General features: G+C 47.2%; 13 protein-coding genes, 2 non-coding genes and 1 pseudogene across 15 annotated transcripts; 11 read left to right on the top strand and 5 right to left on the bottom strand.

Moving 5' to 3' along the window:
- The first annotated feature begins 12572 nt into the window (after positions 1–12572).
- On the top strand, positions 12573–14157 carry LOC117855556 (zinc finger protein GIS3). The gene has a single exon (XM_034737937.2). The coding sequence runs from the start codon at positions 12991–12993 to the stop codon at positions 13804–13806; it is 816 nt and encodes a 271-aa protein (XP_034593828.1). The 5' UTR covers positions 12573–12990; the 3' UTR covers positions 13807–14157.
- A 7311-nt stretch (positions 14158–21468) lies between these two features.
- On the top strand, positions 21469–25392 carry LOC117854869 (mediator of RNA polymerase II transcription subunit 22a). The gene is made up of 4 exons (XM_034737127.2): positions 21469–21664; positions 21750–21815; positions 24214–24448; positions 25068–25392. The coding sequence occupies exons 1-3, from the start codon at positions 21509–21511 to the stop codon at positions 24445–24447; spliced, it is 456 nt and encodes a 151-aa protein (XP_034593018.1). The 5' UTR covers positions 21469–21508; the 3' UTR covers position 24448; positions 25068–25392.
- A 5457-nt stretch (positions 25393–30849) lies between these two features.
- On the bottom strand, positions 30850–32367 carry LOC117855227 (uncharacterized). Its single transcript, XM_034737534.2, has 2 exons — positions 31454–32367; positions 30850–31354 (listed from the first exon to the last, which is right to left on the bottom strand). The coding sequence occupies exons 1-2, from the start codon at positions 32054–32056 to the stop codon at positions 31286–31288; spliced, it is 672 nt and encodes a 223-aa protein (XP_034593425.1). The 5' UTR covers positions 32057–32367; the 3' UTR covers positions 30850–31285.
- A 2863-nt stretch (positions 32368–35230) lies between these two features.
- LOC117858928 (uncharacterized) lies at positions 35231–36654 on the top strand. Its single transcript, XM_072293899.1, has 4 exons — positions 35231–35398; positions 35489–35615; positions 35716–36032; positions 36145–36654. The coding sequence occupies exons 1-4, from the start codon at positions 35231–35233 to the stop codon at positions 36652–36654; spliced, it is 1122 nt and encodes a 373-aa protein (XP_072150000.1).
- Positions 36655–37318: 664 nt separating this feature from the next.
- On the bottom strand, positions 37319–37392 carry TRNAT-AGU (transfer RNA threonine (anticodon AGU)). Its single transcript has one exon. It is a non-coding gene; the product is annotated as a tRNA-Thr (tRNA).
- Positions 37393–38102: 710 nt separating this feature from the next.
- Positions 38103–40713, bottom strand: LOC117857495 (protein ABCI7, chloroplastic). The gene is made up of 3 exons (XM_034740181.2): positions 39811–40713; positions 39197–39456; positions 38103–38766 (listed from the first exon to the last, which is right to left on the bottom strand). Exons 1-3 carry the CDS (start codon positions 40654–40656, stop codon positions 38430–38432), a joined length of 1443 nt encoding a protein of 480 aa, XP_034596072.1. The 5' UTR covers positions 40657–40713; the 3' UTR covers positions 38103–38429.
- Positions 40714–40969: 256 nt separating this feature from the next.
- On the top strand, positions 40970–44105 carry LOC117857496 (uncharacterized). The gene is made up of 8 exons (XM_034740182.2): positions 40970–41249; positions 41347–41463; positions 41593–41721; positions 41822–41998; positions 42496–42636; positions 42927–43115; positions 43321–43392; positions 43494–44105. The coding sequence occupies exons 1-8, from the start codon at positions 40992–40994 to the stop codon at positions 43698–43700; spliced, it is 1290 nt and encodes a 429-aa protein (XP_034596073.1). The 5' UTR covers positions 40970–40991; the 3' UTR covers positions 43701–44105.
- Positions 44106–45808: 1703 nt separating this feature from the next.
- On the top strand, positions 45809–47136 carry LOC117855839 (uncharacterized). The gene has a single exon (XM_034738235.2). It carries the CDS (start codon positions 46211–46213, stop codon positions 46955–46957), a length of 747 nt encoding a protein of 248 aa, XP_034594126.1. The 5' UTR covers positions 45809–46210; the 3' UTR covers positions 46958–47136.
- Positions 47137–58224: 11088 nt separating this feature from the next.
- On the top strand, positions 58225–58363 carry LOC117859386 (small nucleolar RNA Z247). The gene has a single exon (XR_004641184.1). It is a non-coding gene; the product is annotated as a small nucleolar RNA Z247 (small nucleolar RNA).
- A 15242-nt stretch (positions 58364–73605) lies between these two features.
- On the top strand, positions 73606–75007 carry LOC140222963 (protein ALP1-like). Its single transcript, XM_072294181.1, has 3 exons — positions 73606–74148; positions 74236–74461; positions 74543–75007. The coding sequence occupies exons 1-3, from the start codon at positions 73639–73641 to the stop codon at positions 74986–74988; spliced, it is 1182 nt and encodes a 393-aa protein (XP_072150282.1). The 5' UTR covers positions 73606–73638; the 3' UTR covers positions 74989–75007.
- Positions 75008–75276: 269 nt separating this feature from the next.
- On the top strand, positions 75277–76221 carry LOC117856168 (uncharacterized). Its single transcript, XM_034738597.2, has 2 exons — positions 75277–75612; positions 75694–76221. The coding sequence occupies exons 1-2, from the start codon at positions 75277–75279 to the stop codon at positions 76219–76221; spliced, it is 864 nt and encodes a 287-aa protein (XP_034594488.2).
- Positions 76222–77820: 1599 nt separating this feature from the next.
- On the top strand, positions 77821–78520 carry LOC117857029 (Bowman-Birk type wound-induced proteinase inhibitor WIP1). The gene is made up of 2 exons (XM_034739498.2): positions 77821–77985; positions 78075–78520. Exons 1-2 carry the CDS (start codon positions 77901–77903, stop codon positions 78284–78286), a joined length of 297 nt encoding a protein of 98 aa, XP_034595389.1. The 5' UTR covers positions 77821–77900; the 3' UTR covers positions 78287–78520.
- A 3264-nt stretch (positions 78521–81784) lies between these two features.
- LOC117857026 (uncharacterized) lies at positions 81785–84960 on the top strand. Its single transcript, XM_072294261.1, has 2 exons — positions 81785–84270; positions 84350–84960. Exon 1 carries the CDS (start codon positions 82075–82077, stop codon positions 83020–83022), a length of 948 nt encoding a protein of 315 aa, XP_072150362.1. The 5' UTR covers positions 81785–82074; the 3' UTR covers positions 83023–84270; positions 84350–84960.
- A 1018-nt stretch (positions 84961–85978) lies between these two features.
- LOC140222992 (Bowman-Birk type wound-induced proteinase inhibitor WIP1-like) lies at positions 85979–87529 on the top strand (annotated as a pseudogene).
- On the bottom strand, positions 87497–91006 carry LOC117857028 (signal peptidase complex subunit 3). Its single transcript, XM_034739497.2, has 6 exons — positions 90812–91006; positions 90325–90372; positions 89503–89565; positions 88736–88789; positions 87903–87989; positions 87497–87793 (listed from the first exon to the last, which is right to left on the bottom strand). Exons 1-6 carry the CDS (start codon positions 90935–90937, stop codon positions 87665–87667), a joined length of 507 nt encoding a protein of 168 aa, XP_034595388.1. The 5' UTR covers positions 90938–91006; the 3' UTR covers positions 87497–87664.
- A 6229-nt stretch (positions 91007–97235) lies between these two features.
- Positions 97236–98406, bottom strand: LOC117857876 (uncharacterized). The gene has a single exon (XM_034740772.2). The coding sequence runs from the start codon at positions 98252–98254 to the stop codon at positions 97259–97261; it is 996 nt and encodes a 331-aa protein (XP_034596663.1). The 5' UTR covers positions 98255–98406; the 3' UTR covers positions 97236–97258.
- Between the last annotated feature and the right edge of the window lie 22995 nt (positions 98407–121401).

Below are 121401 nucleotides of genomic sequence, written 5' to 3'. Positions count from 1 at the left end.
AATAATGAAATATATTACATGATTTGGCATTTAAGTACGTAGACTTACAAATTCTCTGAGTCTGTATGGTAATTATTAACTTGATGACAATTGGCAACTCCTCTTATTTGATCCTTTCCTTTTCACATACCACTCTAGGATCTTGTACGGTTGGAGAAATGACAATCAGGCTGTTCAAATATACGCTTCCCTTTGTCTAAACATAATAAAGCTGGAACAATTATTGGAAAGGGTGTATGCAACTATGCATTTTTTTTGTTATTAGACCATCTTGTTTGTTGTGTATGTTTAAGGGGTCTTTCATGTTTTCTCTAAGAGTTAGAAATTCCCTTGTTGACAAATAAAGAGGGTGAGTGCCATCCCATTTTGGTAGGCCTGAACTTCACTGATGTATTGATCATATATATAAGATAGAAATAGATGTTAGAGTTCTGTCACCTACGATACAACTATCCAGAGAATAGTATCCATATCTAGTATCTACTCCCAAACAATTATCAATTCACTGCTTAGCAAGTCAGTTGAGGTCATACATACCATGCTCAATGTTTGAAGTATGTCAAATAAAAAGAAAAAAAATGAAAGCCCTTTAAAAAGTAAAGGTTTATGGCTATTAAACTGTGATACTTGATATGGAGATGCAAGATACACTTGAAATTTCTCGCATTTGAATCGCTATTAGAGTGTTCCTCTTGTGTCTCAATCCTTTCATACCAGCACTAGGGACTACTATGTATTCGTGAAAGAGCTGTCCAGAAGATAACATCACGAATAAAATAGAGAAAAATAGTTTGTGTAGGATGATCCACCATGATCTCTACCCACAGAAGAAATAACAAAATGATATGTAAAGTAACTTGCTCTGATGAAAGTAACTTTCTTACTAGAGCATCCAAATACAAATAGGGGAAAACTAGTTTGAGTGCTGCACTGACTATACTCCATAAAAGCCAGAGATAACTTGTGCTGTGGTGTTATGAATAACAATAAGGTGGCTTGTCTAACACATCACACCGGATACGATGTTTGTCAAAGGCTTAGTTTTGACTTTGGTTTCAAGACCTAAAAACATTTGTCTAATAATCTCACTTCCACTACTTTTTGCTACTAAAAAACTGTGCCTGATTCTTTTCAAATAACCATGGATTCTAAAGTTTTGAAGATTACATTTTATAAAGCTCTTCCCTCCACCACCACGTTATCTAAACTCCATGCTAATCCCTTTCTTAAAGGCATAACACAACTAGGGCATGAAGTAATCATACATCTAATCCATGTGCATCCATCTGTTGATCACTAGCTTGCAGAGCTTTATTAGATTTACTAAGTGTCGTAATCGTAGCTGTATTTGCTTATTGCATGTTCTATACTGGATCCTTGTGTTTTAAATTATTCTCTGTGCTATTGAGCTTTAGACATTCTAGACTATTAGATTGTGGTCTAGGTGTTTCTTTAATCCCTTGTTGCATAGTTAAGTATACTGGGGAATCACTTCACATGACTTTAAGTGAAATCCACCCGATCTCAAGTGCTTATTTTTATGGAGTAGGTAATGTCACTTGGAATAATAAAATATAGTTTATAGTCCCTGCCCACATTGCTTGGGTTTGTTAACTACCTTTCAAACTTGTTCTGAAGGAAGACATTAAACTCAATTATTAAGGCAAGCTATTATTTATTCTTCTGTGGTGGCCCAAAAAGCACTTAGGGAGAAAATAAAGAGATATGGTTGCTGAGTGTTGTACATATGTTTTTGTTAGGAGTGAAATTGGTGAGGTCACTCTGGGGATTAAACTATGCTCTAAACCTGTCATCATGAGCCAAAAAGAAGGATTTTCCTTTCAGAGCACAATTTCCGCGGGCCCCTGCTGGGATTCGTGTGATCTTAAATGTTGCCCACTTTGTGCTTGCAATCAACTAACAAAAATGCTGTGGATGTGACCAGGAGCCTTTGCTGAGGCAACACAAACAACTCAACACAAGCTTGAGACCTAGTGACGTGCCTAGCTTTTAATCAAATTCCAAGTGGCGTACACTTCTACCTTATCGGAACCTCCATCAAGGTTACCTAGTGGTGTTTTTTTTAATTTTTTTTTACCTGTTGTGATTTAATGGCTGCATGTGTTACTGCGTTATGTACTTTACATAATAGGGTGCTGACTAAGCTCTGTTAGAGCCACACTAAACCAGTGGTATGCTATCTATCTCTTTTTTTTTGTGCCTTGAGACATACCTAAGAGCATTTGTTATAGTAGTTTAGTTTCATTAGCAACGGTTTAGTCTTTTATATGTTTTGATTGATGATCAACATGACACATTTTGTTTTTGAAGTACAAGATGTTAAACATTGTGTCTAAGAAAAACAAAGTATTTACCAACTTGAAGCTAAAATATCCCCGAGTCCTTCCATGAATAATTATAGCTGTTACAATTTTTCCTTTGAAAATGAGCGCAGATGCAATTAAGGGTAGATAAGCTGTGTTCCTTTTGCTTTGAGGGCTAAAGAATGTCTAGATGAGGTACACTGCAGGGCTGCAGCGCAAGGTGGAGACCACTGCGGAAAAGCTATTGACCTATGCAACACCCAAATGAAGTTGTCCCTTGTAGTATAGACCCTAATGTTTAATCAGAGGAACATTGGGATGATTCACTGACCCTATTGTTGTTTTTGGTCATAGACTAGGAAGTGGCTAGTAGAAAGATACAAAAGGGAAACAGATGCACCTAGCATTTGATTCCTAGATGTTAGATAGAATAGAATCATCATCAAGCAACAGGATATTTTTATTGGCATGGGCAGAGAACTACCTAGAGACTCCTATACCGGATGCAACGTATTGGGTCCGGCAGAAGTTGCCAAATCCAAAACTAGAGCTCCATGAAAAATAATGAATAAGTCAGCATATATAACAACTATGAATAATTCTTGTGTTGGTACTGACATATTTGTTTCTGGCACCAAATTTTGATGCAATGATCACTTGCATTATACCATTATAGGATCAAATAATAGTAATTTGTTTAGGTTGAGCTTGATGTATTTTCGAAAAACTCGGTTTTGGATTAGGGTCGTGTGCCTCTACAACCTTTTTTTGAAAAAAGATTCTCTACAGCTTATATTTCCTTGATAATTTAATTGGTATTAGAATAGCCAAAATACATAGAAATAGTTTGAGATGTTACCTTACCAAGTATGTTTACTAGTTTTTGTTGCACTGACCCATTTATGCTATTAGGCTAATATCTTTTGAATTTTTTTTCTAGAATACGCAAGAGAGCTGCATATCATTGCATTAAGAAAGGAGATAAAATGCTCATATAGCCATACAACACCACACACACTAACACTACACACACCTCACATGTTCTAGGTTACATACACGCCCGTTAAAATTTAAAGGTCGACCACCCCTCACTAACGGACGCTGCTAATCCCCAGATCGAGCAACAACCAGATCACTAATGCCTTTGGCGTCTGCTAACCTCCAGAGAACAGCTTCTTCCTATGCAAGGAGAAGCACCCACTCCATCCTAGGCGAGGCACCATTAAACACAATATCATTCCTTTCCTTCCATAGAATCCAAGCTCCTAGCATGACCAGTGAATTGAATCCTCTCTTGGTTTCTTTGTCAAGTGTGCTACCATCTTGTTGCCACCAGTCAAAGAACCTAATGGAAGATGGTTGAGGTGCAATATCCGGGAGTCCAAAACTGCGAAGTAGTTGAAGCCAGAATTGCCGAGAGAAGACACAAGAAAAGAGGAGGTGCTGAATGGTTTCATCCTCTAGTCGCAGAAGGGAGGATGAGGGAGACCCCTTCTAGCGAGTCTATCAGCTGTCCAACACCGATTATGTGCCACTAACCAAAGGAAGGATTTGCACTTCCTAGGATCCCAATTCCTCCAAATTAGTGTGCTCAGCTCAAACTGGACTGCTCGAAGGAAAAAAAAAAGCCTCGTATGCTGACTTAGTAGAGAACTGTCCTGAATTCTAAAATTTTCATTTATGAACATCCACAGCCTCTGGCAGGAGTAATGTTTCCTGAACCATGTCCCAAATATCTAGAAATTCTGACAGGATCACTATCGAGTAGTGCCCCTGCATATCCTGTACCCACTGATTGTCCAGCAATACTTCCTGAACAGTACGCTTCTTAACCCGCCTCTTAGGTACAGTTGCAAACAAATTGGGAGCCAATAGTTGAATAGAGGACCCTTGTAATCACCGGTCAGTCCAGAACTTGGTGTTCGTCCATTGCCGACTTCCGTAGTTACAGCAGCAGTAAATAGGGACTATGCATTCCCATAAACTGTGACCGGGAAGGCTATCCATGGCTTATCGGGTTCAATTTTACTCAACCACAACCAACAGACTCTGAGCGCCCAACCAAATCTCTGTAGGTCTAAAATGCCCAAACCACCTAGCTCCTTTGGACTGCTCACCTTAGGCCATGCTATTAAACAACAACCTCCCTTCACCTCCTTCCGGCCTCTCCACAAGAAATTACGACAAATCTTATCCACCACCTTTAGGCACCATGGAGGAAGCTCCAAGGCAGTGGCGAAATAGATCAGAACTGAGGTGAGAACCAATTGCACATATGTAGCACGACCAACTCGATTCATCAACTCAGATTTCCATCCTAGCAAATGATTAGCAACCTTCTCAATCAGAGGTTGTAATTGTGCCTTAACTCAGGGAAAGTGAGTCTGAACCACAGCCAAGTCTTCTTCTGAACATTGAATAGGTGAGACTGTATTTTTAAATATTTGTTTTGAGCCCTGAAGATGCACCAAATAACTGTAATAGTGCTTCCACCATTTGCAGGTCTGTGGCGACTGGGCGAGGGAATAGGACCACATCATCGGCATACAAGGAGACACAATGATGGATACTTCGAGTGGAAATTGGCTGCAGCAGCCCTTCAGTGCTCGCCTTTTCAATCAAGCTATTCAGGATATCCATTACAAGGATAAAAAGCATAGGAGAGAGTGGGTCGCCTTGCCGAAGTTCACGCTTGTGATATAAAACCTCCTCGAGGACCCCATTCAGTAGCACCCTAGTTGATGACGAGCCAAGCAAGCCACTGATCATATCTCGGCACTTGGGCCCAAAGCCCCTTCTCTGAAGAACCTCCAAAAGAAACGACCAAGAAACCGAGTCGGAGGTTTTAGAAATGTCCAGCTTCAATAGAATGCGTGGCTGCTTTTATTGATGTAAGAACCTTGTCGTCTGCTGGATAAGAATTAAATTGTTATGTATACAACGCCATTTCACAAAAGCACTTTGATCGGCTGACACAAGCTCGCTGAGTTCCCTGCCAAGTGGTTGGCCAACAGTTTTGTGACCAACTTAGCAAAACTATGAATGAGACTAATTGGTTGAAAATCCTTAACTGAGGATGCATCATCTTTTTTGGGCAAGAGAGTTAGCTGTGCTGAGTTAAGAAGCTGCATGTTTCTAAAATTCCCACGCTGCACCATCTTGTAGAAACGCCTTGTGTATCCATCCGGACCTGGGGCCTTATTTGGAGGTAACTGCTTGATGGTGTTCCACACCTCATCCTCAGTAAAAGGCAGTTCCAGGTTGGCAAGATCATGTTGTCCTAAATTCAGTTCATTCAGGTTGATGGTCAGATCACGCTGGCCACTTGTGCCCCACAACTGATTGTAGAAATAAAAAATTGCTGCAGCCTTGTCATCATGGTTGGTCAGCACCCGATCTTCTGGTATTGTTTGTGAAATGAAAATTTTCCGCTTCTTATGGCAAGCATAAGCAAGGAACAATGTTGTGTTAGCATCCCCATCCTTCAACCAGCTAATCCTTGATCTGACCCGGGCAATTGTTCTTTGCATAGAACTCAAAACTAGGGAATATTTTTTTTAAAGAGTGCAGCAACTAAAGCTCTCCCTCAGATAGTTGTCGGCTGTCTTGAGCAATTTCAAGTTGATGAATAATTTCTCTAGCAATACCAAGTTGAGAACCAATATTTCCAATGCATTTTTGACTCCAGCTTTGTAAAGCACGGATGAGCGATTTAAATTTAAGTGACAATGTCTCCGGAGGACAAGGACTTGCTTCTACCGAAACCCAGGCCTGAGCGACCACCTCCTAGAATCCCTTCAGTTTAGGCCAAAACGATGCAAAGTGGAATCTGCCCTTCCCAAGCAGCATGTCATTCAACCCTAGAATGAGAGGGCAATGATCCGAATCTAAAGAGGCTGCACTTTGCAACAAGCAATTTGGAAATAAGGGGGTGTTTGGATCTTTAGTCCTGACTAAAATTTATGTCACATCAAATATTCGGAGGCTAATTAGGAGGACTAAATATGAGCTAATTATAAAACTAATTACATAGATGGAGGCTAATTCACGAGACGAATCTATTAATCCTAATTAATCCATCATTAGCACATGTTTACTGTAGCATCATATTGTCAAATCATGGACTAATTAGGCTTAATAGATTCGTCTCGCAAATTAATCTCCATCTGTGCAATTGGTTTTGTAATTAGCCTATGTTTAATACTCCTAATTAGTATCTAAACATTCGATGTGACAGGAATTTTAGGAGGGGCTAAAGAAACAAACACCCCCTAAGTTCTCCCATTCCATGGTAGAGATAACCTGATCAAGCCTACTAAGAGTGGGCGAATTACCACTGCCACTTCATGTGAATTTGCAACCAATAAGGGGAAGTTCCTTGAGATCCAAATCATCCAAAGCTCGGCGGAAATAACCCATCATAGCACGGTTGAGGTTTGCATTATTCTTATCTTCCTCTCTATAGATGAGATTGAAATCTCCAGCTACCATCCATGGGCTATGGCAGTGAGTGCGGATCAAGTTGAGTTTTTGCAAGAAATTGATTTTCTCCTCGTCCCCTGCGGCCCATACACACAAGTGAGCCACCATGGTTCGCTGTCAGCAGGAAGGAATTGGACAGAAGCACAGTGAGCATCTACCCGAAAATTCCCAGGGCCAAGAGCTTGCTTCCATGCGACAAGTATGCTCGTGTATATGCTGGTTGCTGGCTGATTAGAGTGCATGCTAGATTCCTGGTGGGCATAAACTATGATAACAGTCCAGCAGAACTTGTATATATAAAAAGAAAAGACCATGTGCTTTGCTGCAAATTGCAGTCTGTGAGGAAAGCACTTGTGATCCCTTACCCACCAACCGTCCAAGCTTCTTTCATACAATTTCTCTTGGAATAAAAATGTAAAAGATTTTCCAAAAGAAGTTGGTATCTTTATGGGGACCTAGAGTTGCTCATCCTATAAGGAAGCTCAGAATTGGAAGAAAAGGACAAGTAGACGAGGACTTTTGAAGTTACAGAGGACAAAGGTTCTTTATAGAACATAGCAACTTGGCTTCTCTACATGTTTTTGGATTTTGATAGGGTCACCACTAGCATGTGAGATGGGCTGGAACTGGTTCCAACTAACCATTAGCTTCTACCTTTATTTTTACGTTTTATAAATGGGAAATTGTTTGGTTAATCACATGGAAAATTGAATGCTATTTCCAAATTAAAGGTCGTGTCAAAGATTTGTAGAACCTTTTTATACAGTTTTAGGAATTGATGAAACATCTCTTTGTAATTCGATCTAAAAATTGATTGACAGTAGATGGTTGGATATGCAATTAGGATAAAATCTTGCCAAAATTCCTTATGAGTCAAGGCGATTGGCATCAATTTCATGTCATCTTGCCTTGTTGCTCTCCCCAGAGTGGGGGGGGGGGATCCTAAAATCACAAGAGGGCTTGAGATGACATATGATTCTATTCATGAAAGGTACACCTCAACCACTTTGTTGATGTTTCCTGATAGGAAATTAAGTGTGGTAGATAAGACGGAAACAAATTTAGTGTTCATAATAGTTCTTTGGCCTAAGAGTGATACTCCCTCTGTCCTAAATTACTATTCGTTTTGGCTTTTCTAGATACATAGCTTTTGCTACGTATATACATAGACATAATATATATCTAGGTACATAGCAAAACCTACGTATCTAGAAAAACCAAAACGAATAGTAATTTGGGACGGAGGGAGTAGTTCTTTGGCCTAAGAGTGGGATCAATCTCAAATATAGCATGCATGGTAGTCATATTTGTATACAACTTTCCTATGTCACATGATTGCTGTTCTGAAATGTGCATCATACTGTGTGATATCTTATTAGTTATTACCCTTTAAGGAGAGGAATCTGTCCTGCATTTGCCATGCACTTACTCGCAGACATGACAAATGTAGCAGCAGTTGGAATCGTCAATTCAGAAACCTTCTCTATTTTTCTGTTGCTCGTAGGGATATAGTATTTCACGTGATTGGTGCCTCAGCTTTGCAAAGTGACTGCATTGACCTTTATACTGTATCAACTAAGAACATTGTTTTGCTTTTGCAGTAACTTGAATCATTGATTCAAATATTATGTTCCCTGATTAAATTACGGGGCTATTATAAATTCTCCAACTTCTTGTCAGAAAAATGCTCCCTCTGTTTGTATAGAAACCCTAACTACACTTCAGACTCATCTCATGGACGCTTTCTTTAGTTCTTTGTTGGCAAAACAGTCTTGCATAAGGTATGCCGATAACTACGCATGATCTTTCAATGTCGGTAATAATTTGCTATAGAGGAATATACTCTTGAATCTAGATATGTAGCACTGTCTACGCGATAGATCAAACAGGGAAGCAAGAGAAGATTCCATGCATGTGAGTTCTTGTCAATGGTCTGCAAGTCTTAACTAGAATATATCTAGGTAGCTGGGTATTCCTGTAATACGGTAACACATAATCTATTCTTTATGTTCTGTATAGAACTTGATTTAGGATTATAGATGTCAAAATCAGATGAAAGGTGGTCTCGCTGCTGTGAAATGGGCAATCTGGTTAACGGATCCAAAGTACCCACGGAAGCCTATTAAATGATTCTTTGACTCTTTGATTTGTTATGGATGTAAGCATGCTTATAGTACAGAATAAAAAGTACATGTGGGTATACTTTATGGTCACCAATGCAATCAAGTATTCGATCAACTTGGCTAACCTGAAACCATTAAATTAGAATAAATGTCCATGATGTAAGCATGGTTAAAAACTACTAGAGTGAAAGAGTTAGATCAGAGTAAAGCCATCATAGATGACAGCTATATAACCACATCTGCTCTAAGTAATAACAAACGATAATATATCACTGAAGATATCCTGTGTTTTTTATAGCCTCAATTGCGACCTCCAAGTCATGTTTTGTTAATTGAAAATGATAGAAAGAGAGGAATAAATGGGAGCCAAGTTTAGGGGACAGGGTGGGCCTTGTTTGGAAGTTGGAGAAAGACTCGAGAAAGAGATATGAGAAGGGAATTTTGGGTGAAAGGCACACGCAAAGAAGCTTTCGTGGATGGTGGAGACGAGATTGCGTTAGAAAAAGATGCAAATTTCTTGCTTTATCTGGGGTTAGTAGGATTTGGGAAGATTTCTTTCCTAATGGGTGGAAGCAAAAGTCTAACCGAAAAGCTTGCTGATCTGAACTCATATAGATGCTGGAGGCACTGGCTTGATGTGCTGTGCTGTCCCAACTAGTTTAGCCATGTGAAAACACACGGAAGGGAAGAGGATGATCTTTGCGCACTAGTTACAGTTGAGATCTGCAAAGGCCACACACCACTGATCATGCTGGACACGAGAAAAGTTGCACGAACTGAAATACTTGGTAGTTCCATTCTCTTTTAACTTCAAGTCAAACATGATATTCTTCTGAGAAGGTACAATATAATTACTATCAGTGATATGATTCACTGAAAGCAGTGTGATGGCAAGTACAACGACAAGAAAACCGTCACATTACTTAGGTTCTTAAGTACATGTTTTTCTGGGTAGACATGACTGGTCCAAAAGGAGGTAAATTAAAGTGGTAATTGCACAAGAATATCAGGTGGTTCTGTCCTTGCTTATTCTATATATAATGATCTGAGGTGTGCTGCTCGGTGCTCACTAACTAGCACTAGCTTATGTCCTACTCAAGTACAGAAAGAAAGCCACAGAACATGATTGAGAAAATTATCTCGCAAACAGTTTTTTGTTAGTCGGCACAATTTCCGCTCCTTCCGTACTATAGAATGGTTTCTTAGTCTGTGGTTTCTGAACAACTGCTTTCTTTAGATCTTCCATCGATCGCAGCTATCGCTGTTGATTAATTCCCACTTATGGTAGCAGTACAGCAAGTGGAACTCTTTTCACATGAGTAGACTAACAATAATTAAGCAAATCGTGATGTTTCATTTCTCGAATGATGCGAAATGTTGATATATAAAAGGTGGCCGAGATTAGCTAGTTTGGTAAGATATGTTTTTCATTTCTTCATGCTTTGGCCATCTCTTTTTGTGAAGTGTTCCTTTTGCCTTGTGTTCATGTCAAGCCTAAAAATATCAGACCGACGGGAAACATTCATCCTAAATATTGGGAAAGGAATTACATCAATTGTTATTGTTGCTACTTGTGGTTCTCCGACATTATGAAATTGATAGATGATATTTTCCGTGTTTGCTGCAAGAGATTTTAACAATGTGTTATTAGTGTGCATGTCCGCTGGCACAAAATGTGGAAAGAAAGGAAATGAAAGTAAAACTAGTAGAAAGTGATTAAGAGCCTAGGGTAAGTACCTGTGTGGAGTAAGGTTACAATTACAATAAAATAAACTAATATGTGTAAACACAGTTGGATCAACCGTGCTAAATCTTTAGAGTCGTAAACTATGCTGTATTTGGTGAATAGTTGTAGCCTTGTAGGTGCAGCACAACTCTTTCACTAGCCTTGTGACGTAAGGAATAGTTTTACCGTGATCATCATCGTGCTACCCCAGTAAGCACTATACTGCTGTTTGAAAACATTTCTGTTGGACCTTACATCACCGTTCCTCGTCAATGATGACACCAGTTGGTGTTCCATGGTCATGCACTACTAAGCCGGAAATGGTGGTGACCAACTGACCATTAGCATCTGAGCTTCATGTTAATTTACACTAAGTAAAGCTTTTTGTTCTTCTTTAGCAAACCTTTCTGGTGAAATAGTAGTTGTGATCAGTTAGGCGCTCGAGGAATTGCATAACATAGTATTTTGTGTACTGTTTAGATCTGTCATTAGTAGTAGTACTCCCTCTGTTCCAAATTACAAGACTTTCTTGGAGAGTTAAAGCATCTCAAGTTTGACCAAATTTATACGATAAAGTATTAATATTTATGATACCAAATAAGTATCATTACATATATTTTCATAGTGTATCTATTCGGTGCTATAAATCTTTGTGATCCTCTCTATAATTTTGGTCAACTCTATAATTTTAGTTAAAAATAAAATGGTTTGACTCTCTAAGAAAGTTGGAATGACTTGTACGGAGGGAGTAAAAAAAGAGGAACTGTTACTATTCCTTGTCTTATTGATCTGATGATATCTCGAAAGATATTCTGGCATGATTTGAATCATTAACTGAGCACTAAGCTGCTATTATAGATTGAACATAGAGCTCTTTCCACTGACAGTAGTATGCATATGGATTATTCCTTCAGTCTGGTTCTAGTGTTGTACACTAACTTATGCCGTACGTGGACGCGAATGTTATACATCACACATGAAAATTAGTATAAAATTAGTGCAAGAATACATATACAATAGGAGTGGGCGCGTGCTGGTCCATTCTATTTTGTCTAAAAAACAATGGTCCTGTTCTAGGGTTCTTTCCTTGCGGAAGTATAAAACAATTTCGCAAGAACATAATAATGGCTCCGGTGATGGGACTGCTCCAAAGTGATTCTTTGCCGAGGTCATCTCCATCATCATGACAGGAAAGCCCACACACAAGGGAACAAAAATGAGCGCATGTACGTACATACGTATACATCCCTACGCACACTTTTGGACCAATACACAACAGAACCAAATTTTGTACAGATTTTTACTAAAGAGAGGATTTTATGTACAGTCCCCACATGCACTGCTGCAGCTCCCCACATGAGCTTTACAACTTTACTCTGTACTAGAAAATAACTAGAATTAGGCTACTCTAATCAAGAACAAGCTAAGTGGGTGGCACTTAGCCCCTGCAGCACATGCCTGCATGTGGTCCCCCTCGTCTCTTAATTTCTACTACATACTACGTGACATGCCGATCGATCGATCAGGCAATAATACAATACACAGACACTACACATATAGTTGTATATATACATCTATGTATGTAACAACAAAGAAGCCCTGCATTATTGTAATGCCTTGCCTCATCTCTACACAACACCTTGGCGCTGTCAGGATAAAACAAATCGCGTTACGTACGAATAAACAAGGCCGTCGGGCATCATATCCTGCGGCAATCAGGCCGAGTAAACAAATCCGCCACCCCTAGTACGTAGTATTAGTTGGCCACTTAGTTAATTCAGCTAGCTAGCTGATTAATTAGCTAGGAGTGCTTAGTTTCTTTAATGCAAACCCGGTGATGCGCGTGTCGATCGTCAGAAACCAACGAGGAGGCCTGGTGGTTAGAATACTGTGCAACATGGAGCCGGGACAAGCGCAATCTAGACCTCGACGCTGTCTTTTGTGACCCATGCATGAATTGCTTCTCCTGCTCACAGCTACTCCCTCTTTCTCTCTCATCTAGTCATCTTTGCAGTTGCAACGATCGATCGTCCTTCTCTCTCTAAAGTGCAGGGGGGAGAAAATTAAAGAAAGCGAGAGCAAGAAAGCTAGGAAACATAGCCACAACAAGGGATAGAATATTTGGAGCCCCTGTTCATGCATGTATTCAAATGGGGGCTCATTGAACTTGATATATCCACTCGGCTTCTCCGGGCTCCAGGTCTTATATATACTGCCCCTTCTCACCTGACACAGCTCCCTCCAACCCATGCACCTCCAGCTTTGACAGCCACTTCCACTTACCTCCTCTCACCATCTTTCCCTCTCCTGCAGCAGCAGGGAGTAGTAAGCAGTTATGAACATGACTAGCCCCAGGCTAAAGCTCTTCGGCTTCCACGTCTCCGAGGAGGAGCACGAGCTGGGGGCGCCGGAGACGGAGGCCGAGGCCGAGCAGGAGGAGGCGCCGGCGTGCGGCAACGGTGGCGGCGGCGGAGGAGGAGGGTCGGACTCCTCCTCGTCGTCAACCACCACCACGACCACGGCCACGGCGGCCGGCGGCGACGGGCGGAGGTACGAGTGCCAGTACTGCTGCCGCGAGTTCGCCAACTCGCAGGCGCTGGGCGGCCACCAGAACGCGCACAAGAAGGAGCGGCAGCAGCTCAAGCGCGCGCAGCTGCAGGCGGCCGCGGCCGCCGCGGGGCGCGTCGCGGGCGGGGCCGCCGCGCTCTACCCGCGCGCCAACCCGATGGTGTCCGCCTTCGCGCCGCCGCCGCACCTCCTCGGCGGGGGCGGCGGCGACGCGGCGCCCACGAGCTGGGTCTACTTCTCCCCGCGCGCCGCCGCCGTAGCCGGCGGGCCGCAGGGCCAGCAGTTCCACGTCTCCCACGGCTGCGTGTTCCCGTCCCGCGGTGCCCCGGCCGCGGCCGTGACCGCCTCGCCGGCCGTGTTCTCCTACACCCCGGCGCCCTCCGCCGCCGCCGCCGCCTCGGCGCCCTACGTGGCCGACGACCACAGCGGGCGGAGGGTCCACCACGCGAGCCCGGTGGCTGCCCTGGCGAGATACCCCGGCATGGCGGGCCCCGGGATGGTGGTGGCGGAGCCCGTCGTCGCCGGGCCGGAGGACGCCCTGGGGCTGGACCTCCAGCTCAGCCTCGCGCCCGCCGGCTTGTGACTTGGCTGCCTCCTCTCGCCTACGTCGTCGTCGAGATCACCGCACGCGCGCGAGCTGCCTTGGTAAAAAAGAATTAATCACCTACTAGTACTACTACTACTACTACTAAAATTTGTACTGAGATGATCGTCCCTGGCTAGATAATTAGCACTAGTAATTATGTTTAGTTGCTGCGATTTGGAGATTGATCGATCGAGCTAGCTGCATGCATGTAAGCCACCTGTAAGGCTCCGGTTCTTGATATGCATGATGATGATCTGATGAACGATGGCCATGCCGGGCAGGCCCCTGTAAATTTTTGGTTGATCCATCAAATCTGATCTGCCATTTCTTCGGCACAAGTGCCACCAATTTTTCCATCGGTTGCGGTATTATTAGTCCAGCTACTAAATTAGTATAATTCAGTGGTAAGAGGCCGTGTTTGATTTGGTTTGCTGATCTGATCCAACAAGATTGTGATGGGAAATGAAAGTTAATTTTCTAGTTGAACATGCATAAAAACCTCTCCATCTGTGTGTGGCCTAGTGCTGCATGAGTCATTTTCCTCTTGCCCTTTTCTCTTGTGATGCCACCGTATATGGACTTTGGCCCCTTTCATCTGCTTCCTGCTTCAACTAGTTAAGTAAAGGGTTAAAAATATTACTAAACCCTCCGAATTTTCAACATGCATCAACGCATGGTGCCGAAAAGGAGATCACGCCCCTCCCAACCATTCCTTCTTTCGCAATTAACTACTGCAAAGCCGCTTTTCCACTGATAGTTACGTTACCCAGCTAGCTAATCCTCGAGTCAGCACGCTGCAGTACGTGCAACACATGCAGAGGTTATTTACTTGTTACCGCGCGGTCACTCTCGTGCGTGCGCCCACGTGATTGGACCCGGCACCAGCCACACCCAGCACGGTAACAACGCGTTGGAATTGGAATGGAACCCCCTCTCGATCGGGACCAGAAAAGCATGAGGGCACTGTGCGCCGTGTACTTGCCTTTGCAGGGATCGAAGTGGCAGGCATGCTCGGCGTGCAGGGTCCCTTACACTGTTTACACTTACTACGTGTCAGCAAACGCGAGGCACAGGACACAGGAGCTGCGTCACTGTAGCTGCTAGTACTACTGCTACACTATTGGAGTCTGGAGAGTAAAAATCTTTCCATGCAGTCGTGCCAACTTTGAAAACGATGAATTTGTTTAAGCGCGACAGGTCATTACGTGGCTTAATTCCGGTCGACAACCATTGACGGGCGGGATAAGTAAAACCGGTTGCCGTGAACAGCGGTGACAGAATTTTCTTTTTATGGTAATGTCCGGCGAATCCCTGCACCGAGATCCTGGCGGGGCCCGCGGCGCCCCTGGACCGGGTCCAGCCGGGCCACAGGCTCCGCATACGTCCAAGAACCGGCGTCCACGTTTCGCGCCGCGGTTGGACCTTGCCAGCCAACGGCGTCTCAACACGTGGCCTGCACTCCGCGCGCTCCCATGGGCCGCCTCGGCGGTAGCAGCCACGTACGAAAGGCAGGCGTGCATGGCCGCGGCGGCCAATAGGATCCGCCTGCGCTTTACGCTAGGGTTTTGTTTAGTGCTACATGTGACGAGCAGAGGGGGCTCAACAAAATGATATTTTTGTTAATCCGTGGAGTGTACCTAAATTAACAAGGATCAGCTAGTCAACATGTGCACAGTGGTGACCCCCCCTCAGGAGGTGGATGATGATAGATCATCCTAAGATTCGTATCGCATATATTAAGCGGGGGTTACCTGCTTTTGGTGAGTTTTCTATTCACCCACTGGCTATCATGCGCGGTCTCGTTGGTCCCCGCTTTCCACCCCCGTTCCCCGCCCCTGGAGACCGTATTATAAGACACAACTGTCGGTGGTACATTGTGTTCCACGCATAGATTAATCATCGGTGGTTACGTGCGCACACCATAAGCCAGCTTCACCCCTTATTGAAAATTTTCAAAGCATATATATACATTTATATTTGCCGATCAACGGCAAGTGATTGTTGCGGACCTTACAAAGCAAACCCACAAACTGAGTTAGTGTATCTATAGTAGCAACTCATCTCACTAACGACTGATACCAAATTAATATGTCGCGTCGACGAGCTGTAGCTTATCAAACTCGCATCGCATTCAGATCCAAGTGGATTAGGCTAGGTTACCTACGAACAGGGGTTAATCCTATTCAAAGCTAGTATAATAAAATTATATTATGCCCTACATATGTCATTATGGAGTCACCTCACTTGCCAAAGCATCGGGCATAAAATAATCCATGATTGTACGGGGAGGCATGTAGAAAGGCTTTGATAGGATGTCTCCAGACAAGCAACTAGCTAGCTTAGTTTATTGGAACACAAATACTTAACCTAATCGTCAATGTCATGTGGACGCATGAACACCACGCAGCACCAGCTCAGTCGATCTAGTCGACAAGCCTATAGCTGACAAAACTACAGATGCACGTCGTCTGACCTTTCGACCTCCATATCTTTTGGTTAATTCTTCAGTTCATCATTAAGTACCACATATATGATTCAAATCAACCTATATACTATATATCAACAGCTTGTATAATTGGGATTTCATCATCTTTTCTCGAAGATTAGTACTAGTTGGCCTTTGCACATGAGACGATTCTTAAAATCTAGGCTTGCATCATCTTGGGATCGTGTGTTGCTTGTAGGATTAGTTAATTGGTGGCTTAAGTACACGTAGGTATAAGTCTTTTAATAAAAGGACAAGTAGGTGACGCATGGCGAGACCTGTCTAGTGTAGAGTACTGGTCGCATGGGAAGCTTAGACCAAGGAGGTTAACTTGATTAGAGCCGGCCAATTTCAGTTGCCTTTGTTTGGTGACTAGAAATAGAGATAAGGGCTGGAGACTAGAATATAGTTTATTGATTGGCACAAGATTGGGGAGAAATTTCTAGCTAACGGGAAGCAAGAGATAGCTGAAAAGGATGGCCAAACACTTCATTAACCTTTTTATTCTATCAGCAACTAATCACCTTCTAGAATGTGTGGGCCGGGTTGACACACCTTCATATATGGTTTGATTTGCCAAATTCTAGTGCTGATGATGTGATATGAAAGGTGATGAAGCTAGAAATGCTGATAAACAATTTCGTGTCGGTAGGTTTCTCTATGATCGTGGTGTCAACTTGGACTTGTCTGCTAGCTATTAGCTTTCCATGTCTCCATTTTGGTATGCGGGTTGAATGGTGCACCGAATATTTGAGCTTCGGTAATAATTCGCCCACTGTAACTCCTTTAAGAAAGTAGTATAATTAATTCAATACTTATATGTCCATTAATTATGTCAGAATATATATGCACACTCTAATATTCCTTTACTTCAATGTTTAGCACTCTCTCCAGTTGATTGAACTAGTGATGCATGTGATTAAAAGAGGCTCTGCTGTACTTTCTAACATGGACAGATGAACCATATCGTACTGGTCTAACATGGACAGATGAATTGAACCATATTGAATTAGTCACTTGTATCATGCTTTTATCAGCTGTCATATATTAACTCCAATTTGGTACTAAACATTCCTTTGTGAACCAGGACACTCAAAGAGTACGATCCTTTTTGGACTGTGCTTTGTTGTCTAGTTTTGTTGGATGGTACGAAAGTTAAGGTATGCAGTGCCTTCTTGTCTATAAGTATCAGTACCATCATTCGAAATATCCAAATATAAGCAATGTAAAGCGTTTCCAATTGCTGATAATTGATCGCTACATATGAAACATATACCAATTTTGAAAAGTGCTCGCTTTTGAAAGAAGGTGACATAACAAACTTAATGACCACCGAACAACATTTGTCCACAAAGGTTTTCTTAGACCACACTTGTTAAGTAGGACACCCAACCACTAGAAGTAATGAACTGATGAACCATCATATTTTCCAACAAATTATAGCTCAGTTGATACCCTTGCAACAAGGCATCTAGAAATTTTTTTCTAGCTTACCCCCTATGAGTAAAGGCTAAAGAACTCATGCTAGCTAAAACCTTTGGCCTGAGGCCCATGTGAGTCACCATCACCAAGATGTCCCAACTACAAACAAGATCTTAAAAGGGGAGATTTGAAAACACTTTTGCTATGATCTCACTTGAGTCCTTGATGTAGTTTTATGTCAAGAAACCTTATCCCAAATGGAACGTGATTAGATTGTGGGCCACAGGCTGCCCCTTTGTTTGTTTGTAAGGTTCCTCAACTTGATTATGCGCCGAAAGAGATGTCAGCTTGTGTGTTTTTGGAGAACTCCAATATACTACTATAAGTATATATCTGTGGTCCTTAAGCATATACCAATTTTGGGCAGGCATGCGAGTTGGCATGCATCCTCTAGTGGAACCAGGACACGATAATACAAATCAAACCAGTGCTTTGGAACATGGATGCCCTGTTTGCATTGATTGTCCACCCAAGAATGTTCAACTTGGAACTCCACTATTAGTTATAACCCTTTTATTTAATAAGCAGTATTATTCTATTATGTTGGCCACAAGAAAAGTAGAATATTCAAGAACTTTTTTCCTTTGAAAATGATATTAATAAAAAAAACTGTCATGGAGAGAGACAGTTTCACCTATGTATACCATATTATTTTACTATCGAAGCAATAGCTTGCTGTAAAATTAGACAAAGTAATAACACCAGAAAATCAACAGATTACTAACCTTGTGGCACTCGAGCGAGTTACCGGCTATTTTGGCAATCATTGAGCAGTTGAGCTAAAACGTTCAAAAGAAAATTCTAAGTTGCATGTAAATCAAACAATATCTATAGTACAATCAAAGCGTTACTTTTTTCAGCCCGAAGCAGTTGCAACCAGTACACGATACATGGAAAATCCATTGCTTATGTCTCAAGACCCAAATGAACTTTACGGTCTTTTTCCCCAAAAGAACATTGCTGAATGCACTAGCACAGATTTTGATTAGAGAACCAAACAACTTTGCTTGTTGTTCAGGAGTTCATCTATCCCCTTCTTTTAGGGGGCCCTAGTCTAGAAGTGAAGCAATGGAGTCAATGTCTCCTTTGGAATCATTGACAAGGCTAGGGCATCATGTTGAAGTGCTGCTCCTGAGTTTCCTGGGGTGGGTCTCACCCCTGTGGCACCAACCAACCAGTCACAGATCAACAGGTAGAGCCAAGGTTGTAGTAGCCCTAGGAGTGAGTGCTATGATTACAAGGAAGATGCCATGCTCAAGCTGACACATTGGCATTGGGGTTTGGAGAGAGAGGGGGGATAAAAAGCGCACTCTGGTGGACTGCTGATGATTTGGTCTGATGAAAGCTTGCCCACTTTATTGGTATCTGTACTTTGCCTTTCACTTGGCTAGCCCCAGTTTTCTGGTACTCTTTGCTACAGCCCACGGATGCTGCTGCTGCTCTTCTTTGACACATGGCTTCATCCATCCTTTGATGAGCTCTGATTGGATGGGAGATCAGAGTGAGTGAGCACTTTCTCTTTTTCTGTTCCAGCATATATGCATACTTCACAGTTCACACCTAGGATAATGCTGGCGATGCTGATGCATGTGGAGTGTCAATTCTTTTTTTCTCTCCTTGCATTCGGTTACAGATGCACTTTCACAGTGGCCTCCACCTAATCAGCACATTCAGAATTTTAGAACTGCTGGAGTGCATTCCAGTCTAATCCAAGAGTAGAGCCCAATCCCCAAAGCTTCTAAAAAATTCTAGATACTAAATAGGCGCAGTGTTCTATATCTGATAGAGTCAGGCCAAAATCCTTTCAAGTGTAGCACATGCTAAGTGCTGTAGGTCAGAAGCCTGATTAGAGGGGTCCAAACACTAGCTTAGCTCCTTAAGCATCGTCGGTATCTCATAATTGAGCTAGTAATAGTTTTTACTGTAGTGTGAGCCAGAGCACGACACCATGCATGCGTGCTAGACTGGTAGTACTTGGCTATGCTAAATTGCCATGCTATGCTGCTAATTGAATGAGCACTAGTCGCGTAGGTTTGTTAGTGATGAAATGTAGCTAGAAAGGCAGAGGCATCTAAAGCGATTGTCGGGGCTAGCTGTCCGTTCATGCAGGTTGAGTTACTTGCAAGGGAGAGGAAGAGCGATGACGTGAGAAAGTGGAATCAAACGCTGAGAGAGATTTCCGGCAACAACACGAACAACTAACCACCGCAATGGAAAAGCAAGGATGGGTGGTAAGAAGAAACAGATTGAGCAGAACAGATGAAAACGAGGGGAAAGAGTGATTTTCTTTCCTGCATGTCCTCCTTGTGATTTACTTTTTCTTACAGTTCTAGTAGATCAAAGCAAACCCCTAATGTGGTCTATACAGAAAATGTAAAAGAAAAGGAAAGAAATGTACCACTAGGACTTCCCGTTGTTGCCGTTGGGCCGTGAATAATGATGCACAGAATGGCTTGGGCTTCAAATCCGCGTAGCTGATTGATTTTGTGCCAGGCCCATTGAATATTGCAATCCCAGACAGATCCTTATCCTCATGGCATGACGATGGCAAATTTGGCATTTTGGCAATACCAATGACGACAGGAACAATTAACAGCGGGTGAAATGGAGCGCCCCCCTTCTCCTGTAACGGCAACGAGAATTCTTGAGCGTTTTGTAGGAGCATGTGTTTAAATTTTTCTTGTTCACTGGGAGGTTTGTGGAAGCTGAATGTAGCACGTCTCACATGCGCCTGTTAGAGAATATATAGCGTCCAAGTGTATTTGATATCAAATTTCCATGGTTTACACAAGCAGCTAGGAATCATAGCACAATTTTACCATTCACAAAAGCTAACTTCACTTTACAATAGGGTTAACGAAAAACTAACTTTTTTCATTTTAGTCGTACTTCACCGTTCTTTGCACAGAGATAATAATCAATAATTGAACCGGAATGTAGCTTTGTACAATTGTATAAGGCTGCAAACAGAATCATAATGGGAGCTCCATCTAGTGTCACCAGATCACTTTAAAGTCCTCTAATTTGATTAGCTCCCCTTCCAGATTCAAGCTCATTAAGTTCAATCAAAAGTTCTATTTCAGCTACTTTTAAAGTGTCTGTGTTTTCCTTGTTTTGCCGTGATTTCCTAGAAAGGTCAAGGTCTATAGGTCGATGCATAATTCTTAACTTAGTCACACACGATATACAGTCAACATATCCAATCCTTGCATTAGTCAAGAAAATAGAATAGAAAATGGGCGAAAAAGGCTAGGTTAGGGGCTTAGGGCTTACTTTAGGCATGTAGACTGCCTGCTGATTGCCTTCCGCCTCCACGCATTGCTCTGGGTCCGGCGTCGAGGCTCGCGATTTCACTTATCGCCGGTGAGGGCGAGCCGATAGCGGTGGCGGCGGTGGCAGCGGCGGCCCTGCCTCCGCACGCTTACAAATCGCCCTCCGGGGCGTGCCTCTTCTATTTGTTGGGCTATCTCTGGTTGTGGTTGTGGGCTTTGACTTTTTTTTGACTGGGATAGACGGACTGTTGGGCTCGATGCGACGTGACGCTTCGGTGTCTATTTGGAAAGCCCATCCATTTCCTAAGGCCCAGCCACCATTTAGGCCATGTAAACCGCTCAGTCAGCCCTGCGTGTTGGGCTTGGGGCCGTCAACCACCACTGGTGGCCCCTTTTATGCAGCAATTCGGCGCTCTCACTTGCAGCCCACAAGCCGAAGCTGCAGCCGGCCACCCGCGCGATGAGCAAAGTAGGCGGCGGCGCCGGTTCGGCCCCCGGCCCGACGGCCGCGGCGGCCGCCGCGGCGGTGCAGAAGCAGAAGTCGCTACTGCAGAAGGCCGATGCCGACGTCTCCAGCCTCGTAGACAACTTCTCCTCCCTCATCAACATCGCCCGCGTACGTCCCCGCGCCCTACTTTCCCCTTTACATCCGGCAGCCCCGATGCACTCTGACTAACCCTAGCTTGTGATGTCATGCTCAGGTCAACGACCCGCCCGTGCGCAACTCGCAGGAGGCCTTCCAGATGGAGATGCGCGCAGCCCGCATGGTATGGACCTGCTCGCTGCCCACCAACTGTTAGTGAATTTGATTCTAAAACTTGTGTTTGAATCAAGCATACCCTAGTTATTTTCTAAATACATGAGCAAAATTTGGAGTGATTATACTGTTGTGTTATGAGTAGATAGAATTATGTACATTGTTTGAAACATATACTGCAAAAATCAAGACATAAGTGTTCTTCCAGGTTGAGTTTTGACATTCTCAACTTGGCTTCCTTTCAATTAGGTTACTAAATAAGGAGTTTGATTTAGCCATTGCTGCAGTAGATATGCCGTAACCACTTTATGGCATATCCAATAACGAAACCATCAAGAGCCATAGTCTTAACCCTTTAACTTGAGATGAAGAGGCTATGGAATCAGCAGGCATATTGTTATGGGTGCGAATCAGGGGCCAGGGATTAGCCAGCCCCTTACATACAAGAGATTGTTAGCTAGATAAGATGAAGGCTATTAGCTACAGCCTACAGGTTGTTAGCATCTCTTGTTAGGTCAGCCCTAATGCTCTGTATAAGGCACTGCTACCCCCTGTAAGCAGGCAATTAATCAACCAGTTAAGAAAAATTAATAAGTCTTCCCAACAGTCTAGCCCTCCCCTAGTAGCTGACACCACCTGGCTGTCCTCTTGGCTGTCCCGTAATAATCCAAGGATCATAATGTCTGGGATCATATGCCCATAACACATGTACTTAAGCTGCAAGATTAGATATATGTGTAAATTGGATTGGATATTTGGATCCCACATGGTTATACGAAGTGCAAAGATGTGGCCTATTAGGTGCAATGTTTACAAATCACCTAGTCAAGCCTACCAGCCTAGTCGTAAGAGTATGTGATTTGTCATCGATTAGGTTCGATTGTTTGGCTAGTCAGCAATATAGTTGTCCTGCCTGCTCTGGTACCCAATATAGTTGAATGAGGACCAGGAGTGGCTCATCTGATTTAACACGAGCATCAGGGAGAGGAAGCCGATAGTGGCAGCTTGAGGAAGGGATCCGGCGTTGGCACGGACAGAGCTGGTGGCATGTTGAGAAAGGAAACCAGCGGTGTTGAGTTATCCTGGGCAGCAGCTTCTCCTCCTCGAGCTCCTGCAGGCAGCGGCTGGAGGGTCATGGGCTGAACTCCAGACACAGTGACACACCAACTTATTATATACCTGAAACCTAATGGCCAAAAAACCAAGCATGACTGCCTAGGCCCAAGTCACCTTTTCCTCTTCTTCCAGGCTAGTCGTCCCCAACTTAGTCTGACAAGGTTTCTAATCGAGCTAATCTTCTCGAGTGCCTGATCGAGATCCAGGGACCGATAGTCACAACTATTTGGATGACTTAATAACTTTGATTATGTGAGACCTTCCATGAGAACAAAAAGAGTATCCGATTTGACTAGGATGAGAACATAGAAGTACGATTTATGTTGAACACAAGGTGCCCTGCTTAACAAGAGCCAAGGTGATCATTGTAGCTAGGTGAATAATTTTCCCTTCCATATGTTATAGAGGAATGGTGATGTTCTGCACAATTTCATGTCCAGTGGCAGATCCATGAAAAAAAATTATACGTGGGGCGATTACTAGCGAAAAACTAAACCAAAAGTAAAAAAACGCATGATATGTATGTGCACCAATTCACACCGCATTCACATATTGCACTTGCAAAAACTATAGCAAAAAAGTGGATTAGCAACACAAGTGTAGTTTTACGATGTTACCTCAAATTTGAAGAATAAATTTATAGTTCTCTGGCCATACTTTGCAAAATACAAAAAATAGAAATGGGTGAATCTCTAAATTGTATAAATATCAATTAGCCAGTAATAATAAAGTGATTATATGCCTCGAATATTGGTGAATATTATAAGATATACATATCACTAGCAAACAACTAAAAAATCATACAGTGCTTCAATGTTAAGTTGATCCCCATCCAGAGATGTTTCACCTTTGGGGCTTTCCAACTTTGGACTACTACTGCTGGGCTGGGCACCTGGCCATTCAGGCTCATCTGCACATCTAGCATGCAGCTCACCTCATCCAGTCATCTTTGTCAGTTCGTCTAGATCTCGGCTCCAACCATGGCGGACACCGGACAGGGTGTTGGGCAGAGGAACAGAGGGGGGCCTTGAGGGGCAGGGGTTGGTCGACGGGGAAGAGGGGGAGGGGGTCTGGGGCAAACATGCCTGTAGCTGGGCAGCCGCCCCACCCTGCCTATAGGATGGCTCCGCCGCTGTTTATGTTGTACATGCAAAGTCGCCTATTTACCTGATGTGTTTTTTTAAAAGAAAGGAATTAATTCTGGATATGATCATATAACGAAATTGGCTATAAGTGCCATGTCTCAGTTCTGAACTTTAAATTTCTGATATTGTCTTATGTCTTCTGTTCAGGTACATTCAGCAGACTCTCTGTTGAAATTGGTGTCAGAACTTAAGAGAACAGCCATCTTTTCCGGGCTTGCTTCGTTGAATGAGAATGTGGATAGGAGGATTGAGGTGCTTGGTCAGCAGGTGGAGGGAACAGAGAGAATGCTGGAGAGAATTGGGCAGGAGGCAGCCACAAGCCTCAAGGAGTTAGAGGCCCACTACTACTCGTCTGTGGTGAGGTCTTCATCCTATGATTGAGGTGAATATTCTCTGCCCAAGATAAATTGTGTCTGCATTTTTGAGCTTCAGAATTGGGAGTATGCACTTTTTGTAGATGGTTTTGACAGGGATTGTTTACCTGTTGTACTAGCCAAGTACCACTAAGTCGTAGCAGGGTCAATGCTTGGTGGAATGGTTTAACTGAGTACTCCTATTTTGCTTTCCAAAGAAAATTTTATATGGATGTTATGAAGAATGGTAAAGCTATATACTGGTTTTATGATTCATTGGTTACAATTTGTGTTCTAACAACATACCTAATAAAAAGAAATGAATGGGTATTTTATCATGGCTTTTACATGGGAAGCATATATGCTGGAACCTCGGATGATGGGCTTGTTCATCAGTATCATATGACTGTCTTGACTCATGAACTTGACTGATGAATATAAACATTTGTTTTGTTTTCGACTCCATGAACTAGGATAAATACGTTCCCAGAATTCAGAACAAAAACTTAGCTACCAAAACAATTGAAGCTGTACTAATGCAGCGAGTCTTTTTTTTTAATAGTCTGCTTTGATCTTAGATGTAGACATAAATGATCTTGAATACTAACTATGGACATTATAGTTAAATTTTCTTGTTCTTTGTTTCAGGGTTGTCTCAGCTGGTAGGCCTGGATCTGGATTAGCAAAATAATGTGTTTAATATATATTGTGTAGAAATCACTTTGAATTGTTGATTATAGAACAGCTGTAATCATTTTTCAAGACTGTTGTACTACTTGCCTGATGTATGCGTTTTGCTATTCTAACGGTAGAATGTTAGCTCCCATGTACACTAGTTATCGCTGGTCCACCATCTATCTTTACCCTGAGCTGTAAATTGCATGTTGCCTTGAATCTGTTGAATTCCTTGTTATTTCCAAACCGATATGCGTGCTAAATTTTGTTTGAGATCGGGTTGTGAACTGATCTGTCACACAGATGTGCATTCCCCTGCTGAGCTGGGATAGAATTCTCCTACATGACCTATGAAAGAAATCTCATGTTCCTTAGTACTGTTGTGCTACTATTTCTCATCAAATAGCACAAAACTCCTTTTGCTGTTGGATGGTAACCGAAAAGGCTTCCCTGAAAAAGGGACGGCTCTGGTTCTGTGACGCCAATGGAAAGCCTTTCGATGTCGTCCTCGCCTTGTCATTTGTCGACAGGGTCTATCCTATGCACTGTGACTGGGATCCGGGATGAAGTACATGATAACGTGTCGTGTATCCAGACAACCGCCTGGTAGGATTCTTTGTTTTCACACCCCTGTAAGCATTCTTTACGAGCAGACGCTACTTGCTAGGTACGGCACTAGGTACCGACTTTGCCAGTGTATTGTCAGCCTCGGAGAAAAAACACATCTGAAACTCGTCTCCCAAGCCTACAGCTGCTGCATAGCAGCAGAGGCAGAACCAAAGGAAGGATGCAACGTCCCTGTCCATTGCACTGAACAGGTACTCATGAATGGAAAAAAAACGTACGGACGAATAGCAGTGCCAATTGCGATCGTCCAAGCATTTATAAATTCGTGGTTAGTTTCTGACTTTAAACACTGATTCGGAACAACGCCTGGCACAAGTGTCGGATAGCAACTACTGGAACTCATGCAACGTCTGGCTGTTCTAAATTTAGAAAAAATCAAAACGACATATAATTTAGAATTAGAGTGAGTACTTCTCCTGCAAAGGAAATGGCACAAGTGACCTTGATTTTTCTGCCAGAGTGCATAATAAAGAGGGTTTTTCCACCACACATGGCCGCACATCAACTTGCACTGTTGAAAGGCGTCAAGGCTCCACAAAAAGGGCGCAGCCTTGGGTAGGGCACAAAACCCGATATCCGAATCCGAACCCGCAAAAAACCCGAGCCCGAACCCGTATTACCCGATGCCCGAACTTTTATCTCGGGTTGGACACCAGGAAACCCGAATTAAACTCGGGTAGTTCGGGTTCCAGCGCCCGGAACCCGAGCAGCCCGTTTACCCGAACTAACAAAAAAAAATTCACCTGCAGTAGCAGCCTAACAAACAATTGCACATTCAGCCCACTGAGCCCAGCCCAACTAAAAACAAATTTAACCCTAGCATGTCCTCCTCGCACGCAACACATCAGCATGACAGCATCTCCCGTCCTCCACGCGTCGCCGACTCGCCGCCCCCATCCTCCCCTCGGCTCCTCGCGCGGTCGCGCCGCCCCGCCCCCATCCACCATCCTCCCTGCGCCGCGCCACCCCCATCCTCCTCTTCGGCTCGTCGCCGCCCCTGTGCCGGCGCCACTGAGGCCAAGCTGCTGCCTGCTGCCCCATCTCTCGTCGAGCTCCCGTCGTGTGCCCACACCAGCCCCGGCAGGCCGCGCGCCGAGGCCCCCGGAGCACGGGTGGCGGCGCCGCCGCGCCCCCACGCCGGATCTGGATCCCGCGAGCAGGCGGGGCAGCGGCGGTGGCGGAACAGCGGGCGGGCGGCGAAGGCAGCTGGAGAGGGAGAAGGGGAGGGCAGGCGGTGGCGGAGAGCAGGGGAAAGGCAGAGAGAGCGCGACAGCGGGGAGGAGAGGGGGCGGCGAGGAGGAGACAGGAGAGGGAGAGGGACTGCAGGGTGCGGGCATTAGTCGGGTAGAACGGGTTAACCCGAACCCGAGTTGTCGGGTTTTAAATCTCTGGAGTATATCTCGGGTTCCTTTTTTCAGAACCCGAAATTTAGAAAACCCGACCCGAACTTTTCGGGTTACCCGAACGGCCACCCCCCTTGGGGACGCAACAAGCCTCACTCGCTTGCGCAAGGAAAGCAAAGCTAGGGGAAGGAAACGGAAAAGGGGAAAGCGAGCTCGTCTGCACCAGAAGAAGCATTTGCCTTTGATTCTACACGCCACCGATCCGGTTGAGAATCCGGAGTTGCTAGTAGCGTCATCTTCCAAATTCCAAGCCCCGATTACTTCTTTTTTTTTTTGTTGGCCCGAATTCCCCGTGGAGTCTGCCTGAAACCTGCACGTCTAACTCGATCAGCTATGCTATGCTATTGCTTGCTCTGTGAACTGTGATCTCGTTGGACACAGGGCCTGGAAAGCCACTCGTGCTTACGAGGAATCTTACGTGGCAGACGACATGGTCCGCGCGTGGAGCCCGAGGAGCGGCACGGGCCCTGCCGCTGCCGACAGCTGAACCCTACGCTAGCTGTAGAGCGCTCCAGCTCGACCTCACCTGGCGCCTCTATTTTACTAACGTCATGTTTAGTTACCCCAAATTTCCAACTTTGACACTATACAAAAAGAAGATTCTCAATCACATCAAACTTGCGGTACATGCATGGAATACTAAATGTAGACGAAATCAAAAACTAATTGCACAGTTTTGTTGTACTTTGCGAGACGAATCTTTTGAGCCTAATTAGTCAATATTTGGACAATAATTCACAAATACAAACGAAATACTGTAGTTGCGCATTTATGGTAAAATGCCAATTTTGCTACTCCCAAATTGGGAACCAAACAAGGGCTAACCCGCTTGGCTCGAGATCTGCTACGGTCTGTGTGGTCTGTGGATATGCAACGCGCAATCGTTCAAAGTTTTCATTTTTCAGTTGGAAACGCCTAACGTGTCGCCGGGTGACGCTGGTATTTGTCATTTCGAGCAAAGTTCCTTGTCGCCGACGTAATGAAACTACTGATGATAAAGGGGGTTAGGGATGGAAATGACAGCATGATTTGGTGATGGGTGCTACTACATGCATGAACCTTGGGTGCTTGCTCGATTAAAACGTTAGCTTCGGCTAGCTCCTCCCTCGTGCTTTTTCCCACGCCAAAAAAAAAAGAATGGGGAATAAGTTCTCGGGGGAAAAAAAGGTCTACTGTCTGGTTTAACACGGCGAGAATGGGGAATAACCCACTTGAACAATGATTCTTGGCAGATACTAGTATGCTACAACACTGATCCGGGCATTGACAAATGACAACAAAACCAGCTACGAGTTGGGACCATGACACCCACAAGGTTTGCATACCATATCAGTCGATGCCTACGACAATTCGGGGAAGCAAGCAACAGTCAGTGACCGATAGAATTTGCCAATTTGGTAGCCCATTTTACGAGCTGAGAAATCAATCACTGCAAGTTCGATCACGTACGCTGTTAGAGTACCTCCAATAGACCACCTATTTTTAGTTCTTCATTGACTTTCTATCTAAGTTGTCGAAAAGATTCCTCTCCATATTGAACTGCAAAGATTCCTCTCCATATTGAACTGCTTGTTCCAACGGACTATCTATTTTTCACTTTCCAAATCCCAATAGCTAACCTCTAAAAATATACATTCTCCATCCACTCCAACAATCTCTCCATTTCGCACTACAATAGCCTCTCCATTTTGCACTCTCCATTCCGATAATTATTGCGCGTGGGATCCACACTTTGGCAACACAAATTAACTTGCTAAGTTTGGTAAGTGTGTGGGGAAATTTAGCAAGTTGGATAAGGATGAAGAGTCAGATATCAACTCTATTGGACCACCATTTTTTTACTAACTTGCCAAATTTTAGTTTGGAGAGTCAGATAAACACCGTTGGAGTTGCTCTTAACTACAAATGTGTTGGTGCATGTGAACGTGACTCGTGGACCCAGCCTACAGGCGTGAACGATACCCCTGCCGCCTGCCGGCCTGGCCGAGCAGGGAAAGTACAGCAACAACTGTTTCCTACTGCTCCCTACAGCCTACACGCGCCACGACTGCACGAGAGAGGACGGTAACGGGTAACCCGTAACGGTGCGGGGCCAGGTCCGGTATTCTCTACGCGCGGGCACGCGCCAAGCTGTAGGCCCGTAGCGACCGACCGTGGCTGGCTGCACTGCGACCCGACCTGGACCCGACCCAGCGTGTTGACCGTGCCCACTTCATTACTCTCTAATCCCATATTCCCATCAACGTGTAAACTTGTCAGTCCGCCGCCGCCACGCACCGTCGTCGGTGGTACAGCGAAGAACGCAACGGGACGGGACGGCGTTGTCTAATTAGCACGTGCCGTCTTCTCCGAAATCCTAATCAGTAATCACAGTCGTCTCGGTCATAGCCTGAGCCGATCAAGCCAAACAATTCGGGTTAAAAATTCCAACTTTCCCCGTGCACGCTCTAACCTTGACCTTGTCTACAAAAGGGTCGAGACTCGAGAGAACTAAATCCATTATCTGCGCGTGAAGTGACTTTTCTGTGGACGCACAACAACGATAGATACAGTATTTGCGTGTCAAAAAGTCAACCGTGCACTCTGAAAATCGTACGACTACTACTTTGACAGCGAAGACCACGCAGTATTCACCGCAGTAAATTCGCCGTCGCCTTTGCAGCAACCTGACGGGCAGGCTACCCCAGTAGACTCCCGTTCGTACCCTGTTGGGTCTCTGGGCAAGACCGCAAGACCACAAGAGCAGTGTGCCTTGGGAACGAAGAACGCTAGAACAGGACTCACAGATGGAGCAAGGAGTGGGGGGGTGTTGCCTTGCATTGCAGAGTTGCAGTTGCAGGGTAACATGGATCCTCCTCTATATACGTCTAGGCATCAGGCATGGTGTTCCAAAGGGCCAACCACATTTGCGTGCAAGTTGTTCAGAGCGGCTCAGCCGCTCAGGCACAAGCAAGTAGGTGCACCGAACGATCGGAGCCGTGCACCGCCGATCAGACGGCGGCGGAGGATCAAGGCCATTTAAGGCCTGGAAGGGTTTCCACTTCTCACCATCAATAACCAAGATCGCCAACAGTTTTGGTTTCAAACCGTGACAACAACCTACTACTAATAACAACTCGTTTAACACATTACACATAACAGCCAGCCGGCGCGTAACCGCCACCGGCGCATGGGGCGCGCGTGGACCGGACCCATGGACCGGCTACCGCACGGACGGAGCAAGCGTACAAACCTCATCACCAAGCTTGGACGGTCCACGGGCCGGGACCACCCGGGATCGGATATGAGTCAACTAACTCTCTGGCCTCCCTCTGACACGCGGGCCCTCCCCGGCCGCTAGAAACAGGCAACGAAAAGGCCCTGCCCACCGAGCAGCGCCACCAGGCAGGGTTTTCTCCAAACTGTTCGGTTCCGGCGCTGGTCGGGCCCGCGCGTCAGCCGAACAGCCGTGAATTCCTCTTCGTGCTCTCAAAGGGGCCGGGCCTTGACCATGTGGCCCGTGCAGTGAGCCATACCACACCGCCCTAGCCGTTGCCGGAAAAAGCTCACCCGGTATGTGACCAAAGATAAGCCACTCTCGTATTAATCAGTCCTTCCTAGCAAAACCACAACTGTGGAATAACTGTGCTGCGATCTTCACTGCTGTATGCCAAGATCATTTTTTTCAGAACAAAAAAAAACTACGAGTGAACATATGGAGTTATTGACAATCGACAATGAACATATATGGTAAGCATGAGTCAGTTCTTTTTCCAAATTTGTGCAACGTTGCAACTTCATGGACACGAAACAGCGATGCGAGGAGCAAGACAGCATTAACATTGGAGAAATGTACCATCAAGGTGCCAATACCCAGCACGCACCAGACGACCAAATATCCCTTACGTACTTTTGCTAAAGATAACAACTTGATACGAGTCACTTTGCTGCTTACTGCTACTGCTACTAGCATTCTATTTCGACCAATTAATAATAGTTACCGATAGCTGATTGGATCATCATGGTAACATCACCAGCAGAAGACGGACGACGAAGGCTAAAGAAAGAATTAACAACACCGGGGTTGGGATTGGCGAATTTGCCTTGCGGGTTCCTTGCGTCCTCGTCGACGGCGGCTCGACGGTGCTCGATGGGCCGGCGACGATTTCCGCGGTCCGCCCCTCACCGGTCGTCCGGCACCCGGTAGGTCTCGGCGGTGATCTCCGACAGCCACGAGCCGGGAAATAGCATCTGGGGACGGAAGGTTTTACGAAATTACGAATGGGTCCCTGGGAAGGGGTAAAGGGACGGGCGGAGACGGCGGAGGGAGAGCAGAGCAGAGGGACTCACATCGAGCTGCTTCTGCACGGGGCGGGGCCGCCGCCTAGGGCGGCGGCGCGGGCGGGCGCCGGTGACGGCGTAGATGTCCTCCTCGATCTCCTCGCTCGTCAGCATCACGGAGAACCGCGCCCGGTCGAGGGCCTCCGCGCGGGCCCGCGACGGCCTCCGCTCGGGCGGCGGCGACGCGCTCGCGGACGCCGACGCCGACGGCTTGGGGCGCCGCCGGGTGCGCAGCTTCCACGGTGGCGAGGCGGCGGCGGCAGGCTCCGGGGCCTCCGCCGCCGCCACGTGGTCCACGTCGGCGGCGTCGCTGCTCCCTGCTTCCGCCTCGTTCGGGTGGCGCGGGGCCTTCTCACAGGCCACGTCGAGCTTCCCCGGGGAGCGCCTCGCGGTAGCGGTGGCCGTGCCGGTGGCGATGGCGTCGCCGCCGCGGTTGACGTGGGCGCAGCGCAGGACGCGGTGGCTGCCCCACGTCTTGAGCGACGGGAACGAGGAGAAGGCGACGGCCTGGCGGGCGTTGGACGTGGCCGCGGCCGCGGCCGCCTCGACCGCCGCGGCGTCGGCGACGGGATCCGGGGGAGGCGGCGGGGGCGGCTCGGCCGAGATCACCATGGCCGTGGGCGACGTGGCTGCGACGCCCCCCGGGGGGGAGGGGGGGCGGGAGAAGCCCTAGGTGGCTGGCTCGGAGGGCGGCGGCGACGACGAGAGGAGCGCGTGGGACGTGGTGAGGAGAAGGGAGAGGCGAGGAGACGAGAAGAGAAGGCCGGTGATGGAAGTGTGGGGGGAAAGGAAAAATAGATGGAATAGTGGGTGTTGGCGATGAATAAATATTGGGGGCGTGTGCGTTGAGGTCTCGACGGGTATTTCAGTGTCTTCATTTTTCTTTTCTTTTTGTTTTTCTCTTGCTTATGTGATTTTAGATGAGACGGTGTGCTCTGTTGGGGACTTGGGGTTGATGTGGATGGGTGGTGAATTGCATTCAGCAACTGCATCTGCACGGACGGAGTGCTGTGTTCTGTTTGCATGCAATACCTTCGTGGTATTGCGTTTCTTTTTAAACAGGTTATACATAGATATTTCTTGAACTCTCTTGCTTCATACTATTAGCGACATTTTAAGTTTTAGGGTTCAAGTTTTAGAGCTGCACCTCGAGCTTAATGGATTAACTTAAGAATACTCATCTCGACGGCAGTGACAAACCATCAATGAAGGTGGGATGGAAGGGGCAGTGGTAACAGAAAAACACCATAAGACAAAGATACGACGTGCGAGATGTACTAAAGATCGTATACGACACGCGAAGCTGTCCTCACGGTGCAATAGTTTGGCTTCATTAAATAGAACTTATGTTCTCTTGTACAAGCTTAATGTTATCATTCCCCTTTTCATCTTTTTTTTATTGCGTTTCGCTTCAGGGTTGTCTTGGTAGAAATTGCAAGTAAAAGTTTGATCACAACTCACAGCAAACAGGTGAGTTTTTCTCTCTCTTTTTTTTTGGAGGGGGGGCACATGAATTTATTTGATGTACCGTGATGAGCCATAAAGTTTAGTGTGACCCTAGCATGACCTCTTATCATATTTTACCGTGCACAAGCCTAGCATATAGCACATCAAAATTGAAAACAATTGAAGGGACTATGTACTAACCAACCACAGTGCATGGGCTAGGACCTACGAACCTGCAAGAGTTTCGAGCGACGGCCGCTTTGTTCTTGTAGCACCACAGCCCTGGACGACGATGCAACAAAAAGAAGAGCGTGCGTGGTATGAATGTATGATCACTCACGGAAAGCGATATGCCCCCGCGGGGGATTCCTTCTTGATGATTTGTTCACAAAGCACCGTGGTCTCGTACGCAAAGAAGCAGGGGAGGGGCAAAAGGGGCAAAAGGGAGGGGGTTAAAATGGTCTCTGTGGCCGGCGCGGCCACTCTTGCTGAGTTGGCCGCCTGCCACACGCAACACAACGCGAGGAGATCCATCTGCGAGCGCGCGCCCGCCCGGCCCGCACAACCACCTGCACGTTTAATAACGCCGTCGCGTCCGGACGGGACGCCCACCCAACGGGCTGACATGTGGACCAGGGGAGCAACCACGTCGTCTGGACCCACATGTCCGTGTGCTTTCCCTACGCCGTCGTTTCCGTTTCTGTCGCTGTATAGTACTAGTGTGGCGCTCGCCGCTCGCATGATGAGAGAGGCTACGGATTTGGGGCGACGCCGCGACGGGAACGGGAGCGACGCGGCGTGCAGGGGAGGCTAGCTGACGCGTGGGCCCCGTGGAGGTGGGACCCGCACGTCAGCTGGACGTTCTCGGCTCAGAGGTTCGAATGTTCACAGAATCACAGGCGGGTGTTCACGTGACCGCTCGCCGCCGGACGAGTCGTTGTTGCTGCTCCTGCTCGCGACTGGCTGTCAGCCGCGGCTGCCATGTGGGCCTCCCGCCGAGCGTCCCAAGCAGGAGCCGGGGGAGCTTTCGCGATGCGACCGTCGGACTGTTTGATTCTTTCTTCGCGTGCCTGGAGATTCGCCTGCGGTCTGTGTGCATCGACGGGACGTGCTCTCTGTTTTGCAGAATCGCATTCGCATCGCATAGGCAGGCACGAGACTGTTCGACTTGGTATGGTAGCGCGCGTGTTTCAGTGCGTTGATGATGAATCATCAAGCGAGTGACGCAATGAACGCCTCCGAACCTACCTAAGCTTTGCTCCTGCGCTGTAGTCGTAGCTGCCCTGTGCCTTACGCGAAAGGGGTCATCTGTGCATCTCAAAACAATCGAGCGCGGCTCACTTCGTTACTCGTTAGGTTCGCCAACAACGGTCATGATCGATCGTACTGATACAGAGGTTCCTGCCAAGGCCCACAGAACGGTGACTATATGATCCCAAGAAATTGCTCCCTCCGTCCACAAATATAAAGGATTCAAGGACTTTGTATGACAATTTAAGAGAAAATGGAAAAAAGACGCATTTACCAATCATTCAAAGTACAATGCATAGACTTTGATCCCCACAAGTTATGGGATTAAGTGGCGGTTTACTCAGACCATTAGTACTTATTGTTATCGGAAATATCAATTGACCAATCCCAGAATAAAGCGGAGAGAATGAGGTGGGAAAAAAGGACACGTTGATTAATGAAAATAGTCTTCGCTTACTCTTGATCTCTTATATTTGCGGATAAATTTGAGATACCATCATACCTTAGATTTCACTCCCCATCTCAAATTACTAATCGTTTTAGCTTTTCTAGGTCCATAGTTTTTGCTATGCACCTAAATATAGTAATTTGGAACCTATGCACTTATAAAAGTTAAAATGATTAGCAATTTGGAACGGAGGGAATATACGAGAACTTTTACATAATTGAGGCATGATAAAATATTATTTAAAATCAAGGTGTATCGAAACGTAACCAAAATAACTCCACTCGTGTTTACAAAACTTCAACTAGGCTTGTATTGTTGCAGCATATTTAAATTTTTTTCAAGTATATTATTTTACATAGAATCCTGGCTCTACGATTCCCTACCATTCGCCCATTCCATCGTGGTCAAAGAAAAAAAAAACGATCCTGCGCCCCATCCCGATAACCTTGAGCAACCGCCTCCCGAACAGCCCTGCGCTGCAGCTCTGCAGCCCCCGCCGATTCAGAGTTCATAACCGCTCGCGTCGCGCCCTTTCCCTCCACAACCACGGCAATCACTTCCTTTCGCCCGTGGTCTGCTTCGTTCGAACTCCTCTCTTCCCTTCTCACTTCACCCGCTCACAAACCAAGAACGCGATCGTCATGCAGCAAGACGCGCGCGCGGTTGCTGACCACCCTGAGGTCCCGGTGCCGGGCGGGGTGGTCGGTGCCGAGGGCGACCTGGCGCGCGAGGCCGCTTCGTCGGGGGCGGGCAATGCCGGCGGCCATGGCGCGGCGGGATCGGAGAGCGACGAGGAGGAGGACATTGAGGTGATCTTTGGTTGTTCCGGTGACGCGAGCGACGGTTCTGAATTCAGAAATGCCCCGTTCTTGATTTCGTTCTTGGGTTCGTTGGAGCAGGAAGCTCAGACGGAGGAGTCGGAGAGGGTAGTCGCTCCGGTGGGCAATGCCGGTCAGGAGGATGCGCCGGGAAGCGCCCAGAACGAGGACCACGAGGTGCCGGAGAACCCTGCGGCGATTCACTTCGGTACGGTTTCCACTTTCCATCCCAAGCCCGAAGCGCTCCCTTGTTCTTTGTTTGTCTTCTTGATTCTGAGTTTCTAAGTTCTAACCATGGATTTTATCAGAGCTTCGAGGGTTTCGACCTGCGAGGCGCGCGATCGCGCACGCAATGCCGCCGTCGTCCTACCGCCGCCTGCCGCTCCGAGGCAGGAAGCGGCCCAACCCGACTCGCTCGATCGTCGTGGGAGACGCGGCGTCGGGTGTCTCTTTCTCCAATGCTTATGATCCTGGCACGTCAGAAGCAGCAAGCGGCCCGCCGCCCTCTGCCAGTCTCGGCTCACCGTCGGCGACGTCGCGATCCGCCGGTGTCTCTGCAATGGCCAATGCCGGCAATGGCGACAGCAATGAAGCTCTGGGCTCGACGGCGAGACGCTCTGGTAATGTCCTTGACCCTGAATGCCTTCGTTCTTGGATGTCTCTCCCATTCATTTTATCGAACGCGTCCGCCAGAGATGGACGCCGCGGTTGGCAAGTCGAGTCCCGGCGATCGCAAGAGCGGCATCGACGCGAAGGACGTCGCAGCGGCGGAGGCGTCCTCGTCACGCCGTCTACCTTCTCGCGGCAGGAAGCAGCGCCGCCCCGACCAATTCATCTCCGACTCCGAGGAAGCCGCGTCCGCAGACCGCGCCAAGGCTCATCGGAGCAACACTGCTCCGGACAGGTTCCTCACGTCATCGGTCCGCGCCGCGCCGACAGAGCAGAGGCCGGAGTGGGTGAGGAAGAACATCACGGAAGGCAGCGTCCGCGACCAGGGGCAGAGCGGCAACGATGTCCTGAGGACGGCGTCAGGTGGCGTTCCAGAAGAGCCTGACGGGAGCGCAAGGATTCTCGCCGTCGCTGCCATTCTCGGCGCCGCTCTGGCGCTCAGCGTGGTCTCAGGCGTGCTCTTCTACATCGTCGGCCAGCAAACAGCATCTGGCCCGCGCGACTCGCACAAGGAGAAGGTAAGCGTCTCGGTTTGTGATGATCCAGTGCTGGGCTGCTTCCGAATTTCTGGGTTTTGACGTGAATTTCTGTTTTTTCAGTGAGCGATCCGAAGGTTCGACTTCAGAGTTCAGCAAAAGCATATCTTAGTAATGGCTTGCAATTTCGTGCGGAACCATTCCGAAGAACGAACTAGTGAAATGGAGTTCGATGTCTGTAACTGGTATTGATAGTGGTGAACCATTGTAATTGCATGGCTATTGCATACCTGCGATTAAGAATGTAGCAAAATACAAGACATTAGATAAAAAAATCCCATAATTTCTTGTGCAGAAGTTAAGAGTTTCATAATGACTCTGCAGTGCTCATTGCTTGTAGCTTTGAAGTTTCTGAGGTCCAACTGCTGACTGCGATTAAGAACGTAGCAAAATACAAGACATTAGATAAAAAATCCCATACTTTCTTGTTCAGAAGTTCAGATTTTCATAGTGACTTGAAGTGCTCATTGCTTGAAGCTTTGCCTGTTCGCTTCAGCTTATAAGCTGTTTGGTGGTGAACAAACCATTGAAGTTTCTGAAGTCCCACTGCTGATTGCTGAGCATGTGCATGTCATGTATTGATACGAGCAAAATTTTGACGTCAGCTATTTGATAGGAAATTAAATTGGGGGAAACGCCGAAACGGTAGGCTGTATTCCGAGTTTAAAATAAAATCTTAAGCAATTGGCTCAAAAAATGTAGGATTTGCTTTCGTTGAGAGTCGAACTCAAGACCTCCCGCTTACTAAACGGGTGCTCTAACCAACTGAGCTACGAAAGCAACCGATTACGGTTCTTTTAGAAATGTTATATTCCCTATTTGATAAAGAACTACTCCCACTTCCTCTTCACCTAGATACAAAACTAAAGCTAAATGAATAGTAATTTAGGACGGAAGGAGTACAACATAACTTGTTAGGCAGGGTTTTTTTTTTGAGCGACAAATGAGAGCTTTATAATCCCAGATTAAAATCCCTGATCGCTAACTCCCTAAGCCAGTCCGGAGTGTAGCCAGTCCAGGAATGAAAGTACGATCTGCTCTCGTCTCTTGACTCTTGAGTTCAGTTGCTTCACCAGAGGTAGATTGTCAATCTCCAGCACCACTCTCCTGTAGCCATATGCCACTGCTACCAGGAGGCAAACCGTTCCTTGCCGCCACCGCCAGCGCTTCCATTGTGAGCACATCAGAGCGTTGTGATGCCATTTCGCCTATGCAGCTTAAACTTCACCACAACTGTCCCTGATCACTCAGCCACTACCCCCGAGAAGGACACCTCAATAAAGGATGCATCTGTATTAACTTGTTTAGGCAGGTTAGCAAGTTAAAATCATCTGTGATCGCTAGAGTAGCTAGCAGCCAGTGCAATCAGAAGTACAAATAAGATAAAAATCGTGTTGAACCGAGCTGGAAATTACAGAAAATTTGTGCGCGGTAACAACTGGAAGCCAATCAGAAATAGAGAACCTTCTGTATGTCCATTAAGTACAAAATTTGGCTAGAGAAATAGGGCTTTATTTGTTCCAGCGAGCTGCTTCGTGGTATTTCTTTACAGAATATTTTTCAAGTAGAGAGTCCGACTCTAGTTATTATTGTAACATGTGCAAAAAAGACTACTTTGAAGCTCATAGCAGCTTCCTCTTAGTAGAGAAGAGAGGAACACACCATGTGCAAATAAACAGCATTTGCAAGCTAGAGTAGTATTTTTTACATCATATCAAAATGTGGTCATAGCGCCACCTTCACTTTTTGGCTGAAACACTTCCACCACCCCTAATCTTCTCAGCTCACAAAAATGTGTTGAACCATATCAAACGAGATCATGAAAGAAGGGCATCATAAGTTGTTTGTCTGGAGGAAGCAAGCAACTCTTTGAACTGCGCTAATGCATTCTCATTTATAGGTTTAAACGGTATGCGCTTGATCACATGGGCTCCAAAAAAGTAAAGTAGGGCATCCGTTGCAGTTTCCGCGTTGATGCCTCTTGCTTGGAAGTAGAAGAGCTCATTTGGATCAAGCTCACCACTGATGGCAGCACCATGAGTACACTTCACGTCATCTGCGATAATCTGAAGGTTTGGCTTGACATTAACAAGTGCCTTTGGTGATAGGATAAGACACTTGGTTTCTTGCCCAGCATCAGTTTGTTGTGCATACCTGTAAATTAAAAGCATCAAAAGTTTAGGATGGGAATAGAGATCGCAGCTGTAGCCATGTCATGACTCAAATATCGACATGCTGGACATTCTAAGAATCAGACAATTAAAGAACAATGTTACGGTGAAACTAATTGCAAAATGTTTCTGGCTTTGTGCCGAATTGATATTAATCATTTATTTCATGAAGACAGAACTAGTATTTATGCAGCTACTATACCATATCCAGTTAACACAAACCTATCCTAAAATGTGATAATCTTAGGATACCCTAAATTCAGCAACTGGAAACATTGAACAATGAAAAAGTGTATGGCACATGCATGAAACTACGAATCTACAATTCCACAGTCATATTAGAAAGATGGCTATAATAGATGAAATTTTCCTGAAGTAACCAAAAATAAATCAAGAGATTAGATGACAAATACCTGTTGACTTTAATATTCCCATCAAATATGCTATTCCCTGTGGCACAAGCAATGCACTTGTGGAGCTGTCGTGAAAAACCTCTGGGGTGATCAAGTATCAGTTTGCTATGCAGATCATGTATCTGTTTATTCTGAGATGTTAAGTGAAGTGTTGACAATTCTGTTTCTGTCTCAGGACCTAATTGCTGGATATGTAGATTGTGCCTGTTCAATTTTGCTCCAGTGCTGACCTCAACAAATTCATATTTACTGGACGTATCCTGCAAAAATGTTGTGTAACAAATAAGACTGATTTCCCCCCTGTTTAGCTAAGCTTCGTTAAACTATCAGAGTCCAACCCACTAGAGCAAACATATCTCCCCTAATACACATAATCACTATATAAAAGCAATATGGAGGCACCTATCAAAGTAATGAGGTAGATCAAACAATGAGACCCTGACCCTGAAATGACCAATGCCCCCAATAGACTAGAGTAATACTACCAATCTCTGTCCCATAATTTAATAAGAATTGGATTCTCTCATCATCACTATTCTATCTCATTTCAAGAGTAGTATATCACATTCATAACTGCAAGTATCTTACAACATTTATCTCAAATGCAGACTCACCTGCTGGACGACAGTCCATTTAGTATGAGCTGCAGCAAAGGATTGCCGCTGCACATATGAATGAACCACCCTTGCGCCAGCGTCGATGATAATCTCTGCTACTGGATTGGCCCAATAGCAACCACCTTCTTCTCCAGCACCAAAGTGCTCCTCCACTATGGCCACCTCTGCTTCCTTCTCGGCCACGACCAGAACCCTCGGATTGGACATCAGCATACTCTCAGCACCGCAATTGGTATAGGTGAACATGATGTGAACAGGGTCGTCGGCCACCTTGACCCCCTCGGGCACGTGCACGACCACGACGTCCCTCGCTCCAACGGCGTTGAAGTCGTAGAAGAGGTCCTTGTGAGCGAATTCAGCGGAGGCAGCGAGGGCCGCGGCGGCGCGGTCTCGCGCGCGGCCGGGGGGAAGATCGGCGAGGGCGCTGACATGAACGCCAGAGGCGGATACAAGGAGCCCGTCGGAGAAGAGAACGTGGGAGGGGAAAGGGGAGGCTGGTGGCGCGAGGTCGGGCGCCTTGGAGGGGAGGGAGATGGGGAAGGAGCGGAGGTATGAGATGTCGGTGAAGCGGAAGGCCTCGTTGGAGCGGCGGGTGGGCCAGGGCGTGGAGAGGAGGGATAGCGCGGAGGCGGAGCGGAGGGGGTCGAGGAGCGGGGATGAGGAGGTCACCGAGTCCTCGAGCTGCTCGGCGATGCGGAGGACGAGGTCGTCGGAGACGGCCGGCGCCGCGCGCGCCAGGGAGGCGGTGACCGGGGAGGCAGAGCGGCGGAAGCGCAGGAGAGGCGGGGGCGCGCGGAGAGCGGTGGAGCAGGAGGCGGCGCACAGCGGCGACGGCGACGGCATGGCGTCCGCGAAGCTTCTCCTCGTCTGCCCAGTGGCTGCGGTGCGGACTGCTGCGGACGGGTAGGAGGGCCCTCGTGCTCGTTTTTTTTTTTATGAGGGGGTGGGCCCTCGTGCTCTTGGCCGTGGTGGATTGGAAAATCCGAGAGCCTGACAGGTAGAGGTAGGTGGAACCAGACAGGAAAACTGAACGGCCCGGCCCACCTAAGACTGATTACAGGCCCAATTGAGCTGACACATGTGGGCCTAGCCCAGTGCAGCTGCGCGGAGCCTTATCCGATTTCGTTCCCCGCTCTCTCTCTCCCTCTCCCCGCCTTCGTCCCGGCCCCGGCGAAGCAATGGTGCTCCTTTTCTCTCCTCCGTTCCTCGCCGCGCGCTTCACGCCGTCGCAGGCGGCGGCGCCGCGCCGGCGCACCCGGGCCCGCGCCTTCTCCCCTTCCGCTGATGCGCGGGCCCCGTGCTTCAGGAGGCCCTACACGTCCGTCCTGATTGTCCCCACGGGCGTCGGCGCGGCCGTCGGGGGCTTCGCCGGCGACGCCCTCCCGGTGGCTAGAACCCTCGCCGCCGTATCCGACTGCGTCATATCACACCCCAACGTAATTGCAACCGTCCCAAAGCATAAGCTGCTCTACTTCACTTGTTACTTCTCCATTCGAATTTGATTTTCAGAGATTGAGGCTTTTCATACCGCAGGTGCTGAACGCTGCGATGTTGTACTGGCCAATGCCCAATACGCTTTACGTGGAGGGATACGCCCTTGATAGGTTCGCGGAAGGATCTTGGGCTCTCCAACCCGTTCACCAAAACAAGGTAAGCCATCCTTTGGCTGTGGCTGTTGGGATTACTCACCATCCATAAGGACCACAAGGGTGATACAACTCTTACTGAAAGATGTGTTTTTCTTCGTATCAATGACACATTGTAACTGATCCAACCTAGGTAGGCTTGGTGTTGGATTCTGGAATCGAGGAGGACCTCCGGCTTCGCCACTTGCAGGTTGCAGATGCCGCGAGGGCGTCGCTTGGGCTGCCTGTAGTCGAGTACATTGTTACTGATGCTCCTCTGGAGGTGCATATTCAGTTTTGATACTAGGACAGATAGTTGTAAGCATAATTAAGTGCTTGCATAATCTTGGTGTTTGCTTATGGCATGCCCATGTCTGGTGTAGATCAAAACATGGTTTGATCCTAAGTGTGGAAAGTCGACGGGAAGTGTTGGGAACTCTGATTCTCTGCTGAGAGCTGTTGACACATTAGTGAACCATGCAGATGTCAATGCGGTGGCAGTTGTTACACGCTTTCCAGATGATGATCCAGAAGATTCAGATTGCTACCGGGAAGGGAAGGTAACTGACTCTTTGTATGCTTAAGTAGTTCAATTTATTTTATTTGTATGATGTTGGTCCTGTACCATTGACATTTGCATCAAGCATCTTGATAGCAAACCCAATAATCGAGAATGCCTCTTGCAAGTTTCAAGACATTCAGTTTCAGAATTCTGATAACTACATGGATTCTAGTTTAAATGTTACCGAATAGAAATTCACTGAATTATTGCCATCATTCCCCTAAAACATGGTAGCCATTGGCCCTTTATTTCACTGGATGTCTGGATGTGTATATTGCTGGATCTCAGATCTATTATGTTTTTTATGGAACTACAGCAGGCAATTGCCTGCTGCAACTTTGTTGATAAGGCAGATCTGTTATGTTGATGACAATTAATGGAAATCTGCCAAGGTTACCATTTGTTGTCAGTCATCTTTTTTTCTGCATTTCTTAGCAAGTGTAATGTTCTTATGCTCCTCATCCTTTATGTTCTTGACTTGATATATCATTGCAGGGCGTTGATCTGCTGGCAGGAGTTGAAGCAATTATCAGTCACCTAATTGTGAAAGAATTCAAAATCCCTGCTGCCCACGCTCCTGCAGTGTTACCCCCTCCACTCAGCCCATTAGTATGCCCTAGATCTGCTGCTGAAGAGGTATATATGTCCTGTACTCGTGCAGTTACTGTAACTGAGCTAAGTAATTGCCGATTTACCTGTACTATGCTAACAACCATACTACCATGACAAATACATATATCAGACTACTGCCATGGGTTCAATTTCTAGTCACAAGGTTTTCAGCAGCCCTTTTGCTTCTTTGGTTATATATAGATATGCGCTGTCCTATGTCAAACTTAGTAGTTGCTTCTTTTCTTTTTAACCTCTGATTGCTTATTACTTTATACTTTATTTGTTTATTCATACCCAATGTCTTTATCAATCAGATTGGATATACCTTTCTGCCTTGTGTGCTTGCTGGTTTAAGCAATGCTCCACAGTATGTCATGAGGAGGCAAGGAACCTTGGACAGTGGTTGCATGGTGGCTGGTGATGTTGACAGTGTTATTCTTCCAAAAGACTCTTGTGGAGGAGATGGTACTCTTGCTTTTGCTCGAGCTGCAAGAAAGCACAAGGTATAGTGTCCATATTAATTAGTGATTAAAGATGAAGTATGTACCGTACCCAGTTATACTGCATTTCCAGTGTGTTAGATACTTCAAATGTAGGTTAAAGTTAATCAACGTGCTTTATGTTAGCATGATGATTGGAGCTAATCACAAAAAGTGGAAGCCATAATTAACAAGGTCAGCTAATTTGGACACTTCTTTTTTCTTGCAGCCCTTAATCATTACTGTACAGGAAAATGAGACAGTGCTTGATGATACTCCAGACAAATTTAGCATAGAAGCGGTACGCAACATACATCTATAATGATCCTCCAAATTCTGTCTCTTTCTCATAAGCCCATATATCTAAGCATTCATTAGCAACTTTGAATGTTTTCTCCTCAGCTGAATGTCAGGAACTACTGGGAAGCAATTGGAGTCGTCGCTGCTCACAAGGCAGGTGTCAATCCAAATGCCCTTAGAAGACAGGGAATTGATCACCTTAAGAACCCTCGACGATTATACTCTCCCCACTCTTCAGGTCCTAGACCATCTGCCCATCCTCCAGTGCACGAGAAATTGCATATAAAGGAACTAGCTGGACAAATTTAGTGTTAGAAAGGACACTAATAGTAGTAGTAGAAATCATTTTAGACAGGTTGCAATTAGGAGCTTCCAAATTTTGAAGCCACTGGTACATATTCCACAAAGGCCGTGCTGCAGTGGAATCCTATGCATAGCATCTACACCGATTTTTGTTGTCACCCAGTGTAGAGTTAGCTGGTGGCATGCATGAATCTTCCTCCCTGACCTTGCATTGCTCCAACCTCCAATCTCCAGTCAGTTTGTCAATCATTTACATCATTATCTGTTCCAGGAAAACCAAGTGCTTGTAATCAATTTTTTTCCAACATTGTTTGAGTACGTTGGATGGAAGCAGTTGTACTGTTTTCTTTCCGTTCCACTGAACATCAAAGTTTATGCCCAACCGCCAAGCTGTTATGGCCTGGTTTATCACATGAATGGCCTCTGCCATGCTGTTGCCCGACTGACATACTGATATGCATCTGCTTCAGTACATTTGATCGATCAGAGTTGCGCTGGAGCGGCCTGCTCAAAACATTTCTTTGTCCCAAAACGCTCTATTACTAAACCATTTCTTATGAGATTCGAACCCTACTAATTGCGTCATTTTTTTTTCTGAAACCCTAGTGTCGCTTTACGTTTGTCTGAAGGATATATCAGCAATGCCTGCTACGGCCGGATGATTTGCAAAACTTATCTCTTGAATCATTTGCCATCCAGTCAGTCAATCCCTGGCCCCTACCTTGTTCCTTACTGGAAAGGTCGAACAGTGAGAGATTGTGTACAAGCTACATGGTGCCAAAGGTCACCGGACGGACCCCTTAACTACAGGGCACGCGAGCGCAATCAGAGATACGCCAGCCAAGAAGAACAGTGAAGGGCACTGAGGATGAACAGTCCGGCTACGAGCCTAATTGACTGCACCACACGACCGACCCTTCGCCGATCTCTTCTCATCACGCATGATGCCATGCCACCCTAGTGAGTGACCTGAAATCCAGGGGTGGCGCTGTTCCAGATGCCCCCCTACGCCCTGTCCCTGATCGCTTGGTACCCTAGCCAACCTTGTCTTCATGGGAAATTCAGAATGCTAGCAAAAGCTACCTGATCGATCGATGTGACGATGTAGCGGCCAATCTACCAGACTTGTAAACTCTGACTGATTGGGCGGCAAATCACCTGAATTTACATCAGCCGGTGAGACATTCTTTCCTGGCTAGCTGCGGAAAGTTTCTAGCGACATGAATGCAGAGCAAATCATTCTGAATGCATCGCAGTTGCAGTTGCAGCGCACAATAATTCGCAGTCGGTTCTGGTCCAGCGCTGCAGAAAAAAGCGAAAGGAAGGCACGTACGAATAATTGAGCGCGTGTGTCCACGAGGCAGCAACTATGAGGTGTTGCACATTTGCAGGACACGTCACATTCGGAAAGTCGAAGACGCCCTGTTACTGAAAGTAGCAGCTCCTCCATTGGTTCCGTCAAGATTCAGCTGACAGCTGAGTTTTTCACAGGCAGGGGGAAAAGTGAGAAGGTTTTCGGCGTGCCTTTTCGCCATTTCTAGCTCAATGCTCCACTTGCACTGCAATACTGCATTGCAGGACGACGGCCCTTTATTTTCGCCGATGGAAGAAAGGGAAATAATGGGAGAAGCTTCCTTTCTTGCTGTGTTTGCTGTCTGACGAGTACCATGATTTGGAGGTCTTGATCGGAATGCTCATGATATTGAGGGCGTGAGGCAACATCGGGCTCCCATCCCCCCGTGTTCTCGCTGGTTCCATCCACCCATCGATTGAGACAGTGACCTAAGAGACCCCTCCCATCATATTCTGCTCCCAGCAAGTGTTGAACTCCATTTCCCTGTCGACGTCTCACACTCTCACCATACGGTTTGAACAGTGGTATGCACGCAATGTACAAAATGTAGCATTGCAATCCTCTTTCTTTTTCACCCCCAAAGTAGTCTTGCGTCCAAGCCAGTTGACAGGGAGCTTTGTACGCTGCTGAACCCATCACATCGCCGTTGCGTAAGCAGTTAGATTGGAGAATGCCAAAAGGTTCTCATTCAGTTCAGGCCAGAAAACTTGATCTCAACAGCACTGCTCCTCCTCCCTGATGTTTCTGGCTAGAGGCAGTTACAACTCACTACACGGAAAGCAAGCAGGTCCGATCCTGGTCAAGTCTGTGGATCAAGCAAGGCTGTCGTCTCACCGAAACGTCAAGTTGTCTGCCAAAGTTTCACGTCGAATCGGCGAGAAAACGGCAAGGAACATGCCATATCGCAGCAGGTAGGTGACCGGCCAAGGGACCAGACCAGGCGCGAGTGAGATCGAATCAACCTCGCGAATTCGATCGGGTGCGAATTTTGCACACCACGGGTCCCAACCTGGGACCGGCCGGGCTCTCTCGGCAAGCTCTATTTATCGGCTTCCCTCCCAACTCCTCCACCGGCCGGGCTCTCTCGGCAAGCTCTATTTATCGGCTTCCCTCCCAACTCCTCCACGCTGATCTCTCCCACTGGCAAATCCTGACGTCGCCAATGGAGGAAGCGCCGGAGCTGATCAGCCCGAGGATCTCCTTCTCCCACGACCTTGCCAACTTCGCAGCACCGCCGCGGCGGTCCGACGCGTCTCTGCTCGTGTCGTCGTCGTCGTCGTCGCGCCTCCCCGAGCCGGAGTTCGACTTCGCCAACGCCAATGCGGCCGCCGACGACGTCGCCCCGGCCGACCGCCTCTTCGCCGGCGGCAAGCTGCTGCCAATGCCGCCGTTGCCGCCCGCTCCCAGACCACCCAACCCGTTCAAGCAGGAGCCGAGCGGCGGCGGCGGTGTCAAGGCGGCGCAGGCGTGCCCGCAGAAGCGGCCGGGTTCGTGGGCATCCCCGTTCTCACGCAGCAGCAGCGTGAACTCGGCCACGACGGCGGCGGGAGCGCCGCGGTCGGCGGGGAGGTTCGGCTGCCCGCCGTTCCCGCTGATGCGCAGCTGGTCAGCCTCGGCCGCCGTGGCGCGAGACGGCGGTGGCTTGGGCGGCGCCGAACCGGCGGACGCAGCCGGCCATCGGCCTCGGTACTACAAGAAGTTCGGCGGTACAGTGGCACCGGCTAGTAACGGTGGTGGCGGTGGTCCATCAAGAGCTTACTACTATGGTGGTAGCAGGAAAGGTAGTAGCCATGGCGTTAGGGTTAGCCCGGTGCTCAACGTGCCGTTCATCGGCACGAGTGTGGCCAACGTGCTGAGCTACTTGCTCTGTGACTGTAGCACCAAGACGAAGAAGAGTAGGGAGTTCTAGAGAGTTAACCGGGTAACACCTAGTGATGTACATTTAGGCTTGTATTTGGAACGGGAACATTCTCCGGCCCACCGGAAATCGAACAAGTTCCTACGAAATTCACACAAAGAGCTTGTGAATTTATTCCAAACATGCTTATGCATGCTTGCATATGTGGGAAAGAAAACATGGCTTGCCAATTGCGATCGATTTAGGTTAGGGAGAATGATATGGTTGGACAGGAAAGATAGCAATGATAGAGCTAGCAGTGGTCTTTTTCTTTGAATGAAAGATGGCTTTTGTTTGCTTGGCAATTGGCATGGGTGGCGCTTTTTGGTTGTGTTGTTGTTGATTACCCGTTGCTTGGCGGGGCATCGAGTGCGATGAAAGTTTGCCCATGTGTTTGTGGGGAAGCTTTGTTCGAGGGAACCTCATCAAGGGCGCGTGCATGGGGAGAGTTTGCTGGTTATGGTTGGCCAAGCTTTGGTTCGGAGCATGTATGTGCTGGATAACGAGGCAATTGCTGTATTAATTTCCGAAATAAATAAATTACGGCAAGAGACAATAGTAGCATGCAAAACTCTAACATACGACAACAGGAACATCATAATTATGATCTCAGAAAACATGATTAACAACCAGATCAGATCACGGCGCACGTACCGGGAAGCCGTGATGACGAGCGGTGCTGACGGAATGACGACGGTGTTGCGGATGGATCGCAGCAGTCGGCGTTGAAGATGGCGGTACGCCGCGACACGAAGATTGGACGGAGGACGAGCCGTGGCGATGAACTTGAGTAGTCGCGTGGAGTGCTTCCCAAAAATCTTATTTGCCCTCTCCCGATGCAGGATCACAAGGACGACTGGTTCTGCAGACAAGCTCTCCCGTTTGCCAGTGCACGCTGACGCAACGGAATGGAGAAGACTACAGTGACGGCCCAGCAGTGTAGAAGAGGCAAAACCTAACTTGTATAGACCATCTTAGGGATACCCTGGGGGCCTTCCCGTAGTCTATGGTGTCTTTTCCATGAGGGGGGGGGTCCGTATATATAGGGAGGAAACATCTAACACCCTCGTCTATTAGCAATACAAGATTAATAGATGGTGTACCCCCTCTTACGCTAACGAGCCTTTGAGATTTATTTAGAATTATTTATATGGGCCAAGCCCATATATCTAACAATCCCCACCGGATCTCAAATACCCATTTAGGTGTTTTGCATATTTCTCACTACTGTTTGATATATCAGTGTTTCAGTAAGGACTGTTAAGTTGAACTCTTGCAAGCTACACTCGTACACAACTTGATAATGGACTACGCCTTGAATTGCTAGTTTTGCATGGACAAGTTTCACTCAAAGTCATAGCCAGTACTTGGCTGCCAGTAGCCTACCCCGCAGGTGGAGCATATACGTCATACTCCCTGGTCTCTTTCATGAGCTTACTAGAGATCACCCAAATCTCATAGATTGCGACGTTTAACTGCCGGACTCATATACGTGTTCTTTCAAGAATGCTCTGTAGGACAACATCTTAGCTTATTAAAGCCAACAGAATCACATTAAGGCATATAGCCAATCTGCCTTATAGCACACATGCCTTACAACATTTGAGAGTATTGCATCTTCACTTAGAGAGAGTTGAATAATTACTCTCCTCAGTTAACCAAAAGCTTGTTTTTCCCAGATCCTAATTCATGAGATCTCCGATCATATAGGTTGGGTTACCACTATGGCAACTCAAACAGGTCTCATACCCATCTCCCTCAATGCCCTTTCTATCACATTCCGTGATAGCCCTTTTGTAAAGGGATCTGCCAGATTTTTATCTGTTTGAATATAAGTCACACTTATTACTCCGAAGTTTCTCAATTTCCTGACAGACTCAATCGTCTCTTGACATGTCTTGATGACTTCGCATTATCCTTAGCACCGTTCACTTTGACTATCATAGTTTGATTGTCACAGTTCATAAGGATGTCCGGCACTGGTTTTTCAACCACAGACAAGTCCATCAAGAGCTCACGCAGCCACTCTGCCTCAACAATGGCTGTATCTAAGCAGTAAGTTCTGCCTCCATGGTTGACCTCATCAAAATGGTCTGTTTGCAAGACCTCTATGATATTGCACCACCTCCAAGGGTAAACATGTACCCACTCGTGGCATAAAGCTCATCAGCATCAGAAATCCAGTTCGAGTCATTGTGTCCCTCAAGTACAGCAGAGTGTCCAAAATAGTGATTCCCATAACTCATAGTACCTACCAAGTAGCGCATAACCCTTTCAAGTACATGCCAATGATCAATACCCGGATTTGACATGAACTTGCTCAATTTGCTCACAGCAAAAGATATGTCGGGTCTCATTGCACTAGCTAAGTATATGAGTGAATCGATAATCTAAGAGTATCTCGGTTGATCTTTCACAATTTTCTTATTCTTTCAAAGTATCACACTAGGGTCATAAGGAGTTGGAGAAGGCTTGCTGTCCATGTAGCTAAAGTGACTCAAGATCTTCTCCATATAATGGGATTGCAAAAGAGTGATCCCATTCTCATCCTTAATTAGCTTAATGTTCAGAATAACATCAGCTTCTTCTAAATCTTTCATATCAAAACTCTTTGATAGAAAACACTTGACCTCATTGATCACATCAATATTGGTGCGAAAGATTAGTATGTCATCCATGTACAAGCATAATATAACTCCTTCACCCCTACCATGGCGATAGTACACACATCTATCAGCCTTATTTATGACAAAGCCCGCAGAAGTTAAAGTTCTGTCAAACTTCTCATGCTATTGCTTAGGTGCCTGTTTCAAACCATACAATGACTTCAATAATTTACACACCTTACTTTCTTGACCCTTTACCACAAATCCATCAGGCTGATCCATATAGATCTCCTCATCCAATTCTCCATTTAGGAAAGTTGTCTTTACGTCCATCTGATGGATAATAAGACCATATGAGGTATCCAAAGAAATTAGTGCTCGAATTATGGTCAATCTAGTGATGGGTGAGTACCATCAGGCCTAAGCTTCTTCTTGAACACCCATTTACAACCCATTGGTTTGCAGCCATAGGGTCGTTCAGTGAGCTCCTAGGTTCCATTAGAAAGAACCGAGTCCATCTCATTACGGACAACTTCTTTCCAATCATCTACATCTGGAGATGCAAATACCTCAGCAATGGATGTGGGTGTATCATCCACAAGGTACACAATGAAATCATCACCAAAGGATTTTGCAATCCTCTGTCTCTTACTCCTTCTTGGAGCTTCACTATCATCCTTCTCAATGACCTCCTCATGCTTATCAGATTGTTCAGAAGACTCAATAGATGCAATTGGTTCATGAATTATCTCAAAGGAAAATATGGAAGTGATATGCATATCTTTCATAGGGAAAATATTCCCAAAAAATGTTGCATCACGAGATTCCATAATAGTATCAACATGCATATCAGGTACCTCTGATTTAACTTCTAAAAATCTATAAGCAATGCTCCTATGAGCATATCCTAGAAAGACACAATCCACTGTCTTAGGTCCCAACTTACGCTTCTTAGAGATTGGTACATTGACTTTCGCCAAGCACCCCCAAGTGCGCAAATAAGAAAGTGATGGTTTTCTCCCAATCTACATCTCGTATGGAGTTTGCTCTTTATTCTTATTTGGAACTCTATTCAGGACATGACATGAAGTCAATAAAGCCTCCCCCCACCATGCCTTAGATAAACTAGCAGTGTCTAACATGGCGTTAACCAGATCAGTTAGCGTGCGGTTTTTTCTCTCAGCATCCCCGTTTGATTCGGGCAAATAGGAGGTGTCCTCTCATGAATAATACCATGTTCCTCACAGAATTTATCAAAGATTTTAGAAAAATATTCACCACCACGATCTGACCTTAGACGCTTGATCTTTCTCTCATGTTGATTCTCAACTTCTGCCTTATAGATTTTGAAGTAGTCTAACGCTTCATCCTTAGTTTGCAACAAATAAACATACCAAAATCTAGTCGCATCATCAATCAATGTCATGAAGTATCTCTTTCCACCTTTTGTCAACACACTATTTATCTCACAGAGATCAGAATTTATGAGTTCTAGAGGTGCCAAGTTTCTCTCCTCAGCCACCTTGTGAGGCTTCTGAGGTTGCTTCGCTTGCACACAGCTATGGCTCTTAGAACCTTTGGCAATGGTGAAGTTCGGAATTAAACACATGCTAGAAAGTTGAGACATCAAACTAAAATTAACATGACATAGACGTGAATGCCAAGTACTCGCATCATCACTAACATTACCACAAATATGGTTCACTGACTTATTACAAAAATCTGCAAGGGAAAAGTGGAACAAGCCTCCGCAATCATAGCCTTTACCAACAAATTGTCCATATTTCGATATGACTAATTTATTGGACTGTAACACTACCTTAAACCCTTCCTTGCATAGGATCGAGCTGCTTACAAGATTCTTGTTGATAGTAGGAACATGTTGCACGTTCCTCAGCTGCACGATCTTTCCCGAAGTAAACTTCAGATCTACCGTGCCAACACCATGAACAGAAGCTTGTGACCCATTCCCCATCAGGATGGAGGAATCTTGAGCGACCTGGTAAGAAGATAACATAGATATGTCAACACATACATGAATATTGGCACCCGTCTCAAGCCACCAACTGGTAGATTGAAAAACTAAAAGAACAGTAGGTAATAAATTACCATACCCGTCTCCAGTGTTGCCTATGGTCACCGTGTTGACATCCTTGGATCCAGATCCATAGCCCTTTTATCCTTGCGATCTGCACAATCTGGACAATCCTTCAAGAAATGTCCCAACTCACTGTAGGTATAACAAGACAACTTGGCTTTGTTCATCTTCTTCTTCTTGAAGGTAGTAGTCTTAATGACCTTATTTTTCCCTTTATTCTTGTTGCGTGGGAACTTCTACACTATGTTGGCACTAGATTGGCCTTGATCTCCTTTATTAGCAGCATCTTTCTTCCGAGCCTTCTCCTCAACATCAAGAGACGCTATCAGGTTTTCAACTGATATCTCCTGTCTCCTATGTTTTAGAGTTGTGGCGAAATTCCTCCACGTGGAAGGCAATTTTGGAATTATGCATCCAGCCACAAATTTGTCGGGTATCTCACACTTGTGCTGCTCAAGGTCCTTCACAATGCACTGCACCTCATGCGCCTGTTCTACCATAGAACGGTTGTTCACCATCCTGTAGTGATGGAAGCTCTCCATGAGGTACAGCTCACTGCCTACATCTATTGCACCATACTTTGTAACCAAAGTATCCCACAACTCCTTCGCATCTGTCGAGTCCACGTAGACATCGACCACATGGTCAGAGAGCACGCTGATGATACTTTCCATGAAAAGATTATTGGCATCCACAAACTTTGGCTGCTGCTCAGCAGTAAGTTCGCCTTCTAGTTTGCCTTTTCTCGTGTCCTAGATGTGCATCACATTAAGCCACAGACAGACCTTTGATTGCCATCTCTTAAAGTTCACACCAGAAAAATTTTCAAGCCTCAATGACTTAGCAAAACTAGCCATTGTAAAATCAGCAGATTGCCTATTATAAGGTTTTTGGATTCTTGGATAATTAGGCAATTGCTGTATTAATTTCCAAAATAAATAAATCATGACAATAGACAATCCTAATATGCAAAACTCTAACATACTATACAACAGGAACAACATAATCATGATATCAGAAAACATGATTAACAACAAGATCAAATCACGACGCATGTACCGGGAAGCTGTGATGACATGATGCTGACAGAACAACGACGGTGTTGCAGACAGATCGTAGCAGCCGGCGTTGAAGATGGAGGTACGCTGCAACACGAAGATTGGACGGAGGACGAGCTGTGGCGATGAACTTGAGCAATCGCGTGGAGCGCTTCCAAAAACCTTATTTGCCCTCTCCCGGTGCAGGATCACAAGGACGACTGGTTCCGGAGACAAGCTCTCCCATTTGCCGACGCACGTTGACGCAACGGAATGGAGAAGACTATAGTGGCGGCACGGCAGTGTAGAAGAGGCAAAACCTAACTCGTATAGACCACCTTAGGGATACCCTAACGTGGGGACCTTTCCGTATAGTAGTCTATGATGCGTCTTTTCTATGAGGGGGTGGTCCATATTTATAGGGAGGAAAATCCCCAACATCCTCGTCTATTAGCAATATAGGACAATAGATGGTGTACCCCCTCTTACACTAATGTGCCTTCAAGATTTATTCAGAATTATTTATATGGGCCAAGCCCATATATCTAACAGTATGGGTCTCCCAGTCACTCTGACGGAGCGCGATTTGCTAGTTGCAACGCTAGTAGTAGGGTCATTTTCTTATTAGGTGTACAGAGATCTTGGTGGTCCTCATGCGGTTAGCTGCTGCGCCGCTCCAGCACTGGCGCTTTCTTTCGCCGCCGTAGTGAAAACTAGGCAAGGCAATGTAGAATTAACGAGAATTTTTTTTAAGAACACACAGGAGAGCTGCATATCTTTGTATTAAGAAGAAAAGAGTTGACAAATTACAACATGGGCCTCATGGGTTTTCGCACTCGAACCGTTTTACATTCAATATTGACTATATGGCTAACTAAAACAACCGATTGGGGCGTGCAGATGGAGGCTAGGGAGGATTTTCCCTCACCGCTCCAACTGATGCCACCATGGGCCATCCGATAGCAACCATGAATTTTGCCCCGGCTTGGATCCAGAGCTATCCTTTGCTTAGAATTGCTTCCACCATCTGCCTTTCAGTTCTTCCAGGAGCATTGTCAAAAGTCCGGCTGTTTCTCTCCTTCCATATACTCAAGGTGATCAGCATGAATGTGGAGTTGATGCCTTTTTGCTTGAGGGAGTTGTGGCCATGTCTAAGTTGCAGCCACCATTCCATAATCCCTTCTTCCTCAAGTAGAGCTTGTTATACTGAACCCAACATTATCAAGATCCCGTGCCAAACCTGTTTTGTGTAGCAGCAGGCAACAAAGAGGTGGTCAACCATTTCCAGACTCTAATCATATAACTTGTTGTTAGATGGATCCTGCAGCCCGTGCTGATGGCCCCGATCCGCCATCTAGATCCGGTGGTGCACGGCCAGCAAGGTAAAGAACTTGGCTTTGAGCGGTGCCCATGCCTTCCAAATTGGCCTTGCTCCAGCGAACCTTGTTGATCCCTGGAAAAAAGCTCTATAAGCAGATCTTGCTGAGTAAGTTGCACTAGGGGACCATTTCTAGGCCATCACATCTTCTGTCATCGGCGTTAACTGTGTGTCCTCCATGAGTGGTCAAAGTTGAAGATATTGACCAATTGCCTCGACTATGAGTTGGCCAACAATGTCATTTGTCCACTATTTCTCGTCGAGTGCTTCAGCCACTGTTCTGCTCTTGCGAACTCTTGGCCTGACCAACTTGCAAAGCTCTGGCGCCACCAAGCACGGTGAGTTGTATCCTTGCCATCTGTCTAACCAGAAGAGAGCCAGGCAACCATCCCCTAGGTGAATGTCAATGGAGGCTTTGAACATCTCCTCGACTACCTTGTCCTTCCCAAAATCCAACTCGAGATGTTTCCATGGTCTCTTTTCATCGGTGCATTTGAGCCACATCCATCTTAAATGCAAGGCATAGGCTGCAAGCCGGAGGTCCGATATTCCTAAGCCCCCATACTCTGGCAGTCTGTAGACTGTCGGCCAGGCCATGAGACATTGGCCTCCAAAGGCCCTCTCCTTACCAGACAAAGGAAGCCCCTTCTTCTCTTGTCAATCTCATGGAAGTCATAGTCAGGGATCTTGAGCGAAATTATAGTGTGGATGCACTTGGCCGACATGATAGCTTTCACTGTAGTTAGTCGCCCTGCCTTGTTCATTAATGGTGCCTTCTAGGTTGGCATGCTCACAGTCACCTTGTCAACTAGAGGTTGCAGGTGTGCTTTCTTCAACCTCCCGATTGTAAGAGGTAGCCCTAGATAATGAATTGGAAATCAGACATTTATGCCGGGAATATTTCCTTGACCCTGTTGATGTCTTCCTGGGAGCATGCAATCGGTGTGATGAGACTTTTTTGTAGGTTCATCCACAGCTTGGAGCAGCTGCTGAAGAAGTTCATGATTTCTTTGTTCAAGATCAGGTCCTGGACAGTAGGAGCAACGAATAGGACGATGTCGTCGGCGTATAGGGAACACTGGTGGTGAATCGTTGTGCTTGCCGATGGGGCAAGGACACCGTTGCGAGCTGCTTGCTGAAACACTCGATGCAGAGCCTCCATGAGTAGTATGAACAACATCGGAGAGAGGGGGTCACCCTGCTACAGACCCCTTGCGTTGTAAATCAACTCCCCAGGTTCGCCATTGAGTAAATTTTTGTTGAAGCTGTCAAAGCCAGCATTGAAATCCAATCACGCCAGCGAGCGCCAAAACCGAATCCCTCTAGCACTTGCAAGAGGAAAGGCCATTCGACCATGTCAAAAGCACGTCAAATATTTGGGCGAGGGTGGCGCAGCCGGCTCGAAAACGAACTCGAGTCCGGTGCGAAGAAGGTGGAAGGTAGGGGATGATGGGTGGGTCCCGACCGTCAGCAACGGAATGGAGGTGAGCACGGGCGTGGTACGCTGGGTCAAGGTGGAGATGTGCCGACACGGGAGTTGGGCCGGTGCAGGAGCGGGGCCGCTGCTGGGTTAGCTGGCGTTGTGCTGCGGTGGGTGGAGGAGGAACAGAGCGATGGGCCGAGCTGGGCCGGAACTTGCGGCGCTACTATTGCAAAGCCGGGCCGAAATAGAGTGCGGGCCAAAAGAGAAGGACAAATGGGAAAGAAAAAGGAAAGGTTTTTCCTATTGTTTTAAAAGGGATTCAAACATGAATTCAAATGCAACTTTGAATTCAAACAACCAAAATCAATGCACCAGCATGAATGCAGCACAAACAGAGCAACCTTGTTTAATTAAAAAATAACCAATTGTTTTCCTATACTAAATTTCCTATCAAGAAAATAAATGTTGGGAAAATTTTAAAATTATGAGAAAATCATTGTTTAATGTTTCTTTTCAACCACATCCTGAAATCCAAAAATTTCAGGGTGTGACAGTCCCATGGGCCGAGGCGATTGCGCACTGGCCTGGCGGCCCACTGGTGCGGCATGGTGTGCGCCGTCTTCGCTGGGTCCGGCGAGCTCGGGTTGGAGCATGCCACCATGGGGGATGGGGGCCACTGCCGAGGTAGCCGCCGGCCTCAGGAGGATGCCGCGGTTGGAGGCGTAGGGGGAGGGGGGAGGAGGAGTGTTCCTCCTCTCCATCGAAGCCAGGGCTGGCATCTTTCCATTAGAGGCGCTTCCCACGACCGCCGGAGGTGATGCTAGGGTAGAAAGGCTCCGCATCCGGGGAGAGGGAGAAGGGGGAGGGAGGTGCGCAGCCGGCGGTGGGGGAGAGGGTGGCACGACCGGAGGTGGTCGTCGGCGCCGGAGTGGCGGACGGCAAGGGTCGGTCGTGGGGACCTGGGGTGGGGAGGGGAGGGAGGGAGGTGGAGAGGCGAGCTATTTCTTCCCCGAATTAACAAGGACGATGCTTTGAAACATTGGCCACACAGGAAGCAGGTGAATGGGTGGGCTGGAGTGGAAGTGTGATCGAGCAAGTTGGCCCCCGTGGGCCGTGGGTCGATACGTGGCCGGATGAGCCTGTTTTGTCAGTTCTTTATAGGAATCCTTCTCACAAATGGTGCACCTTTCTCCATTTAAAATGCAGGTTATCATCATCTTGACGATGCTACTATGCTAGGACGAACACGTTGAGGTTGTGAGCAACTGTGCTCACGTTGAGGTCAAGTTCATCTAATCCTTGCAGTATGGAACCAACTCTTGATCCAACACTGTTGCAAATCCAACCCCAAAGCCCACACCAGCAATGAGAAACAAAACAAAATCCACATCACCAGAGGAACTTTTCATGTGGGGTTCATTTGGAGTATCCGGAGTGCCACATTGCTTGGACAGAGGTAGTCCGCAGATGCCTGCATTGTCATCGAATGAGCTATTCTAGAACGTCCTGAATTGACGTGATTGTGGAATCCTTCCCTCCAACTAGTTGTCACTGAGGTTCAACATGCTAAGGAAGGTGAGATTTGTCAGCTCTTGAGGAATTTCACCTGACAGCATGTTTGAAGAGAGGTCCAGTGACTCCAAAGCAGTCATGCCACCAAGCTAGGGTGGAATTTTCATTGAGTGTAGTATAGCAATCCCCAAACTTATAATAGCAGAACACCTGCTAGCCTGCTGCTAACATGAGCAGGATACGAGAAGAAGCCGTGTACCTGGGGCCATCAGCTCGATCGGGATCGAAGATGGCAGAGCAAGCTGTTGAACTGAAAGAGGCAAGTATCTCAAATGGTCCACCACACACGACTCAAATAGCAAAGGCACCCTCCGAGTTTCTTCGCCACTGCCGCCTTGCCGCCGGCCATGGTGCCGCATGGCATCTGGCTCCCTGCTCAGATCCTCCTCTGTGTTAGAGATATACTATTTTGTATTTGTTTCTTGTAGACCACGAGATAAGCTTTGGATAGTGTTGTAGTCCATCTAGGAGATAGAGTTTGTTGTACTCTGAATTGAAAAGGTTTTGTATAGTTTTCTTAGAGGCCAAGGCATATCTCTAGGTGTCTATATATTGTAAAACTCCTTGTGTAATTGCACATCTTCAATCAACACGCAACCGTCATACCCGAGGATCAGGGGTGACATTTTCCCATGCTTAGCGCCTCTGAAACTTTACGTGGTAATCAGAGTTTAAGGTTGATTCCATGGCATCTAGTTCAAGTGCTTCCAACCCACTGCTCGGCATCCAGATCACCGAGAAGCTCACCAAGACCAACCATGCGCTTTGGAAGGCATAGGTGCTCACCGCTATACGCGGTGCGCGCATGGAGGGCTATGTCACCGATAAGATCATTGCTTCAGTTGCTGAGATCAACGAGAAGAAGGCCGACGACACTGTCGTTGCTATGCGGAATCTGATGTGTGAGGAGTGGTATGCCTGGGACCAACAGGTCTTAGTGATGATCTTCTCATCAGTGGGGAAGGAAGTCCTCGCCCAGATCACTGCTGCAAAGATGGAAGCTTAGGCATGGGATGAGGTGGTGCACATGTTCTCTGCCTAAACCTGTGCCAGGACAATGAATGTGCAATTTGCACTTACAACTACCAAAAAAGGTAATTTGTCCATTGTTGATTATTTCACCAAGATGAAACGATATGCAGATGAGATGCTTGCTACTGGGAAATCCATGGATGATGAAGAACTCGTCTCCCACATCTGCAACGGCCTCGACTCCGAGTACAACCCGGTGGTGACAGCAGTTGCCGCAAGGGTTGAGAAGATCTCACTCCCTAAGCTCTACTCTCAATTGCTTAGCTTCGAGACTCGTCTTGATCTCCAGGATGGATTTGGTTCCTCTGCTCATGTTGCTAACAGAGGGGGTTGGGGTGCACTCAACAACTACAGCTCTGCTCATGGCCATGCAGTGCGTGGTCGCGGCAACAACAACCAGCAGTGCAATGGAGGTGCCAACCTGCGTGACACAGGGGGTGGTTCAGATGATCGTCCCTTGTGTCAAGTGTGCTTTAAGAAGGGGCATCTTGCTTCCAACTGCTGGCATCACTATGATGAGAAGTACATCCCCAATGAGCGTCTCATTGCTGCTACAATGAACTCCTATAACATTGACACCAATTGGTACACCGACATGGGAGCAACAGATCACATCATGAGAGAGCTAGAGAAGCTCTCCGTACGTGACAAATACAAGGGCAATGACCAAATTCACACTGCTAGCGGTGCAGGTATGGAAATTAAACACATTGGTCATACTGTTGTTCCAACCCCCACTCGCAATCTACATCTTAACAATATCCTTCATGTTCCAAAAGCTGCAAAAAATCTTATTTCTGTTCATCACCTTGCTAAAGATAATTCAACTTTTCTTGAATTTCAGGCCACAAGGAACACGATTCTTAGGAGGAGATGTTACTAGGGCCTCTACCCTCTTCCTTCAGATCATCCAATAAAGTAGGCGTACGGAGTAGTTAAGGCAACCTTCTCTAAGTGGCATAGTCATTTGGGTCATCCTTCCTCCCCTATTGTTACTAAGATTGTTAGTAGCAATAATTTACCTTGTTCTTTCGAATCTAATAAGGAGTCAGTGTGTGATGCTTGTCAAAAGGAAAAGAGTCATCACTTGCCTTATGGTAGATCGTCTAGTACCTCTAGTTTTCCTTTGGAGCTTGTTCATTCGGATGTTTGGGGTCCTACTTTAAACTCTGTTGGAGGAAGAAAATATTATATTAGCTTTATTGATGATTTCAGCAAGTTTACTTGGATCTACTTTCTCAAGTTTAAATCTGAAGTTTTTCAAAATTTTCATAAGTTCCAAAGTATGGTAGAAAGCTCTTTGATCGTAAGATTATTTCTATGCAAACTGACTGGAGGAGGGGATACCAAAGACTTCATACTTTCTTTGATAAAATTGGAATCACTCATCATGTTTCATGCCCTCATGCACATCAGCAAAATAGGGCTATTGAGCGGAAACATCATCACATTGATGAAGTTAGTCTATCACTTCTTGCTCATGCATCTATGCCACTCAAATTCTAGGATGAAGCTTTCATGACTGTTGTCTTTCTTATAAACCGTGTGCCTAGTAAGGTTATTCAACATGAAACTCCTCTTGAGCGTTTGTTGAAAAAAAAGGCCTGATTATGCATTCCTGCGCATCTTTGGTTGTGCTTGTTGGCCCAATTTGTGTCCCTATAACAAGCACAAATTAGCGTTCTTCTCCAAACAATGTGTTTTTCTTGTATATAGTAGTCTTCATAAGGGCTTCAAGTGCTTAGATGTTGCATCAGGTCGTGCGTATGTCTCCAGAGATGTCATCTTCGATGAAACAGTGTTTCCTTTTTTTAAACTCCATGAAAATGTAGGTGCTCACCTTCGTTTAGAAATATCCCTCCTTTCACCAGAACTCCTTAATCCTTCTTCCTTTTCATCTGGGGCGGAACTAGCAGATGATCATGTGTTTGATTTACCTAACCCCTCTAATGCATCTGTTGAAATTTCTGGTGAAAAGAGCATCCCTGGAGCATCAAATAACAATCCTGCAGCATTGCACCCTCCTAGCGTGGAACACGAAGATGATCCGGCACTGAATCCAATAGCATTAGCGCTGGGATCGGTGCCTGCTTCGCCTGGCGTCCGGACCAATTCGGTCCCGCCCCGCTCTGATCCCGCCACATCCCTACCTTTCCACTCCAAGCCGGACATGTCGGTGCCCAGGGCAACCACTGTCTCGCCTCCACCTGCGGATGGGCCGTGCCAATCCACCGTCGACACGTGGCCCAATCCTGGTGCAAGCGACGGTGGGCAGCACCAGCATCAACCATTGCCGCCTGCGCTGGCTGTGCTCGGCTAGCTCGCTCCAGCGCCATCGTCGGTATCTTCTGCATCAGGAGTTTCTGCACCACCGCGTACTCGCCTATGTGATGGAATTCGAAAACCAAAAATCTACACTGATGAAATAGTGAGGTATGGATGTTTTACAGCTTCTGGTGAACCCCAAAATTTGGATGAAGCAATGAGTACTAAGGAATTGAAGTCAGCTATGGATGCAGAGTATAATGCCTTGATTAAAAATAAAAAATAGCATTTAGTTCCACCGAAAAAGGGTATTAATATTATTGATTGCAAATGGGTGTATAAAGTCAAGCGCAAGTCTGATGGAAGTCTTGATAGATACAAAGTCCGTCTAGTTGCTAAAGGTTTCAAACAACAATATGGTATTGATTATTGAGACACTTTTAGTCCTGTCGTAAAACCTGCCACTATCAAAATTGTTTTATTTATTGTTGTGTCTAGAGGGTGGAGCTTACGTTAGCTAGATGTACATAATGCTTTCCTTCATGGTCTCTTAGAGGAAGAGGTGTACATGAGGCAACCTCCTGGGTATGAAGATCTAGCAACACATGGGTTTATTTGTAAGTTGGACAAAGCTCTCTATGGTCTTAAGCAAGCACCAAGAGCATGGTACTCAAGGTTGAGCAGTAAATTATATGAACTCAGTTTAAAGCATCAAAGGCCGATACATCTATGTTCTTTTATAGTAAAGGGTTAGTCACAATATTCATACTTATCTATGTTGATGACATAATTGTTGCTAGTTCTACCCAGCAGGCTACCACATGTTTGTTATAGGATCTGAACAAGGATTTTCTCTCAAGGATCTTGGAGAATTGCATTACTTCCTTGATATATATGTAAATAAAGTGAAGAATGGTATTCTATTGACACAAGAAAAATATACCAATAATGTGTTGCAGCATGTAGGCATGATGAACTGTAAACCTGTGAGTTCGCCATCATCTATGCCAAAAAAAATTGTTGGCTCATGAGGGTTCTATACTTGGACTGAAGGATGCTACAAATTATAGGAGTGTTGTAGGGCACCTACAGTACTTGACCTTGACTCGGCCAAACATTTCATATGCAGTAAACAAGGTTTGTCAGTTTTTACATGCATCAACAACTGTTCATTAGTTAGTTGTGAAAAGGATTTTGAGATATCTAAAACATACTGTGAAGATTGGACTTAGAATTTGTAGATCATCCTCTCTTCTTGTGAGTGCATTTTCAGAGGCAAATTGGACAGACTGTCTAGATGATCGATACTCTATTGGAGGTTTTGCTGTGTTCTTGGGGTCCAATCTTATATCTTGGAGTGCAAGAAAACAGGCTATGGTATCAGGATCAAGTACAGAAGCTGAGTACAAGGCTGTTGCCAATGCAACTGCTGAAGTTATATAGATACAAACCTTATTGTATGAATTGGGAATTCAGTGTCTAGAGTTGCTAAATTGTGGTGTGATAATATTGGAGCTAAGTATCTTTTTGGTAATCCGGTGTTTCATGCTCGTACTAAACATATGGAAATTGATCATCATTTTATGCGAGAAAGGGTAGCAAGGAGGTTACTTGACATTGAATATATTTCTACAAAGAATCAAGTTGCTGATGGGTTTATAAAACCGCTTGCGATACGGCAGCTAGAGATGTTCAAGAACAATCTGGGGCGACGTTCTCCCATGCTTAGCACCTCTGGAACTTTACACTCTGCAACTGCAGCATTCCAATATCCTGATCGGAACGTTCTTCTCGTGTGAGCTCGCCGGCGTCGGAGACGAGGCCGACGGCAGGAGGCCGTGGAGACGTGGACGTTGCTACGGGGTAGCCGTGTCGCGGCGGCTTTGCGGGGGCAGTGTGGCAGGTGACGACGTGTCGGTCCACGCGGCGTGCGTAGAACGGCGGCTTGGGCCCAATGGGCAGGCCGAGGCGAATAGTTTCGATTCAATCGGGCCTGCCCGCCTGGACTGTGTATAAATGCAGCAGCGCGCGCGTTCACCGGCCCAGCCACACGCGGCTCACGGCATTCCACCATTTCTCCACCAGTCCACCGAAACGCGCGGCCGCATCGTTTCTGGTTAGTTGAGGCGTTTAGCCGTCGCCATGGCGTGAGCAATCCAAGACATCGCTTTGCAGCCGGCCATCCCCACCCCAGGCTGCTATTGTGTGCGCTGTACCTTGGTTGCTTCGTGTACCTTGCTATAGGAGCCACCGGACCGGTCGCGCGGCGCGTCGTCGTCAGACCGGCGGCCTTGTGTTTTGGGAACTCGACCAAGGGGCAATCGCCGCCGCCTACAGGGCCACAACGCGAAAGGAATGGATGATGCTCTGGCTGATGGTCCACCGCCCGCGAAGGAGAGGAGAGCGACGGCCGGAGCAGCGCGTGTGATATATGCTTATTCCCGTGTTCCTTGCGTGCTGGTCGCCAGAGAGAATGATTATTCCTCATAATGCGAATGTTTATTCCTCTGGTTCCAATTAGCTGTCGTTCACTTTGTCCTAAATTAAACAATCCTACATTTAACAATCAATCCCTAAAAAATGAAAAAAAGATCACCTGCTCTTTATATTTTTGCTAACAAGGGACAAGATCACAAGACATTCTTCACCAAGTGGTTGTTGGTCCAACAAAATAAAATGCGTTGCCTAATTGGGATTATTGGAGAAAATGGCGCGTGGCCCCGATTAGCTCGTAAGATATTTGGTTTGAGAAATCGTCTCATCTAGAATGTAATGGCCTATTATGGGTTCATTCTACGAATTTTGAAGGATTAGATCCATATCTCGTTATCCCACTAACCACGCTCCTGTGAAGGCTAAGATGGTAACGGATCAACTCATTTCATTTCCCAAACCAAGCAAAAACAATATGAAGAGTAAGAGCGTGATAGATCATCCCATTATCAAACTAAATATATTTACTAAAGCTAGGTGATTCTAAAAAGATGCAGAAACATTACGTAGCTGTTAGATTAAATGGGGCCTCGGTGGCTATTAAAAGGACGTTAGAAACAGTACGAAACAGTACGTAGCTTTTAGCACATTCTAAAAGGATGTTAGAAACAGCACGCAGAAACAAAGGATCATGCTCCTATCTTTGCTATCAAATATGCCAAGTTTTATTTAATATTTTGAATTAAAATTAACCGAAAAATGCCTATAATTCCAACTATAAAAAAACTTGATAGGGCTTTTTCGGCAGTTAGCTTTGCTGCACAATTGAAACCGAATGTATTTGATGGAATGAATTACAAGAGATGGTTTGGCAGACTTTAGTTGTGGTTCATAGCTATTAACGTGTGGTTCATTACCAAAGAGCATCCTGTGGAACCCCATACCTCCGCAGAGAATAGTGTGTACATGTTTGCTGACAACTTGTTCAAAGGGGTTGTGATCAGTGTTCTTGCTAAGAACTTGGTCATGCAGCATCCCTCTGGCAAGGCGTTGTGGGATGCAATTGAGGCAAATTTCAGAGTATCCGATGTGGGCAGCGAATTGTACATCATGGAGCAGTTTTATGATTACAAGATGGTCGATGACCGTCCTGTGGTTGAACAAGCTCATGAGTCACATGCGCTTGCCAAGGATCTCGATAACCTCAGGTGCCCGCTGCCGAATAAATTTGTGACCGGTGGCATCATTGCCAAATTGCCTCCTTCGTGGAGAAACTTTGCTACTACTCTGAAACACAAGAGACAGGAGTTTACTATAGTCGGTCTGATCAGCACTCTTGATGTTGAGGAAAAGGTGAGAGAAAAGGATTTACGTGCGCGTGGCAATGAGGGAGGTTCTAGCACCCATGTGGTGCAGAAAAGGAATTTCCAATCCCACAAGAATAAGGGTAAAGCGAAGGTTGAGTTTCAATACAAGACTGCTCAGACTACAAACTTTAAGAAGAAGAAGAACAACAACAAGGGAAAGTGCTTTGTGTGTGGTAGTTCTGACCATTAGGCCAAGGACTGCAAGGACCGCAAGGACAAGCATTAGCACGGGCACAAGAAGTCTGCTAATGTTGTTCTTGGCGATGCTGAGAAAGGAACATCAGGGTATGGTAATCATGCTACTGTTCTTTTAGTTTGTCATTTACCAAATTGGTGGATTGACACCAGAGATGATATACATGTGTGTGCTGATATTTCTTTGTTTTCTTCTTACCAGGTCACAGGGACTAGATCCGTGTTGATGGGGAACGGTTTAGGTGCTGTTGTTCGTGGTGTTGGTACGGTCGATCTGAAGTTTACTTCGGGAAAGACCGTGCGGCTGAAGAACATGCAGCATGTCCCCTCAATAAATAAAAATTTTGTTAGAGGATCCCTTCTGTGAAAGGATGGTTTTAAGTTGGTATTTGAGTCGAAAAAATGTGTTGTGTCTAAGTTTGGTTCCTTTGTTGGTAAAGGATATGACTGTGATGGTTTGTTTTGCTTGTCATTATCGGACTCTTGTAATAAATTTGTGGATCATGTGTGTAATGATGATGAATCAAATATTTGGTATTCATGGCTTTATCATGTTAATTTCGGTTGTATCTTGCGGCTAGCTAATTTGAGTTTAATTCTAAAATTCACTTTGGTCAAAAATTCTAAGTATCAAGTGTGTGTGCAATCTAAGCAATCTCGCAAGCCTCACAAGACTGTCGAGGTGAGGAACTTGGCACCATTAGAATTAGTTCATTCAGACTTGTGCAAAATGAACGATGTGTTGACTAAAGGTGGAAAGACATACTTCATGACTTTGCTAGATGATTCTACTAGATAATGTTATGCGTACTTGCTTAAAATGAAAGACGAGGCATTTAATTTTTTCAAGATTTAAAAGGCTGAAGTTGAAAATCAACTTGAGAGGAAGATGAAAGGTGTTCAATCGGATCAAGGTGGAGAGTATTTCTCTAATGAATTCAATTTGTTTTGTGAGGAATATGGCATCATTCATGAGAAAACACCACCTTATTCCCCTGAGTCAAACGGAGTGGATGAAAGAAAGAACCACACTCTAACTGGTATGGCGGAACCGCCCAAATTAAATTGGCTTAAGTGCACTTAACCATCCTTGAAACAACTAGTCGGGTCAACATGCACTTAAAACGGTGTAATCTAACAGTCCGTCGGGTCAAGCCCGATTCCACCACTGATCCCTTCGATCGAACCCATATGCACAGAGCTCACGCGACGGTGAGAACAGATGATACAACAGAACATTTGATAAGAACATAGAGTACTCATTAACCGAGTGCCAAATAAGTACACACAAGTTTTGGAACAAGTTTAAAGTTCGCAGCGGATTAAAAATCAGAGTTGGAATAAAATAGCTAAAACGGAAGTCTAAGCGATACGATGACAACGGGTACATGGTGACATGGGTAGCCCGCCCGCATGTCGTCCGTCCGAGTACTCCTTCACCCGAGTACTCTTAAGCCGAGTCTGGAGACCACTCGACTGACCACCCCTTGGGTAGAGGACAGCCATCCTAGGGTTGACCAGCAACTAGCTCAAACAAGTCAGCACTAAGCTCTGAGAAACATCAACAAAGCAAGGCTAAGTATACTAATACTCAGCAAGACTTAAACCAACCATGGACTATACTTAGCCGACTTCTAGTACGCAAGGCTTTTGGCTGAAGGCTTGTTTTGCCAACAAAAGCAACTAAGGGTGGATCCTTACTTTCAAGTTTTAACCTCCATTTATAGTTGAACTAGATTACTCTAGGTGAGAGACTTTGCAAAACTTTTTCAAGGTAAGGTAAACAAGTAGCGAGATGACAACTTCACAGAGCATGTTTCCACTTATTACTACGATGTGACGAAGAGATCAAGGTTCTCTTAACCGAGAGCGGCGGCGAATCAATTCGATTTATAACCTTGCAAGGTGGACCTATACACCCAGCATATGACTTGCCCCGTCGAGCAACATATGACAAACGATTCCCATAAAGAAAGAGGGCATTTGAGAACCCATGCGCCCCTCAAGTACTAATCCCCACCGGTACCTCCCAGGGCCTGCCATGGGTTACAGACTAGTACACAAATAGGGATCAGGACGAACCCAAACTTCTATCGTGCAATAAGGTACTAGGCTTTACCAATTTCAACTACCTCTTACTTCCGGCAAGTGCATAGTACAGCTTAAACTTGATCAGCACGGCCACAACAAACGGGCCTTAATCGACACGGGCAGAGTGTAACCAACATTTCGGACTTTCTTTTCTTTCTGTCCCCGCTCAGTCTCCAATTCTTTCGTATTTCAATTCTAGTTTCGGCAGTTTTTCCCTGAACCGAGAGGTCCTATGTCTCGCGAGTGACAGGAGATCACTCGACTTTTATCGTTCCTGATTAAGCATGGCACTACTCATCCTGCACATACTAGTATTTGAGCCTAGGAATTCTAGGGATCATGCAACTAAGGTTTCATTCAACTCCTAGAACTTAATGCGATAAAAAAATTAGTACTCATAAGACTTGGTAGTTTTGAAATTAAGGGTTATTCTTCGAGGCTTGCCTTCGAAATCAGCCTTGGGATCTTTCGTACTCTGGTGCAGTCCTTGTGGCGCTTCCTCTCAAGAGGCTTCGAGCTGCTTACTCTCGAACACGGCCACCAACTCATAAAGACCGTCCACTAGCGGATTGTCTACACAACAATGCACATGTATGAGTTGAAGGAAACATAAGATACATGCACAGCATGCAATTTGAAAAGTGCAACAACCCAAAACACCGGATTAGAAACCACGGAAACACCAAGACTCTGTGCAACTCAACCGACTACTGATTACCCTTGAACAAACGGCAAAAGGATCCTTCGACTACTCGGATGACTACTCTGACTACCTTCTCTGTACTCTAGCACGACCTTAGACTACTCACGGCCCTAAGAAAACAACTCGGTTGGTACCCAACCGACTACAAGCGGCCTTGAAACAACTCAAACACACTCCTCCGACTACTCGTGGCCCCAAAACTACTCGGAGTACACACGTCCGGTGGTGCTTGCACACAGGTGCCGTCGTGGGACTCTCGACTACCCGAAAAACTCAGAAAATGCAATGCCTTAATGAGAGCTTCTTCAAAGACTCTATTTTGGAGAAGAAGGGGTTGGAAAGGGTGGAACGCGAGGGTGATGGCACCATCAACACTTCTCTTCTTGGCTCCAGAAACTCTGGCTGCGTTCAGTGAGGTTGGAGACTAACTGGGAGTGTCGGCGAGGTGGGGGTGATGGTGAATCGGAAGTTTTGAACAGAGTTTTTGAGCATAGCTGGTGGAAGAAGAGTTTGTTTAGCTTGCTTGTTCTAGCTCTTGGCCGAGGAAGAGTGGAGAGGTGAATGGGAGCAGAAGAGCGAGGCCTGCTCGGGCGGGAACTATTTACGGGGAATGGTTACCCATTTGCTCTGGCAGTCCACGGCGGTGTCAGGCGTGTGCGGGGCGGGGTCAGCGCTACAGTGGAAGAGTAGTGGCGTGCAGAGGCGTGGGCGATGGAGTGGTTGGCGATGGGACGAGGCGGAACGGCGTGCGATTTCAGTCACGCGAGCGCTGACTTTCGACGCTGGGCGGAATGATGTGCGGTGTGGCGTCCATCAGGCAGAACGCATCGGTCCTAATAGAGGATTCCAAAGAAGGCAGAAAGAAGGGCGGATGACAGGTGGGGTCACGATTTTGGACAAACCTCAGAATCAAAACTCGAGTCGGGAGAACAACCAACAAAAATTTGAAAACCCCATTTTCTTAACAAGAAAAGAAATTGATGCAATGCTATGATGCTCATTTTGCTTAAGTGAAGTTGTTTAACCCTAACTTAACACCTGGGGTGTTACAACTGGAAGGCTACAGTGACTCAAACTTGATATCAAATGCTGATGAGATAAAAGCCACTATTGGATATGTGTTCACACTTAGAGGTGGCACTATTTCTTGGAGGTCTTGCAAGCAGACCATCTTAGCGAGGTCAACAATGGAAGCATAACTCACAGCACTGGATACCACAACAGTTGAGGCTAAATGGCTTCATGATCTCTTGATGGATTTACCTATGGTTGAGAAACCTATACCGGCTATCCTAATGAATTGTGATAAGCAAAATGTGATTGTTGGGGTAAATAATTCACGAGACAACATGCAGTCGTCAAGGCATAAAAAAAGGCGGCTGAAGTCTGTTAGGAAAATGAGAAACTCTGGAGTGATAGCATTGGACTATATCTAGACTGCTAAAAATCTGGTGGATCCTTTTACTAAAGGTCTTTCACGAAATGTGATTGATGAGGCATCGAGGGAGATGGGATTAAGACCCACATGAGAGTTATGTCATAGCGGTTACCTATCCTATTTGATCAAAGATCTTGTGAATTAGGATGGTGAAACAAACTATTGACTAACTGAGAAGGAGAGTACTTTTATACAAACCCATCCCGTTGGAGATGCATTCTCTCCTTTTCTGCATGGCAGGTTGGTTAACACCTTAATGTGATCCAAGTGGCTTGTTTTCAAGCAAAGATGTTTACCTGCAGAAACATCTTTTAAGGAGCACACCTATATGAGTTTGATTGCTATTCACAGTCTATGAGATTGGGTAACCTCTAGAGACTCATGAAAGGTCCAAAAGTATGACTTATATGCTTCAACCAGAGGGGATGCATTTTGCAGCCTAGTATTGGTTAAGGAGTTAAGTGAAACTTGTTCGCACAAAACTGGCAATTCAAGGCATAGTCCATTGTTCAGTTGTGAACAAATGTAGCTTTTGCTCTAGGTGGATGTTCAACCTTAAATAGGTCTCCATCGAAAAGCCGATATATTAAACAGCAGTGGAACTGAACATGTGCCTTGGAATTTAGTGGGATTGTTAGATTAAATGGGCCTCGATGGCCTATTAATAATTTAATCAATTAAATCCCAAGGCCCATGCACATGGTGGTAGTTACATTTGGAATAAAACCACCTTAGAAGTTGAGAGAGTCCCTAACCAACTTATAAGGTGGAGCCATGCTGCACCTGTTGAGAAGTTGAAAGAGGGATACCAGGATGCCACACGCGTGCACGCTCGCTCACCTCGCCTCGTCGAGCCTTGCCAAGCCGAGCCGCGCCGTGACGTGACGCGACGCGACGCAATCGGCTGGACGGATAGACGTGATGTGTGGGCTGGGCTTGGTATGGTTTTGCAGTTTTTAACCACTAGTTGATAACTAGTAACTGACGTTGTGTTTAGTGACTAGTAACTGATGTGGATTAAAAAACTAACAACAAATGACTAGTAATGGTTGCCTATTGATGGTTGGGATTAGTAGTAATTAACCATTTGATGGCAGCCGAATAATGGTGTTGAACCTAGACAACCAAAGGTTTTTTGTGCACTATAAGAGCGGCACTCCTTCTCAGTCTTCCGTGTGCTACAACTACTACCAGAGCTATCTAAAACTGATGCGTTGCATTTTACTTCTCCGTTCCGGCGACCTGTGTGCACAGGGAACATGCCAGAAGAGCAGGCCTCCAAAGCTACGCCCTTTGCTTGAGACTCTGCACCCGAGGAGTAGAAGGGCGATCAAGTTTTTGGGAGCGCATCAGCATGGCCTATTAATCATTTAATCAATTAAATCCCAAGGCCCATGCACATGGTGGTAGTTACATTTGGAATAAAACCACCTTGGAAGTTGAGAGGGTCCCTAACCAACTTATAAGGTGGAGCTATGTTGCACACCTCTACTTCTTGAAGGCACATCTGCACGGCATCACCTTTTGATCGACTACATCGAACAGGCTCGACTAATAATGTCGGATAACGGCGTATTCGGTTCCTCTGGAACTGGTCCCGCCACAGGGTACTTTCTCTGAACTTGCTAGTTCATTATTTGTTTTTCATGGCATGCTTTATGTTTATCGCTATATACATAAAGGATCAAGCTCATGTCTTTGCTATCAAATATGTCATGTCTTATTTAATATTTCAAATTAAAATTAACTGGAAAATGCCTTTAATTCCAACAGTAATAGTTTAGGGGTTGTCTGCTTGCCAGCCACATCACAAGTTGTGGCGCCAATTTCTCTCGCCACAGGTTGTGGCGTGGCGACCTGTGGTCGTGAGCCAAGCACAGCTTTATTCCTACCATTGCAAACATGTACCCATTCCATTTTGCAGCTCTAGGTTTTCCCTTTTGTACAGTGCTGCACGGATCTCTTCTTCAATATAACATGCGGCTCTGCTGGTTTTTTAAAAAAAAAATCACAGCTATTTGTGATCTGTATTTATGCACGAACGGTCAAGTCTATTACTACTGTATACCAAATCAAGCTCTGTGTAGCCATAGTTAAACTATGCTACTGGTATGATAACCGTCATCACTTCCGTCCATTTTGGACCTCGTGAGCTGACTAGGATGCACTTGTGATCGGCAGCCATGGGTCAAAGTTTTGCCTAACTAACATACATCTAACTAACATACATGAAACATCCACCCCCAAAAGAAATAAAAGAAAATTTCATGTGTGACACCAGAAGATAGATCAATTCCCTACTTAGAGCGTGTTTGGGACTAATCCGCTCCAAGTTTTGCAGCTCCACTCTAGATTCATCTTGCCAAACACCTCCAGCTCCACTAGCACCAACTCCAGAGCTCCACTCTAGATTCATCTTACCAAACACCTCCAGCTCCACTGGCACCAACTTTAGAAAAAAGGTGGATCTAGGGGCCAACTCCAAGGTTTTTTGAGCACCTCAAGGGGTGCTCCGAAAACTCCAGTTTCAAACCTTCTCTTGGAGTTGGAGGGTAATTACCCACCATACCACCGGTTACACAAGATACCGGTTCGCAAAACAAAACAGTTTCCTATCGCCCCCTTCCTTTCTCCTGTCACCCCCTTCCTCGTCCTCGGCGTCGTTCTCCTCATCCTGCTGCTCGTGCTCTTCTCGCTCTCCTTCTTGCTCGCCTCCTCACTCGTGCACGTCGTGCGCTCACTCTCCCCACTACTCGCCACGCCCCCCGTTGCCGCTGCGCTCACACACACCGCGGCCACTCAGGAAGGCGCTCGAGTTCGGCATCCAGCTCCAGACTGAGGAGGCCGTGCGCGTCGGCACCAGGAGCACCGTCGGTGGCGCCGACACGGCCATGTGGCGCAAGATCGAGGCGCTACCGTGGAAGGGTGGCCAGGACGGGAACAACCCGGACTACAAGTGCCTTCGCGCCGAGCTCCAGGCGACGCGGGAAGCCCGAGCTCGCAGGCTCAGAGTGGGCTAGAGCTCCGGGCGGCAAGGGAAGGGGGAGCCCAAGCTCCAGGCGGCGGGGGGAGCCCGAGCTCCAGGCGGACGGCCTTGATTCGTCACGGCGACCAGCTCCGCACTGAGTTCACGCTCCTCTCCGCCTCCTTCCTCGCCCCCAAGAACCGAGCGCGGCCCTTGCTCTGCTTCTCCCCGCTCAATTTCACCCGCTGCACTTGCCCCGCTCCTCTCCAGCAAGGCCTTGAACAAGCATGGCCTTGCTGGAGAGAGGTCCCCTGCCGCGGCCGCCTGGAGCTCAGGCTCCTTAGCCGCCGCCACCCAAAGCTCAAGCTCCCTAGCCGCCGCTGCCGCCGCATGGAACTTGGGCTCCCCCGCCGCTCGAGGCAATATGGCGCTATCACCGCGAGCTGGGGGAGCGGGGCCTTGGCACGGGTGCACCGCCGCCACGAGTTGGAGGAAGAGAGGAGCGTGGGAGAGAAGAGGTTGGAGGGGAATTAAAAAAAAGATGAGTCACTGACGCGTGGGTCCTACAATTTTACCCTACAATACAGGGTATAATAGACAATGCACATAAAAATATCATGTTCCTAGAGCTAGAGTCCTTTCATTTGCCAAACAGGCGTTACGGCTCCATATTTTTGTGGATTTGATGGAGTGGAGCTGAAGGAAGGTGAAGTTGGTGGAGTGAAACTGTTTTTTCTGAAGCGAAGCAGTTTCAAAAAGACCCTTTTAACATTCTATTGACACCGGCTCCTAAGTTTCTTGCCTTTTGACACTGCTGTGAGATTCCCGACTGACACCGTTAAATTTGACATATCAAAATACCCCTATCTTTTGGACCTTATCCATCCGCTGATCATCCCCTCGGCATTTTCTCTCTTTCCCCCGGCCCTCCTCTTTCCCCACCCGACCTACACCTCAACCGTGTGTTTGGTTACTGGGTCGGAACGGGTCGGAACGGGTCGGACCCCCTTCGTCCCACGTTTGGTTCAAAAGAGAACTGGGTTGGGTCGAACCCACATGGGAATATTCCCATTAGATCCGGGTCCAAGGGATTCCTCCAAAACCAACGGGTCGTTTCGACCCAGTTCTTCTCACGCGTCTCCTCTCACCGCACTTCCTCTCACCCCCGAGCCCAACGCCAGAGCACCGCCCGGCTCCAACCCCGCCGCCCTGACCTCCTCCGCCGGCGCCCCCATCCGCCGCCTCACCCACCATCGCCGCCGCCCGTAGCAGACGCCGCGCCAGCCCCCATCCACCGCCCCTCTTCCCCTCACCTTCTCCCTTGATCTCGCCGCCACCGCCCCTAAAAATCGGGATGGCCTGCCCTCCGCCGCCCCTGACCGTCGCCGCCCTTCAGATCCGCCTCCGGCCGTGACGTCCGCCGCGCCCGTGACGTCCGCCGCCGCGCCCTGACGTCCTCAGCCGCCGTCGTCCCTGAGATCCACCGCCGGGGACTGATCCGCTCCGCCACCCCTCAGATCCGCCCCCGACCCCTTCCGCCACCGCGCCCCCGACCCCTTCCGCCGCCGCGCCCCCGTCCCCTTCCGGCGCCGCCCCAAGCCAGGTCCGGAGCGGTCACGGGCCGCCGCCCCTCCGATGCGGCTCCGCCCCTGACCGGCGCCGCTCCCCTGGCATCCTTGGCGGGCGGCGGCCCGTGACCGGCTCCGGTCCCCTGTCCTCCGTGGTGGCCGGCGGCCCCTGACCGGCGCCGTCCGCTGGCGTCCGTGGCGGGCGGCCCCCTGACCGACGCCGCCCCTGACCGACGCCGCCGCGCCCCTAGCTTGCTGCCGCCCCTGTGAAGCTTCGCCACCGGAGCCAAGCGCCGGATCTGCCAAGCGTCGCCGCCCGTACCATCCGCCGGCGCCGCGTCTCCTTCTCTCAAAGGTTGAAACCGTACACCACCATGTTTATGTTGGTTCATATTTATTGAATTGACTTGAATGGTACTGGTTGATAGTATTATGGATTGAATTGAATAAATAGTCCAGTAGCATGACATCCTGGTTCAATTGCCTCTAAGAACAAGTGTTTCTTTTATTGTTGTATTGTAGATGGATAAGAGGACCAAGATTGTAACTTGTGCTACTGCTGCATACATGTTGTTGTCAATGATGGCGGTGATTATTCAATCTAGAAAACGTAAACGATGTGCCAGAAGGGTTGGTATTACCTATGGGCCTATGGAGGCAAGGGATAGGATGAGAGTAGATTATCTAAATAATAAAATTTGGAAGGATGACACAACTTGCTTGAACATGTTAAGACTGAATAGAGGCAAGTTTTTTCGATTTTGCAATCTTTTTAGAGAACGTGGTTTGCTTCAAGATACATGTCACTTGTGTGTTGAGCAGCAGGTGGGTATGTTTCTAAATACAGTGGGACATAACCTTAGGAATAGGTTAGTTGGAACTAATTTTGATAGATCGGGGGAAACAGTTAGCCGCTATTTCAACAAAGTACTCCGTGCTATTGGAGAGCTGCGAGGGGAACTAATTAGGCCCCCGTCTTTGGACACTCCAAGCAAAATTGCAGGGGACAACAGATGGGATCCTTACTTTAAGGTGTGAGGCTTATCCCTATTTTGTTTTGACTTTTCTATTAATCTAACATCATATGGTCCCTAATTTTTACCTTTTTGAAAAAATTAGGACTGTATTGGAGCTATTGATGGTACTCATGTAAGAGCATCTGTTCCTAAGAATATTGAGCATGCCTTTCGCGGTAGGAAATCCTTTTGCACACAAAATGTAATGGCAGCTGTAGATTTTGATCTACAGTTCACCTATGTGTTGGCTGGTTGGGAAGGGGCTGCACATGATGCTCTAGTTTTACATGATGCTTTAGAACGTGAGAATGGCCTTCGTGTCCCACAAGGTAATAGAGTAGTAAACTCTCAACTTTTATATACACATTTCAGTCTGTAGTATTATGACCAAACTGTATATCAAATGATAGGAAAATTCTACCTAGTCGATGCTGGATATGGAGCCAAACCAGGATTTTTGCCCCCCTTTCGTGGAGTTCGGTACCACTTAAACGAATGGGGAAGTAATCCACTGCAAAATGAGAAGGAATTGTTCAACCTTAGGCACTCATCACTACGTGTCACAGTAGAGAGAGCATTTGGGGCACTAAAGAGGAGATTCAAAATTCTTGATGATGCTACACCATTCTTTCCTTTTCCAACACAAGTAGATATTGTTTGTGCTTGTTGCATTATTCACAATTGGGTCATACAAGATGGGCGTGATGAGTTCTTCACAGAGGATACTAATTCGGCAAGCTACAACCATGCTTCCACACGCATTGGCCAAGCAAATGAGCATGCTGCCATGGTTAATTTCAGGCAGCAGATAGCAGATCAGATGTGGGCAAACCGTCAAAACAACAATGTTAACTAATATTTGTATCAAACTTGAATTTCTTTCGGTTGTATAACATATTAAACCTTTATTTGTTGATGTTGAATAATATTTGTATGAACATGTTGCTTGCTGAATTTTATGTAATTTGTGATGGTAATGTGTATTTTGGCTACATGTTGGTGCTGATTTTGTATTGGTCATAATGTACATTGTGGATACATGTTGGTGATGTTTTTGAACTGGTGATAATATACATTGTGGTTATATCTTGGTGCTGATTTTGGCTACATTTTCGTGCTGATTGTGTTTTTGTGTGGCAGAACAATGGAGGAAGTAGCTGAAGGGTGTGGTGGGACTAGTGGGCATGCTACGTGGACATCAGCAATGTCTGCTTTAATGCTCTCTCACCTAAATGATTTGGTGGCTGCTGGTTTGAAGACATCAAAGGGATTTAAGAAGCACCTTTTTAATGGTTGTGCTAGGGTTATCAATGAGAAGTTCACCACAAGAATCACTGGTGAGCAAGTTAAGAATCATTTGAAAACATGGCAGAAAAGGTATGCAAAGATAAATAGATTGAAGAAGTTGAGTGGTGCCCTCTTTGATGAAGAAAACTGCATGATTACACTAGATGAGGAGCACTACAACGGCCATGTCCATGTAACCTTACTGTCTTTTGCTTAGTTCTTGATTCATTCACAAGTGTTAGATTATATTAACATATTTTTCCATCTTTTCTAGGATCACAAGTCTGATGCTGAGTACTTGAACAAGCCCCTCTTGCACTATAGAGAGATGACGGCAATATTTGGCAATACAATGGCTACTGGAAATTTTGCAAAAGACTCAAGTGCACCTCTAGGTAGAGAGGATGATGAGGGTGAAAGTCAAGAAGAGGGGGATGAGGTTACTGGGCATGGTCCAAGTGAGGGGCATACCACTCAAGGGGCAACGTCTTCTGCTAGTAGACCTAGTAAGAAGTCCAAGATAGTTGAAATGGAGGAGGATGGGCTGGTTGCCGCCTTCAAAAGTGTAGGTGAGAACCTTGCCGCTGCCATAAAAATGGTAGCTAAACCTGATAATGAGCTGCCACCTGACCTATTTGATGTCTTGAACCAACTTCCTGGTTTTAATTCAGCACACATATCTTTCTACTATGCTCATTTGGTGAGCAATCCTCACATTGGCAAAGCTTTCTATAACTTGCCATTCGAGCACAAGTTAAATTGGGTCACAATGTTCATCGCTGAGAAGTTCCCTGGAATGTAAGAGTGATTTCAATGAGTAGGATGTTTCTTTTGTTAAAACTTGATCATGAATTAGTGTCTAAGCTCTGAATTTATATTATGTAAGCTTCAACTTGATGGCTGATATTGTATTGCCTTGAACTTGGTATATGTAAGGCTTGAACTGGCCATTAACGTTGCTCAAGATTGATGAACTTTTGGTGTATGTATGTAAGGCTTTAACTTGGTATATGTTGTTATTTTCATCCATCATTTGGAATATCTTTCTTCTTTTCAGATGATTTATATCATATGTGTTTATAAGCAGAAAGCAAATGAGCATCAAATCCTGTTAAGAAGCCCCTGATATTATATTATTTTTAAATTAAGCAGTACCATGTATTAAAATTAACGGCAATTTTTCACAAGAGAATAACAGTGCTAGAATGTGAGCAGTAGCAGGTTGATGTCTATATTGTTGATGAATTGGTATGGCAGCTAGGGTAATCTCACCAAGAAGGTGAGCATATTCATTGTCAAATCCTCATCCTCCAACCAAACAAGAGATGGAACCACTCCAACCCACTTTATCCCATAATCAAACAAAAAACTGGGTCCAACCCATCCCTGCAACCAAACAAGAACTGGATTCACTCCAACCCAGAAAACTGGGTTGGCTCCAACCCAACCCGCATGGTCCCAAAACCAAACGCACGCCAACATCCACGGTCGGGACATGGGCACGGGCAGTCGGGCCTGCTTCCGGCTCCAAAGCACATCTTATTTCCCCGGGATGAGTTAGTGACACCCGCCACCGCCGTCGATCCCGTCCCCAGCTCGTCGAGATCCCCACCAAATCAAGCTAGGATGCCATGGCACCACCATGAGCCGGCTCCGCCTGCCTGCTGCTCCCTGTCTGCTTGGATTGGGAATCGGCGCAAGGGGAAATTGGACCTGGGGCTGCTTGGATTGAGGAGGGATGAGAGCATCTGCCGCTATCTCTTGGAGGTTTGTGTGTGGCATGATTGCATGAATCGTGGAGACTGGGAGGTGGTGCGGATGTTGCTGCTTGCTTCCTCTTGCGGTAGAGAAAAGAACAGAGAAAGAATTGCAGGAGGCGTTGTATTGGTGGAGCTCAGTTGCTTGTTCGCTAGTGAGAGGCTGAGAGGGGGATAGTTCAGGCCTTCAGGGAGAAGGTGGCTTTGTGCGCATGGCTCCCGGCGCAAAAGAAGCCGAAAGCCACCTGCGTACGCATCATCAGCTGCGGCGACCGGCCGGCGCTCGCGTACGAGTCCCTGGCGACCTAACGAAGCGTCCCATCTGCGGGCGCGGCCGGCGAGAGCGGGCAGCCGTTGAGCTCCAACCGAGCACCCGCGCCGCTGATGGCTGCCGTGCGGTAATGCAAATAGGGGTATTTTGGTCTTTTCCTATCAAACGTAACTGTGTCAGTTGGTGAATCACACGGAAACTTGAAGCGAGTGTCAAATAAAGAAGATTAAAATTTCAGATGTTAAATAGGGAATTGATCAATCTTTCAGTTTCACACGGGGAATTTTCTCAAGAAACAAATGCTATTGCCGGACTACCGGTGGCGCAACGACTTGTTCATATCTGGATGCCTATATAAGTAGAGCTCCTCCACCTGCTATTGGCAACACAACAAGCTACCAGTAGAACACAAGAGCTTGAGCTTCTAACAGGAAACAGCTGAACGAAGCGACCATGAAGAGCAGCACGCTCCTGGTGCTCCTGTGCCTCCAGGCCGCTCTGGTCATGGGGATCTTCGCAGCCGTAGCAAAAGAAAATGGTATATGTTCTTCGTTCCTTGATTGATTGATCTGAATTTGAGCTATGTTGTTGGCGATGACACATGATCGACTGAATAATGTAATGCAGCCGTGGGAGAGAGCAAGGCCATCGACATCAACCCGGGTCAGCTCAAGTGCTGCACCAACTGCAACTTCTCCTTCTCGGGGCTCTACACCTGCGACGACGTAAAGAAGGACTGCGACCCCGTCTGCAAGAAGTGCGTCGCCGTGAAGACCTACTCCGGCAAGAAGTTCAAGTGCACCGACACCTTCCTCGGCATGTGCGGACCAAAGTGCTAGATGAGCATTATTCAAGCATGCGCTGGAATTTCCCTTGGGACACTCGATCTCTAGCGAAATGGCCGAGGTCATGTGGCGCCTACACGAACGTATGATTATCATTGTGTGATGTGTGTTCAGTGTTGTGAGTTTGTGTGGTATGTTCTTGTACGTGTGCTTGTTCTTGACGATGCCCGCGAACAATAAGCTGTTGTTTGCAATAAATAAAAGTGATGCAACGGGCACTGCGAGTTATGTTTAGAAAATTAAATTTTCTCTATTTCCTTGTGACGGACATCGGCAGAACTTTAGGTTAGCATACGAGATAAAATATGTTTTGATAGTGTATTTATTTAATTTGAGAGGTGTTAATATATTTCTTACAAACTTGGTCAAATTTAGAGGAGTTCCACTTAGAGTAATGTACAGTCAGCAGGCTAAATAGATGTTCATGTCAGCAAAATCCCAGGTAGAGGAGTGAGAGGAGAGGAGAGAGAACCAGGCGGGCGTCTGATGTGAGTCGCCTGGCTGAATCACGGGCCCCTGGAAGGAAACGCCCGTTCCCAGCCCGTTGCGGGCGACTTCCACAGGCGCGTCCTCCTCCTCGCGATCCCGTGCGCCATCCCGCCGCCTCCCGCTCTCCTTCTTCTTCCTCCCGCCAAATCCCCCTTTGCCTCCCACAAAATCAACTCCCCGCTCACCAAATCAACCGCACGCGCCGGCACCAAGGGTTCAGGCCCCTTCGCCCCCGAGGGATTAGCCCGTTCTGCCGCTGGCCATGTTTGGACCCGCCGCCTGGTGTCCGTCGTGTGCACCGCAAGCCGTGGAGAACTCCTCCGCGCCATGGCTCATTGGGCTACAGCACCAGGGTATGGCTGGCTCATCTCCGAGCTGATTAATCAATCCCCCGATCTCAGTTTATTAGCCTGCGCAGCATCAGGGTCCCTCATTGATCAGTTTGTGCATGTGCGTGGATTAATTGATTTCTAAGTGAGCGTGCGCAGCATCTGTTTTGGAATGTTTTTATGGCCGGATTGCTTATCTGATGGTCTTCATATTGTGTTGTTTCATGGATGGCCACAAAGATGCAGATCATATTTGATGATATGCACATGCAAGCATTGAGTAATTGCATAGTATTAATACAACCCTCTTCTTAGCCAGTTTAATAGCCAAGTCATTATATGAGCTGGCTATAAATTATTAGCCTTGCTCTTAGGACAAAAACTAAAAAATCGTACATTTTAACACGGAGGGAGTAACTAATATTTTTTTATGGGAATGGGAGTAACTAATATTAATACAACGAGTAAAGATCCTATGAAGTTTCTAATCTCCTCCTCGATGTTGAAAAGCAAAAAAGTGAAACATGAGGGACCTTAAAAGGTTTAAGAACCTAAATTCACTTTCGGGCAACTTTTTTTTGTTTATTGGGGGATGAGTTTCCTCAGTTTTTACTGAAAACGTATACTTAATTTCTTTTTGAAAAAAACGTGTACTGAATACAAACTTGAAAAATCTAGGAAATCCAGCTTGGCAAACAGAAGTATAGACATACTCACAATAATTGTTGTTTTAGTTTTACCCCAAATCAAAAATTTCTATCTTTGCCCATTGATTCATTAACAATCATCTAGTTTAACAGCATACAAGTTATATATTATGAAAGCATTTCTCATGGTGAATCTAAAAAAATATAAATCTTGTAATGCCAAATTATATGATTTTTAAAATTGTATGGTTATAGGAAGTAAGCCCAGCTCAACCGATTAGAGTGGAAGGTTTGAATTGTCCCCTCTAGGTTGAATTTGGGTGACTATTTCTTTTTCTTAATAAAAAGTCACCTAGCCCCTCCAAAGGTTGATCTATTTTTTTAAAAAAAAATTATGGTCATGACCTCGACGCGCCTGCAAATTAAGAAACGATAGATGGCTGGCTACAGTGGCATCGACAACGATTTCCCTGTTGCAATAGCCACGCGCGCTGGACTGGACGCGTCCACGAGCAACAGCAGAACGCTTTGACTCCAATGGCAACATGCATGATTAATCGGTTAGTGATGTGGCGAGAGGCGGCGAGGCCAAACCAGAAAGAACCTTGCTTCACGCAAAGGAGATGCTTACCGCTTACGGAAGAGACGTGCGATGCTATCTGATGCCTATCCCCGTGCCAGTTAGCATTAGCGATCGATTAATCATGGGATTGTGCCAAACAACCGTACGCCCAATCAGTCACAGGTGACGCGCGTAGTCCACGTGATGATGGCAGGGGAGCGGGGCAGGGGTGCTTAAGCGAGACAGGGCGTACAAACAAACTGTTGCTGCACATATGAGATGACTGGTTGGAGAGGCACAAATCTGCAACAGAACGTGCAAGAGGGGACTTGCTGCTGCTAGCTTGCTCTGGTTATTTTCAGTGCCCTTGCTTCCCGCCTCCTGCTGCCACAGAATGCTTTCAGGTTTCATCTCACCTGGTCGCCTGCCGATCTCTGTGTTGGCCCTTGTTTACTTGTGGCCCGAATTGGCGTTTGCACAGTAAAAGGGCCACCTTTTGGGAGTTTGCAAGTAAACGGGCTTCCAAAGTTGGGTCCAAATTCGGCCTCTGGAAGTCCCGATTTCGGCCCAAACTTCGAGACCTGTATTACCACCGGCCGCGCGCAGAACCCTAGCACCGCCCCCACTCCCTCTCCCTCTACCCCTGCGCCGCTTTCCGCTCCCCCGCCGCTCTCCCTCTCCCCCGCCGCTCCCCCAGACCCGGCCGCTGTCCCCCTCCCCCGCCACGCTCCGTCGCCCCCGCCGCTCACCTCGCCGCCTGCGCTCGAATAGACCACTGCAGCACCAGATCTAGGACGTTCTCCGTCAGATCCACCGCGCCCTGTCCCGGATCCACCGTTCTTGACCCGGTCCGCGGCGATGGACGACTTCAACGGCGACGGGACCGGCTCCGAGGGGTACCCGGGCGGGTCCGGGTACCCCGGGGCATTCAACGCCGGTTGATCCAGAGTCCCCGCGCCCTTCCTCTCCGGCGGATCCAGAGTCGCCGCGGGCTTGGGCGCCGGAGGTTCCGGCAACCCCGCCGCCTACCACGGCGGGGGATACGGCGATTCTTCGGGGGTGGACTTCGGCAACGCCCCCGACCTCGATGGCGGCCACCGCACAAGGACCTTCTTCTCCCTTGCGCCGCCGGGCTCAGGGACCGGAGCGTACAACCCCTACTCCTCCGGGCCGCAGCACATGCCGTCGTCCACCGTGCCCACCCCAAGCCACCTGGGCATGTCGGGCCTCAACCTCAACTCCTCCTCCGGGTGGGCGCACATGGACGACTACGAAGGCATCCTTCGGTCCGGCCACCATGGCGCAGCAGGGGGCAGCAGCCGGGCCCCCCGTCCCCGCAGAGAGGCTTCCGGTAGCGGTGGTCAGGGCGCGGCTCCCGGGCGTCGCCAACGGCGAGCTGCAGGCACGGGCCGCGGTTCCCGGCGTGGAGGCGCCGCTGCAGCAGTTGAGGCCGACAACACTTCGGTACTTGCTGCCTCACCCCCTCTTGCCTTCCATTATCTGTTCAACTGGTTTGCATGAAATGTGTAGGACAGTCATGTGTGTAGGATAGTTATGGTTACTGTCATACGAGTTCATGCATTCCTGGTTTGCTTACATTGTGCATAGATTGCATTGCTGTTTCATGCATTGCTGTTTCAATTACATTGTGCACAGACTGAGCGAACCAGAGCCAAGTGGACCAAAGAGGACACTCATTTGTTCTGTGAGCTTTACTGCCAGCAGATTGACTTGGGTACCTGCAAGAACGGTAACATGACCAAATGGGGCTGGATAGATGTTAGGGATAAGTTCCTCGAGGCCACAGGGAAGTTTAGAACCAGCGAGCAGTTTGGTTACAAGTACAGATGTTTGAGGCAGATGTGGACATTCATCAACCATCTTCGCACCAAGTGCACAGGCTTGGGGCACAGGGAAGATGGCTCTGTTGTTGCGTCTGACTCGTGGTGGGAGGGTAAGACAGAGGTAAATGATGAGTCAAAGCCTCATTGTGTAATTAGAACATATGTGTACTACCTTCAGGAGTTTATGTGCGATGTATATGCATTGCAGGGGCACGCTAACTGGTATGAGTTGAAGGACGGATGGCCACCGTACATTGACCTTTTGGACCGGATGTTCAGTGGGGTTGCAGTGACTGGAGAGACCTCCTTTGTTCCCGGAGTCAACCGGCAGATTAGCTTCATCTCCAGCGGCGAGGACGACGACGCTGAAGCTGACGGTGGCACCCCTCGGAGCTGTGCGACCCCTGTTAGCACTGGGAGCAAGAGGAGCACCAGCAGCTTGCGCAGCACAGGTACAAACCCCAAGAAGAACAAGGGCAGCACACCTCGCAGCCAGAGATTGGGACCTGTAGTGGAAAGGGCGGTGGTCGATAACATAAAGCAGGGCATTGATGAGGTACTGGAGAAGAGGAAACAAGATAGAGCGGCTAGGCACGCACATCAGGACCAATCAAGGGACGCTGTGCTGGCCCAGCTGCAACAAACAAAGCAAGATGAGAAAGAAGAAAGGCGTGCTCGGAAAGAAGAAATTAAACAAGTTACAGATGCAGCAAAAGCGCTTGGAGTGCACCTCATGGACGCAAATCTATGGCAGGGTGTGGTAAAGATCTGCAAGGATGAAGATCTACGTACGGTCTTCATAGTTGCACCAGATGAAGCAAGGCTATCCATGATCAAGCAAAATGCTCCTACGGTCTAATACCAGACCCTAACATCCATGCATTGTTTAGTTACTGTCCCTTTAGTACTGTTGGCATGATGGCCTGTCTTTTGTGTGTGATGGTCATGGCGTGTAGGTCATTTATGTTGTTGTCCTAATTATTTAAGCTGTGATGATGAACTATGACGAACTATGTCAGCACATGTTTAATTACAAGAATGGTTCTTTCCTTTAGAAATGTTTATTATTATTCCTGAAAATGATTGCCTCTGTGTGACATGAATGAGAGTTTGAATGGAGGTAGGGGGCTGTAGTAATGTTGATACAAACTGAATTGAACTGACTGTGCCTGTCTTGTTTCCAATACCCAGGATGTTGAACCTTCTGATGCTACAGAAGATGATGGGTCACAAGGTCAAGCTGCACAAGATGAAGCCGTCCAAGGTGAAGCTGCTTGAACTGCTGCTCTTCAAGCAGCAGTAGCTCGTGATGAAGCCTTGGTACGTCTTGCCTTCCTAGATGAAGACTACGAAGATGAAAGTTCAGAAGATGAATTGGACGAAGTGCTGGAACTTTACAAGGCCGGGTTGGACGCGTGGTTGCAGCAGGCGTCTCAACACGGTATGTATGCCTCTGGTACTCATGTAGACAACTATTGCAATAGGCGGCCTTATAGGAATCCAGCCTTGAGTGGGGAGCAATGGGTACTTAACAAGCTTGACAATGATTCAGCCTGCTACAATATGTTTAGGATGACCCCACACATGTTTCATAGCCTACATGATTTGTTGACATCTCAGTACGGTCTTACAACATCTAACAGAACCAGCACTATTGAGGCTCTAGGATTGTTCCTTTGGATATGTGGGGCACCGCAATCAGTTAGGCAAGCAGAGGATAGATTCGAGAGATCACTAGCCACTGTTCATAGACTATTTTACAAAGTCCTCAATAGTCTAGTAGACTTATCTGCCGACATAATTAAACCTCGTGACCCACACTTTACAACATTGCATCCTAGGCTGCAAAACAATCGGTTCTACCCTGAATTCAAGGGTTGCATAGGAGCAATAGATGGCACTCACATCCCTGTTGTTGTGCCTAGTGGAAAGTTTATGCAGCACATGTGTAGGAAGGGCAAGACAACCCAGAATGTCATGGCTGCCTGTGACTTTGATATGGTCTTTACTTTTGTCCTTGCTGGGTGGCCGGGTTCGGTTCATGACATGAGGGTGTTTGACGATGCAATGTCAACTTACAGAGACCACTTCCCAATGCCACCTAGAGGTACACAGCCCTGTTTCCCACTCATTACTGTTTTCTAATTGCAGTATCATAAACTTACAGGTATGTCCTCTTCATATAGACAAATACTACTTGGTGGACTCGGGGTACGCAAACCGAACCGGCTTCCTGGCTCCGTACCGGCAGGCCAAGTATCACATCCAAGACTTCCAAAACGCGCCCGAACCACAAGGTATGAAGGAGATATTCAACTTCGCACATTCATCCCTTAGAAATGTGATTGAAAGGGCGTTTGGAGTGTTGAAAATGAAGTGGCGCATATTGTTGGACATCCCGGCCTATCCACCTAAAACACAGACAATGATAATATGTGCATGCATGGCGTTGCACAATTTTATTAGGATTAATGGTGACTTTGATAGTCACTTTGGTATAGTAGACAACAACATCAATTTTGTGCCTGTTGAAGGCACTCAGGATCAGCCACATACAATTCCTGCGCCACAGAGCGCGGACATGTCAAGCATGAATGCATTCCGAGACATGCTTGCTGCACATTTGTTTGCTAGGTCTTGAATAATTTGTGATTGAGGACATGTCATTGTTGAAGTACTTTGTCAGACCATGTAACAGTTTTCGGTCTTGTTACTGTAACCGGTTGTGACTGTAATAATTTGGAACGGTGTTGTGACTGTAATAATTTGTTGATGTACTTGAGATATTTTTGTTGAATGTTTGCTCTGGAAAATGCGACTGTCTTCTCCCCCTGTGCTGTTCATGCGTTTTTTGCATGAGTGCATGCATGGGCCATGCATAGATGTGCTGGGGTTTAAATGCTCAAACAGTGAACTCCAAAGTTGCTGAAATTGGGAGCAACAGCAGGGTGGAAATGCCCAAATTCAGGCTAAACAGTAACTCCCAAGTTGGGAGGTCCCAATTTGGGGAAGTAAACAAGGGCGGTATGGAAATGGTAAGGTCCCACATGCATATTTTACTTCATATTTGGCTTCAGTGGCGAACGCAGCCATAGAAGCTAAGGGGGCTTCATCCACCCCATCTTTCTTCTTCTTCCTTCTCTCCTTCCTCTCTCTCCTTCCTTCTCTTTTTCTTCTTCTTCCTCTCCTTAATCTTTGATCGAAAATTGCTGGGAGGACCAGGGGGGCTCCATGGGCTGTGAGCCGGTAGGGGGGCTGGAGCCCCCCTGTGCATCTGTATCCGCCCCTGTCTGGCTTCACACACGCCTGCACAGCCTGTACACACAATGGATATACATGAACTCAGTGGAGGTAAACCTAACAACTTCCGTTTAACTTTCCTGTCAAGCGAAGAGATGGAAACACTCACTTTTGCATGGCAAGCCGGGGATTGATTATTGTGGCTTTGCTGCCGTAGTCACGGGTAGGCTTCAACAAAATGGTCATTTGGGTATCTTTCGTCGATCAATCCGTATGCCTGACGTCCATGCAACATTTCTATCTGCACTATAATTACAATGTATCGTATACATAATGCTAAGAACAAGTACCCTAACCCTTCATCTTACAGCTACTTTTAACCTACTACAGTATCTCATAAGAAAGTTAACCACCTACTGATACTGCATTCCACGAGTGCTAACCAGTGCTGTGAGTCGCCACTCGCCACACACCAGAGAATGTATATGGCGACAACAATCGTAGGTGTCACTGATGTGCGTTTTGGAGCATGCTGACGAGGACGGTAGGACCAGCATTAAAGGATGCAGAATTGCAGACGCATCCCTTCCACAGCTAGCTTAGCCGCCTAACAGGTGCCCCATTGCCTCCCGAAAGATATTCGATCAGAGACATGGTGAATTGGTGACATGCCGTGCTTCCGTGTCTCGTCGCCTATATAAGAGATGCTCTACCATTCTTTGGCCAGCAACAACAACACAAAGCATTCTGTAAGCAGAGGGCTGTGCGTAAAACGTCTTACACACGACACGAGTGGCAAAGATGAAGAGCAGCACGTTGGTGATCCTGGTTCTCCAGGCCGTTCTCGTCATGGGAATCTAGCTTTGCGGCTGTGGCCAAGGAAAACGGTACGTGCATTGTCTTGGCCGCTCACTGCTGTCACTCTGTAAGTCTATATGTTCATCAATCAATCTGTGTTCTGTGATAGGGCAGTGCTGTTTGGTCCATGATACCCGAATAGTATTTTGTACAATGTAGTCATGGGAAACAAGCAGGATCAATTGCTCATATAAATACTGGCATGCATGCTCCGTCATGGGAAATAGCCAGATTAGCACCGCAAAATTACTATCGAATTACACGCGTGCCATTTCTGAAAATTGGATCCGGCAAATGACTTCCACTATATACACCATAAATAATCGAGTAACCACGGCACACACTTCAATCTCAGTACTTGGCTATTTGATCAGGACCTTAATTTTCTGACCTGATGCATTGTACTAGAGCGAAGGGACGAAGTCAGAAAGTGAGAGATTATCCTCACCATTTCTCCTTGGCAAGACCGTCACCAGATCTGCTCAAGTCCCCGTCAAGCAGATAGGCTTGCAGATCTTGCCGTATTGGGCTACACCACTCACTGCCATCCCACATTCCCACTTGCTATGCCCAAACACACCCAGGCTAGCATGGGTCCGCCATGCCACCCGGGACCTTGGATGTATATGGCAATACGCTCACTCCAAAACAAGAGGAATCCTCCTTTTCAACAAAAAAAACAAGAGGAATCGCCAAAAAACCTTATCCAAATTGCAACGAAACGTGTAGCTAGAAAGCTTGTTACTGCACAGGAGGTGAAAAGTGAAACTGATGTGGATGCAATTGCGTTGATGCAGCGGCGGTGGGTGAGAGCAAGGGCAACATGGAGACCAACGGCGGCAAGCTCGGGTGCTGCACCAAGTGCAACTTCTTCTCGGGGCTCTACACCTGCGACGACGTCGTCAGCAAGTGCGACCCCGTCTGCAAGGTCGTCAAGAAGCACCCGTCAAGAAGTTCCAGTGCACCGACACCTTCCTCGGCATCCCATCCGCAGCCCACCGTGCAATTGGCTCTGTTCGCTTCAGCTTATCAGCCACCGAACAGCATTTTTCTCTCGCAACAAATTAGCCGTTTCAGCTTTTCAGTCAGCTTATAAGTCCAACCGAACAGACCTGAGCTCAACACAGGTTGCTGAGCCCACGAATTTCTATCCTCCTCCACGTTAAACGCCATCAATAAACCGCATTTATGTACCTATATATGTGTGTGTGCATCCCTGCTCGATCGAGCACGAATGAATAAAACATAAGCGATATCCTTTGATCCAATATGTCCAAAATAGTTCAAACCCAACAGTCAGCGCTTACTATGAATCAGATATACGTTCGTTTGGCAGCCAACTGCGGATGCAGATTAGGAGGATGTTCATTAGAGGATTCTTCCCAGATCAGTGACCTTTTCTTTCAAGAGGTATAGGCGTCAGGCAGCTTGAACTCCGAGAGCGCCATCCGATCTTGGATCATGGCGCCGGCATTGGGCATAACGTACCAGTGGAGAACAAACTGGACTTTCTTCCCGCGCAGACTGCTTCCCTGATGTGAGGAATTGCATATGATTGTCAAGAAAAACTTAGCGATCAGCACACAGTTGCAATGCAGTACCCAGCCAGGGGGGGGGGGGGGGGGGGGGGGGGCACTTTACCTGGTCGATCAGAGGATACTTGCTCTTCGCCACTACCTGCAGATTTGCATGTTCCTTGTCTGGTATAATATAGTCCCATAACGAAATCTGAAGAGCAGAATAATTTGAACATAAGCATGGATCCATCAACCATTCGAATACAAAGCAGAGGGCTTCATCATATATATTGAACTAAATAGCTTCAGAATGCCCAAAAATAAACTAAATAGCTTCAGAAAACACTTGTTGAAATAATTCAATAGAAATTTTACTTTTTAGCAAAAGGAATGACAGCAAACTAAATATGCGTGCAAGATTTATCACAATGTCTAGCACAAGCTATTAGTAATGTATCAACTGTCAGCATATAACAAAAAATAGGATACTTTCCACTAATAAAAGACATTAGTAATGGAGCTAAAGAGATGCTCCTAAACAAAGATGCTACTGTCCAGATAATCAATAGTGAGGTACCAAGCAAGCATGTAGACATGACTGTCACTTGTCATTCATGATAAGGAGGTTTAGGGAATGAACTTTATCCAACTTCGACAGCAAAATCATGTGTTCATAAAAAAGACAGTAGAATCTAAGAAGACCAATACATTACTTGATTTTCGTGATACAATATAGTGACTGTTAATTGCTACTGATTTTTTGCTATACGCAAAGATGGAAGCCCAGATACAAGTTACTGATTATCCTAAGGTGATTAGCAAAGATTTCAAGATTCAAGCAAACTAAGGAATAGTTCAAGATTCAAGCAATCGTTGATTCCAACCAGATCTGTCCTCGAAAATACTCGTACAGGCAGGATGTACATTAGCCATGGTAAAACATCAATACCAGCATACCTGATTCAGTGAATTTTTCGCGTTTTCATACTCAGCTGTCAGAAAGACAAAGACCTGCATCAAGAAAGCAGCTCAGTTACTTGGCTGCCTGTAGATGGTAGCACAATAATGGATCAATTATCAATAAACATGTTGACATTCAGTGGTTCATGGGCAACCATCCATACAACAACGTTGTACCAGTTGGTTTCAGAAAGGCAGAAGCATGAAGTGATTGTTGCAATGATGGTTTGGCAGTGTTTCTGAATGAGCACTGCAACTTGGGTAATATGTTTTATGAGCTGCCTCAAGTCTACCTTACTTGTTCATTTACAAAGATACATTTTGTTATGTGTCATTAGCCACATCAACTTTCAGTATAAAAGATATTGCCAGTACATTATATTAATCCTTATGTGTTCATGAATTGGAAAGAAAAGGCTCTCGTAATAGCACCGCAACCAGTTATGCCACAAGATCTTTTTCTTTCTTTCTAATATGATGCTCCGCCCAGCATACGAGCACTTTGATCTACTGATGGGTGATGGCTTGTGCTGAGCTTCACAATTTGTAAACATTTCTGGTAAATATATTCGAATATGCATGAGAAATTGGTGACATTGATGTAGAATAACAGTTAGTAGATGTCTTAGGCATGTGAGCAATTTTTAGTTGTGATATACAGATATTGTTATTAGCAGGCCTACAAAGAAAGTGCTCGATTTCGAGCTTATACACACTCAAAGCATAGCTTGGTATTACACATCCCGTCAAAATGAAAACATCACCTGTTTTGTGTTCCAAGTGAATACTGACTCCAAATTTGCAGATAAATTGAAGGTCAGTGTCACCTGAAACACAAATTTACAAGATTGTCATTTGGAGTGGTACAATATATATGAGATGCATCTGATTGCAGCGTGTGTCAGGGTAATGTATCACTGCAATGATGTAGACGAGTCAATTGATATATGAGATAATGTTATCTGGGCAAATCTTCAATGATTTTGCTTATTATTCTATATGATATACAGTAGAATTCAAGCAGAACTTGACAGATTCTGTTCGATAGGTGATTGGAACTAGTAAAAAGTGGGTCACGTTCAGTTAAGGAAAAGCATCATTTAGTCTTTGCAGCAGAAAGTTTCTCATCTTCTCAACTAGAAACATTTGCTGTTTCTAGAGTCTAATACAGTTTTCCAGGAAAAGAAGAAGAAATCTTTATTTTAAATTTCTTTTGAGATAGCAAACTTCAGCAATTGTCAATGTGAAAAATGGAAGAACTTTGCTTTATTTAAGTTTTTGGTCTACAATAACTGAAATATCATCAAGCTATTCCTTTTTAACTAGATCTTTACAATGACAAGAGAGCTAAACTACAGCAAAATAAGTCTACAACAAATTTTCAAATAGCAGATATTCTGGTATGCTATTCTATTCATATTCTATTCATATAGGATTGCTACTGACCCGTGGATTGGATATCTGTAAACCTAACCCATTAGTAAGGAAAGAAGCTTGCTTCAATCATAATCTTTCTAGTTGGGAAATATTGTTGGAATTGGAATTAGATCTGCACAAGAATAAGGTAGCAAAGTACAGGCACAAACCTTGTTGTTTCCATTGATCTGTTTGTGGAACCGGTTAATCTTTGTAACCTACAAGATAACATACATAAGCACATTGATAACACAATAAGCACAAATGTTAATTGGACCATGTTTCCCGATGCCGCCGTGAATGCAGAATTGCGACCCAAAAAGGAGATTCATATGTGAACACAGAAACATTGGTGTGAATAATGCCGCAATAGCCTTTTCTACAACTGTGCCAGAAAACTATTTGCTTCTAAATGTTATCTAGTGAAATCAGTGTCTAGAAAGTTGATGTAGCTAGGTGTGGCACAATCAGGTCGGCAATGCCATCTAATAAGTCGACGATTTCAAATATTATCCTAGAATCTCTCAGTTATCTACTGCTTCCCACACCAATCGCCACGAAACGCACCCCAAACCCTACGCCGCGTCAAGGGTTCGAGTCGCAGATCACCCCAAGTTCAGAACAGTTAAACAAGCGAGGAGAGGAAGAGATCCATACATGGGCTTGGGCTTGGACGGCGGGGACGTGGAAGGCGTCGAGCGCGGAGGCGGCTGCGCAGACGGCGGCGAGGAGGACGACGGCCGTTGTTGCCGCGGCCAGCAGGCGCTGCGTCCAACTGTGCATCGCTTTCGCCCGAGTTCTTTTCCCCCCTTTTTCCGAATTTTTTTCCGCTCTTTTTTTAATCTGATGAAGAGAAGGCAGTGTATATTTGGGTGATGGGCTACGTGTGCGAGCTCCCGCAGCCGTCGGATAAGAAATCGATGGCTGGTGAAAGGAAACCTTCTGATCTACTGCCCTTCTTCCATCTGCCGTTTTACAGTGTGTACACTGTAGTCCTCAATTTGACTGGCGAGTGAATTCAGAAACCATAAATTAGTTGATTTGGTATAGAAAATATTGTAAATCAATCTGCTCACGCATCAGCACATCGCGAGCTCTGAATCTGAACTTTCTGAACTCTGAAGAACCAAGCTGCCATTGCTCAAAGTTGCAACCTCGCGGCACTTGTTTACCCGTGAGCTTTGGGCTGTGGGCCGATCCGATCAAAGGATGAGGCTGCACGTTTGCATCTCTCTAACTAGTGTTTGATTAAAGTATACACAGAGAGCGAAATTGAGCAGTACTGGGCCAGGTTATTTTTTTTCGAAAGGGAAGATATATTAAAGCACAACACAGTACATCCCCTTACGAACAAGAACCAAAAAAAGAAAAATTACAAGTAAGCTCCTAGGAATCATGTTCACCTTCCTCGACAACTCCGATCCGCCCGGCTATGCACCAGAAGCAAAATCGAAGCCTAAACTTCCAGATCCTCCACCAAAAGACTCCAAACCTTGGTAAAGCCGCATCAGCCACCACCCCGGACCTCCGACAAAGATGTATTTACTTCGTTGAAAGAGAATTGGCGATCTCACCGTCGAAAGAAAAGGAGGAGCATCCTCCAGCAGAACAAGCACCAGCCGGCCAAAGGAGAAGCTGGCGCTACTGCTTCCGGCTAGAAGCCGTAGCCCAACAGTGAATCCGCTGCCGGCGACGAACTCGCCGATCCGGAAGAAGAAGCCCCCTGGGGAGCACAAAAGTTCCATCCACATGGCAAGTAGATAGAACACAACTAACCTCCTTCCATCCTTGCCGGAGACGCCGCCGCCAACACCACCGAACCGCCCAAGGAGAAGCGAAGCCAACGATATAGAAGACGCTGGCGGGAAATACAAGCTCAAAGACCTAAGCCTACAACTATACAAGGTCCTCCCGCAAAGGGATCGGGCTCCCCTCTCAACTCCGCCATCGGCAAGGATGCTGGAGGAGAGGGGTCGGCAAATCAACTGAGGAAAACCCGATTCGTCCTCGAAATTGCCTGCCTGCACTGTAGCGTGGGGAAAGACGGACGTTTCACTCACCTAGAGTAAGAAAAAAAAAGATTACTTCTACCACCATCAAGCATGCAAGAGAGGAGATGGCACTAATACACGTTGATTTTCCAACCGATCCTTGGAGATGATCTTCAGGGTCAGCATTCCCAAGATGTTGGGACTTGACTTAGGAGCCGGGAGTGGGCTCGAGGAGTTGAACTTGTGGGGTGGTCCTTGTGATGTGACTGACAATTCAACACTTCTATTATAGTAGAGCAGTACTGTATAAGACTGCCTCTCGATATAATTCTGCGTCAACTGTCTCTTGTTTACAGATTACAAGTACCCTGTCATATGTCAAAGTGTCAACGTTCGTGGATTAGAGCTATAAATTAAAAAAAACTGCCGACCTCGAGCCTGGAACATCACACCAAGCTCCAACGGGAAGTTTCACTATCAGCAGGCAAAGTACACAGTAGGGTCTTGTTTAGTTTCCAATTTGGAAGTAGCAAAATTGGCATTTTGCCATAAATATGTAACTGTAACATTCTTTTGTATTTGTGAATTATTGTCCAAACATTGACTAATTAGGCTCAAAAAATTCGTCTCGCAAAGTACAACAAAACTGTGCAATTAGTTTTTGATTTCGTCTACATTTAGTACTTCATGCATGTACCGCAAGTTTGATGTGATGGGGAATCTTCTTTTTGCATAGTACCAAAGTTGGAATTTTAGAGGGAACTAAACAGGTCTAGGATCGCACTAGCCACTAGGGTAGGCATCTGATCCACCATCATTTTTTTCCACACCATACAGCAGGCCTCAACCTCACCAGTTGCAGAATCTCTTTTCTCACTGGCCTGAATCCGGCAAGCGTCTCCTTCTGTCAAATCTGAATCCATCCCCTCTCAAAAGAAAGAAAAGAAATACTGTTGTCACTGAGGATCCATTCATGATTCATCCTCCTCACTGACATCTCCCTCCCAAAGCTGCAAAAAGAAGAGGATAAACACGGAGAAATATCGCCGGCAGTGCAGCATTAGTGCTGATCTTTTTCCAGGAGCTTATCACAATGGAGTGAAAGGAAAGGAAAGCAACCACCTACTACACCTGACAGGCACGGCGGGTCAAAAACGGAGGACATTCAGACGCAGAGTGCTCCACGGCCATGAATGATTGATTCCACACCGCACCGCACACACGCGCTGTAAAATACGGCAATAATGCCGGCACCAAGGCCACCTCCTCCTCCATCCATCCATTCGCCTCGCTCCGTCCAACTTGGTCGGCCCCGGCCTCTTGTCTTTTGACCCCCCGGATCGTAGTCAGAGCGGCCGGGCAGCTCAGTCACTGATCAGCTCAGTTACCCACGTGGTTGCGATGGTGAGAGCGACCGGCACTGATGCCGCGCCGCGGGAAAACGTTGAGAAACCGGGGCGGAGTTCACCATGCCCACCCGCCAGCCAGCTTGCTCGGTCAGACGCTGTCGTCGTCTGTCGTGGACGAAAACACATCGACATCTTTGTCTCAGCTCGCGCGAGCTGGACGTCAGGCCATTGTACCTGGATCTCCTTTACACGGCTCTCCTCCACAGCGCCTGTCCTCATTTGGAGTATAGCGCACATCGGTGATCTCGATACCTCCCTCACTCCCTATCCCCGTCGCGTACGCAACTACTCGTTCGTGGCAGGAGTAGCAATCAGCCAGTCACCACTAGTTTACCCGGAAAATCGTTGCTCGAAAAAGAAACGGCAGTAGTTTACAGTCGACTTTGCCGGCCCATGATCCGTCGTCCACCCCCAAAACGTGCCTACCCGCCGGCTACCCCGAACAGGTGGAAAGAGGGGCTTGGAGCTTGGAAGATGTCACGGGTTTGCGTGGAATTTCTCGTAGGATTTGATGCGGGATGTCACCGGCGATGGGGACTGTCTACTGGCCGGGGACACGAGACGAGACACCGATCCCTTCCCCTCCAGATCGGATTTGTTCCGGCCGCCCGCCCGCACAGCGCTAACAGGTGGCGAGCAGCCCAGGGACCGGACCAGCTGTGTTCCCCTGTGGATCGGCGCCGTACGTGTGTGCGCCACGGCCTGCGTAAACCCCCGTTTTCGGTCCTCGCTGTCGCTGTGGCGTGCGTCACGCTGCCGATCTGTGTCCGCACCACTACTCGTCGTCTCCGAGCAGTGATCGGCATCCCGATCGGCCGTGCGGCCAGGCGCGGTGCGGGGCCACACTGCAAGTGAGCGCTAGCGTTTTCCCTGTGGCTGGGGCCTCGGATCGCCATCGACGACACAGGACAGGGGCGCGGAAGGTTCAACGCACCGGCGGCAATAACTCGTCAAACACGCAAGCCGCGGTGCCGCCGCCACCACCAACTGTTTTTCGGCTGCGGGGATCGCGGCGAGCGTGCCATCCATTCGTTCCGCGCTCCGGTGGTGGCGTGACGCGAGGCCACGAGGGAAGCGACGGCCACGGACGCCGAGTGTGTACGACTACGAACGGGAGGGTGATACGCCGATAAGTACGCGGGATAAAATCTTCCTGATATTCACATGGATCCGTTTCCTCTTGACTGAGAGCTGGGACGACGACGAGCTGCTGGTGCAGGATTCTGTATCCGAAGTTTCGAAGAAGCTTGTCGTGTCGTTTTCCGGGTACCAAGTTTTCCAACAGCTGTGACGAATTCGGACTGTGGTTCGCACATTGCCTGGTCATTATCGGAGTCATCAAATAGTAGTATTGTATTGTATTATTGTTTTGAGCTTTGCCACAAGCAGGATGACCTTCCTTCCACTAAAAAGATTAGTCTTTCAATTCAAAAGTTTAATGTTTGACACCAGCCACAAACTTCCGAATGGGCAGGTTCGGAAATTTCGTCTCCAAATCTAGACTATCAGGAATTCCAAGAATTCAAATACAATTCCCCCGCACCCTTCAAACTTGTTCCAAGCTTAAATCAAAAGTCCCAGAGCAGTACTGGAACTATAGCGACGCACCGCACCAACGCCCCTGCGTGCTCCGTAAGAGGCACGGCTCACGAAAGATCACCTGAGAAGCCATCAGAAACCCCATGTCAACGTCGGGCGACCAATAGCTTTCGACGTTAGCTGCGCCTGCGCGACGCGGCCGGCGGCCCCAGCCCAAGCCAAGCGCGAGCGCGCGTGCTCACCCTCTCGGCACCACATGCCCCTAGCGGCTAGCGCTCGAGCACAGGCTCACAGCGACCCGGGCCGTCCTCGAACGAACTCCTATCACGGCGGCCACGCCCACCGCCGCCGCTCCAGTGACTGCGATCGATCGACCCAAACCAATCCGGCCCCGACCGCGGCGCCACCCACCCCACCCGCAACCGCGCAGCCGCATTCACTTTCCCCAGACCCAGCGCCTTGGCTCCGCTCCCCCCAGCTGTCCCGTTCGCGTACTCGCGTGCACTGTCCCCGGTCCCGTGCCAGTCCAGTCCTACACACGCCTCAGCCGCTCACCCATCCGGCCACTCCCCGGCGCACGCGAATGCAAGCGTCGCGGCGGCATGATTGCCCGGCCGCCAGCGCTTTGCGGAAAGCACGAACAGAAACGATCGAACGATGGGAGGTGCCGAGGGGTGGTGGTAGTAGGCACGGCTGGCGGCGGCGGGCGCGACCGGGAGAACAAAGCCTGGACGTACGCGTCGGTCCTAGAATAGGATAGCCACTCCACCCGTCGTGCCGCGCCAAGCTGAGTGGCAGGGTGGGGGGGATGGGGAGAATCGGATCGGATAGCGCCACGCCACCACCACGGCATCGCCGCATCGCGCGCGCCTCCTTTCCTTTCCCTCCCCAACTTGCGGCCAAGGTCCAAGGCGGCTGGGCGCGCGGGGCCCCAGCGGAACCGAGCCACAGGATGCGGTCTCATCGGGAACCTTATCGCCACCGCGCCACGGGCGCAGGCACCCACACACGCACACGCACGAGGCACGACACGGTCCCCCGGCCGTGGCGCCGCGCCAAGGATGATGGTCGTGCCGCGTCGGACGAGGGCGGGGACAAACGCGCGCCGGGCGGATGGCCGGACGGATACGTACGTCGTATCCCCGGGCGCGTACTCTCTCGCCTCTCGCGTCGTGTGGGGGTTGCCACCAGCCCCGGTCTTGGCCGCGTAGCGCGGGGACTCGTGAGCGCGCAAAGGCAACAAACAGGCTGCCGGCCGGTCCTGCCCTCCATCCAGCGCTGCGGTGGCCGAAAGGGCACCTCCTCGGAAGAGACAAGCGCAAGGGCATGGGTGGCGCTGAGCCCACGCCGAGTCACGCACCGCGGGGGGGCTGCAGGTGCTGCCTGGCAGCCTGGGGTGTCCAATGTCCGGTCAAAATCTGGCCTTTGCGAAACCACTAGTACTGTACTAAGAAATGCTCGGCCATTGAACAAAGTCCAACACCGCATCGGATCCAATTAGCTAGATACTTATATCTAACAACTCAATTTGTTTACGCCCATGCCCGTGCACAAACGATTTCCTGCGCATAAACTACGCATACAACTAACCAAAAAAGGAACAGGTCCAATGGCATATTAGATCTAGTTGCTCAAGTACTTAGAATATCATAAGCCTTGCGAACAATTAATTCCACTGCCTTCCCACAAAAGAATCTCTGGTTAACGCCACGATCACAGCAGAAGTATCCAACAGCATTAGTCAAACACACACTCCGCCTCACGAACTCCATTCTGGAATCGCACTAACAACACAGTTCCAACCACATCAGCATTCCAGCAAGATACAGTGAATGGGGCGACGAGCACGGCGATGTATTGCAAAACTTATTTTCCTTTCATAGCTTAACAAGTAACAGCTCAATGACTTGTCCACTATAATGTCTTGACAAGCATTACCAAATGACACTGGAAACATGACAGTACCACTACTATAACTTACCATAATGTAACCTACCAAAATTACCTCTCCAAACGCTAATGTTCTTCGCTTGGGAAGCAGAGATTTCCTTGGGCACGAGCAGATGGTGTTGCCCGGGGAAAAAACCCAAGAAATCCCCTCCCAAGCGCACTCACAGGCCCATTTTATCACACCAACATCGATAACACTAAGGCACTTGCTTAATTCACACGCAGAAATCCACGGTTTGCAGGAAGTCGTCCATGCCGCGGCCGAGGTCGCAGCCGGGGATCTCCGGGAAGACGTCGTTGATGTCGTCGAGGTCGAGGTCGATCTCATCCAGCTCCTCGTCCGCGAAGTCCCCGAACAGCAGGTCCTGGTCGTCGTCCAAGCAGAAGGGCGCATCGGAAACATCCAGGGCGTCCAGGCCGGCGCGGAAGTCCATCGGGTCGATGTCGGGTAGCTGCAGCCCGCGCAGAAGGTCCTGGTAGAACTCCGGGTCGTCCGGCAGCTGCGCAGCTTCAGTGGACGGCAGGATAGGTGTTGCAACCGGCTCCGGCGACTCAGCCTTCAGTGCAGGCTTGGTGGCTTCGAGCACGGAGGACGGCGACGGGTGGGCGAACGGAGCAGCCGAGGTGGACGACGAAGAGGAGGCCGTCGGGGTGGCGCTTGCCGAAGAAGCTGGTGAAGAAGCGGGCACGGGCTGCCCGCGGCGCCGGCGTTTTTCGTCGGCGAAGCTCCTGGAAGCGGACAGGTAGGCGGCAGAGGCCGCGCCGGCGGTGTCGAAGGTGCCAAGCCACTGCCTCTTGCCGGTGAAGGGGTTGCGGATCTCCGCCGCCCACTTGCCCCACTTGCGGAGCCTGACGCCGCGGTAGCTCTCCGGCGACCCGCCGCTGGTGGACGCGGCCACAGTAGCCGCCGGGAGAACCGGCTTCGGTGGGGCCTTGCCGACGAACATCTCAAAAGAGAAGCGCTTGGACTTGACAGGGCCCGTCGGGCCGCCGGCCTCCTCGTCGTCAGAGTCCGAGTCCGTCGCGTCAGGGTCCTCAAACAGGACGCGGACGCGGCGCCTCGGCTGGACAGGCGCCGGCGGCTGCATCTGCGGCCTGGCCTTGAGGAGAGCAGCGGAGGGTTTAAGGCCAAATCCTGAGATCCTCTTGGTCTTGGGCTTCTTCGCCAGGGCCTTCTTGATGAGCATCTGCTGGTGGTTCAACGGAGCCATCTCTCTTCTATCTCTTGCGCCGGAGAGGACTCCAAAACTTGTGGCCAAAATTTCCAAAACTGAAGGGGAAAAACTCTAAAAAAAGAAGGAACTTTCTCCGATGGGTGCAAAAATTGGACGGAGCCGGGCGCAAATCGACCGAATCCGTCAGTCTCCTCGACAGAAGCAACACGGCCTTATGTGGAGGAATCCGGAATACTTCACCCCGAACCCGTCCCTGCAGCATCACAAGAGAGAAATCCGTCAAAACCCCATGAAAACCCAGGCAAGAACGCCCCAGATCTGGACGAACAAGGGCCATAAACCCGGTCAAAACCTCACAGATCGGTGGAAAAGATGAGATTTTCGCGGGGAGAAAATTTACGGGGGTGCGGCGCACGGACCTGAGCATCGACGAGGATTTGTTCCAGCCGTTGAGCCCCTGGCGCATAGATCGGCTGGAGCAGGCGAAGGCGCGAAGGAGGACGGCGACGACGGCGACGATGAGCGCTACGACCACCAGATCGGAGAAGGGGCAAGAAGACATATACACGGGAGCTGGCTGCTTCTTCTTCTCCGACGCCGGCGCCGTCGTCGTCGCCTCCGGCCTCCCACACACTCGCTTAAACCCCAACCCAAAGCGGCGAGAGGAGCGAAAGGGGTTGGCCACGCCGCCTCCGCCGATATTTAATCCCCTTCCCCATCTACGAGGTAGTGCCCGCCGCACCACGCGAGGCGCCGCTCGTCACGCGCCCCGACCCATCCCCTCACGCCGACGCGTGGGTCCGCTTCCGTCGTGGCCCCACACGTCATTGGGCACTATCTAGGCTAACGGAAAGCGAGGAAAAGACGGCCGCGATGCGCTGGCGCCGGACGATCTGCCGATGCTGTTGCTACGCACACAGTGACCTGTGGGACCAACCCACCATCCGGCCCCACCGTCAGCTTAGGAACGTGTAGGTTCTCGAGTGAGGAGCCACTGTTCCGTTCAATGGCCAGGAAACATGCTGAGGTTTTACCTGACATGTGGGTCCGCCTAGCATGTCCCCACTTATCATCGAGACAAGGACCGGTAGCTAATGGTGGTGACCGGTGACTGTTTTGGTGGGGGTTTATGGGGATGTGAATGGGCGTCGGGGGGATGGGGCGGCAATGGCTAATGATAAACCCTTCACCTACACGCCTCGCACGAAGATCCCGTACCCTCTCTGACCGGTGGGACCCATGCACCTTTGTGCCCACTTCAGCGCACACCGTGAGGCGTGAGCACTTGCCACGGCCAGATCAGGGATGGCAGGGGGATTGCGATTCTCTGGCTGAGATCCCACTCCTCCCGCGTGACCCGCGCAGCGTTAATTAACCGAAACAATCGGTTTGTAAATAGTAATTGCCCCATTTAGGCGCCCCAATTTTTACGGTAGAAAATAAACAATAGTAAATGATGGTAATTAGGGAGATGCATGAACGGTATGGACCAGGTCCATGTCAGCCTAGCTAAAGTTAAGCTTTACAGTACCTGCTTCCAGATGTGGATGTGACCGAGCTGGGGCAGTTTTCACGCTTCCTTGAGGGCCAAGCTAAAAGGGGCCGCGATAAAACGGAATGGAATATTTTGTTTTCCAAAAAGCGAGGCGGAACAAAAGGCCACGGGGATTTGGTTCCGTTGGGTGCCTCTTTTTTTTAGGTGCCGCATCCGACACGTGGACGTGTCTGTACGGGTATCCATCTCGCCAGCATGTCAGCAGCCAAACGCCGCATCGACTCTTTCCATTCTTCCATCCATCGTGAAGATCTTGCTCGTCAGCGAATTTGTCGTTGGATGGCAAGAAATTAATGGTCCTAAATCTTGCGTTCTGATCTAGATCGGATTCTGAAATTCTGGATTTTGGTTGGATTTCCAAAATCTGGATTCTGGTCAAATCGACATGGATCTGTTTGGAGGGATAGATTTTAGAATCCAGAATCCTCATTCCGATTACCCATGTGGCTATCCTCAACCAACGCACTCCGTCCCTAACCTCATCCCACACCGTCGTCGCCTCGCCGCAATCTCTCTTCCCTGGCGGCGCTTCGCACCAGCACCGCTAGAGTGAAGGATTCCTACCGCGCCTCCCGTCTCTCTCATATCCGCCCAACAAATAGGGAGACGCGCGATGGACGGAAACAATAAGGTTGCAACTGGCGGCAGCGGCTGCGACTGGATCAACGACCTCTTTGGTGGCATCCTTGAGCACGTCCTCTTCAACCTCCCATCCGCGAACACTGTGCGCTCATCTGTGCTCTCCAGGTGGTGGCTCAGCGCCTGTACCCACGCCCCCGGGCTCAACCTCTCCGACGAGCACCTCTAAGATCGGTTAATTAACTCGACGAGGAGGGGCAGGAAGGAGGAGGCAGCGCCACGGTGGGTGGATCTGGGCGCGACGGCTGGCGGGCCTCCTCCGACGAGCTGGAACGGGCACGGCGGGCCTCGTTCAACGAGCTAGAGGCGGGCACGGCCGGCGACGACGAGAGGGAGACTTCGGCGGCAGGGAAGGCGAGGAGGGAGACAGATGGAGGTGATGGTAGGGGAGGTAATTCTAATGAAATTTGAAGGGCTTTTTAATCATTTGGTCGATAACATCCACCAAAAGCTTCCCAACTCTATATTTCGGAATTGTGAATCCATAATCCGGATTCTGAAATCCTCACCAAAATCCACCACGTTTGAAAGTCGGCCAGCTTATAGATTTTGGATTTAGGTCTTGTTTAGTTCACCACCAAATTCCAATTTTGGCACTATGCAAAAAGAAGATTCCCCATCACATCAAACTTGCGGTACATGCACGAAGTACTAAATGTAGACGAAATTAAAAACTAATTGCACAATTTACTTTGCGAGACGAATCTTTTGAGCCTAATTAGTCAATATTTAGATAATAATTCACCAATACAAACGTAACGCTACAGTATTGCTACAGTATTTTTGGCACCCCAAAATTGGGCAACTAAACAAGGCCAGAATCCAGACTAATCCAACCGGGGTCTAAATCCCTTTTTCCGGTACCTGGATTGGAAATCCACGGGCGATAATCTTCGGAATGGCACAAGGCAAGTTTTTATGCTGCTCGTACCGCACTTGAGATTTTGGGAAGATGGAATTCGCGAAAAGGAAAAGGACGACGGACTTTTGGCAGCGTGAGCGTGACGTGGAACCAGCCGGGACATTTCTAGCGGGTTTGCACGGCTGGCAACTGGCCGGGGTGGGGGGCAGGCGGGACGCGGACGCCGGCCGGCCGGCCGGGCTTGGAGGCTTGCGCGGCGCGGCTGGCAACGCCGAGATGCGTGCCCGTGTGGACGGTTCCGCGGGCGGCCGCCACGCCGACCAAGGCGCGCGTGCGCCCGCCCCGGCGGTCACGTGAGCGAGCGCGGGAGGAGCAGGGGAGCGGACAGCGGGCTCCGGGTGGGGCCCGCGCGGAAGTCGTTGTCGGTTGGTGCGCCGAGATTGACTATTCGTATCTCTGTTTTTTTTCTTCTTCTTTTTTCCTTTCTGCTTTTTCGAGGCGTGCCTCTGGGTCCCCCCGTGCTGGGGTGGGTGCACGTGAGCGGCTCGTGCGATATTTATGCTGCCCCCGTGAAGATATTTTTTAGAAAAGAAAAGAAAATAGTTTCCCTTTCCTGGAACGGTAGCGGTGGCTGCTACTCCTGCTAAGACGTGGCAGGTGTACACTTGTGCGGCGAAAAAAGGCATGGGCGTGGCGCGACCGGAGCCGGCGTGCTACACGTACGGGCGCACGCCCGTGGCATGCCCGCCACGTTACACCACGGCGACCCAGCTGCGACGCACTTGGGCGCGCGCGCCCTCGTCTCGTGCACGAATCCTTTTTCTATGCCATGGTGTCGCCACACCACCCACCACGAGTGTACAGTGCCCGGTTAGACCCCTTTTTGTCGTCCAGTCGTGTGGACGATTCTGTACTGGGCGGGCGGGGAGGTCCGGAGGTGCGAGGCGACGGCGGGTTCCCGCGCAGAGGCCAGCCGCGACCGGTGCGTGCGGGCGTGCTGGCACTGTGCCAGCAACGTGGTTGCATGTGCGGGTGGTACTGTTAAAAATTTCGGCAGTAAATTACTGCAGCTGCATGGGGCGGTGTGTGCGGCAGGGGATACCCATACCCTCGTGGCCTCGGTGCAAGTGGTGATTACCGTTATCTGCAGGAGTAAAATAAAGTTGGTGTTGTGCTACCGACAAGAGTGCGGTAAACTCATGGGGTGATGATGGTGCTCGCTCTAAATTTCGAGAGTTCAAGGGAGGGTGGAAAACCGTACTACGGGTGGGAACTTGTTTTACCGTCATAACTTTCTGCAACCGAGGACGACGAGGATATATGTGTGTGGCTCCCGAAACAAATTTTGTGACGAAGAATATATTTTCCCTGGGCCCTCTAAATTCCGAGATTTTTCATAAATAAAAGGTGGGCCGCGTTCGAGCCCTGCTCCAACTTTCTGTGGGCCATGTAAGCCCATAACGGACGAACCAGAAGACGTGCTATAGCGAGCTTGGGCCTGCAGCAAATACGGACTTACACGGAGTACGTACGGCCTTACAGTAAGAGTCAGCCCCTCTCTCTACTCCTAGTGGACACGACAATTCAGCGTCAGAAAGAAATCGCTATTGGCTGGCAACGTCTGAGTACATTGTCATGTCTCCGGGGTTCTAAAAATATGCGGAATTAAAAGGTAGGCGGTGTTATTAGTTCGTATCACCTCCATATTCGGATACTAATTAGGAGAGTAAATATGAGCTAATTATAAAACTAATTACATAGATGGAGGCTAATTTACGATAACAATCTATTAAGGGGGTGTTTGGGAGAGGGGTGCTAAAGTTTATCACCCCCACTTTAGTCCATTTTAGCCCCTAAGCTTCCCAAACAGGTGGGCTAAATCTTGTGGGCTAAACTTTAGCCCCCCACTAATCATTTAGTCACTTCGGATAGCTAAAATGGACTAAATGGACTAAAAAGTGGTCCCCCGGACCACTTTCCCCCTGCCCCCCCTCCCCTCTCTCTCCTCCCCTCAGTCTCTCTCTCCACCCGATCCCGCCACCGCCGCCGCTCGATTCCGCCCAGCCGCCTCCACCTCGCCCACCGCCGGCCGGCCCCGACCGACCCCGCAGCCTCGCCTCGCCTCCATCGGCCCCGACCGCCTCCGCCTCGCCGCCCCCGTGGCCTCGCCTCGCCTCCACCGGCCCCGACCGCCTCCGCCTTGCTCGCTCCGCCTCCGCCTCGCCGCCGCCGCCGCCGCCTCCACCTCGCCCGCCGCCTCCGCCTCGACGCCACCGCCGCGACCTCCGGCCGGCCCCGCCCGCCCCCGCGCCCGGCCCCACGCCGGCCCCGCCACCTCCGCCGGCCCCGCCCGCCCCGCGGCCTCCACGCCGGCCCCGCCTGCGACGGAGGATCCGCCCGTGGAGAAGATGCTGACGGTGAGGGCATCGCCGCCCGTCGAGAACGCAAGCAGGAAGAGAAGGGGTGAAGGAGAGAGAGAAAGCAGGGGCAAATCTGTCTTTTGTCAACACATGTGCTAAAATTTAGCCTTCTTCCCAAACACCCTGAAGGGCTAAAGTTTAGCACCCCAGTTGATGGTGCTAAAATTTAGTCCAAGGCTAAATTTTAGCACCTTGCTTCCAAACAGGGCCTAAATCTAATTAATCCATCATTAGCATATATTTATTGTTGTATCACATTGTCAAATCATGGACTAATTAGACTTAATAGATTCGTCTCGCGAATTAGCCTCCATCTGTGCAATTGATTTTGTAATTAGTCTATGTTTAATTCCTAATTAGTATCTAAACATTCGATGTGACAGGAACTTTAGTTTGGACTAAAGATCCAAACAACCCCTAAGGACTTGTTTACGGATAGCTATGCTGTCAGCCCATCGAGTGTCACCGGATTTTTTTTAACTTATCGCAACAGGAGCAGTGCCATATCATTTAAGGAGAAGAGAGAGTCAGTGGTTTAAGGAGAAGAGAGAGTGACTGCTGGGGAAAGTGCCTTCAGTACCGGATTTTAACCCCCTTTAGTACCGATTGTGCAACCGGTATTGCTACTTCGGTACTAAAAGTAACCGGTCCTAAGGGAGGCCTTTAGTACCGGTTGTTTATACCAACTAGTACTAACTTGGTTGTCACGTCGCGCGTGGCCGATGCTAACTTAGTACCTCTTGGTATAAACAACCGGTACTAAAGGTCTTTTTTCTTTTCTGTTTCTTTTCTCATTTTCTTTTCTGTTTCTTTATTCTATATTTGTATTTCGTATTTGTTTCCTTTCTCATACGCTAATATATATAAAGTTGTATTTGATCTATAATATTATATTTGAGATAATATTATATATATATAGACATCTCCTACATACATATTTATATACATACATATTTATAAATAATATTACATTGCATCAACACTTGAAATTCAACATTTGGATTAATTATTCTTAACCCGAGTCCTGATGGTGATGTAAATTTGATCCACCATTATGGAACTCCCCCGCTAGATTTACTACCTTATCCAGAAAAAATCTTCTAAGTTGTTCTTGAATTAACTTGATTTGCTCCGTCTCCAGGAGTGCTTCCTTAATGTTTCTCATCTGTGTCATTAGCAAATGTTATTATATAGTAGATCAATGGGTCTGCACAATTAGAACTAATTTATTGTTAAGAAATTTGTATATGTACTCTAAATTCGTGGTTGGTTATACGCTTGGGACCTACAAAGCTATGGATAAACTCACATACGTAGTATTGCATAGAGTATTCCCCAGATTCTATCTCAAACACTATATACATGGCAAAAGAAGTTGTGAAATATTTGTTGTGCTCAAGGAAGTGTCACGAGATGTGAAAATTCAACACTTACCAGGAATTCAGGCTTGAAATCAAGTTCCTCCTTGAATTCACCTGCGTGATGTCGATGGAAGCGAGCCCATGCTTTGTTAAGAATGTCTTTGAAGTTTTCTATTGATCTTTTGATTTTCTCAAAGAGTCCATGATATAGACTGCGCTTCGATCAACCACGATAATAAGGAGTATCCATTGGAAGTTGTATATATATGCATTGCCAAAACTAGTTAGTTTTATGTTTAAGTGCTAGTTCGAAAAAGAAAAGAGATGGGAAACACGTTCACTCGAAGTTGCATGATAGAAATATATACTTCTTGTAATGTTGGTTGTATAGGAACTTATATATGTTCTTCAAAGTTCAATTTGGTCTATCTCTTACAGTTGACTCGTTTCTAATATCCGGGTCCATGAAGCCGATGTCATAGTATCCTTTTCTCCGTTAAGTTTGAATCTCCATCCTGCATGATACAAAATCGAATAGGAGTTAAGGCATCGCACAATGACTAGAGCGGGGATTTTGAAGTTAGAGCAAATTAAAGACTTACACAACCCAGGAACTGATGAGTGACTTGTCAAATGCATCTTGATTGTAAAGGTAATAGAGGTCCTCCAGCGGCGCATTTATAATATCTTCCCCACAGAAATAATGTTGATCTCCAATCCAAACAGAAAATGACTACAAAAATGAATGACTAATAGTTATACATTTTGCAATAATAAATGATAAAAAAATGAAACACTTATACAATTTGTTACATTTCTAATACTTTATGCACATTTCTCTAATTTATTGAAGTATTTGATGAATTTATAATATAAATCACAAGAAAACTATTTAGAACGAAACGTAGTCATTCAACATCATCAAATTTATCGGAAATTTCTAAAAGTATCAAAATAATTTTCATTTTTAGACATTTCAAACAATTAACAGGATACAATAAATATGGCATAATCAATGTTGTACAATTTACAATGAATAGGCTTTTCTAGGAATTTTTTTATATTTTCTAGCTAATTGAAGAAGTTTTCTATAATTTCTTGCTAATTCAAGAATTTTTCTACAATTTCGAGCTATTTTCATATATTGCACAAATAAAAAAATAAAAAATAAATAAAAAAATGACGTAGGAGGTGGTGCGCGAGGAGGGTCGGCGGCGGAGTGGCCCTTGGTAGCGGTCGGCGTTGTCATCGTGGGAGAGGACGACGACGAGGGCCGGCGGCGCGGCGAGTGGTGCCGGGGGCAGTGCGGCGTGTCATCGGGGAAGGAGGACGGTAAGGAATGCCGACAGCGGAGTGGCTGTGGAGGCGGCTGGGCGTCATCGTCAGGGAGTGGCAGAGGGCCGGCGCGATAGCGGGAACGCGTGGCACCGGTCTGGGGTGGCGTGACGGCAGTGGAGCACGTGGGGGCGGCGCCAGTTGGCGGCGGGCATGCTAGGAGTGGGTTGTGGAGGATGCCGACGGGGAAGATGAGGAGGGCCGCCGGTGGAGAGTAGTCGGGCCGGTGGGTGGCGACGGAGTGTGTCGGGGCGCCGGTCGTGGGCGGCATGGTGTTGGCGGCGGCGCAAGATGATGGTGCGGGGGCGATGGCGCGGAGGATCCGAAGGGGGCTGGTGGCGGCGACGATTTTAAAATTTAGCTAAGTGTTGAGGGAGGAAAAAGGTGGGGTTTTTATCCTACCACCCTTTAGTACCGGGCCTAGCCACCACCCGGTACTAAAGGGGGCAGAGCGCGCCAAAGCAAAACTACCCTTTTAGTACCGGGTGTTGTTATCACCCAGTACTAAAGGGATTTGTAGCCCACTATTTTGGCTTCCCTCCTAAACATCTTTTTATTTTTTTCTTTTCCAATTGCTATTGTATTAATTTATTATGTAGTAAATCAAAAAACATTCATAAAAATTGCAAAAACAATTTGTTAGCTTGATGTTGATTAGATATACACTATAAAAATATTAGATGCATTTAAATATCAAATATTGTAAAATTATTAATTTTAACTAAGTACTAGGTTATATAGTAAAATTATTAATTTTAACTAAGTAGTAATAGGTTATAATGGTCATAATACTCATGTTAATTTTAAAATTTTAAAAAATAGATATTTTCACCATGCAAAAACTTAGAAGAATAGTGTTTGTAGTATTATTAACATGTTTACCATGACTTAATCATGTACTTATTTTTCGGTGTTTAGACCCGGCAACCTATCGAGGGGGTACCGAGGTAGTGTTTTATGTGTGGGGCTTGCCGTCATCAGGAACTCGAAGGTGAAATTGAACACGCGATTTAGACAGGTTCGTGCTGCTTATGTCGCGTACTACCCTATGTCCTGTATGTTGGTTGTGTATTGGATTGAACTTGTTTGGAGGGGGTCCTTACCTCGGCTTATATTGCCAGGAGTAGGCTTACAGGTCGGTCATTTACAGGAATACGAGTCGGATTCAACTAGGGAGTCCTACTCTAATTGCTACGAGTAGTTTCCTAATCCTCGACTGGTTCTTGTCCTCCACGTAGACCACGCCGTCCTGCACTGTAGGCTCCATGTCTGACACATCTCAGTGTACAACCCCGTATCAAGGACTACACAAACATTCTAGTGGACCCATATATGTATGAATGACAAGCCCTCGAGTACTTTTTATTCAAATGTAACAGTCCCAAGTAGTTTTGTGGGCTTCTCCGACTAGTTTGTGGTACTTTTCGACTACTCCATCGGATCACAGTCTTCAAACGTTCTCGAGTACTGGCATGCGGTTAGAATGTGCTCAAGGCTCGTTTAACGTGGTCTTGAATCTTTAATTTTGAATTTTATATGGAAGTGTGGAGTAGCCCGTGAGCCTTAGGTTAAATCGAAGAATCAGGGTGAGAGTCAATCTCATAATTTCACATCTCTTTTCCTTAAGAATCCAAAAGAAAAAACTTTTTAGCCGACGGGCACGTGGCACACAGCCCCCGAGCCGTTACACGACTAGTTTGGGTATAAGGGTCAACCACTGGTCAACGTGACCGGTTGCCAACAGTAACCTTATCTTGTTTCAATAAATTTGGAAACCGCATACTGTTGCATAATCTTTGGGCGTTTTAAAAACGAAATATTCCCCGTTAATCTTGCCTCTGTTTTAACTGTGCTGCGGTTATAAATAACGAAGGAAATTATCCCTTCTGTTTCACTAGAGCCATTTGCCATTCCATCTTCCACACGGTAGCCCTAGCACCGTTGCTCGCTGATCCTTGAGCTCGAGTGCCAACGTCCCCCACCGCTTAGCCCTCGAGCGCATGTGCAAGAAAACTCTCGTGGCAACACAAATGGGGAAGAAGGCGATATCCAACAAGGCGGCGGAGAGCAAGAAAAAGGAAAGCTGCGAAGAAAGAGATCCAACTGCCGACTCCGAAGTACAGCAAGACGGACCAGACCGCTCCACCAAATCAAGTTTGCACTTGGAAGAAATCAATATTGAAGGATGCAAGTATCCAGGCATTGGTGACAGCCAATCTTCTCCAGGAGCAAGACTTCATCAGCTGGAGGATAGGACAGTCTATGGCAACCCGTGTCCAATGGAGAGCTACACCCATGAGACGGTAATCTTCACACACTTCATTGAGCGTGGGATGGCTCTGCCGGCGTGTGACTTCATCCGCGGGCTGCTGAGTTATTACAAGTTGGAGTTAGTCCATCTCAACCCCAACTTAATTCTGCACATAGCCATTTTTTTGCATTTGTGCATGGCTTTTGTTGGAATCCAGCCACACTTTTATCTTTTTCGAAAGTTTTTCACAGTCAAGCCCCAGCCCAGAATGGACCACATTGAAGTAGCCGGGGGGGGCAGTAATTCAACTGCGGGAGAAGGTCTAAGGCTTGTTTGTACTTAGATTATGAGTTGATTGACTCCCACTCTGGCTGGAAGGAGAGGTGGTTCTATTGGAAATCACCAGCCCCGACTACCCAAGGTAATAGGCCACCGCCTAGTCTTGAACAATCGGTGGTGGGACAAGCCTTCCCGTGCAGATAGATTTCAACTACTTGAGCTTCTGGAGAAGATCGCTGTACTCAAATGGGAGGGGCTGACAGGAGTAGGCGTAGCCTTCAGTTTCATGAGGAGGCGAGTCCAACCCCTGCAATTATGCTGCTCCTGGAGATATGACTACTCGAGCTCCAATGACCCATCCTGAATGACATTAGAAGATTTGTCCGTGGATGAGGTTATGGCACGATTGAGGCGCCTCTTCAAGCACGCGAGAGCTTTCCCGACGATTGTACGAGAACACTGTGCTGACAACCCGCCAAGAAGTGTAAGTACCTGTGGCCTCAGCCCCCCAAGTACCAATTTTGTGCTTATTAGTTTTCTGACTTGTCTTCTCTCGTAGGAAGAAATTAACTTGTTTTGCTCTGTTTCTCCTCCACTCGGCTCGGATGGCTTTGATGCCGCTCCTTGTGTGCACACGGCTACCGAAGCATAGAAGGAAGTTGAGGAGGAGGAGTCGGAGGAATTCTCTTCCTTCAGCAGCTCTGACACAGAAGCTGCTGAACACTTAGTTATCAAGCCCCGTCCATCGGACAAGGTGGGGTCTTATTCCAGGACATCCAAGCACGAAGCCGAAGATGACCTAGAAGCCGGACTAGCACCACCATCGAAGAAGAGGCGCACTGTCGCCGTCAAGCGCGTTGTAAAGAAGCCACCCGCGGTCGATAAAGTCCCTCCTCCGGTAATCACATTCGAAGAAGGACAAGATCCTGATGATCAAGTACTCGTAAGTTGTTTCCCTTACCGCCATATCTGCTTAGTTATGATATTGGAGGATTGCAAGTAGTCGGGAAGAAGACAGAGGTGGAGAAGACGACCACCGAAGTTGTGCAGCAGGAGCTACTGGTGATCAAGGAGGTCATCGAGCTGGATGATGACGAGGAGCCTCTTGTCACTAGAGCCAACCCCGCCGACGTGCAGGCTACTCAAGTGGTGGAGACGACATCCAAGCTACGATCCAGCAAGCCGCGCCGAAAAAGCCATCGCCCATTGTCAAGTCCCTGCACCTGGGGGGGAGAGCCCTCCTTGAAGATAAAGAGGTCTACCAAGTAAGTACTAGAATATTATCCGAGTACTGATTGTGTCTTGATATTGCCTAACAGTGTGTCTTGATACTTGTCTTTTTTAGGAGATCCGCTGGCGTGGATATAGGAGGCCCAAGCCTGAAGTTTGCAGCTGATGGCGGGAGCCGCTCTACCCAAGACCTCGTCTCGGTGCCCACAATTCCACCACTGGAGGAGCAGCCTGTGCCAGAATTAGCTCCAGGTGTTGTAACCCTTGTCGCTGCGCTTATGCACGATATTATTGCATTACTTAATGTCGTTATAGTGCCAGCCCCTGAGCTACCAGTAGCCGAGCCCATCATGACGACTACTTCTACTGTGGTGGCTACATTGATATCCCCCGAGCCAAAGATGGAGTTCAAGATAGAAATGGCGACTACTTTATGCTTGTAGCCCCTAAGCAAGAAGTGGAAATTGAAGCTGCCAGAGCGCTGCAAGTGTTGGCTGCCATCCCGCCGTGTGATGCGGGACCATCTACTAGCCATGGCATGGCCTCTACCTCATCTGCTGAAGCTGGTCCCTCAACTAGCCGAGCTCTGGTTCCTCTTGGCGCACTGATCTTTGAAGAGCACGAGGAACCATGGATAGCTGAAGGGGTGAACCTGGAGGATATCCAACTCCAGCGGAGCCTCTGACCACCACAGACATGGAGGCCATGGTCATGGAGATGCATTGCCGTGTAGGTGAATACATAGTGGTAAGCTTATCCTCTTGCATTTGTCTTTAACTTGAAATTGGTACTCGTTCCCTAAACGAGTACTTGCTGCATTTTGCAGAAATTGATTGAACGCTCCCACCGAAAGTCGGAGATGATCCAACACTATGGGGACACCATAATGTGGACTGAAGCTCTTGAACCCGAGCTGACCAAGGAGTAGCAGTACTTCTCCCAGCTACTCATGAAGTACGACGGTCAAGCTGCAAAGTACCGTGACCTTGTCTAGAAAGCCGCGGAGGGGAAGGACCGCCTTAGGAAATGCAACAAGACGTTGAAGCATCGATTGGAAGGTAACTTGTCACCTCCTGTTGGTCTTTGAGCACTAATTTGCACTTGATGATTCTGAGTTGCTATTAATGTTGTTCTTGTAGCGCTCACGAAAGAGAAGGAAGATCCCCAAGGCCCCATCACGGACTGGCAGAACTCATATTATAGAGTGACGGAGCAACACGACAAGTTGTCCACTCTTTACGAGACTCTGGAACACTGGCTGGAGAAGGAGCAGAAGATGCGCACCGATGGAGAAGTTGATTTGGTGAATGCCATGTTGTCTCTCCGAGATCGCAAGGGTGAGGTGGCAGCCACCAAGCTTGCTCTGATGGAGCTGACAGGAGTCGCTCAGCCCATAACTGATATGGTTGAGCTCCCGACAGAAGGCGTGGAGCCCCAACCAATGGTGGAAGTATTCAAGGAGGTTCCTGTGAAGATCACCTGGTACATCCAAAAGATGGCAGAGTCCATCTCGAAGCAACTGTTGGCAATGATGAAATCCTTCTACCCGCAAGCTGACTTGGCTCCAATTGCCGAGGGAAATACCCAAGACTGCTCTGATGAGCAGTTTCAATAGTACCTGCAAGTGGTGGATCCCATTGCTAAGGAGGTAGCCGGTCAGATAGACCTTGAGTAGTTTGTATGAAAAAAATATGAAGTTATTGTAATATAATCATGACATGGATGAAATGTAAATTATTTGAAGTCTTGTCGCAAATTCTATTACTTGTCGACTTGTTTGGATTCTTTGGTTTAGTTCATCTCGCGAACTACCCTGATAGTTCCTCGTACAGTAGTCGTGATAGTCTGCGCACAAGGTTACTCTTGTGAGTCTCTTCAGATACACAGTGTAGAGTTCACTTAGGATGCAACCCCTTTCTGCGGAGTGCAAGTACTCGGGTATCTGGGTAGTTAGACTCTTTGTGCGAGTTTACTCTTTAGGACTTTGTCGGCTGGAGCCTACCTTTGCAACCTCTCTAGGTTGTTCGGGTGTTATGCTCCGAAGACCTAGAACTACAGACTTATTTTTAAAAGCTGTGACTAGACAGACATGTCTAGATAAGAACTCGCGTAGTATTGGTAACTCCTAGGCTGCTAACGACTTCTTTTTTTTTTAAGATGCCGTTGATGGAAAAACTTGTCCAAGGAGCTAACTAGCTCATGATTTTTGTGTGCAGGCTTGCCTCTGCAAGTAGCTGCGGGATGACTTGGTCCTACGAGTTGAATAACTCGAAAAATATGTGTGCAGACTAGAATATAGTTCTTCCAGCACCGCGAGACTTTCTCTACTTCTGTTTTCTCTAAAGGTAACTTGTGCTCCTTTATGTAGTCGATGAAGGGGGTTCTCCAGTCTACATCGATCATCATAACCTCCCGGTCTGGTGCATCGTGATCTCGATTAGTGGTTTTTGTCGTTGCTGGCTCTGCTATGGATGGCTTGTGTAGTTAATGGATAAAGACCCCAGTTCGAACTTGGGCACGAGTAGATCCGAGCTTGGATCTTACGTTCGTGGCTACGTTGTTGTCGTGAACCATGTGGTGGAACTCCATACCGGAGAACTTGTTCTCTACCTTACGTACTTCCAGGCAGTACGCATCCATGTTATCCTTGTGGCGATCCCACTCGTTGTTAACTTGATTGATTACCACCAGTGAGTCACTGTAGGCCAACAATCACTTGATTCCTAGCGAGACTGCAGGCGAAGCCCGTGCAGAAACGTTTCGTATTCAGCTTCATTGCTGGATACCTCCTAGAAGATCTACAAGACATATTTGAGTTATTCGCCTTTAGGAGAGATTAAGAGTACTCCTGTACCGGCACCTTCGAGCTTAAGTGATCTATCAAAGTACATGATCCAATGTTCCGGTTGTTCCCACCACTCTGCCATGAAATCGACTAGTGCTTGTGATTTGATGCTAGTCCTTGACTTGAATTCCATGGACAGGGCTCCAAGGGCTCCGAGTTCTACCGCCCACTTGAAGATTCTTCCTATTGCATATCAATTGTAGAGAATTTCTCCCAAGGGGAAGTATGTGATAACGGAGATGTTGTGTTCTTAGAAGTAGTGTCTAGCTTTCGCGAGGTGAGTAGTATTGCATATAGTAGCTTTTGAATTGGTAGTACCTCGATTTGGAATCTGATAACACCTCGCTAATGAAGTTGACGGGCCTCTGTGTTGGTGTTTAGATCCAGCAACCTACTGAGAGGGTACCTACGGTAATGTTTTGTGCATGGGCCTCGCCGAGATCAGGAACTCGAAGGTAAACTCGAACACACGATTTAGACAGGTTCGGGCCGCTTATATCGCATAATACCCTACGTCCTGTGTCTTTGTTGTATTGTATAGGATTGAACATTTTTGAAGTGGGTCCCTAGCTCGCCTTACTGGGGGCAGGGTTACAGGTCGGTCATTTACAAGAATACTAGTCAGATTCGACTAGAGAGTATTACTCTAATTGCTACGAGTAGTTTCCTAATCCTCGATTAGGTCTTGTCCTCCATGTAGACCACGTCGTCCAGTAGTCTTCATGTCCGACACGTCTCAGTGTAGAGCCCTGTATCAAGGAGTGCACAAACCTTTTGGTGAACCCATAGATGGATGGACAACACTTATTCAATTGTATGTAAAGTTATTGTTTAACATTTAATGGTGCTAAAAAATTGAAATATTTAATATTTTAACCATGCAAAAATCAGTTCTTGTTTAATAGGGTGACATTTTTGCAATAAGGTAACTTTCAAAATATAGACTTATTGTTCCACATGGGTGCATGTCCATCCTCGTCATTCGGAAAAGGTTGGGTACTAGAGGTCCTGTCAAAGACTATCCTCACATCCTTTATCATAGAAAATACACGTTTACCATTACGATGAACACGCTTAGTACATTTTTCTTCCTCCCCTTCAAAATGCTTCCCTTTCTTTCTTAATGGGTGCTTAGCAGGAAGAAATTAACGATGGCCCGTATACACGACCTTCTGATAGTGTTTCAAATACAGGCTACAAGTATCATCTAAACAGTGCGTGCAGGCTCCATATACCTTGTTTATCTATCCTGATAGATTAGCAAGTACAGGCTAATCATTGATGGTTACGAACAGCAATCCTCGTAGATTAAAATTCTCCTTTTTATCCTCTTCCCACACACATACACATTTTTCCTTCCATAACATTAAAAGTTCATCAACTAACATTTTTAGGTAAACATCAAAGTCGTTGCTAGATTGTTTTGGGCCTTAGATAATTACCGACATCATAATGGACTTCCGCATCATTCACATCCAGAATGGAAGGTTGAACATACATAAGGTCACCGAATGGATTGAATCCATCTATACTTAAACCAAACCATATGTTCCTCGCATCCTTTTCAAACTCGGGAAATTGCCTGTCAATTGTTCTCCACCGAGACTTATCAGCGGGGTGTCTGATCATTTCATCTAGCTTACAATCTTCACATTCTCGCAGTATTCCTTTGCATCTCGCAACATTTCACCTAGATCAGCGGTAGGACCTTCTTCTGCAACCATCCCTTCTTCAGCCTTGCCCATTGCAGCATCTGCAAAGGCACCTCCTTATGTCCAGTCAGGAATGTAGTTATCATCTTCTTCATCATCATCATCTTCCACCACAACTCATCTTTCCTCGTGCTTGGTCCAAACGAAATAGTTAGGCATGAATCCTGAACTATATATGTGGGCATGAATAGTCTTTCTGGATGGGCGTGAATAGTCTTTCTGGATGAGTAATCTTTCTCATTTTTGCAAATTCGGCATGGACAACAAATGAAACCAGATGACGGCTTATTGGACTCTGCCAGATCGAGAAAATCACGCAAGCCATTAATGTACTCCATGAAGCGTTTATCCGCGTCGTACGTCCATTTTCGATCCATCTACAAAGTATTATCGAACCAAAGATGTTCTGATCATTCATAAAATTATAAATGAAACATAACAAACATGATACAAATTTCATTAAACTCAAATGTTGGTGAAAGTTTAGAAAGAAATACACAAATTTAAATTTCAAACCTAAACCACATGATACACTACGACAAACTCAAATGTTGCTGAAAGTTTAGATAGAAATACACAAATTTAAATTTCAGACCCAAACAACATGATACACTACGACAAACCGTCCACTGAGTGCTATCTAGGAGGACTTTAAGCATCCTTGGACGACGAAGATGAAGGTTTCACTGACCCAGCCTCATCCTATGGTTTATTTATGCCTCCTGTGACGGTAGTACTCAGTGGACCTGAAACCCCCAGGACTAGCGGTGGAGCATAACGACCACCAACAGGAGGTTCCTGACCCGTCGCAACAACATCTTTATGACATCTTTCCAAATAACGAAGCATTGCTCTCGCCCACAGGCTCGTTTTGTTCGGCTTATCATTAGGGCCAATTATGGTTTTCCTCTTGCCGTGAGAGAAACGATGATCGCCCCACCATCGTCACTACCTCTAGCAGCAGTAGCCATCTCTATGTACCACAATTTATTTAGCTCATATTTGCAAATGACTAAACTATGAACAAATTATATTTTTTCCCCACAATTTATTTAGCTCAAACATAACATAAAAATGAAAATTTTCTCCATTGTAGTTCATTTAAAAATGACTAATTACATATCTCTATTTTATCTCATTATCTCTATGTACCACAATTTATCTCCCTCATATTTGCAAATGACTAAAATATGAACAAATTATATTTTTCCCATAACTTATTTAGCTCAAATTTGTAAAGAACTAAACTATGAAATTGTTCCTCTAACCTCCTATCAATTTCTTTGACTAATACAAAACATAGCATCCAAAAAATTGTAGCTTATTCTAAAAATCACAAATATGAGCTCTAAATAACACATGCATATAAAAGATAAATTTCTCCATTGTACCTTATTCTAAAAATCACAAATTACTCTAGCTATAATGCATAAAACTTAGTATACTAACTATGTATCAAGGGAGGATGAAGTTTCTAACCTTAGAACTGAAATCCCCATGGAATGGTCAAAAATCCGGCAGCACCTCTCCTATTTTGTCATGAATGGATGAAGCTTGAGCTGGAGGAAATGGCTCGGGCAGGAGAAAGAAGACGCCTGATTTATAGGAGGGAAGTTAGTAACAGTTGGAACCCCTAACTGGTACTAGAGGGGATCACGGGTGGCTCCTAGGGAACTAGCTGTTAGACCCGGTACTATGCTCATATTAGTATCGGGTCAAAAACTAAACAATATTAAGGGTTAGGAACAATACTCAGTTTTCCAGTAGTGAGTGATCAAATATTACATGGTCGATATTACATAAAATGGGTAGAACTCGTTACTCAAATACCATTGTTCCGACATAAATGAACTAAGGCACACTCGGTGCACCACATGTGTGCTGGCGCACAGGCAGGTTAGTGGCACGCACGCGGACAGTTTGCAGTTACGGCATCAAGCTGACCATTGGCCAACTATTTACTGCGAACAACGTACAAGTGTGAGCTTATTCCAGAAGAAGTTCAGCGGGAATGGCGAGGACAGAAACAATCAGACAGATGCTTGGGAGTTTAAAAGGCTGGTAGATTCGGTAACCTTAGGTTGTTTCCTTCGGAAATTCCTTTATCCAATTAAATTAAAAGCTACTGTTAGTATCTTTATATCGTACTAGTAAATATACTCGTGCGTTGCAACGGATAGAAAGAAATTCCTCACCTACCCCTTGCTTAACAAACATGACCAAACACACACAAGGATGACTTGATTTATAATCCATGCCAATTAGTATCAAAAATAGGCTTCAAATTTGCGCCCAAACTATGTTTATTAATATTAGCTGAATATGATCAAAGAAAAAATGGAAGCCAATTTTGGCATGACCATGATCCTAAGTAATATTATTTTTCTTTGAGAAATATAGGATCCTCGTATACCATAGAATCATAAGTTCATATCTTGGATAAATATAGATAAAACAAAACAATGAAAAATGACGTGTCCCCAATCTCATATCATGCTTCATATTGTTGAAAATGAACATATTATCTATAAATACATTTCAATCTGAATCCGATGAGTTATACAAAGGATTCTTCAAGGCAATGGAATTCTTATTCGGAGTGTTGCGCCGCATCTCACGCCGTGCTTTTTCACGATTTTTTTCTTTGCCTTTTTTTCCTTACATGTCATTTTTGCATAGAGAAACCTCTGACGATCACGTATCGCCTGCCTCTGCTCGGGTTTTAAGTTTGCATAATACACTCTAGCATTTGCACGTCTTGCAGCAATTTGCTCGGACGTGGATTGTAGTTTTTCTTGCACAAACTGCTCTAATCCCATCTGACCATAGTGTATGACATCAATAAGGTTGGCCATAACCTTCTTTTGTTGACGAGCTTCATGACGTTTTTTAAGTAATTCATCCTTTTGCTCGTGAGACATTCGCGCATACCTATTTCTTTCTCGTTGCCTCTTACGTTCTTTAGGGTCAGTGAATAGTGGCTGGTCGCTCGATGTCATTGACTCTCCGCTATTTCTAATGTTGCCACTGTTTGTGCTAGTGTTTATTCTTAGATCTATATTTGGAGCGTGGTCCTCGGATTGTTTCGGAGAAGCCAAATGCCAAAAAAACGCTCGTGTTTGACCAATATTGTCATAAACAAAATGTTATACAAACATTATCTAGAAATCTATCCAAGTGAATAGGAAAGTTCTAGAAAACTATAAGCCCACCGAGTTTCTTAGCCCTTATCTTTTCTTTGAAAATTGACGCTCCTAATGCCACACGCCGATGATTTTCCTAACTTTTCAAAAGGTCCAACCGAAAGGATATTTTCTATTGATTTTTTTACAAGCAAAGCATCCTTAGCCAAAGGATGATCCAACGTGATTTGTACTCACTCTGCGTCGTTTATTTGTTTATTCGATGCCCACGAGTCAAAGAATAAGGTGTCAAAATACTTGACGCTAGAGTTCTACGCGTATCTGGTTTTCCATCTTTGCTCCTCTTAGACTATGTCCAACATTCTCACTTAATCAGACACTCTATATCTCTATTTAGCTATCCCCATAAAATTCATCTCTATATTTTCAACGGTTACATTGTTATAGTCTATATATCTCTGAAGGGTGGTTATTTTAACTGTTAAAATTCAGACAACAAAAGTAGCAATCAGCTTGAACCGGCATTGTTCGTACAACAAAATAAATCACACAACTTGTTTGTTCAAAGAAGGCCACATCACCTAATTAAATGTGATTTAATTATTTGGCTCAAAGAAGGCCTAGCGCATCCCAGCCCAATTGCAAATGTAGCAATCAGCTTGGACAGGTATTTCATCGAACAACTAAAGTGCATGTAGTAGTAGCACTGACCACGGAGCAGCATCAAGTAGCCAAGCAGATAGCTAACACCACCGACTGACCACGGAGCAGCACCAAGCAGCCAAGCAGAGCTAACACCCACCGAGCAAGCAAATCACACTAGAACATCAGATCAACACACCGTGGCATAAAAAGGAGCTTAGAACAAACGCCAGAATCGGGCCTGCTAGGCAGGCCACAGAACATCAGATCAACACACCGTGGCATAAAAAGGAGCTTAGAACGAACGCCAAAATCGGACCTGCTAGGCAGGCCACGACCAAGGATGACGTGTGGCGACGAAGCAGCAAGGCCCGAGGCCGAAGATGGCCGGCGCTCACCTGCCCTTTTGACAACACGCGAACGGCGGGGTGCGGCTGTGAGCGCTTCTCACCGCTGCGGTGATGGTGCGTGGGAGGATGACAGCAGGGCCAGAATCACGCAGCTGGGCGGCGTTGCGTGGGGGGCGGGAACGGGGCTGAGCACCCGCCGATCGGTTCGGCACGTTGAACGGTAGAAGACGGATGAGACGACGAATGTGCTCTCGAAGATGAGTAAGCCGCCCTCCGTGGACCTTTGCGTTGCGCGTTTGACGAGCGCAAGTGAGTCGAGAGATGGCCCCTGCAGCCGGTTCTTCGTCGCGTGGCGAGCAATCCGGCGAGACAAAGAGATGGCGATGGTGTAGATTGATGTTGAGTAGTCAACGTCTACTTCGGTGATACGGTGATTTGATTACGTTAGGACGTGAGGTCACGTACTCGGTTTTATAAACGTAGAGTGACGCTCCTTGCCTCCTTGGCATGCATGCGAAGAACTCGATTGCAGCTGCGTTCGAGGCGAGAGTCCAGCTCGGTATCGGCAAGTCCCAACGGTCCGCGCCCATGTACGGATCGACAAAAAAATCTGAAGAAGGTCGGATGGATTGAAAAATTAAACAGGCAGAAAACATGAAGGATCACTTCCTTCCTTTAATATTAGGTAGAGATTATAGGAGAAGTACAGTTTCATACGATGAAATGTGATGCATGCACAAGAAGATTAGAAGAGGGTACGATTACAAGTTCTTAAAGCATACAACATGCTGTGAACGCAATCGAGCCAAGTGGCACGTGCTATCACCCTCGTGTTCAGTCTTCACGGGCACCTCGGTCTTGTTTGGTCCCACTCCTAGGACAAGTATTTTGGTGTTGTCTAATAGATGATCTTATGTATTGACACGTAATTTTGAGACGAATTAACAAATAATTTGTACAACGAGTTATCTTTTTTAATTTTCTCATAGTAATTCTATTTCCTTAATTTGTGCATAGAGAAAAAAGAAATATTTTGAGTTGCATGGCAACCCAACTCATACGATGGTGAAGCAATCGTATCATGGTACTAAAATGTAGCATATGAGGCGGTTATCTCGCGAGACAACGACATCTTTATTTTTCCTCATCTTCTCTCCTCCACATCAACAAAAATTCTACGTGACACTGCATGGGACGACTTACGAGACTGCTGAGCAACGTACCTGACCAAGGTAGCTGCTCCTAGGCAGCAATCGTGAGCATGCTGCATGGATAATTCCGAAAGATGTGCCCATTGCGTTTCTTTCACAGTTTCCATGTGACGAGAGCAAATAAGTTCGAAACCCTTTTCTTTTTGCCCATGGATGAAAAAGGAAGGAAGAACAGAGGGATGGAGATGAGACTCCTAAGCTTTCCTTCCTGCATTTGCCTCAATCTGGAGGCAGCATGCTCCTTCTATGTTACCACCAATCTAAAAGCAACCGTGAAATGACTCTTGTCCCGATAAACGAGACAGAGCATTGAGCGAGCCATCGGAGGCTCCGAGCCCATGAGGCGTCCCACCCCCCATGTTGCCACGCGGGAGCACGAAGGGAAAGGTCGTAGGCGTTGTGCATGTCGGTTAAATTCGGATCCAACCACCAGCAAGCAGAGCACCACCACTCTCCATGTGCTGGCGTGCTGCTGCACCTGCCGGGACCGGCCACGCAAGTCCTCGAGATCTCGCGGGCGGGCAGGCAGCCGTGCAGGTGCCCACTGCCCAGGGATCCCAACTCCACCACCACCTTTCTATAATTCCCCTCGTATTGATTGCCGCCTCTCTTCCCCTGGCTGCTGGCGTGAGAGCGTCCGATGCATGCGTTGCAGGGCCCGTCCGCCGGCCGGTCGTGCGCCGCGCATGTGGCCGCTCGCCGCCTCCGTCGATCCCGATCCAACCACATTTCCCAACCGCCGCTGCCGGTGGTGCGCGTAGGCGCGTAGCCTTGCCCCCCAGACGCTGCGGCGACTCTCTGAGTCCAACCGACAGCGAGTACAGCAGGCTCGAACGGAACGTACGCCACCGATTACTATAGTCACTGGCCTCGCCCGTGCACGCGGCGGCGTGCGGCAAGGAATCGAACGATTGGGACGTGATTGATCGTCCACGACGGCAAAGCGCCAAAGCGGCAACCCAACTTGCCCGAGAAAAATTCCCCGCGCCCATTGCAACTTGAGCGGCGGACGCGCGGCAGGTGACGCCCTGGCCGGCCGGCGGCAGGCGGGCGCGAGGATGGCGAGAGAGAACGAAACGGGAGGTCAACCTGGACGGGTTCGAGCGGCCCGGTTGGTGCCGCGGTGCGGCGTCGCGTGGTGGGGGTGGCCAGGCCGTGCCGTGCCGTCCCGGCGCGTCCGCAGAGGGCAGCTAGCGATGGATCGGCCGTGCACGCCGCGGCAACTTGGCTCGCGACCCGGCAAGCGGGCCACATGCGCCGCGCCCGGCCGGTGCAGCGCCGGGCTGAGGGCTCGATCCGTTTCGTCTCGGCGAGGGGAAAGGGGGAGAGGGGACGGGACGGGATGCCC

The sequence above is a fragment of the Setaria viridis genome, chromosome 5, assembly GCF_005286985.2.
Source record: "Setaria viridis chromosome 5, Setaria_viridis_v4.0, whole genome shotgun sequence".
Lineage (NCBI taxonomy): Eukaryota > Viridiplantae > Streptophyta > Magnoliopsida > Poales > Poaceae > Setaria > Setaria viridis.
The sequence above is the reverse complement of the archived record's forward strand: the minus strand, read 5'-3'. Positions and strand labels throughout refer to the sequence as shown.

What these genes read in the sequence shown, in the direction of transcription:
- LOC117857026 (XM_072294261.1), top strand. Translation starts at nt 82,075, where the DNA reads ATGACCAAATGGGGCTGGATAGATGTTAGGGATAAGTTCCTCGAGGCC.
- LOC117857029 (XM_034739498.2), top strand. Translation starts at nt 77,901, where the DNA reads ATGAAGAGCAGCACGCTCCTGGTGCTCCTGTGCCTCCAGGCCGCTCTG. An exon ending in AGCCGTAGCAAAAGAAAATG is followed by an intron (nt 77,986 to 78,074) that starts GTATATGTTCTT and finishes AATGTAATGCAG; the next exon opens with CCGTGGGAGAGAGCAAGGCC.
- LOC117857028 (XM_034739497.2), bottom strand. Translation starts at nt 90,937, where the DNA reads ATGCACAGTTGGACGCAGCGCCTGCTGGCCGCGGCAACAACGGCCGTC. An exon ending in CCGTCCAAGCCCAAGCCCAT is followed by an intron (nt 90,373 to 90,811) that starts GTATGGATCTCT and finishes GTTATCTTGTAG; the next exon opens with GTTACAAAGATTAACCGGTT. An exon ending in AGTATCCTCTGATCGACCAG is followed by an intron (nt 87,794 to 87,902) that starts GTAAAGTGCCCC and finishes TCCTCACATCAG; the next exon opens with GGAAGCAGTCTGCGCGGGAA.
- LOC140222963 (XM_072294181.1), top strand. Translation starts at nt 73,639, where the DNA reads ATGGATAAGAGGACCAAGATTGTAACTTGTGCTACTGCTGCATACATG. An exon ending in GATGGGATCCTTACTTTAAG is followed by an intron (nt 74,149 to 74,235) that starts GTGTGAGGCTTA and finishes TGAAAAAATTAG; the next exon opens with GACTGTATTGGAGCTATTGA. An exon ending in TGGCCTTCGTGTCCCACAAG is followed by an intron (nt 74,462 to 74,542) that starts GTAATAGAGTAG and finishes ATCAAATGATAG; the next exon opens with GAAAATTCTACCTAGTCGAT.
- LOC117855556 (XM_034737937.2), top strand. Translation starts at nt 12,991, where the DNA reads ATGAACATGACTAGCCCCAGGCTAAAGCTCTTCGGCTTCCACGTCTCC.
- LOC117856168 (XM_034738597.2), top strand. Translation starts at nt 75,277, where the DNA reads ATGGAGGAAGTAGCTGAAGGGTGTGGTGGGACTAGTGGGCATGCTACG. An exon ending in ACTACAACGGCCATGTCCAT is followed by an intron (nt 75,613 to 75,693) that starts GTAACCTTACTG and finishes CATCTTTTCTAG; the next exon opens with GATCACAAGTCTGATGCTGA.
- LOC117857496 (XM_034740182.2), top strand. Translation starts at nt 40,992, where the DNA reads ATGGTGCTCCTTTTCTCTCCTCCGTTCCTCGCCGCGCGCTTCACGCCG. An exon ending in GCGTCATATCACACCCCAAC is followed by an intron (nt 41,250 to 41,346) that starts GTAATTGCAACC and finishes TTCATACCGCAG; the next exon opens with GTGCTGAACGCTGCGATGTT. An exon ending in ACAAATTTAGCATAGAAGCG is followed by an intron (nt 43,393 to 43,493) that starts GTACGCAACATA and finishes TTTTCTCCTCAG; the next exon opens with CTGAATGTCAGGAACTACTG.
- LOC117854869 (XM_034737127.2), top strand. Translation starts at nt 21,509, where the DNA reads ATGAGCAAAGTAGGCGGCGGCGCCGGTTCGGCCCCCGGCCCGACGGCC. An exon ending in CCCTCATCAACATCGCCCGC is followed by an intron (nt 21,665 to 21,749) that starts GTACGTCCCCGC and finishes TGTCATGCTCAG; the next exon opens with GTCAACGACCCGCCCGTGCG. An exon ending in AGATGCGCGCAGCCCGCATG is followed by an intron (nt 21,816 to 24,213) that starts GTATGGACCTGC and finishes TCTTCTGTTCAG; the next exon opens with GTACATTCAGCAGACTCTCT.
- LOC117855839 (XM_034738235.2), top strand. Translation starts at nt 46,211, where the DNA reads ATGGAGGAAGCGCCGGAGCTGATCAGCCCGAGGATCTCCTTCTCCCAC.
- LOC117858928 (XM_072293899.1), top strand. Translation starts at nt 35,231, where the DNA reads ATGCAGCAAGACGCGCGCGCGGTTGCTGACCACCCTGAGGTCCCGGTG. An exon ending in ACGAGGAGGAGGACATTGAG is followed by an intron (nt 35,399 to 35,488) that starts GTGATCTTTGGT and finishes TCGTTGGAGCAG; the next exon opens with GAAGCTCAGACGGAGGAGTC. An exon ending in CGGCGAGACGCTCTGGTAAT is followed by an intron (nt 36,033 to 36,144) that starts GTCCTTGACCCT and finishes GGCGATCGCAAG; the next exon opens with AGCGGCATCGACGCGAAGGA.
- LOC117857876 (XM_034740772.2), bottom strand. Translation starts at nt 98,254, where the DNA reads ATGGCTCCGTTGAACCACCAGCAGATGCTCATCAAGAAGGCCCTGGCG.
- LOC117855227 (XM_034737534.2), bottom strand. Translation starts at nt 32,056, where the DNA reads ATGGTGATCTCGGCCGAGCCGCCCCCGCCGCCTCCCCCGGATCCCGTC. An exon ending in CCGTGCAGAAGCAGCTCGAT is followed by an intron (nt 31,355 to 31,453) that starts GTGAGTCCCTCT and finishes TTCCGTCCCCAG; the next exon opens with ATGCTATTTCCCGGCTCGTG.
- LOC117857495 (XM_034740181.2), bottom strand. Translation starts at nt 40,656, where the DNA reads ATGCCGTCGCCGTCGCCGCTGTGCGCCGCCTCCTGCTCCACCGCTCTC. An exon ending in AATGGACTGTCGTCCAGCAG is followed by an intron (nt 39,457 to 39,810) that starts GTGAGTCTGCAT and finishes ACATTTTTGCAG; the next exon opens with GATACGTCCAGTAAATATGA. An exon ending in GGGAATATTAAAGTCAACAG is followed by an intron (nt 38,767 to 39,196) that starts GTATTTGTCATC and finishes TTTAATTTACAG; the next exon opens with GTATGCACAACAAACTGATG.